The following is a 125,236-nucleotide window of genomic DNA, read 5'->3' as shown; positions in this document are numbered from 1 at the left end:
ATCTGCAGTTTTTTTTTGATTAAATGCATATTTTTCGAGGTATTCTCCAAAAAAATGTGTGTGTACTTTGTACGCACGTAAGAAGTTATACTTCTATTATTATGATTTCAACGTAATTAATATACTTAACAAGTTATTTGTATTTTATTTAAATATTAAATTAACTTTCTTTACCTACCACTTTTAAAAATTTTTTATTAAAACGATACCAAAAATATATAAAAAAAAAGAATATGAATCGTCCGGGATTTGAACCCGGGACCTCTTGATCTCTAGCTATATTCCCTTTGCTTTGACAGGTTACAAGATTTCTCATACATACTGACAAATTTAATAGACCAAGTGAAGTATACAAAAATACTTTAAATATACTTACTATTATTATAAAATATCTTATTCCCGAGGAAGACAAATCCAAAGACACAAAAAATTATAATAAATAATACATTTACTAAAAACACTAATATATCCTTTTATATGATATAATATGACATATTTGCGCTGACAGCGCTGATACATACATATCTTGAAAGATTAGCAACGAAATAAATACTGTCTGTGTGCGCATGCGCCCGGCATTATAAAATTTCACTCTCGATCGTAAAGAAGTATAACTTCAAAAACCCTCTAATAAAGTCGATTTTTTCGTCGAGAAGCTGTTACTTTCAAGCGCGAATAACTCAAAAATATTAGTTTTACGAAGAAAATGTAAAAAACATTTTTTCTTAGAATATTCTACGTCGATTTACATGCTTAAAATGTAATAAAAAATTCCCGCCCCGAGATGGGGTGGCAACCACCCCAAGGTTTTAGCGTACAGCGGCATGATATAGAAAATGATCCTTGGACTATTCCCTACATTCTGTGAACATTTCAAGTAAATCCATGCTAAATGAAAAAATTGCGAGCCAAAATGCTTCATTTCCTCGACTAATAAAATTACTATAAAATTCTAGATGCGAAAATTGTAGGCGTGGTCAGCTTTTTTCAGTGTGAGTTCCCATGCTAAAAATCACACTCTCTTCCTCATTTAGGTACCAGGTACAGTGCCGGATTTACCACTAGGCCGACTAGGCCGCGGCCTAGGGCCGCAAGCCAAAAGGGGGCCGCAGGTAAAAAGGGGGCCGCATTTGGTAAAAAATTGAATTTTTATTTACGAAAATTAATTAATAATTACCGCTACTGTAAATCGAATATAAATTTTGTATATAAACAATACAATCGAATTAAAATAACCAACGTTCATATCAAGGTATAAATAGGATGCAGCAGATTGCAGGTGGATTGTGGAAAGTTCGCCCCCCTCCCCTCCATCGTCTCCGCTATTATATTTTGCTTACATTATTTGAGAGTGCTGTCTTTAGTTCTAGGAATGTGATGAACCGATGTAACCCACACTGGCATAAGGTAGTGTCAGGTGTCAGTATAGTTTTGAAAGTGGCAAGTGAACTAATTATAAGTAATTAATACTCAATATTGTAATCGACAGGCTTTATTCAGAATTGAATGAAAGGTCCGAAATTTACTTCAGTCTTAATGAAGAATTTGGATTTTTAAACAACTTATCGTCAATTTCCAATGAACAAATCAGGGGAAAGGCTTCTATTTTGGCTAAAAAGTATCGAATCAACATAGATGGTGACTTTGGAGAAGAGTGTGTACAGTTCAAAGGCTTTGTTGAAGGTATATTTGATGAAGAAAGAGAACCTCATGATAATAAGATTACCAACCCTCCGAGAAATACACTTTTGGAGTATTTGAAACTCATTCTTGAAAAACAGTTAACATTATTTCCGAATATGGACGCGACTTTGCGCATTCTACTATGCATGATGATAGCTAATGCATCTGGAGAAAGATCATTCAGCATGTTGAAAAGAATCAAAAACTACTTATTGAGAAACTCGACTTCTGACGAAGATTCTAGATTGTCTAGTTTGGCTAGTTTTGTTTCAAATGCTGAGCTTTTTCAAGCCTTAGACTTTAGAAAATTTGATTACAGATTTTGCAGCCAAAAAGCTAGAAATATGAGTGTTTAGTGTTTAGACATGAGACTTATTATGAGTATGGAGTGGAATGAGTGTCAAGTGTCAATGCTGCTTGCTTGGTTATTGGCCTTGCTTTATGCAATTTGGCCAGTTCGATCAGGTTGGCGGTCACGACGTTGACTTGCTCATAACAATGTCGGGTCGCCGAATATATCTACTTCTTGATTTTTTTAAGTAAATTGGCTATGGTGATTGAAGAAATATTTTACTTTGTGTACAAGGTTAGTAAGCGAACGTATGGGAATTAGGCAATAATAAACAAAATCTATTAGTAATAAGCATGAATTAGGAATAAATAAGGGCAAGTTGAGCATTATAGTTTTATTCTATTTTTGCTAATAAACTTCATAATTGCTTTGATTGGTTCTTCACTTATGTTATGTAAAATTGAATATATTGTTATTGGGGTTGGAAAGTTGGAAGTCCTTTATTGACGAAAAAATTGTAGATATACCAGTTTTGAAGGGAGTTAATAGGGCATTCAAAAACTATGTGATGAAGATTTTCTATGGACTCACATACGTTTTCTTTTGTTAGATAGTGCCCTCTGTACGTAACCTAATAATTGTAGTGATGTGTCTTCGATCTATGAATGGATAATGTCCATTCATTTATGTTATGCTTTGTGCGTTGTACCAATTTTAAAAAGTAAAATTAAAATAAGCCTTATGTATTAATATGAAAAATTACATATTCGTGAAGTTATCGGGGGCCGCTCGGGGTAATTTGGCCTAGGGCCGCAAGTACCCTAAATCCGGCACTGACCAGGTACCTTTAATAAGGATGGTCAAATTATGAGTGACCAGAGTGACGCGGTAGACAGAGGTGTGTCATAACCAAGATGATCATAAGGGATCCTTACAACTACTTGATGGTATCTGAGGGGTATGGAATAGTAATGGTGTTAAGCGTATAGAGCTCAAAGTACTATCCGTTGCAAGATAATTCGGACGGAATTCCCCAGGTTAAGAGACTGGGCCGATATCAAGCACAAAATGACTGTACTTCCTTAATGTTGTAACGAATAGTCACCCTTACTCTTTTGTTACATTAGGTTCATTTTTAAATTCTATTCAAAGTTTAAAGGTACTTTCCTAAATGATACAAAGTAGATGTAGCCAGGTACGTATTTCACTTTTGTGTTGTTAATGATTGATTTTAAGCATAATTTTGTGTACCTACTTAAATTTAATCAGTTAATTGCATTTGTACTTGCAATTCAGAATTACAAATTCTTAGGTACGTAAAGCCATTATTTATAAGAGATTAGAAAATTTCTTGGAATTTTATTCAGGTAAAAGGATAATGTTTACTTAATATCAAATTACAATAGAACGTCGATAATCCGGACGTCAAAAATCCGGGCCGTCAATAATCCGGATTTGTATCTAGCAAAAATACCTGATTCTTTTAAAATAAATTAAGAACTTAGCTGCGAAAAACGAACCTCTACCGCAGTTCAAAAATATTTTACACCTTTAAAAGCCCAAAATAGTGTCTGATATTTTTACTGTACAATGCTGCTATTATAAATTAATTACAATACAGTGTTTAAACATAAAAAAATGTTTTGATTAATTTCACCTCTAGACACTTTACTGTACAAGAGAAAACATAAAATTTTAAAACGTTTGTTGTACTTTAATGTGTATACTGGCCTTTTTTAAGGTAATTTCGATAATCCGGATAATTTGATAATCCGGATGGGGTCCGGTCCCAATTAATCCGGATTATTGACGTTCTACTGTATCACTAAATGGGCTTCTGTGAGAAGAAAGTTTATTTGACAAGAACTTCATTTTCCTTTTGTCGTTCATTTAGAACAGAAGTCAGTGTAATAACTATAAATATGAGTGATATAGAAGTGAATTCAGGAAGTGAAGACCAGTCTGAACCTGAAAAACGTTCTAGTTATATTCATCTCACCAAAGGCGGATTCAGCAACCTTGCAAGGTGGGGGCAATGAAATAAAAATGTTCTCGTGACTGGGGTACGCAGGATTCTTTTTCAGGATGGGCTGTTATTTTCCATGTACCATGTCCTTTCAGAACGTTGGTTACCATCATAGGTATCTTAATTTTATTTATTACCACCCTAAATCAACCATGAAGTTCTTCTTCGTCCTGGACTGCGTTTGCCTGCTATTTTCACTTGAATAATATATATTTTGTAGCAACCTATATTATGGATCTCTCATTAAATGTCAGAAATAATTCAGCTATGTCTTATTGATGCTTTTCATAATCGCAGTAATCTTGCTGAGACATTCTAGTATTTTTAACTATTTAGAATGGGAAATAAGCCACAATATTATTAAAAAATGATTTTTATTAACGTTTCGACGCCCAAATCGGGTGCCGTTGTCAAAATACAAAATACTATTTGTAGAGTCAGCTCAGTATGCAACCACTTATACGTTTCCTTCAGAAACGTAGTCGGTACTTGAGACAGAACCTCTTTGGGGAGAACGACAGGATGTCAAGATGGTAGTAGAAGTTAGGTTAATAATATGGATTGTCGCTTGGAAATATAATTGTAATAAAGTGCTAAATAAAGATTGTCTCAATAATTCTACATGGTGGCAGCGAACTTGCAAATACTCCGAGGAATATTTGGCAAGTAGAACCTTCTTCGAAGAGCAGAAATAGAGTTAAATAATTCCAGGGATGGCAGAGAATCAAGCAGGAAGCCATGTGCTTGCCAACATGGCAACAGTATCAGCTCCTTCTGAGTTTAATTTCTCCCTTCCAGGATCATGGAATCAGTGGAAAAAGAGGTTAGAAAGATATATGTCGGTTAGTGGTTTTATAAACAAACCAGAAGCTGAAAAAATTGATTTGCTAGTGTATCTAATGGGGGCAGAAGCAGAGGAAATTATAACTCAATTTAATCTAACACCCGCACAGCAAGTATATAGTATTATTATCGAGAAGTTTGACGCTCATTTTATACCCCAAAAGAACGTAATATTTGAACGATTCAAGTTCAACACACGTAGTCAACAGCCAGGGGAGTCGGTGGATGCATATATCACTGCACTTCATAGCCTGGCAGAGCATTGTAGTTATGGGGCTCTAAAAGATGAGTTAATAAGAGACCGCATAGTAGTAGGAGTTTTAGATGGAAAAGTAAGTGAGAGGTTACAACTCCAAAAGAACCTAACATTAGGGGAAGCTGTATTAACAGTACGTCAAGCCGAGCTGCAGAATTCTCAAAACAGGATTCTTAGGCAAGAACGAGTACAAGAAGTAGCTACGGTCAATGCACACAGAGGTAACTACTGGTCACAATCACAAGCAGAACCAAATAAATATGGACAACAGAACACATGGGGGAAATCCAACAAAAACTACAAATGTACATACTGTAGTGTACCAAGCTGCAACAGCTGAGAAAGATGTCCAGCAAAAGATAGTCGTTGTCGATTATGTGGAAAGAAAGGACATTGGCAAGCTAGATGTAGATCCGGCAGGAATGTAAGAGTAGTTGAAGGTCAAAACTGTGCTGAAAGTGAGGTAGGAATAGAAAATGAAATGGAAAACTTACAGGTAAATAACTTTGATTTTCATCTAGGACACATTTACACTAATGATAAAGATCAGTGGTTTGCAAAAGTTTTAGTTGACAATAAATATGTTATGCCTTTTCTTGTTGATACAGGTGCTGATGTAAGTTGTGTCTCTAGAAATATGTTGTCTGATTTCTACAAAAATAAAATGTATGTTTGCCAGGAGTCCATAGGGGTCCTGATAATAAAAAACTAGAAATTGAGGGTAAAATTGATGTTAATTTGACTTATAATGACAATATGTGTTCAGAATCTTTATATGTTGTAAAAAATCTAAAGGTGCCTATCCTTGGTCGGCCTGGAATTATAAAATTAAAAATGCTTAATATTAATAAAAATAGTTCACGTTATATTAATAACTTAGTATCTAAAAATATAAATGCATTTGGGGCAGAATCAGAGACCTACAGTGCTAGCAAGTACTCATTAGAAACGATAGCTGAGTCATTTCAAGGAATATTTGATGATATTGGGGAATTTAAAACAGAAATGAAACTTGAGCTAAAATCTAATGTTCAGCCATTTGCTCAGTCAGTACCACGAGTAGTTCCATTACCACTCATGCCCAAGTTAAAAGTTGAGTTAGACCGTCTACTTCAGTTGGGTATAATAAAACCAATTGAAGAACATACCAGGTGGGTAAGTCCTATTGTTTGTGTACCAAAGGGTGACTCTGTTAGGTTGTGCGGAGATTACACAAAACTTAACCAAAGTGTATTAAGAGCTTATTTCCCACTTCCAAAAATAGAGCATACTTTGGCTCAACTGAAAAATTCAATAATATTTTCTAAGCTCGACACAACTAGTGGTTACTTCCAAATTAAACTGAAACCAGAAAGCCAATTGCTAACTACATTCATCACACCATTTGGTCGATACTTTTTTACACGTCTTCCCTTTGGAATTTCATGTTCTCCAGAATATTTTGCACTTAGGTTTTCTAAGATTCTTTCATGTATGAAAGGGGTAGTCTTTTATATGGATATTTTAATCCATGCTAGTTCAGTCAAAGAACATGACGAAATTTTAAACCAAGTTCTAATAAAATTACACAGTGAAGGTATAACCCTTAATAAAAACAAATGTGTCATTGCTGCTAAGTCAGTCAAGTACTTGGGGCATATCATCACTACTTCTGGGGTTAAAATAGATCCTGAACGGGTCAGAGCAATTAGAGAATTCCCAGAACCAGAAAATAAAACAGAACTTTTAAGATTATTAGGTATGATTAATTTTGCGGGTAAATATATTAAAAACAAATCTGAAATTTTAGAACCTTTAACATCTCTTCTAAAAAAGGACTCAGTATTCTTATGGGGACCTGCTCAAATTCAAGCTCTAAATACTCTAAAAAAATGTTTAGAAAGTTCCCCAAATTTATCATATTTTGATGCGAACAAAACTATTGTTGTAAATTCAGACTCTAGTTGTTTTGGCATAGGAACTTGTCTGATGCAAGAAAATCTAGATAAATCTCGCGAAATAGTGGCATTTTCATCTCGATTATTAAGTCAAGTAGAGGGTCGATATGCGCAGATAGAAAAAGAAGCCCTGGCAATTACGTGGGCAGCTGAAAAGTTTGCTGATTATATAACAGGGGTCAAAGATTTGATTTTTGAAACAGACTCAAAACCCCTTGTTCAAATTTTACAGACGAAAAATGTGGATGAATTATCTCCTAGGTTGCAGCGGTTTCGGATGAGATTAATGCGTTACAATTATAAAGTAGTTTACATCCCAGGAAAACAGTTGGTTGTGTCAGACGCACTAAGTCGAAGTCCCATAAAAAATTCTGTACCTAGTAATGATGAGTTGACAGGTATTGAAGTTGAGGGGTATGTTAAATCGGTAATCCGTAATTTACCCATAAAAGATCGGTTTATAAAGCAAATAATCGAGGAACAAAGCAATGACCCTGTTTTACAAATAATAAAACAATATACGTTGACTTCATGGCCAGAAAAGTCTAAAATTCCTGTGCATGTTTTGCCATATTTTCAATTCAGATATGATATATCATTTTGTGAAAATTTGTTATTAAAAAGTTCTCGAATTATTATACCAGCAGCTTTACAACTTAAATGTCTAGAATATATTCACACAGGTCATCTGGGGGTAGTCAAGTGCAGGGACAGGGCTAAATCTACAGTGTGGTGGATCGGGCTGTCTTCTCAAATAGAAAAAATGATTAGAAATTGTCCCAATTGTGTGGAAAATCGTGAAAATATAAAAGAAACTTTTTACAAAGAAGAATCATGTACACGACCTTGGGAAAAGATAGCGCTAGATCTTTTTAAACTGGATAAATGGTTCTTGATTGTCGTGGACTACTACTCCAGATATTTTGAAATATTTGAGCTCAGTTCCATGACTGAAATTGTTATTATAAATCACTTGAAAGGTTTATTCTCTAGATATGGTATTCCCAATATTGTGCGTAGTGACAATGGACCACAATTTTCAACATTATTTAAGAAATTTGCTTCAAATTATAATTTTATTCATGTAACTAGTAGCCCATACTTTGCACAGAGCAATGGATTAGTTGAACGGGCAGTTAAGACTGCTAAAGAACTAATCAAAAAGAATAGTGAAGATATATTTTTAGCGCTCTTAGCCTATAGGGCTACACCTTTAAGGTGTGGACTTTCACCAGCAGAGCTGTTCTTCTCTAGAAAATTAAGAACTAATCTACCACAGTTGTCATTAAATTTGGAACAATCGGTTTTTAAGGGGGGAGTGTCATTAAGAGAAAGGGAAAATAAGGAAAAACAAGCAGATAATGATAATAGTAGACACCGAGCCAAGGATATGCAACCTTTATATGTGGGCGATTCTGTCTGGATTATTGATATTAGGCAATATGGAAAGGTAATTGAAATTTGTGAAGAACCACGCTCTTATGTTGTTCAAACTAATAGTGGTCAATTCAGACGTAACAGATGGCATTTGGTCCAGGCACCTTACTATACTCCTGATACCAGTAACCAGTTAGTTCCTAAGAAATTTGTTGACGGCAGCGACTTAGCAACTCCAGGCTTCTCCCACAAAGAAAAGGAGAATGAGAATATAAATAATTCCTCTGATACTTTAGAGACTATACATGGGAGTCAGAGTTGTGGAGTCGATGCTTCACCAAATAAAAGTGATGTCCAAAGTGAACACTTACCTGTACAGGAACCTGATCTGTTATTGAGGCCTAAAAGGAACATTAAAAAGCCAATTTACTTGTCCGACTATAGTTGTTAAGTTATGTATATTATGTTATGTTATGTATTCATTCTATATTTGCTGGGGTCCTGGAATTCTCATAGAGAGCTCTGTGGCTTACCTCATTTAAAAAGAGGAGAATGTAGAGTCAGCTCAGTATGCAACCACTTATACGTTTCCTTCAGAAACGTAGTCGGTACTTGAGACAGAACCTCTTTGGGGAGAACGACAGGATGTCAAGATGGTAGTAGAAGTTAGGTTAATAATATGGATTGTCGCTTGGAAATATAATTGTAATAAAGTGCTAAATAAAGATTGTCTCAATAATTCTACACTATTGTTTTAAGAATTTGATAGAATTTTGACAGTGTGCCAGTTTCTCGTAGAAGGTTTCCAATTTCCTAAAATTTTGACACACGCTAGGCCCATACCGGTTTCTTAATGTTGTTCTGAAGCTATTTTCTTGTGGCATTTTTACAATTTTAACTATTTAGAATGGGAAATAAGCCACAATATTATTAAAAAATGATTTTTATTAACGTTTCGACGCCCAAATCGGGTGCCGTTGTCAAAATAGAAAATACTATTGTTTTAAGAATTTGATAGAATTTTGACAGTGTGCCAGTTTCTCGTAGAAGGTTTCCAATTTCCTAAAATTTTGACACACGCTAGGCCCATACCGGTTTCTTAATGTTGTTCTGAAGCTATTTTCTTGTGGCATTTTTACAATTTTAACTATTTAGAATGGGAAATAAGCCACAATATTATTAAAAAATGATTTTTATTAACGTTTCGACGCCCAAATCGGGTGCCGTTGTCAAAATACAAAATATATTCTAGTATTGTGGTGTTTCGAATCTTCTCCATCCAATAAACTCTTAAAATTCTTCTATTGCACCACATTTCAAGAGCCTCAAGGCGATTTAGATCGATTTTATTCACAGTCCGTCCAAAACCATACAGTAAGACCAATATTCACTATACAGTAAGACCGACAACACGTAGCAGCGAAGTAGTCGGATCCTTAATGCCAATTTTAGGTTTCTGTTACATAATACTTTGGACATCCTTCTAAAAGCGGCTCTTATTCGGAGGGTTTTATTAAATGATCAAATTACGATAACAGGACCGGCAATTACATACTATTTTTATGTGGTTTCTGGCATTGAATTGAATAGATGGCAATAAACAGATTTATTGTGGGACTTTTTCATTTACATATTATGTTGCAAAGACTTTTAATAATTTTCTATTCCAAGGAATTCTGCCATATGTATGTTTCAGTTATTCAGTTATCAACAGGACACAAAATTCACTACTTATGTTAGATCGTAATCTCTTTCTTAAAAACAGTGTCAGTAGACACCAGGCGAAGTCTCAAGGAGGGGGCAATTGACCCCCCCTTGGATCCGCGCCTGCATCTCACACACGATGCAAAGCAAATCGTGCTTGACGTTTACAACGGTAAGTACTCGTTAAAAATACTCTTTAGTTAACCTTCCTAATACCGGATGAATTTTAAAACGACCAGTACCAGGTTGGGCGACTTCTCGCCTCAGTAGTTTGGTTCACTTTTAAGCGCAAGGATTCTATGTATCTCAATAATCTTAACATTTTGTTTCACTCTTTATTGTCTGTATACTTTGTTTAGTTTGTCTGTATAATTCAACAAATTAAAAATCAAAGACAGAAGACAGTCACATTCAAAAACTCACCAAATAAACAGGTAATTTTAGCAGTTATCAGGAAATCAGACGCACTTAGGGCTAATTGCACTTTACAAATTCTTAGAGAGACAATCCCAACTAGAAATTCTTCGAAAAATCTAGAGAAAAATATGCTAATAGGGAAATTATAAAAGTTTCCACTGTGTAATAGCAAGAATGGTTTGCGGTATTTTGGGTTTTACTACTTCTTTGTGCTCTTAAAACCTTTCGTTACTCGCGCCACCTTTTTGTGATCGGATACTCGCGCACGGTGCAGGAGACCGGGTCCAAAAATATGGGTCAGCAGTGTTTTAAAATTATTTTTTTTGCAAAATTGTGTACGATTAAATTATTTAATGAATATATGATCATATAATTTTGTAGATATGCGTTTGTGTTCACATTATATTACTTTAATCAAAAATTTAAATTCATTGTTATCCATTTATATGTATATACAAAAACTTTGGAAGTGAAAAAAAAAATGAATATGGTTAAATTTGTTTACTAAGAACTTTAGATCTTAATTCAATACACAAAAAAATTAAAAATAAAGAGTAATTGTTGTAACAAAAAAAGTTATAAAAATTAATTAACGTTTTTAAAACATGAAATACACAATGGTGTCACATTCATTGGAACAATGGTGTTCCAAACACAGATATTTTGAGCATATTTGGCAGTAAAACTTTGTTTTTCTATTTTTCTTCCAATCACAAACAGCACAGCGATCTGAAGTTCCTGGTGTTACGACTGGTACTTGTTCTGTTGGTAAACCACATATCTCCCTAAACCTCATTCTGATGGTTCTGGGTAAGTTATATATTTATATTTATATATATATAATATAAATAAACTAATCTATAAACATTGAAAATAAGGAAAAGATCTTAAATTACCTTACTAATTAAAAATATCGATGTGTGATCCAAACACAAAAATTGGTGCACAAATACTCGCACACGGTGTACGGGACCGTGTTGCGTAATAACAAAAGGACAGTACTATTTTTTACACTGCGAACTGACTTTACCCACAGTTGATTGACCACTGAAGAGGTATACGAAGTAGCCATTCAAAATCCCCACTACAAGCAGAGTTACAGGAATTTATTTACAGGCCCGGTCTCCCACACCGTGTGCGAGTAACGGAGGGTTTACATCAACTACCAATGTCCTAAACCGTCAAAACGATTGATTAAACTTAATTACAGATATTTATTAATAAAAACGTTAGACCTGGGGCGAGAATTCGTCCAACCCGGTATTAGGAAGGAAATATTTACCGATTAATTAATTCATAAAAAACACAGAATTACGAGTAGAATTCCTTAAAAAGTAAAATTACATCTTTTTCTTAGGTCTTCTTTCGACGATGGTTAAATCAGAAGCGATCAAAAAGACGGTTTTTTTGACACAAGCGCCACGATCCACTGTGTACGAACTTATAAAAGACGGTCCAGTGTTGCGAAAAAAAAAGAAAGGATTCTGGTGCCCATCGAGTATTACCGAATTTTCATTTATCAGCTATACGGGAAACAATATATCATATGTATTCAGAGAATAACTCACCAACTTTAAATAAACTTTTGAGTGAATTAAGAAACAAAGAAATAATCCCCGACTGTCATAAAACTACTTTTTGGAGGTTTTTAAAATCTAATGGTTTTATGTTTAAAACAGTGAATAAACGGCAGGCAATTATGGAATCCAGCCGTTTAATAAAGTGAAGGTTCGATTATTTGGAGAGTCTAATGTCTTTTAGGCGTGAAGGGAAGAATTTGTATTATTTGGATGAAACTTGGTTCGACACCCACGATATAGTTAAAAAATGTTGGACCGATAGTAGTAAAAATTGCGTAACGAATGTTCCTCCCTTTAGAGGAAAGAGAATTTGTATTTTACATTGTGGGGGAGAATCAGGATGGGTAGAAGATGCTTTATTACTCTCTGCTAAGAGTGTAAGTGATTGTCGCTTAGATTATCATCAAGATATGGACAGTACTTTGTTTGAAACGTGGTTTGAGCAGTAATTACTACCTAAATTAAAAAGAAATAGCGTTATTATTTTGGATAATGCTCCGTATCATTCTAGACTAAAGAGTAAAATTCCAAACACTAATTCAAACAAAGCTGAAATTCAAGAATTTTTATCAAAACATGAAATATATTTTATGGATTCTTACACAAAAAAAGAACTTGTAGAACTATTAAAATTAGTTAAATGTGAAAAAAATTACGTTATCGACAGGCTAGCTGAGAATTATGGCCATAAAGTATTAGGATTACCTCCTTACTATTGTGTACTGAATCCAATAGAATTGTTGTGGTCTCAATTAAAAAGTAATGTGAGGAAAAATAATAATTCTCCTAAATCATTTTCGACTGTTGTAGATTTAATTAAGACCGAATGTAAAAATATTACAGCAGATAATTGGAAAAAATGTATAGAGCATGTCAAAAAAATAGAACAAAAATACTTACAGTTCCAAAACATTATAAATAGAATAGTTATAAATTTAAACGATAGCGATGATAGTGATACCGATTTAAATCTAGATGATAGTTAAGTTTAAATTTTTTTTTTATTTTCCCACTATGTTAAATATATATTTTAATATAAAAGTATTACTTATACCGGGTGGTGAATTGGAAAACGGGCCATAGGAAACTCAATGTAAAATTCTAAATTGTTGAATTCCTGCTTCCCTAATTATTTTACATCAAAAGTCATGAGAAACTATTTGTAGAGGATTAAAATCTGTATTAAAAACAAAAGTTAAAATTGTTCTACGATTTAAACAGAGTCCAAAATTTTGAAAAATAGTATACATTTGCCATCCCTAAGTAAGTGCGTAAAAGTAAGGCCACACGTTACTATTTCTGACAGTACGCAAAGTATTGACTGAATAAAACATCTTTATTATTACTACTTTCTCCTCAACTGAGGACATCTGTTCGACTTTATTGTTTTTTAAACAATAAAATAAAAATACTGACAGTTCAAAATATTGTTAATATAATAATTTTATTGTGACCGAAGGCAATCTTATACACATTCTTGCACTGTGTGTGGCCTAAATTTGGCAAATACTTTGATAAAATTTATTATATTTTACAAAATTTTGGCATGTGTTTAATTCGTAGAACAATTTTAACAATTGTTTTCAATAAAGATTTCAATCCTCTACAAATAGTTTCTCATGTCTTTTGATGTAGATGTAGAATAATTAGGGAAGCAGGAATTCAACAGTTTAGAATTTTACATTGAGTTTCCTATGGCCCGTTTTCCAATTCACCACCATGTATGTATTTTTCTTTTACTTTGTGGGATTGCCGTAATTTTGATCAAATGTATCAGCATATAAGTAAGTCCGACCCTGTATACAACTATACCTAGAAGATTAAATCCGAAATATCTTGCAACGAATAGTACATCCAAAAGGGGGGGGGGGTTATAACCCCCAAACCTGGTTACGCCTATGACGGTAGAGAAATACCGTGCTGGGGGAATAATGTCCAGCATATATCGCGGAGTCTAATAATTACTTTTAAAATTCGGTTAGTGCTAATTTCTAGCGGTCGATTCGGAAGTTCGAGGTCAAATTTCTCACCTTTAATACCATCCATGGGTTATAATCTTTCATTCAACACCTCATTTGTCATGCTAGCTGGTTTAGTAACGGATGAGTTATACTCGCGGACAGACAGCCATGAAACCGGAAGTATATATTTGTTCTCGTCTTGCTAAGGCGCGTCGAATAATATATCGCTTGTACTCTTTCGGCGACTTTAAAACAGTACTTACGGTTACAACTCTAAAACCGGAAGTCCGAGGTCAAATTTCTCACCTTTAATGCCATCCTTGGGCTATAAGCTTTCACACATTTCATTTGCCGTTCTTTCTGGTATAATGACGGATGAGTTGTGTTTACAAAGTCTCTCGGATAAACAGATATATGGATAATTCAAGTTTATCACATTTTTTCAAAATGGGTGAAGAGGATATTTGTACAAAAAAGAAAATTCTCTTTTAGATCGGAATGCAGAATCCTTAGTAACAATCTATAATCTGAGCTTTTTAAAATTTATAAAACAAACGCACGGTCCGATAAAAATAGCGGATATGGGTGAATCTACAATTTGCATTCATCAGTTGTCCGCTTATCTAGATAAAAATCAACAGAGTTCTGTTTCCTTAGTACTCAGATATAAGTAAAATGAAATAAGGGAAAGACACTTTAGATTTAATTCGATTCAGGGCCCCACCATCAGTTGACATATCTTTCTTATATTTAGAGTCATCAGAATTGCCTGTAGAGTACACCATTTTTTAAGTGCTTTTTTGGCTTCGTTTTCTTGGGTATTTTTTCTACAGTGTGCACTGTTTAAATGTCTTTGATTAGAATGTTAATTTAGTATAAATAAAGGCACAAATAATTTTTTGATGGGTTTATTAAATTCTAAAACATAGAACATGCGCTAAAAGCTTAACAACGACTGCCACAACTTAAAATTAAACAGTTTATCCACCATACATGTTACTTGTATAAAAATGTTTTAAACCTTGCAGTTTAACCCATCAAGCTCCATTGATGCAAAAACGCAACATTTAGAAATTTTTTTATTACTAATATATTTTTTAGAAAATTCTTCATGTGTTTTAATTCTAAAAGGTTTAATGATATTGAAATATATTTTATAGAACAAATACATATATTTAATTGTTTATAATTTATAAAAAATTAAATTTAGCAATTTAGCAAACCCGACGCTCAAAATGGTGTGACTTTTTTCTGGACATTATGTGGACCATATACCGGGTGGTGAATCGGAAAACGGGCCATAGGAAACTCAATGTAAAATTCTAAACTGTTGAATTCCTGCTTCCCTAATTATGTTACATCAAAAGTCATGAGAAGTTATTTGTAGAGGATTGAAATCTGTATTAAAAACAGAAGTTACAATTGTTCTACGATTTAAACACATTCCAAAATTTTGAAAAATATAATGTATTTACCGCAGTAGGTATGTGTGGGTATGTTAGGCCATACGTTACTATTTAACTGACAGTGAGCACATTATTGACTGAAGAAAATATCTTTATTATTAATATTTTCTCCTTAACTAAGGGTATCTTATCAACTTTATTGTGTTTTAAACAAAAAATGATAAAATAATTAAAAAAACTGACAGTTCTAATTGTTAATATAATAAATTCATTGTCAACAAATGCAATCTTATACACATTATTGTATTGTGTGTGGCCTAGCTTTGGCGTATTACTCTGAAAATTGTATTATATTTTTACAAAATTTTGAATAATTATTGTTCATAGAACAATATTAACAGTTGTTTTCAATAGAGAATTCAATTCTCTACAAATAGTTTCTGATGACTTTTGATGTAAAATAATTAGGGAAGCAGGAATTTAACAGCTTAGAATTTTACATTGAGTTTCCTATGGCCCGCTTTCCAATTCACCACCCGGTAGAACAATTTGGGGTTGAAGGATAACTTTCACTTTGGATGTCTGGGTTATGCCATCTTTTGGATCAACTATACTACACTATTTGGGTTGTTTTTAATACAATACAGTGTGTAAATTTACTATTTAAAATTACGGTGTTGCCACTACTTTTTTTATTGCAAAAACTTTACTTTTACCCGTTGAAGGGTGAAGGAAAAAAACAGGGAATGTCACACCTTATAAGAAATTGAGATAGTGACACTATCTAACAGATATTTTATGTATTTACTATTTACAATAGACTGGTAGATAATAACTTGGACCGTTAATAAATATGCCTATTTAAAATAGTACTGCGAAGGATAAAAACTGGAAATGTCCAAGCGTGAAAGATAAAAACAAGGAGAGTCCACTTGAACAAAAACAAAAATTAACTACGTTTTGATTTCGAGTTTAATCGTTTAGTTTCCTTTGTTTATGTTTGTTAAATACTTCTTCTTCTTGGGGTGCCTGTCCGTTCCGAACGTTGACGATCATTCTGGCGATGATGACTTTGTTGGTTGCTGTACGGTATAGTTGTGTTGAGATCTTTCTATACCATGCTCTCAGGTTAGCAAGGCAGGATATTCTTCTTCGTCTTGGGGCCCTTTTTCCTTCAATTTTATCTTGTAAACTGCATTGGAGTAGCTCGTATCTGCCTTGACTTCTCAAGTCCCAAGCACGGCCTTTCACGATGTTGACTAAATCTGCGGTTGTGTTCATCCTCCGTAGCCGTAGTACTTCTTCATTGGTGACTTTGTCTGTGCATGGTATCTTCAGGATTCTTCTGTACAACCATAGCTCAAAAGCCTGAAGTGTTAGAAACGGCACGGCCGATAAAGTTAGAGTTAATCGTAATGAAGTTTGTCAAGAAATGAGTGTGTGTTTTAAAGCATTCATGTCAATACATGGTGTAACTAAGGGCAAAATTGAACACCTACAAAAAAATTTAAAAGCTACAGGAACTTCTGGACAAGGCAAACGTGGTAAGCATAGTTCCCAGTATAGAAAGTTACATCCAGAATCGCGTGAAACAATATATAACCACATAAAGTCTTTCAACACTAGATTATCCCATCACAGTTTACACGAATCTAAGAAAAAGTACTATTTACCAGAGAGTTTGAACATTACAAAAATGTTCAACTTGTTCAAAGAAAAACATCCGACCATTAAAGTTTCTTACGTTACATATCGGTAAATTTTTAACACGGAATTTAATTTGTCCTTTGGTTACCCAAGATCAGACACATGTTCAGCATGTGATGAATTCCAGACGAAATTAAAATCATGAAATTATGACAAGGTTGCTGCAGAAATTCGTAAATTAACAATTCAAAATGAGTTCGTAAGGCACAGACATTCTATAATTTTAAAAAGGCTGCTCGCAAAAAGTCAATAATGTCAAATACAACGTGATGTTTGTACAGTCCTTGTTTTTTTTTTCAGTTTTTATTTTTGTAGTTAGGTACTTTTTTAATTTTTTTATGTCCGTTCTTTAAAAATTTGGTTAAAATACAATGTACTTTAATGTAATTTCAGTGTAATGGTTTAAAGATATGTAGTCACAAACATTAAATTTCCAATTTTCTCAAAACAACGATAACGTGCGACGTTCCTTGTTTTTTCCCTTAACCCTTCAGTTATTGCCAGTGGTGGCAATCACTGGTTCTAAAGTGGCAATCATAGGTTACATTAATATTTATTGAGGGTAAATCCCTTTTTAACATATGGAAAGATTGGACAATGGAAACCCTACCAACCCAAATTAAATGTAATACTATCCAAAACAATATTTCTATATTTCCAACTCACTGCACATCAGTAAAAAATGTCCAAGTGTAGCTCAGATAGGTATATTGTCTGGTACTGAGAAAAGATTTATTAATAATCCTGAACCAAGTACATCACATGTACACTTGGAGAATCCATGCAAAGTTCCTACTCCATTTAAGAAAGCACTGTTTTAGCCAGACCCAAAACCTCAAACAAAAAAGGGAAAACGAAAGGAAAATATTCCATCAGTGGTAACATTGGAAGCGGTGTGAGAATATCACTTAAAGAAAGGAAATGAAAAGAAAAAGAAAGAAGAAGAAAAAAAGCCAAAGAAAAATTTCAAGAGAACAAAAACGTCTATTGAAAGAGAAGCCAAAACAGGATATTTCTGATGATGACGAGTGGGTCGAGAGTGGTATTAGCAGAGAGTGGACAGCACCTTCTTTGCCTGTACCCTTCATATGTTTTTTATTTGGCAACAGCGCTTTCCTGATAAACTTGACGGTAGCGAAAAAACTAATATATGAGGAAAAAATTGTTGAAGTTGTTTGCCGTCAAGTTTGTATCGGTGGGTTATGATGTCATTAAATCAACGTGCATTCCTAATTGCTTGACTTTTAGTTTATCATACCTTGGTGGTTAACACGTCATTACACGCGCCATGTTTGTTTCGCAAGTACACGCCCGTTAGCAATTTGCCGCCTTATACTAAAGCGACTTAAAATTAACCAAATATTATTCAATTGTGTAAATTGTGACGTGACAAATGATGTGACGTGTTTTCGAGACTTATGGAACTTGCGGCAAATTGCCGCGGTGTGTGTGTGTGTGTGTGTGTGTGTGTGTGTAATGACGTGTTAATGGGTTAAATACTAATAGTAAATCTAGTTGTTCCAACAAAATATCTTTAGTTTATGCCCCACAAACTGCTTGAGGCTACAGTGGCGCGTCATCAAAACGGAAAACGCGTTCCAAGATTGCGGCTTTAATTTTGCAAATATTTTGTCGAGATATTTGGCACACATATTCGTAATATAGTAAAGAATGGCAGTACAGAGCACAATTTGAGAAATATGTTAGTATGTAGAAATTACTCATAACTAAATACAATATTAAAAAAACGAGCCTGTACCGCCATTAAGAAGAACAAAAAATATACTTTCTTCAAATAAACTTTTTTATCCCATGCCTAGATTTTGTGTCATATTGGAACTACTAAAAATTTTTATCTCTAACAAGAAATCGAACATATAACTAAATAACTGATTAGTCAACATAGAGAAATAGTGACTGTCATTCTGACAAACCTGCGTTAGATTCCCAAGTAATAGCACGATTCTCTTATCTGTATCGATATCTGTTAAGTGCAGTAGTATATTATTTTAAGAATTCGTTAGTGTTGATCCATAGGGAAGTAGTGTTTATTTTATAATTAATTTATTATATTTTTGTGTAGTAGAACTAAGTTGTTGGACTATTTGAAAAAATAGATTATTGTTAATTGTGAGTTTTACTTATACGCTGTGAGCTCGTAGGTAGAGGGGATAATTAAAAATTCGCGAGCGTCAGTAGTGACAAGTCTGTAAGCGTTTACTGGAAATTTGACATAAATGTCAAAGTGATTAATTTAAAACATTGAAATTAAAAACATTAATAGGGAATAATATTAGTTGGTCAAAGCTGTGGTGTATATTTTTACCTTAAATATACTTACGTTTTAAATACTGAATTTTTAAATTTTTTTAATATTTCGTAATATGTAATTATAAATTAATCTAAGCGCCATCTACACGATAATTGTGAAAGTATCCGAAGTAAGAAATTAATATTTCATGAATAGAACGTTAAAATGATTAGCAAAATCTTTAGAAAATCGATTACAATTTAATTACTTTTTTGCGTTGTAAATATTAAGCGATAACAAAAATAACAAATTTAAAAATTACCTGAATTGCCGATTGCCGATATTACCGATATATATTACCTGAATTGCCGATATAAGCAACATTTTTGTTTATGTTAGTAGTATTTTGTATTTTGACAACGGCACCCGATTTGGGCGTCGAAACGTTAATAAAAATCATTTTTTAATAATATTGTGGCTTATTTCCCATTGTAAATAGTTAAAATTAGTTAAAAATTACCGGTGAAAGTTGCATTAGTAATCCGCTAGGAGCGACACCAGCGAAGCTCAGAGCGTATAGGTAATTATATTTACGTAAAAATATTTCGAGTTCTAATGTGAGTATATAAAGTTTTAGTTGGATTTTTTATTCTAAAAATATAATCAATAGTTTAAAAAAATGGGAAAAGTTCATTTAAAGTTCCATTTTAAAAAAAGGGTTAAAACTAGTTGGAGTGCGTTTACGCTCTATGAACTAAATAAAATAAGACGGCTCTTGTTTCGCTTCATAACCAAATGACTATTTATTATTGTTTTATTATTATTACGTGCAAATACCTATGTTAATATAAAATGTCCCATTTTGGTTTATTTCTATAAATATTTATTTACTAATAATAAAAGTGTTTTCTATTACTTCCATTTAGCGCGGCTATGAGTATTATGCCAAAATATTGATCTTAGATAATGTCCAATACTGCCACTGTTGCCAAAGTTTCGCAGACCTTACGAAAAAAGGTATGATACTATCTCCTGAAGTTATATTGATGACGCGCTACTGTAGGCTCTTCAAGTTTATGCCCCACAAACTGCTTAAAACAATTATCAAGACTTTTCTTTAGAGTGCACCTGCAAATGTGTTTTCAAATTACGTCGTTCGCGAAATTCCTCCAAACAAATTTCACATTCGTAAAGTTTTTCTTTGGCGTGTATTTTCGAATGATTCTTTAAAGTACTTGTTTGAGAAAATTGCTTAAAACAAATCTCACACTTGTAAGGTGTTTTTCCTGTGTGCACTCTTTTACCGTTATGAGGTTTTTCCCCAGTATGCCTTCTCACATGTGTTTTCAAACACCGTGCTGTAGTAAACTGCTTAAAACAAATTCCGCACTTGTGCAGTTTTTCTTCAGTGTGCGCTCTCAAATGTTGTCTTAAATAAGCGCGATCAGTAAACTGCTTAAAACAAATTTCACACTTATAAGGTCTTTCCCCAGTGTGCACTCTCAAATGTACTTTCAAATAACTTGCTGTACTAACATGCTTAAAACAAATTTCACATTTGAAGGGGTTTTCTCCAGTATGCCTTCTCACATGTGTTTTCAAATAGTGTGCCGTACTAAACTGCTTAAAACAAATTTCACATTTGAGGGGTTTTTTACCAGTATGCCGCCTTCTCACATGTGCTTTCAAATAACGTGCTGTAGTAAACTGCTTCAAACAAATTCCGCAATTGTGCAGTTTTTCTTCAGTGTGCGCTCTCAAATGTTGTCTTAAATTAGCGCGATTAGCAAACTGCTTAAAACAAATTTCACATTTGAATGGTTTTTCTCCAGTATGTATTCTCAAATGCTCTTTCAAATAACTTGCAATACTAAACTGCTTAAAACAAATTTCACATTTAAAGGGTTTTTCTTCATTATGCATTATCACATGTGTCTTCAGATAGCGTGCTCTAGTAAACTGCTTAAAACAAATTCCACACTTGTGCGGTTTTTCTTCGGTGTGCTCTCTCAAATGTACTTTCAAATAACTTGCTGTACTAAACTGCTTAAAACAAATTTCACATTTAAAGGATTTTTCTCCAGTATGCCTTCTCACATGTGCTTTCAAATAGAGTGCTGTAGTAAACTGCTTAAAACAAATTCCGCACTTGTGCAGTTTTTCTCTAGTGTGCGCTCCCAAATGATGTTTTAAATTAGCGTAATGAGTAAACTGCTTAAAACAAATTTCACACTTATAAGGTCTTTCCCCAGTGTGCACTCTCAAATGTACTTTCAAATAACTTGCTGTACTAACCTCCTTAAAGCAAATTTCACATTTGAAGGGTTTTTCTCCAGTATGCTTTCTCACATGTACTTTTAAAAGATCTGCTCTAACAAACTGCTTAAAACAAATTTCACACTTATAAGGTCTTTCCCCAGTGTGCACTCTCAAATGTACTTTCAAATAGCGTGCTGTAGTAAACTGCTTAAAACAAATTCCGCACTTGTGCAGTTTTTCTTCAGTGTGCGCTCTCAAATGTTGTCTTAAGTAAGCGCGATCAGTAAACTGCTTAAAACAAATTTCACATTTGAATGGTTTTTCTCCAGTATGCTTTCTCACATGTACTTTTAACTGCTCTGCTCTAACAAACTGCTTAAAACAAGTTTCACACTTATAAGGTCTTTCCCCAGTGTGCACTCTCAAATGTACTTTCAACTGACTTGCTGTAATATACTGTTTAAAACAGATTTCACACTTATAAGGTCTTTCCCTAGTGTGCACTCTCAAATGTACTTTCAAATAACTTGCTGTACTAACCTCCTTAAAGCAAATTTCACATTTGAAGGGTTTTTCTCCAGTATGCTTTCTCACATGTACTTTTAACTGATCTGCTCTAACAAACTGCTTAAAACAAATTTCACACTTATAAGGTCTTTCCCCAGTGTGCACTCTCAAATGTACTTTCAAATAACTTGCTGTAGAAAACTGCTTAAAACAAATTTCACACTTGTGAGGTTTTTTTCCCATGTGTGTTCTCAAATGTTTGTCCACAACTTTTATATTTTTATTTACTGTTTTTCCTTCAGCACGTGGATTCGTGTCATTTTCTTCGTGAGATGATGGTCCATTTGGTGCCTCCATAATTTCCATATTGTTCTCTTGGAGACAATCTAAAAACAAACGTACTATAATACAAATTTTAGTACAAAGGAAAATAGATGTAAAAACAAAGAAACGTAATAATCAAATTAAGGGTTAATAAAATGCATAACTGCTGAAGTGGATGCGGCCCAAAAGATCAACTGTCATCAACACGCCGAACTTCACACACAACTTTGATATACAGAGTGAGCCACGCTCAACGGGACGGAGCCTACCGGGGAAACGGCTAAAGATATTAAAAATTCCTTCCGTAGGAATACGTAGGTCAGTACCGGCTACAAATTTAAATTTGTGAAATATATACAGGGTGTTCCAATTTAGCGTAATGATATAAAGTTATATATTTTTAAATGGAACAACCTATATTTCACTTTAATTTTGAATTCTACTGAACAAAATAATGTTATTTTATTCAACATTTCCTATACCTATTTTTGACAGGTTTCGATTTATTTGGGTTTTTCTGAAAATGTACTATTCGCAAAATTAATTAATTACACATTATCGCATAAATTTTAATTAACCTCTTTTTGTCAGTTAATTGTCAACTGTCCATGCTTTACATCAGAATAATTACCATTTGAAGAGTCGGCGGGAAAAACGATGAATGTCGCAAATTTCATAAATTGCTCCAGAGCATTTTTTTATACTTTAAACTTACACCTACTAGTTAGAAAATGTTCAAAAAATATAAAAATTATATTGGGGCAAGCCGGATTCAAAATGAACACATCTATTAATTTTGATATAAAAAGCACTATTAGTTTTTTATTAAAAAAATAAAAATTCAATGAAACGTTAGTTTTTAAGGGGGAAAAACGATGAAGCTCCACAGATTCGGTCGACAGAGGGAGTGTCTTGGACGTTATTTTTTCAACTTTTATAAAATTAAAGGCTTTTATATTATTACAGAGTTGTATTAAACATTTTAATAAAATTAAGAATGCGTAGATTGTAACACTAATTTGATAATTTTATTTATTTGTTTTCTTTTCTGCCATTTTCTTATTTTCTTTGGCTTGTACAGGATTATCATCATCCAAAATAAGAGCAAGATATATTCGTTTAATATTCAAATGTCCTACAAAACAAACATCACGTTTGTTTTGTAATAATTGAGGTGACACCGATTACTTAACACAAGTGCACCAGTTTTCAATAACGCTTCGTCAGCGGTTCAATATTATTCTTAATTCACGGTCAAGCTGAAGTCAGCATTAAAAACGTCAACACTTATTAGACAGCTAGACTTCGAACGCACCAACTAGTTACTATGGTATTTACAGTTGGTAAATAAATAAGTATTCAGTAAAAGTGTTTACTTCATCAACCCCTATCATAGGGGGTAACTACCCCGGCTAACCTAGGATGGTCCTGAAGATGGAGTACCACCATATGGCGATCTAAGACCAGGGGAGAACACAGGAACTGGAAGTCTGGAACGATAATGGAAGGAAAACGTCGAAGGACGAGGTTTCCTGTACCTCGACAGTCCAAGAAATGGTAAATAGAAACTACATGGAGACGTTAGGCCTGACACTTAGCTGAGTATGGTTATGGAAAATGGAATATGGTATGGAGCATCGTATGGAAATGGAGTATGGTATGAAAAAGAGACGCGCATTGAAGACTTTTGGTGATACGAACATAGACGTTTAAAGTGGTAAGTCCATGTTATTTATTCTTATGGTATTTCCACGATATAGTCCTAATTCCTATAATCATATAATATAATAATAATATAACCGTAATGTAAGATACACATAATCTAATTTTTACCTATTTTTATCTACCTAATCTAGTACCAGTATTATTAACTATCTTTATTGCTATTATCGATAAATTCTTTTACAAGCATTACGGCTATCTATAGGACGTATTAATACATTTTTACATTTTTATACGATTTTATATATTCACTAGCATATATTTCTATCTTTCCCGACTTTTTATCCAATTATTATTTTTACCGATTTCTATCAAACTGATTTTTATGATGATTTATAATGATTGATATAATGATTTTTATTGCAATTTAATATTTTTGACATACTATTTTATTTGAAAATTTTACTATACCTGGTAAGACTATCGAATTTATGCGTTCGTTACGAAGTACAAGAATAAAGGAGAGATAAAAACTATGAATAAATGAGTAGCAACAAGGTTTATTGGGAAGATTTCGTTAAAATAATTGAGGAGATTACACAAGAAGTGGCAACGCAAAGCAAAAGGGTTTTGAAAAGGAAAGTACCTAAATCTAAGGAAATACAGGAAGAAGTAACGACACAAGTAATTAAATCATACAACAAATTCACACACTTAACAAAGAAAAATTGGGAAGCATTAACAGACAAACAAAGAGAGATGTGCAACAAATATTTTGGAAAAATCAGAGATAAAGTTATACGCTCATTTCAAGCAATAAACTTAAGAACAGTAGTTCCAAGTTCAATACATCAGTCAATCGACAAGGAAATGGAAGAAGAACAAAGCGACGAGGAAATAGAAGAGGGGAAAAGTAACGAGGAAATAGAAGAGGAAAAAAGCGACATAAAGCAAGATATAAACATGGCTCTGACGATCTACGAATTTTTGAACATCGCAAGCAAAGTATTGATCACCGAGTTCGATGGAAGCACAGGCAAACTACAACCATTTTTAAACGCATTAGAACTACTTGGAAAAATAGCAGAAGGACATTAGTCCAAGTAATGAAGCTTAAAATAGGACAAAACCTCGCAATTTTTACAGAATGGATCGATTTGCTTGAAAATTTGAGAATAAGTAGTGGATAGTTCAAGGATCAAAATCTATATGACGCCGAAAGGCGCTTTTACCATGGGGGTGGTTGCCACCCCATCTCGGGGGTGCAAATTTTTTCTTATATTTTAATAGCAAAAGTTGGTAAAAACGTTCATTCTAAGCAAAAAACGTTCCATACATTTTTTTGATAAAATTGATAGTTTTCGATTCATTCGCTATCGAAAGTATTAGTTTTATATCGAAAAAATAAATGTTTTTAATAAGTTTTCTGCTAATTACTCCATAAATTTTCGTTTTATCAAAACAACTTTACTAAACAAAAATGTACCTTTTGAAAAAATAAACAAAACCGTTTTTTTTAATTTTCTTTAAGACCAATGGTAATCGAGCTATACTGTATTATATGTTGGCTCTTCTTCGTCAAATGCTAAATATTGTAGTTTCAAAGTCAAAAGACCGGAAAACTAAGCATTTTTCGAGGACAACTTGTTCAAACTAAGTAATTTAAAGTACTTAAAAATATCTATCTCCAGAAATAAAAAAAATCTGTAGCTCAAAAATTAAGTGACTTATAATGAAAAGAATGTCAGTCCCTATTTTTTTCAGTGAAAAAGTGATCGCAAGAAACCCCCTAATCACCACCCTAATTAAAATTAGTCATTGACCTTATTTGGACTTTTTTATTTATGTATTATTAATAGGTTCTAGAAGTTTGACCGGCTTAGAATGATTAGTTTCTAAAAAATGGAGTTAAAAGTGAATAACGAATTTTTGTAGTTTGGAAAAAATGGCATTTTCTTCAGAATAGCAAGATTAGCATCAGAGATACGAAAAAATGTTTAAATATGAAATTGTAGCTAATTTAATTCCCAGAAAACTGGTCTGCAAAAATTTTTTCTATGGCAAAAATTGAGTGAGCTATTGACAATTAAAACTTGTAATAACATGCAAAAACCACCTTTACCAACCCTTTCAAAGTCACCTCTTTTTGCGACTGAGGATTTTAAAAAGATTTAATACTAATACTCTTATAGATCTTGTAAAAACCTATAAAATTATTTTTACCAAACTTTCTAAGATAAAAAATAAAAAAGTTACGGTTAAAAAATCAATTAATTTTTTTGAAAAATAAAAGGAGAAATTAAATTGGTAGCATAATAATGTAAGTTAGCGGTGTTTTTAGCCATTGGCCTTATTTATTCTTATTTATTTATGTATTCTTAAAAGATTCTAGAAGTTTGACTGGCTTAGAATGATTAGTTTTTTAAAAAATGGAGTTAAAAGGGAATAACGAATTTTTGTAGTTTGGTAAAAAAGGCCATTTTCTTCAGAATAGAAAGGTTAGCATCAGAGATACGAAAAACTGTTTAAATATAAAATTGTAGGTTATTTAATTCCTAATAAGTTGGTTTGAAAAAATTTTTTCTACGGCAAAAATTGAGTGAATCGTAAATTAATAAGTATATCGAAAAACATTGATTTTTTTCTATACAAAACTAACACTTTCGATAGCGTATAAATCAAAAACTATTAATTTTATCAAAAAAATGTATAGAACGTTTTTTGCTTAGAATGAATGTTTTTATCAAGTTTTGTGGTCCAAATATAAAAAAAATTCCACCCCCCGAGATGGGGTGGCAACCACCCCCATGGTAAAAGCGCCTTTCCGAATCATATAGATTTTGATCCTTGGACTATCCACTACTCATTCTCAAATTTTCAAGCAAATCGATCCATTCTGTAAAAATTGCGAGGTGAAAAGCTTCGGTTCCTGGCCTACATGAAGAAACAGCGATAACATTAATAAAGACAAGATTGACCAATAAGGCTAGAAACCTGATAACTACAGAAGATACGATCCCACTTATAGCCGCGGCACTGAAGAAGGAATTAAGAGGAGACAATCCGAAAACTGTGATAGCCAAGTTAGCAATGAAAAGGCAAGGGCATAAAGATGCTGCAGTGTACGCATCTGAAATAGAAGAACTAGCAGAACCAGAACAGTTAAAGGTGGTATACATCGCGGAAGGAATGCCATTGGAATTAGCGAAAAAATACACAACGGAAACAGTTGTAGCAACAATGAAACGAAATGTTAATACGGATAGAGCTAAGTTAATATTGGAGGCAGGTAATTTCACAACACCGCAGGAAGTAGTATCCAAATTTTTATCGATTGATACGACAGAAGATAACACACAGGGAAGAGTGTTAAATTATAGGACGAATTACGAGAATAGGAGAGGACAGCAGCATTACAGAAGAGGATACCATAACAAATACGATAGAGGGAGAAGAAATACCTTCGGACAACGGAACGAAGAAGAGGCAACGGAAAACCAACGGAACTATTCGAACAGAGGATATAGACAATTTAACAACCAAACATACAGAGGAAACCAGAGAGGAGGACTTAACAGGAACGTAAGGCTACTAGAGTTAGAAGATAGCCAGGAGGAACCAGAAAACCCGCAGTTGGGGTTTTGAATGAACAAGATAATGGAAACACACAGACAGAAGTGGAATATAATATTTACAACTTCGACTTAAACTTAACGAATTTTGTACAAATGAGAACAGGAATCCTAGAACAAACAAATACATTCATCATAGACACAGGAGCCGATATTTCAATACTGAAATGTTCACAAGATTTTATGAAGGACCATGTGAAACCAAACACGAAGGCGAAAATAAAAGGAGTAACTAAAGGAGAACTGCAGACAATGGGAGAAGTTGAAACAACTCTAGAAGTAAAAGGAAGTCGATTCGAGCATATCTTTCAATTAGTTGAACCTAACTTTCCCATTCCAACAGACGGAATCATTAGGAGAGACTTTCTTTCAAATTTTCAATGCATACTGGATTACGCTAACCTTAAAATGAACATTAAAGATGACAATGATTGTTATATTAGTACGAACATTTTGGATAATATACAGGGTGCGCCAAACCTCTGGTCTTCTTTGATTACGGCTAAACTATGAGATATACAAAAAAATGTTTATAACAAAACTAATGTGTATCAAAGAGGTCTATAATTTAAAATTATTTTCAATTATACAGGGTGAGTCAGAACGACGGTATGAACCAAAGTTGTATTTTTTTAAATGGAACACCCTGTATATTAAATCATTTTTGAATATATTATTTAAAAATATGAAAAATTTGTATAAGGTCTTATAGGCCTAAAGTTAATAATTTTCGAAATATTTACATTTTTATTGAGAAAAATGGTAATATTTATAGGGTTGTGGATTATGTTCCCAAGGAAATAAAAATTTAGGTGATAGGTCAAAGTTTTTAAAATATAGTGTTATTTTTAAATAATTTAATATTTTTTACTTTTAGCCATAAAATATACAGTGTGATCACTATTTGCAAATACAAAATTTTCTCATTTTTTTTAAATGGGACACCCTGTATATTAATTTTGCGTTTTGTAGTAAATATTACAACCTTTCTTTTGGTATGAGGTTGTATGTACCTAGCATGTTTTGTTTTGTAGATATTTTAAAAAAACTATAGATTTTAGGTTTTTGCGGATTTTTTATTTAAAAATTTTTTTGCAAAAAAAAATAATTATAATCTGGTTTTAGAAACATACACTAAAATATAAAATATCAAAATAAAAACGTAATTAAAGATTAAAATAAATCGTATGCTAGTACAATTCAATTGAATTTAATAACTTTAAATTATTTTACAAAAAATATTTTACCATATTAATGAATGCATAAATTAGTTACTAAATTAAATAAACAACCAAATTTTAAATCAACAGTAGTCATTTTTCTACTACAGCAACTTTACTGTACCAAATTAATTGTTAGTTAAATTGTATATAGTTAAACTTTTAATTTACCTTTTAAATTTACTTACATACATCTTGAGAATATAAAAATTATTATAAAGTATGCTTTGAAACAAATGAATGTTAAATGTATCAGCCAAATTATTTATTAATATAAATAGTATTTACTGGTGTCACAAAAGCTGGTAATACTTTTGTAGTTGAAATTTTTGTAACAATTTTTTATATTTTAAATTTTAATTTTTTAACCGAAAAATTTTTGGATATGACATTTGTTTTGGGCGAAACCATTAGAAATTATTACCAGCTTTTGTGACACGAGTAGGTACATAGATACTATTTACTTCTTAATATACTTCCATAACGTTCATTTGTTTCAAAGCATACTTTATACGTTCTCAAGATGTAGGTAAATTAAAAAGTTATTAACTGATCTTACTCGTAAATACAATATAACTAACAATTAATTTGGTACAGGAAAGTTGCTGCGGTAGAAGAATCACTACGGTTGATTTAAAATTTGGTTGTTTATTTAATTTAGTAACTAATTTATGTATTCATTAATATAGTAAAATATTTTTTGTAAAATAATTTAAAGTTATTAAATTCAATTGAATTGTACTAGCATACGATTTATTTTAATCTTTAATTACGTTTTTATTTTCATATTTTATATTTTAGTGTATGTTTCTAAAACCAGATTATAATTATTTTTTTTGCAAAAAAATTTTTAAATAAAAAATCCGCAAAAACTTAAAATCTATAGTTTTTTAAAAATATCTACAAAACGAAACATGCTAGGTACATACCTACAACCTTATACCAAAAGAAAGGTTGTAATATTTACTACAAAACGCAAAACTAATATACAGGGTGTCCCATTTAAAAGAAATGAGAAAATTTTGTATTTGCAAATAGTGATCACACTGTATATTTTATGGCTAAAAGTAAAAAATATTAAATTATTTAAAAATAACACTATATTTTGAAAACTTTCACCTATCACCTAAATTTTTATTTCCTTGGAAACATAATCCTTCTTCTGCTCTTCTACGGCACTACAGCCCAAATTGAGCCTTGGCCTCCTTTACTTTTTGCCTCCACCCTTGCCTGTCTGTGGCTGCTCTTCTCCATACACGGACTCCTAAAAGGGCTTGTGCGTCGCTGTTTACTGTGTCTTCCCAGCGCTTTCGTGGCTTCCCAACCGGTCTCCTTCCTTGCATTCTAGCATTCAGTGCTCGTTTTGGTAGCCTATCCTCTCCCATTTTTATCACATGTCCGGCCCATTGCAATCTTTGTAATCTAATGAAGTCTGACAGGGGAGTTTCCTTATAAAGTTGATAAAGCTCGTTGTTGTATCGACTTCTGAAGATTCCGTTTTCCCTCACAGGTCCTAGTATTCTCCTAAGTACTTTCCTTTCGAATGTGTCGAGTTTGTTTTTGGATGTTTCTTTCAGCACCCAGACTTCACTGCCATAGCATGTTATTGGTCGAATTAAGGTTTTATAGATTCTCATCTTTGTATTTCGGTGGACACTTTTTGACCGAAATATATGGGAGAGGGCAAAATAAGCTCTGTTTGCCTGCGTTATTCTCTTCCTTATTTCTCTATCTTCTGATCCGTCGGCATATATTTCTACTCCCAGGTATGTAAACTTTTCAACCGTTTCAATGTCATCTTCATGTATAATGTTTTCTGGGACTATATTTCTTCTCGTCTGAGTCATTATTTTTGTTTTTTCTGTGTTAATTTCCAGAACTAGCATTTTTGTTTGTGTTTTTAACTCTGCATATTATGTTTCCTGTGCTCCTGTTGATGTTCTACTCATAATATTAATATCATCAGCATAAGCGGCCAGTTGAACCGTTCGGTTGGTCAGTAGATTTCCTCGTCCAGTTTGCATTTGCCTAACCGCATACTCCAGTGCCAGGTTAAACAATGTTGGGGCCAGCCCATCTCCCTGTTTTAGTCCCTGCGAAAGGTTAAAAAAGTCTGTCCGGTGGTTTTGTATTCGTACACATGCCTGAGTTTCATCCATTGTGGCTTTAATGAGTCTTATTAACTTGTGTGGTATTGCCAATTCAGAGAATATATAGTATAGTTTGTTCCTTTTGACTGAGTCGTATGCCTGTTTGAAGTCTACAAACACGTTGTGAACATCAACATCGTGTTCCCATGCTTTGCTCAAGATCTGTTTTACTGTGAATATTTGATCCAGTGTCGATCTTCCCCGTCGGAAGCCCGTCTGATACTCTCCAATAATATTTTCTGCTAGTGGTTGGAGCCGCTGGTTTATAATATACGTGAGGACTTTATATGCTGTACATAGTAGAGAGATTCCACGGTAGTTTTTGCACTGGAGTTTGTCTCCTTTTTTATAGATCGGGCATACTATACTTTTCTTCCAGTCGTCGGGTATTTTCTCTTCTTGCCATACGTCTCTGATGAGCGCGTGGATGTGACTTGATAGGTGGTCGCCACCTACCTTATATAGTTCTGCTGGTATTTCATCAACTCCCGGAGCTTTATTGTTTTTCTGGGCCTTAATGGCTTCGAAAACTTCCTCTATGGTTGGAGCTTCTACTCCATTCTCTTCTACGTAGATCATACCCATTTCATCTTCCATGTCTACTTGAGTTCCAAGTAGTGTCTGAAAATAATGCTTCCAGGTTTCTGTGACTTTCTGTTGGTCACTGATTATTTGCCCACTTTCATCTTTACATAGACTTGTTTGAGGTTTATACCCACTTTTTATCTTTTTTAGGTATTCGTAAGCCCCTCTAATTTCGTCGTTTTTGAAATGTTCTTCCATTTTTTCTATTTGTCCATTTTCATAGGCTCTCTTTTTATTTCTACATGTCTTGTCTGCTTTCCGTCTTGCGACTTCAAATAATGTTCGTCTTTCCCGTGTTCTTCTTGTTATGTACATTTTGTGTGCTTCATTTCTTTCCTCGATTGCTTGTCTGCACTCGTCATCAAACCATGCTGCTCTTCTCTCCTTTTTCTTGTTTCCCAGGGTGGACGCTGCTGCTGTCAGTACTGCTGTTTTGATATTAGTCCATTTGCCCTCTATGGAGTGCAGTTCTAGCGTCCTTAACTCATTTGCGACTTCTTGTTCGAACTTCTCTTTACATTCCCGAATCTTCAGTTTTTCCAGGTCCAGTTTGTTTGTTCTTTGTTGTCTTTCGTTTCTTTTGCTGTTAACTCTGCATCTAAATTTGGTTTGTACTAAAAGATGGTCTGATCCACAGCATGCTCCTCGTCGTGTTCTCACATCGGAGATACTACTGGCTGCCCTTTTGTCTATCAGCACATGGTCAATTTGATTGGTTGTGGTTCCATCTGGTGAAATCCATGTCATTCTGTGTATGCCTTTATGTGGGAAGCATGTGGAAACATAATCCACAACCCTATAAATATTACCATTTTTCTCAATAAAAATGTAAATATTTCGAAAATTATTAACTTTAGGCCTATAAGACCTTATACAAATTTTTCATATTTTTAAACGATATATTCAAAAATGATTTATTATACAGGGTGTTCTATTTAAAAAAATACAACTTTGGTTCATACCGTCGTTCTGACTCACCCTGTATAATTTAAAATAATTTTAATTATAGACCTCTTTGATACACATTAGTTTCGTTATAGACATTTTTTTGTATATCTCATAGTTTAGCCGTAATCAAAGAAGACCAGAGGTTTGGCGCACCCTGTAGATAATGACACGATAATAATACCGCCTAGATGTGAAATTTACAGAGTTTACAGAGTCGTAAAAATTTTTCAAACGCTGAAGAACGACAGGATAGTGGAACAACAGGAGATACACCCAGGAATATTCATAGCGAGAGCAATTATTTCAAGTAATAAATCGTACATCAAAATTTTGAACACAACCTACGAAACAGTAAAAGTAGAGACAAATGCAATCAAAACATTAGACATTAAATTATTCAACATATATAGACTGATTATCGATAGTAAGGATAGGAAAAAGGAATTACGCGAATCACTGAAGTTAGACATTCCAGAATACATACGCGATAAATTAGTATCTTTATGTGAAGAATATTCAGATATATTCGCCCTAAGGCATGACATGCTGACATGTAACAACTTCTACGAACAGAAACTGAGAGTTAAAGACCAAACTCCGGTATATATTAAGAACTATAGGACACCGCATGCACAAACAGAAGAATTAAACCGACAAGTACAAAAATTAAGAGACCAAGGGATCGTAGAACCGTCTACATCAGAGTACAACAGCCCGGTAGTGCTACTACCGAAAAAAGCTATAGATGGAAATAAAGCATGGAGGTTATGCATAGACTTTACGACAACTGAACAAGAAAACAGTCACAGATAAATTCCCATTACCAAGAATAGATTCGATATTAGATCAACTAGGAAGAGCAAAATGGTTTTCAGTTATAGACTTAATGTCAGGTTTTCACCAAATACCATTAGAAAAATCATCGAGAAAATACACATCGTTTAGCACGGAGAATGGAGCATTTCAATTTACCAGATTAGCTTTTGGATTAACCGTAAGCCCGAATAGCTTTTCAAGGATGATGTCAATAGCGTTTGCAGGATTAACACCAGACAAAGCATTTCTTTACATGGACGATATAGTAGTAATAGGAATATCAGAAAAACATCACTTAGACAACCTGAAAAAGACATTCGAGACATGTCGAAAATTCAATTTGAAACTTAACCCAGGAAAATGTCAATTTTTTAGAAGAGAAGTCACATATTTAGGACATGATCTTTCTCAGGAAGGAGTATCACCAGATAAAACAAAATATGCAACGATTGAACAATACCCGACGCCTAAGACAGCGAAAGAGACAAAAAGATTCGTAGCATTTTGTAATTACTACAGACGTTTTATTCAAAATTTTGCTGAAATATGCAGACCACTAAAAAGATTATCGAGAAAAGGAGTACAATTCTTTTGGTCAGAGGAATGTGAAGAAGCATTCAATAAGCTTAAATCATCTCTGATGAAACCACCAATCTTAAAATATCCGGATTTCAATACACAATTCATCTTAACGACAGACGCATCCAACGAGAGTTGTTCAGCAATTTTAAGTCAAGATTATAACGGAACAGACCTACCGATAGCATACGCATCACGAAGTTTTAGTAAAAGAGAATGTAATAAACCCATAATCATTAAGGAATTACTAGCGATTCATTGGGGAATTAACCATTTCAAATGTTATTTATATGGAGCACCAACATTTTTAGTAAAAACGGATCATAAACCACTAACGCACTTATTTTCAATGAAGGAACCAACCTCAAAACTCACGAGGATCAGATTAGATTTAGAGGAATACGATTTCGAAATAGAGTATACAACAGGGAAAAATAACTACGCAGACAGCCTTTCAAGAATAACATTGCATCAACTAAAGAACTTATACATAGACAACACTCATATACTAGCTATAACACGAGCTCAAGCAAGAGAAAAGGAGAAAGAATCAAGGCAAACGGAGGCAGAAAGTGAACTCACTACAGCCAGAAGCCCCCAAACAGACAGTAAGAAAGGTACTAAATAATTTAGAGGCGCATAGACTACCAATTTTGTCTTTTGGAGCAGAACTGATCTCACCAAGACTGAGCATTAGGGCCAAAAACAAAATAAAATGCAGCAAGAGCATAGCCACAGGATTCAATCATTTCGATTTAAACCAAATGTTGGCACAGCTTGATAAGCTGGCGGTAGAGAATGCAGTACGTAAAGTAAAGATATACGTAAACGATATTATTTTTAAATTGTGCACAATTAATGAATTTATTAAAGAAGAAAATAAAATATTGAAGAATGTAGAAATATACATATGTGAAGTACCAGAAACAATAGAAGATGACAAAGAAAAGCATAGATTAATAGAGGAATATCATAATCACCCGATGTTTGGAGGACACGTAGGGAATAATAGACTAATAAAAAAGCTAAAAGCAAGATTCAGATGGAAAAATTTGGAAAAAGACGTAAGAAAATACGTTAAATAATGTCATGAATGTCAAATTAACAAACCGAAAAGAACACATGTCGAAGAATTCGTGATATCGGACACTTCTTCCAAACCATGGGACATGGTATACATAGATACGATAGGTCAATTCACTGGAAATAATGAAAACAATGAAGACAAAAAAGAGCGTCAAGAAGAGAATAATTCCAAAGCGACGCCACAACACTTCGAAATAGGAGACCTAGTCCTGGTAAAAAGAGATGAGAAAGGTAAGTGTAATAGTCTTTATGTGGGCCCCTTCACAATAACAGAGGTAAATAACGTTAATTGTAAGATCAAAATGGAAAACAATAAAATCAAGGAAATACATAAGAATAGATTATACGCTTACAGTCCGAGGACACAGTGAGTGACAAGTGAAACGGGAACAATGTTGTTATCGAACATTTTTTTTTGTATTTACTTATTAGTTATAGGAAATAAATATTTGATTTTGTATTGATTAAAACACAATCAGTTGGTGGCGTTGTCTATAAAATTCAATTCTTAATTCTAAAAATTTTCTTCTTTGTCGGTAGTCAGAAAATTTTTCCCGAAAGGATAAGGATGTACAGGATTATCATCACATAAAATAAGAGCAAGACATATTCGTTTAATTTTTACATGTCCTACAAAACAAACATCACGTTTGTTTTGTAATAATTGAGGTGACACCGATTACTTAACACAAGTGCACCAGTTTTCAATAACGCTTCGTCAGCGGTTCAATATTATTCTTAATTCACGGTCAAGCTGAAGTCAGCATTAAAAACGTCAACACTTTCCGAGTTTATTTATAGTTACAGCAAAGCATTGTGGATCATTCTATTTCGTTAGTTTATCAATTATCATTCGTGATTCAGATACATTATTAGACAGCTAGACTTCGAACGCACCAACTAGTTACTGTGGTATTTAGAGTTGGTAAATAAATATTAAGTATTCAGTAAAAGTGCTTACTTCATCAACCCCTATTATAGGGGGTAACTACCCCGGCTAACCTAGGATGGTCCTGAGGATGGAGTACCACCATAGGCTGACTTTGGCAACTTTTGTGTTATTTTGAAGTCTTTTACCCGACTTCTTGTTTTCTACTTTTTTGATGAATCTAATAATAAACCACACTAATGAAATGGACTGTGTCCATTAATGAAAACATTTTGCGCTTCTACTACAAGGTGACAAACCTCGGTCAAGAAACAATCGGCTACCGACAACAGCTGTATGCCGTATTTTGCAGGACATACCCAGATATTCAAGTATCGGAGCAACGAGTATCGGACCAATACCGGGTAATTATAAGAAACAACCTTATCCCAGAGACTAGACGCAATACCATCAGAAGCGAAGTCGAACGGGAGATTCAGAACGATGTTGTAATTGAAGATCAAGTCCCTGTTGAAGTTCATGAGCAGATTCCTGCGCTTGCCATACAAGAAACTCAACCTGACAATACAGAGCAGGAAAACAACGAGTTACGTGATAACCTAGTAAGCGAAATGGCACGTGCGGTACAGGAGTTTAATGGAACAAACCCACTTAGCAGACCACCGCTACCACGAATAAACTCTTGTAAGAAACTAGGTGCGCTGTTACAAATTGTGAACACTGAAGTCCTACCCAATTATGTCGCAGAAGCCCACACATTGGAATATTTGCACATGCTAATCTATTGTGCAGCAACAGCAATTGCTAATGTAATGGGCGTTAAGATCAGAACACGACGGGGTACTAATAACGAAAGAACTGGTAACAGAATTGCACCTTGGGAAAAAAGACTGCTCGGAAAGATTGAATTACTACGTAAGGATATTGGTATAGTCACAGAATACATACGAGGTGTAACAAGTAGAAAAGTCATCAGGAGAGCTGAAGAAATAATGCTGAATACCGCAAGACACTCAAGATATGATCCAGAAAACAACACAGCCCATCAGTGTCTGGATACATTAAAACAAAAACTCTCCGTTTATTCAGGGCGACTAAGGAGGTACAAAGTTAGTAACAACCGCAAAAGCGACAATGCTCTTTTTGAAAGTTCTGAGAAGGCGTTCTATCGAAAACTCAATTCCACTGTAGAACGTGTCGATAAGACTTACCCAAGCCAAGAAGAAATTCATGAGTTTTGGGGAAATCAACTTTCCACACCAGCTGCTCTTAACAACAATGCTGAATGGATAGAAGATACGACACAGAACTGCCAACACTACATTACTACCCTTTACGAACCCTTCACTACTGAAGAAGTCTCAAATATCATCAAAGAGCTTCATAACTGGAAATCTCCTGGACCAGATGGAGTTCAAAACTTTTGGCTCAAGAAGTTTTGGAGTGTTCATGAGTGCTTATCAACATTAATTAATCATGTTATTTCTAATCCGCAGGATATACCAGCATTCCTAACTCAGGGTACCACTTATTTAATGCCGAAGGATCAAAATAACACCCAAGATCCAGCCAAATACCGCCCAATTACTTGTCTTCCAACTTTGTATAAATTGGTCACATCCTGTGTAGCCCGGCGTATCTACCAACACTGTGCTCTGAACAATATCATAGAGCCTCAACAGAAAGGATGCGCTAAGGGTTCCATGGGATGCAAAGAACAACTTATCATCGACTCAGTCATTTCTAACCAGGCATATTCCAAAAAGAGGAATCTTTTTACTGCCTTCATTGATTACAAGAAGGCCTTTGATTCAGTGCCGCATGAATGGCTTATAGATATATTGAGAATAAATAAAGTCGATGATAATATAGTGACCTTTTTAGAGCATATAATGACAGAGTGGAAAACTAGAATTCACCTTCAAATACCTGGTGAAATTAACATCGAAACTAAAAATATCGCAATCAGCCGGGGCCTGTTTCAAGGAGATTCGTTGAGTCCTCTGTGGTTCTGTCTAGCTATGAACCCACTATCTCAGCTATTGAACTCCACAGACGCAGGTTTTAGCATCAAAAATAACAACAATGTAGTGGCGAAGCTTAATCATTTATTGTACATGGATGATTTGAAATTAATGGCTTCCACTCGAAACCAACTAGATGAGATGCTAAAAACTGTAGAAACTTTTTCTAATGATATTAGTATGCACTTCGGACTAGACAAGTGCCATATTTTAAATATAGTCAGAGGAAAAGTACAACCCGGAGGACTCGATATGCAAAATGGCCAGAACATCGAGGCCATGGGTGAAAACGATATGTATAAATATCTTGGAGTAAAGCAAGCGCGGAAAATTGACCATAAACAAATGAAAACAGAGATAACTACAGAGTTTATACGAAGGGTAAAACAGCTGCTTCGCTCACACGTTTGGCATTGTTAAGTGGACAAAAACGGACATAGAGAATCTTCAGCGAAAAGTAAGAACACACCTCACAAAGGCACAAAAACACCATCCTAAAAGTGCAGTAGAAAGAACAACATTACCACGGAATCTAGGAGGAAGAGGACTTATGGATATAGGTGAGCAATTAGATAAACAAATTGCTAATTTAAGAAATTATTTTCAGTTGCAAGCTGAGACATCTACTCTACATCGCACTATTTGCGCAGTAGATGACACAACACCGATCAAACTGAGGGAACCAGAAATGCGCATAAACCACCTCACTAAAGACGAAAAAATGCGAACCTGGATGGGTAAACCTCTGCACGGGCGACATCCCAATGAGGTCAGCCAAGACTATGTCGACAATACAGCGTCGAACTATTGGTTGACATCAGGAAAGATGTTCCCTGAAACGGAGGGTTCATTACTGGCCATTCAGGATCAGGTTATACCAACCAGAAATTACCTGAAATATATCGTCAAAGACCCTCAGGTTCAAAACGACAGATGCCGATATGGATGTTAAGCCCAAGAAACCATCCAACATATTACAGGGGGCTGCCAGGCATTTGCTGCAACTGAATACAAGGAACGGCATGACGCAGTGGGAAAAATCCTTCATCAGGAGATAGCTATCAAGCTGGGACTTCTCCAAACGGACCATCTCCCGTATTATCAATACGTCCCTGAGAGTATGCTTGAGGATGGCAACTACAAGCTATACTGGGACCGCACTGTGCTCACAGACCAAACAGTGGCACATAATAGACCAGATCTCGTACTAGTTAATAAATTAACAAAACAAACAACACTAATTGATGTGGCGATACCTAACAACAATAATCTACGTAGTAAATTTACTGAAAAGATCGCCAAGTACAGAGATCTGGAAATTCAAATACGAAGGCAATGGAGAATGCAAAGTACCCAGACGATACCGATTATCATGTCTACTACAGGAGTCATTCCGAAGACCCTCCTCGAAAGCATCAAAAAGCTGGGTCTGAATGAACATCTTTATAAGACCATGCAGAAAGCTGTACTACTCGCGACGGCCAGAAGTGTACGAAAATTTTTGGGAGATACACCTGCATTCCAAGTCACCTAGGGCTCGATAACACGGAAAGAGTCCCACCAGAGCTCAATCCTTTTGATACCGTAGGTATCTGGGATGAGTCAATTTTCCCCTTAGAGGGAGTGTGAGCCGTATGGCTAAATCTGGATAACCACACTAATAAACATCAAAAGTTGACTGTCACGATGACCAATATAGGTACTGCCGGCAATTACCGGGATTATTGGAACTTCATCGTTCTTCGCGCCTACGCTAGGAACCTCATCGTTATTTCCCCACAGCGAGTTTATTTTTCAGTGGATATCTCGTGAGTCTAAGGGTTTCCCAATGCAAAGGATATCAATGAATCCGGCTCACAAAAACCTATATTTCTATTGCAAAAACTCATTTTCGCCCAAAAATGGAGTTTCATCGTTTTTTCCGCCGACTCTTCATTTGAAACTAATCTACAGAGTGTTCGCAATCTGAAGTGTCAGTGCTGTACAATATTTTGTATAACTACTTTCTTAACTTAAATGGGACACCCTGTATTTTACTTTAATTTTGAATTCTAATCAAAAAAATAATATTACTTTATTATTTATTATATAAAGTTCTACTCTAACTTAAACAAAACACCCTGTATTTGAATGCTGTAACAATTATTATAATCAAACTATTATAAAATTTTATATTAATATCTAGTATCTTCAGATCTATTTGCATTATGTTACCTGGAACATTAATGCTTGGTTACACCAACAGATCTTAAGCTCCAGCTTAGGTAAGCTCTACTTGTAGATAGGGCCTCCTTGAGTATCACTTACGTTGCACCATAATTTTAGATTCTTACCTTATTATCAATTATATCTATTATTATATTATGCTATTTTTATTGTAATATATTATAATTATATTATATTAATTCTTATGATATTCGCGACTTAAGCTTAAGATCTGTTGGTGCAACTGGGCATAAATGTCGTTAATTACATAGCTCATTATACATTATAAAGAATGCCATGAAAAAACAAAAGGTACCTAGCTGTCAAACTATTAACTGTATTGCTTTCAATTAATAGAAATGGCTTATTTAAATTTACTGTCCGAATATAATTTTCATTCATTAATAAACAAAATAACGAGACCAAATAAATCGGGAGGTAGCTGTATAGATCATATGTTTGTTAAATCCACTAAAGAGTCTATTGAAGATATTTATTCTCCTTTCATTATCACATCTGTAACTACCGATCACTTCTGTACAATAGGAGAACTAAACATTAACATGAACATTATTTGTAAAAAAATAGTAATAAATTTAAAAATAGTTACATTAATTATAACAAATTAAGAGAAATACTAAGAAAGTTTGATTGGAGCGAAATTTTCCTTTTAAGTGACGTACAAGATATTGCAACTAAAATTGTAACAACTCTTCAAAAGAAAATAAAAGAATCTACTTACGTAAAAAAAATTAAACGGAACGAAGTTAAACGGAAAAAATGGATAACGTCTGGCATAATAAAATCAATAGACACAAAAAATAAATTATATAAAAAAAATGATCAAAAATCCACATAATGAAATTCTTAAACAAGAATACAAAAATTACAAAAAATTTTTGACAAATTTAATAAAAAATGCTAAGGCAGAATATTTTAAAAACGTAATTACTAATAAACCCGATAGTAGAAATACGTGGAAGATTAAGGCTGATTCACATTATAGCTCAGGTCACGCGGTCCGCTCACGCTCAGCTCAAGGTTCGGTCAACTATTCTTACACGCATCTTAATCATGCTATCCGCACTAAACACGACGGTCAAGTTCCGTCCCTTTTTTTTAAACGCGGGGTTTCTCCGAGAGAATATTTTGATCGTGGCTTGAGCTGACCGTGAGCGGAGCGTGACCTGAGCTATTATGTGAATCAGCCTTTATTCGTGAACTGACCCAAACTGAGGTAAATTCTGTTAGCGTTAAACAGTTAGTAGAGGGTGACCGGATTATGAACTCTGATTTGGATATCGCTAATACCTTCAATATTTATTTTTCAACTATTGGTGAAAAACTGGCTAACAATATAAAAAAAACCGCCATCCAATAATCCGAATAGAATCTCAGTCGCTCAAAGTGCTTTTTTTGATCCAATAACTGAAGGTGAAGTTATAGCGATTATTCAATCCCTTAAGTTGAATAAAGCTCCCGGACCTGATTTATTAAAGGCAGAAATATTAAAAGAAGTTTCAGGAGAAATTGTATCACCTTTAACATATTTATTAAATAAAATTATAGAAAATGGAAAATGTCCAACAGAATTTAAAGACGCAATTATCAAACCTGTATATAAATCAGGAAATAAGGATTTAAGCTAAAATTACCGCCCAATTTTACTAATCTCTAGCCTTGCAAAAATTATGGAAAAAGCGATTAAAACTCGGATGCTAAAATTTTTAGACCTACATAAAATCATATCTCATAATCAATTTGGCTTTGTTGAAGGCAGAGGTACAGATGATGCAATTGCTTCACTAATGGGTTGCATTTATGATTCAGTTGATAGAGGTAAGCCCACATTATGTGTGTTTTTAGACTTGGCTAAAGCTTTCGACACAGTAAGCCATAAGCAACTCTTGGAAACTTTGGCTGATGTAGGTTTCAGAGGCAACGTATTAAGATTTTTTGAAAGTTATCTAGACAATAGGGTACAAAGGGTAAAAATAAATGAAAGTGTGAGTGAGGGAAATGTGAAGTACGGTGTTCCGCAAGGAACGATTCTTGGTCCATTGTTGTTTATAATTTATGTTAATAATTTATTGTCAATGAAATTAAAAGGTAAAATTATTAGTTATGCAGATGACACAGCTGTACTGTATACTGCAGATAATTGGGAGAATCTAAAATTATTGGCTGAAGATTTAAAAAATTGTTTTGATTGGTTTGCACACAAACAACTAACTGTTAACTTCACAAAAACTTTCTTTTGCCCTTTGCCCAATAAAGGACATAAGGATCAACAATATTCTGTCTGCTCATTCTGTAAAGTATTTGGGAATTACAATTGATAGTCATTTAAAATGGAACCTACATATTGCGAATGTGACAAAAAACCTAAAAGTTTACTCTATAAATTTAAATACTTAAGCAATATTTTAGAACAGCGCCTTTTAAAAACTATGTACTTTGCCTTAGTAGAATCTAGATTATGCTATGGTATTCTTGGGTGGGGCGGGGCGTATGGCAATCATTTGGAACAACTAAATGTCATCCAAAGAAAAATTTTAAAATCAATTTATCGCAAGCCCAAGCTTTACTCCACTGAATTATTATATAAGGAAACTAATATTTTTGATATTAGGCAGCTTTATTTTAAAGCGGTTACTGTATATCAATATAAAAATAGACAAACACTACAGTTTCCCTTGCATGAATACTCCACCAGAAACAGGAATAAAGCGATACCCGCCGAAAAGTGAAAAAACAATTGGACAGCGTTGTTTCACTTACCTAGGACCTAGGTCCTTTAACGTTTTACCCATAAATGTTCAGAATGTCAAGAATATAAAACAATTTAAAAATAAATTAAAGAAATATATTATAGATGCGCCTCTTTCAGTTATACATGATTTAATTGAAGTTAGAAAATAAAACAAGTGTTTGAATATTGGACTCATAGTTGTTGTACCTAATTGTGTTTTTTTCTCATTTGTTGCTGTTATTTTTTGATAAATACATCGTAGGGATGCTGTATTTTTAATTTTGTTTACAGATTTTGAAAAAGAATTATTTTCTTTAATTATTTAATTTTTCAAAAAACAATGTAATGCTCTTTGCTTTTTTTTTGTTCTCTTATTATTCAGTAATAGATATTATATTATTGTATTGCCTGTGAAAAGATAGTGTGTACCTACTCAGGATATTTTGTTACATTACAATGAACCAAACTAACCACTGCACAAGCATTCTGCTTCAAGTGGTATTTTTGTGTTTATTTATAGGGAATTATAATGATTTTAATGTATTACTATTGTATGTATCTTTTATCTGAATAAACATTTATTTATTTATATCATTACGCCAAATTGGGACACCCTGTATATATTTCACAAATTTTAATTTGTAGCCGGTACTGACCTACGTATTCCTACGGAAGAAATTTTTAATATCTTTAGCCGTTTCCCCGGTAGGCTCCGTCCCGTTGAGCGTGGCTCACCCTGTATATCCAAAAAGCATAGGCACCAAGTAGGATATGACCCTATCATATTCACAGCAACTCGCATACAATATAATATTAAGAAAAATAAATATATAAATATTATACACTCACCGGCACAAAATTCCGCAACCCAAAATATTTAAAAATAAATAACCATTTTCAATTTCGTTGCAACACGAAACTACAGCCGCATCATTATTCCAGTTCAATCAGAGAGTGCAGCAAGCACCTCTACCGGTTTCGAAACTTATTAGTCTCTCATCAGGAGGCACATATGCTGCTCTCTCTGACCCAACTAGGACAAACCCCGGCGTGCAGTCACGGATTGCAACGAACGAAATGGCATGGATGCCCTAGCGGCAACTGCTATCAAAAAACTAAGTTTTCAATCTAATAGCACATAAAACAACATCCAAAAATGTTATTTCACATCCTACCAGACTGAAAACAATGGGAACCTTCTCTGGTAACACCTCCGAGGCTTCTACAATTTGCAAGCTATAACGGATGCTGAGACTAAGGAAGATGAGGGAATTTTACAATTTATAATTCACTGGAATAATGATGCGGCTGTAGTTTCGTGTTGCAACGAAATTGAAAATGGTTATTCATTTTTGATTTACATTTACTCCGATCGGAGTACGAAGGGAACCATTCTCGTTGGAACTTTACCGCGCTGAGCAGATGGGACGTTAATTATAAATTGTAAAATTCCCTCATCTTCCTTAGTCTCATCATCCGTTATGGCTTGCAAATTGTAGAAGCCTCGGAGGTGTTACCAGAGCAGGTTCCCATTGTTTTCAGTCTGGTAGGATGTGGAATAACATTTTTGGATGTTGTTTTATGTGCTACTAGATTGAAAACTTAGTTTTTTGATAGCAGTTGCCGCTAGGGCATCCATGCCATTTCGTTCGTTGCAATCCGTGACTGCACGCCGGGGTTTGTCCTAGTTGGGTCAGAGAGAGCAGCATATGTGCCTCCTGATGAGAGACTAATAAGTTTCGAAACCGGTAGAGGTGCTTGCTGCACTCTCTGATTGAACTGGAATAATGATGCGGCTGTAGTTTCGTGTTGCAACGAAATTGAAAATGGTTATTCATTTTTGATTTAAATTTACTCCGATCGGAGTACGAAGGGAACCATTCTCGTTGGAACTTTACCGCGCTGAGCAGATGGGACGTGAATTATAAGTTGTAAAATTCCCTCATCTTCCTTAGTCTCAGCATCCGTTATGGCTTGCAAATTGTAGAAGCCTCGGAGGTGTTACCAGAGAAGGTTCCCATTGTTTTCAGTCTGGTAGGATGTGGAATAACATTTTTGGATGTTGTTTTATGTGCTATTAGATTGAAAACTTAGTTTTTTCCAAAATATTTAATTAATTTTGACAATTTATAACTTTATTATTTGTACTCCGATTTTCAAGATTCTTGCATCAGTTTATAAGTACATGTTTTAGTGTCGTTTGTTATTATTTCGGTAAAAAAACATCCTTAGATGGCATTATTACGGGGGTGAATGGAAGCGTTGTATTTTTTCTTAACTTTAAAATATTCTGTGGAAAATTGGAGTGCTGATTTTGTTACATACTCCTTTTGTATTATCCTGGAGATATTCCTAAGATTTTGCTTTTTGAATTATCCGAATATCTCTTTTCTTGTAAGAGCTGTACAATTTTTGTAAATAAAAACACTGATTGACTCGTAAACATAAATATCTTAAATATAGGTTGGATAAATAAGATTAGAATGGAACGCATGCAGCCCAGATCTCAATTCTATTGAGCATTTATGGGATGAATTAAAAATAGCGATTCACCGTCTCCTAGGTCTCCAGAAAATTTGGTAGTTATGGCACTGGTAGAGGAATATTAGGCTATTCACCAGGCAAGGATAACACATCATCTTTATTCGATGCCAAACGGATTGCGAGCAGTCGTTGCTGCGAGAGGCGAACATACCCGCTATTGAACTGTTTTATTTTGTTGTTAATTTTGTGTCGTGTTGTTAATTTTAGTGCATTTGATATTTTTAATTAGGTACACCTTCAAAGCAGTTTTTTTATTTGCAGCTTTTAAAAGAAAATAGATATTCGGATAATTCAAAAAACAAAATCTTAGGGATACCTCCAGGATACAAAAGGAGTATGCAACAAAATAAGCCCTCAAATTTTTCCACAGAATTTTTTAAAGTTAGGAGAAAATACAACGCTTCCAATCAAATTGTGCCCCGTATAATGTCATCTAAGCAAAAATTTTTGTTATCGGAATAATAACAAACGATATGAAAACATGTAGTACCTACAAACTGATGCAAGAATCTTGAAAATCGGAGTACCTACAAATAATAGTTATAAATTGTCAAACTTAATCAAAAATTTTGGGTGGCGGAATTTTGTGGCGGTGAGTGTAGAAATTGAATTAATGATGTATCAAAGTTGCGCATGAAGTTAAGCGTGTTGATGACAGTTGAGATTTTAGGGCGACCCTGCTAATGTGTAGTCAATCTCAATGGTATACTGTCCGTACAATATAAATAACGTTGCACGTCATCTGCGCCATAGTACGTGACGTCACATGATATACTCTTTCTCAGAGGCTGATTTCAGTGCGTGACAGTTTTTCGATTTCTTTCTAACGCATTAAGTTGGAAGTGACTGAAAAAAAGGTATGTCCGTGAATATACTCATTTATAACGTTTATTCAAGTTGTTGATAGATGGCGCTATAATAAAAAAATGATTTACGTATTATCTATACGACTATAATCTGTACCATAATTTATTCGATTATACAAATCAAAGTTAACATACCTTTTTTTTATAATTTCAATAAACACAATTGATTTGCTTTTATACCAAATTACAAATAAAACGGCGAGAACTTTTTCATATTTGGCTGATTCAACGAACTGTCAAAACTGATGGAATGGGCATGAAGCAAATTTAATGCAGCCAGGATGAGAGAGCATAGTCAAGGAAGGATAGAAGATAATCGCCAGCTTTCTTAAACAAAAAAATTTATAGTGCTAGTCAGTGTTGCCAGATTGGGGTATTTTCCCACAATTTTGGAGTAATTTGAAAGCGCCTAGGGGAATTTTTCTAAGCAGAACTGGTTGGGGGATTTTTTGGATGGGAAAATTATGGAAGATTTTAAGGGGTCATGGTAAATTAAATTTGCGAATATACATAGAACTGTATATTATACTCTCATATAATCGAAGACGATAGGACCTATGAATTATTTCCAGGGCCTCGATTTTTGACCCTTAGCTTCGTTATCGAACGTATTCGCTTCGTATCTGTTTAGTATACGTAGCGAATACGTTCGATAACGAAGCGAAGGGTCAAAAATTGAAGCCCTGGGCCCTCTGTTGATAAGTAGTATAATTTTGGTTTACTGTTCTCTACATTTGACTACTAATTTATTAAAATGCGGCGAAAATTTAAATTTGGGGGATTTGAGCTTCAATTTGAGTGAATTTCAATTTGTAATTGGGGGATTTATAAAATCACATCTGGCAACTCTGGTGGTAGTTGTAGCAAATTTTCCCTGGCATTATCTGTCTCTCTCTAGGACCTCTCTCTTGTATGTTGGTCGCAATCTCGCTTCACTGTTTGAATGGAACGGGGCCATTCCATCCGTATTGACAGTTTGTTGGGCTGATTACAATTCTGACAACTGTCAGATTTAACTAAAATGCCATGCAATGATTCCCTACATTCTTAAAATCATATAATATGACGTCAAACTTAATGACACAGCGAAAGACTGAGAAGAGCTTTAAATTTTATTCATATAGATATGTAATAGGTAAATAATTTTTTCCGATTATAGCGCCATCTATCAACAGCTAGAACAAATGTTATAAATGTCTATAAGCACGGACGTACCTTTTTATCTGTCACTTGTGACGCAATGAAAAAAGCCTCTGAGAAGCACCATATAAACCTTAGAATATAACATAAACAGGAAGGAGTTTGTCATATATCAACAACACCTTAAATTTCGAGCCGAATAGGCCATCTTGAACGTCTGTGGATGACTCATAAGTTTTAGTCAAAGATGTAAAAGGTGTTTTGTATTGGATCAGCTGTGTGCATAGGCGTACCATCTGGTAAAGCTCCTGTATATGCAATCAATTAACTGAAGTTATTAGTATAAAAAAATGTTATTTAACTGACTTTTCAACAATATATTTTATTAACACGTATTTGCTCTTGATCTATAGCTGTTTGTTTAACATCTAATATGTAATAAAATCGTTAAGAATTTCTTTTTTTCCCTCTTTCAAAGGTATGTACGTCACTGGAGATGGAAAGCAAATCTGACTGCTGGTCGCCATTTGCGACCTCCTTCCCGGCTCATGGTCATTTTGCATAATATACTCTCTGGTAGGTCTTAAGTGGTAGGTCTGTTCTTTTTTAGAATAGTTTAGCCGAGGCACTGAAATTACAGCCACTAGACATATTTTATTATATACGAGTAGAAATAATATTTGAAGATTTCTATTAATGTAAACTTAGAGAAATACACAACAACTTGTTTCATTTAATTTGTATAACTAGATTATAAAGCGTTTTTATGAAGCACATTTGTTCGGAAAACACTGTAACTGTAATCGAACGAAAGTGATATTTTGGCATAAATTGGTAACACTTATTTGACAGTTGCGGTGTTGACACTTCATATTTGTTTACTTTATTATTTTGAAGAGAACACTTCTTATTATATATTTTACCTATTCAATAAAATCTGTTCTTTTAGAACAAAATTAGTGTAATTGAAATATTCGTTAGAATAGTGGTTAAAATTTATTCTAAATCATGACAGATGATATTTATCCACTGTCTCTCTATCTGAAAGTTTAGCAGGGAATACAAAATTGTTCAGTGTAATATTTACAGCTTAGAGCAAAGCACATAACCATTATATTAATTGGATGGATGTAGTAATTTAAATATTTTTCAACTTGTTAAATAAATTGAATGATTTATTTTAAAATAACCCTGATAAAAACAACAACAAAAGACAACGAAATAGAGTAAAAAAATAAAGTTTTAAACAAACAAGTAGACAACAAGTAAACAAGTAGAGACGGAACAAACTCTTATGGTGTGACATTTTACAACAAGCTGCCTACTGAAATTACTGAACTGCCAATTTTACAATTTAAAAAAACAATAAAGAATTTTCTCATTGGTCAGGCATTTTACACCAGTGGTGAATTTTTACATGTTAACTTTAATGTTTGGAAGTGGGTTGTGGATTGTTGAATTGTACTTAGTTTATTCTTAGGAACCCAGAGCGTGTTTGTCTTAATTAATGTATAGACCAATCAAGTTAGTAAAAAATAAGCCGTTTTTCGACATAATTGAAAAGACGAGGTTTGACAGTTGAAATGTGTAGTATGAGATATTACAAAAAGACTACCATCTTGGGATTCATCAATTTTTTAGTGGAACATTTTTTAAATAAACAATCAAAACGTCAAACTTAGTTTTTTACTCATAACTTAAAAACTTGTTTATTTAGACATTTGACGTCCACAGGTAACTTTTTCAGAAAAAAAAGATACGTCGAATGAGATACACCAAATTAAAATCGGTTAATAAACAAAAAAGTTATTGCAAAACGGACGACAAAATCACTGTTTTTGAATATTATTAATAACAATTTTATTGTTTATTAAAATATGTTTAAATATACCTAAACTTGAGGGCATCATGGTGTTTGAATGGTGTGCAAAAAATGGTCCAAATCTGTTAAATAGTTTTTGCAAAATTTAATTTGTTTATAAAATTTTTTGAAAAACGAGCTAAGTTCTGAGGCTGGTCCAGTTAATATGGCTGAATGTATCTCAATAATCAGGGACTCATTTCCTTCGTTTAGATGTATACTAATACCCTATAAAAAAAAGTAAAAAAACTTACATGTACGTACACAAAATTATTTGTTAATAAATAGCAGTTTTTAAGCTTATAAACAATTACAATAATTTCGTAGAAATTAGATCAAATTAAATGGCAATAAAAAATACTGAAAGCTGGTTAAAATACACAACTTCTAAAAAAAATTTTTAGGTCCTACGACCCTTGGGGTCTGAGATAGCCCCTTTTTTTGAAAAAATCACTGTTACGTTAATTAACAACACTAAGATCTGAAATTAACCAATCTTTTATAAGAAAAGTCAAAGTTTTTAACAAAGTTTTTTGCAAGAAAAAATGTTAAAAATTGTTTAAACAGTATTGTTATAAAGAAAGAGTATTTTGCGTTCCGACTAAAGTAAAAAAAATGATGGGCGCAGCCGAATGAGAATAAATTCGCGGACTAGCATTCGCTAGCGCTAGACCGTTGCAGCCCATTTTTAACATTGACAGCATACCGGATTTGAAGCTTAATATTATATTTATATATTTTGGTAGAAACTTGAATTTTATGAATATTATTATGTTGCACATTTATTTAGTAAAATTATATTTTAAATAAATTTTTTTTTTTTTTTATTTAAACAATATAAATACACCTAATCTACAAGATTAATCAGTATTTTTTCTTTAACCTAATTTCCCTAAAAAATGTTTGTAAACTAGATGTCACCTGGTCCATCCTAGCTTTTTTTTTTACATGAAATGTCCACTTCTTTGTTGTGGCTACACAGCACAGCACTGACTCTGCTTTTCACTAATTGCTCACGTATTTGTTGTGGCTACAATACAATGCACAACACTAACTAAGCCCGGCACAACTTCACACATTACACGAGCTCGAACGGTTTAGTCCTCTTGAGCCTTCGCATCTGGGGTTCGTTGACAAGAAGCTGAAGTGCTTCATGGTTGGGATGCTTATGGAGCCTGTCTTCATGTCTCCTGGCGACTTTCTTGATTTCATTTGGAATAGATTCGATTTTAAGATCTCTACGCAAATCGTCGTTCCGAACATACCAAGGAGCACATACAATATTCCTTAATATTCGGTTCTGGAGCGTTTCTAAATTTCGGTAATTACTTTTTTTGGTACAGCCCCATAATTGTAGGCCATAGGTCCACACCGGTTTCAATATCTGTTTGTAAATTAGTACTTTGTTCTGGATGGAAAGTTGAGAGTACCTACCTATTAGCCAATACATATTTTTGTACTTTATCTTCATCTGTTCAGTTTTCTTTTTAACGTGCTCCTTCCATTTTAGTTTGACGTCGAGATTTAAACCCAGGTATTTCGCTGTTTTTTTATTAGGAACAACGTTGTTGTTTAGGATAATTGGAAGATTATTGATTTTCTTGTTAGTGAAGTTAATATGAACTGACTTCTGTTCATTAAACTTTATACGCCATTTTTTGGACCAGCCTTCTATGCCATTAATTGCATTTTGTAAGTTAATCGTAGATTCCTCTATAGTTGCTCCTATTGTCATGACTGCTGTATCATCAGCAAATGTAGCCAGTTGGATGTTTTCCCTCTCCGGAATGTCAGATGTGTACAAAAGGTATAGTATTGGTCCAAGAACGCTACCTTGTGGAACCCCTGCATTTATTTGCTTTAACTCAGAGTACTCGTTTTCCATTTTAACTCTAAATGTTCGCTGGTGTAGGTATGACTTCAATATTTCAACGAGTTGCATAGGAAATATTTTCTTTAGCTTCATTAACAGACCGTCGTGCCATACTTTGTCAAATGCTTTTGCGATATCCAGGAATACTGCCGAACAAATTTTGTCCCCTTCCAGTGCTTTTTTCTATTTCAGTTACTATTCGATGGATCTGGTCAATTGTGGAGTGTTTATCACGAAATCCAAATTGATGAGTTGGAATAATATTTTTTTGTTCAATTATATGGTTCATTCTTCGTAGTAGTAATTTTTCAAACACCTTTGAGATTATGGATAGTAAGGAGATTGGCCTGTATGATGTTAATTCATGGTTATCTTGTCCTACTTTTGGTATCATCATAACCTCTGCAGTTTTCCAAAGGATGGGAACATATCTAAGCCTAAAGGATGCATTTATTAGTGTAGTAAGCTTTACTATGGCTTTTCTAGGTAATTTTTTTAGTATCTCACCATTGATCAGGTCAAACCCAGGCGCTTTTTTTGTATTGATGTTTTTGATTAATTTTTGAACTTCTTTTGTAGTAGTCAGTTGTATGTTAACAGAATCAAAAGCTACTGGTTCATCGTCTACATGAGTTTCCCCAGGGTTTGGCTGAAATATGTTTTCTAAATAATCAGCGAACGCATCCACTTTCTCTTTGGGATTTCTTGCCCATGTTCTGTTTTCTTTTCGTAGAGGAGGTACATGCTGAACTGGCTTATTTATCTTTTTGGCTGCCTTCCAAAGGGAGTAATCGGTGCATTCATCATCAGTTAGTTCTCTCAGGTACTTATTGATTGATTCGTTTTTAATTTTCGAGATTTCCCTTTGCAGCTGTTGTGTGAGCCTATTAAGCTTATTTTTATTTTCTTTAATTCGAGTTCTTTGCCATATCTTCCGAGCCTTTCTTTTTTCCTGTATCAAGTCTCTAATTTCTTTGGGGTAATTGTTTCCTACTGTTTTTCTTTGGATTATAGGTGTGTTGTTCCACGCTGCCTGCTGGATGTTTATCATATTTAGATCGGTTTCTTGTTCCAATTGTTCTGTCGTTTGAATAAATCCACTGAACTCAATTTTCTCATTAATTTCTGATTGGAAGTTTACCCAGTCCGTAAACTTATTGGTCAACGCGGGTTTCATTTCAGTGGTAACAATTTGCTCACTAATTGTTAGTAGAATTGGAGAGTGGTCAGATATAAGCTCCTCTACATCCTCTACTTTTATAAAATTTGTTGCTACACCTCTTGATATGAAAAAATCTAGGAGGTCTGGGATTCTGTTTGCATCACTTGGCCAGTAAGTGGGTTTCCCAGTAGAGTGCCATCTACAATTGTGTCCGGTCACAACATGCTGCAATTCTTTACCTTTAGGTGTTGAGAGTCTGGAGCCCCAACAGGTATTTTTTGCATTAAAGTCTGCGCCAATTATGTATTTTTCACCCAAGGTTGACAAGAAGTTAGCACAGTCTTCTCTTTTGAGGTTATGTCTAGGAGGAAAATATGCAGCTGCAATGTTAAGTGTGTATTTCTTAGTTTTAACACTGATAGAGGCACATTGTATTTCTTCGGTTTCAATTTTTTCACGTTCCCAGTGGAGAATACTATTTTTAACAGCGACAGCAGCTCCGCCTCTGGCTGAATTTTGTGGATGTATTTTTTAAATTAAATAAATGAATTTAAAAAATAACAATAAAAAGGTCACAAAGTCAAAATATGCAACAGAAAAAAAGTTACGCGACCTTATAGACGAGTGGTACGTGGTACTCCCCCCCAAAAAAACGCTCATTTCTCGAGATATCAACCACGGTGTGGTGAATGGTTAATTTTGGTCTTACTTTATACTTTTTATGGTGCTGAAAACGAAAATGAGTTTTATTTTGAATTTTAGATGGGGAAACATTGTCAAAATCGCAATTTTACCCTAAAAATAAAAAAAAGATGAAATCACGTTTTTCTTAAAATTAAAAGTTACACCATTTTTTTTTCTATAAAACATTTTGTTCTCTGTACTCTAGATTTTAACATAAAATTAATTAAACAGCTAAATTTAAAATTTTGTTACTCAACTTTTGAGATTAAACTTTGCAATTCAAGAATCTGCACCTTTTACTTCAAACAATTTATAACTTTCTTTATGGCAAGACAGAAATATTGAAGCAGGTCCCATTGTCTTCAGAAAGGTGAGAAATATATACTATAAAAATATCAGAAAAAAATATTACAATGGAACAGAGTTGTAGCAAATTAAACTCAAAAAACGTGATTTTTTTATTTTTAGGGTAAAGTTGCGATTTTGATAATGTTCCCCCAAGTAAAATTCAAAACAACCCTAATTTTAGTTTTGAGCACCATCAAAAATATCAAGTATGACCAGAATTAGTATCAGTATCTCGAGAAATAAGCTTTTTTTGGGGTGTGCCGCTCGTCTATAAAGTCACATAACATTTTTCCTATTGCATATTTTAAATTAAATTTTTTTGGAAAACTTCTTCATAAATTATATTTTATTTCTGTGTTAATTAAAATTATAAACTAAAAAGTTTGTCACTCAACTTTTTTAAGTAAACATGAAACTAACGAAATCTGACGACAAAATGTTTAAAAATTAACAACTTCTCTTTTAACGTGTTGAGTCATTTTGGACAAATCTCATTGTTATCTAAATGCTTCAAAGATAACACAGTAAAATTTTCAAAAGGAAATATTTACAACGACCAAAAATACAGTGAGTTAAAATTGAAAAATCATCAAAATTGAATTTTCGCATTTTTGCATAAAATTTGATTTTTGAACATGTTCCACTAATTCTAGAAAAAAATTAACTCCATATTCGGATTCAGAGACCTCGAAAACATAAGGAATGACGAAAATTTGTCATTCACCTTAAAGTGGATTTTTGTGGTCGGGATAACGTAATTTTAATAGTTGCTGCCGCATGCCGGTCGCCAACCGCGCCCACTATTCAGTCAGTCTACTACGCCCGCTATTTTTTACTTTAGTCGGAACGCAAAATAGTCTGTGTTTATAACACTCCTATTTAAACAATTTTAAACATTTTTTCTTACTAAAAACTATGTTAAAAACTTTGACTTTTCTTATAAAAGATTGGTTAAATTCAGCTCTTAGTGTTGTTAATTAACGTAACAGTGATTTTAAAAAAAGGGGCTATCTCAGACCCAAGGGTCGTAGGACCTAAAAATTGTTTTTGAAAGTTGTGTATTTTAACCAGATTTCCGTATTTTTTATTGCCATTTAATTTGATCTAATTTCTACGAAATTATTGTAATTGTTTATAAGCTTAAAAACTGCTATTTATTAACAAATAATTTTGTGTACGTATATGTAATTTTTTTTTACTTTTTTTTTCATAAGCTGTTAGTATACATCTTAACGAAGGAAATGAGCCCCGGATTATTGAGATACATTCAGCCATATTAACTGGACCAGCCTCAGAAATTAGCTCGTTTTTCAAAAAAATTTATAAACAAATTCAATTTTACGAAAACTATTTAACAGATCTGGACCATTTTTTGCACACCATTCAAACACCATAGTGCCCTCAATTTTGGGTATATTAAAACGTATTTTAACAAACAATAACATTGTTATTAACTATATTCAAAAACAGTGATTTTGTCATCCGTTTTGCAATAACTTTTTTGTTTATTAACCGATTTTTATTTAGCGTATCTCATTCGATGTATATTTTTTTTTTCTGAGAAAGTTACATGTGGACGTCAAATTTCTAAATAAACAAGTGTTTAAGTTATGAGTAAAAAACTAAGTTTGACGTTTTGATTGTTTATTTAAAAAATGTTCCACTAAAAAATTGATGAATCCAAAGATGGTAGTCTTTTTGTAATATCTCATACTACACATTTCAACTGTCAAACCTCGTCTTTTCCGTTATGTCTAGTAAAAACCTAACTTGATTGGCCTAGTATGTATTATTTCATATTATGCCTTGTGTTTTTATTTTGTATTTTATATTTGTGAACCAAAGTTGTACACTATTGTTTGACGTATGTAAGTACATACTTTTGTATATTAACATGAATAAAGACTTGACGATTTTTTTCTTATCCAGTCGAACCGGTTTATTGGAATAGCCTTCGTGCCTAGCAAAAGTATTCATATATCCGGGATATTCTAATAACCGATCATTGGTGGTTAGTAGAAACATTTCTGGTCTGAAGTTCAAAAATATCTATTCCTTAAAGCGGGATATTCCTTTAACCGATATTCTAATAGGCGAGTTTGACTGTTTATGATACATATGTAACTATTATAAAAAGATAACAGCAAAAATAAATTTCTATAAGTTGAAACTAACTCACAGTTGGCCTATAAATTTCAAATGACCGGGCTGAGGTTCGAACCACCGACTGTATATTCGCTAGAATTGACGATCGAGCCGACTGTGCGCCTTTGCCCGCTAAGCCGTCTGACCGACCGAGTATATTTATATTTAGGCCAGGGTAATAAGACAAAAATATACCCTGTTCGTGACACTCGAGCAGCCAGGGTACTGAAGCGTTTTTTCGACAAGTAATACCTATAGGAACAAATTGTAACTATTTCCTGCGTAGGATCTGGCGGCCATTTTAATTTATAAACAATTAAGTGTCAAAAATGGCATTTTTCCCTTTTATTTTCAAATTAATGGAAAACAGTGAACCTTATGGTTTTCTTAGTACAAATATCTTTTAGATTATGGAAAAAGCTTTAAAATGACGTATTACAAAGTTTGATATACTCATTTATTGTTAATATAATTGCGAAAAAAGGTCGGAATTGCAAAAAAAATTATTTTCGCAATAACTGTTGTAAAAATTGGCGTACAGGTTTGAAATTTTTGTCAAATGAGGGTTCTTTGGTGCTTAATATGTGATAAAAATTTCAAAGCGATTCATTCCATTGTTTAAATTTTATTCGAATTGTTTATCTCAGAGAGCATTTTTTTTGAAATAACATGTCAGAAAAAAATGACGTTAGAACCATTCCATAGGTGTCAAATGGAAGAGCATGAGCTATATTTTCAACTTGGTTTAAAAAAGCAAATAAAAAATCCATTTATTAGTAATAAATAATTATGCAAAAGTATCGTAAATCTTTCCTTATGAACTTTTTGGATAACTTTTTCCAAAAAAATTACTTTTTTACCCTGTTTTAAGTGCACAACTACCAAGTAATGTTATTTATATCATAATTGATAAAAAATTGTAATAAATATATATGTTACGGACAATGACGTAAATCCGGCCAATAACGTTAATAGCCGGCCAATAACGACAATGGCCGGTTGAATTGGTCATTGTCGACAATGGCCGGCCATTAACGTTATTGTCCATAGAAACTGGACATTGATGATAATTTTAAATTCTTGATAACATTTCTATCATTGCCCGGCCAATGTCGACAATGCCCGCTGTTAATCGGTCAATGTTGATATTTTGAATAAAAGATAGGTTATGTGTAGTTTTACTATTGTTTACTTCATGTGTGTATATTGTGTATTGTTTTCGTGTTGAAAAATTAATAAAATATAAGGTATATTTCCCCGAGTTAAGATTATTTAGGCTTGTAAAATATCATGCTTTACGAATAAAAATTTTTGAAATTCAACACAAATAGAAGAAGTACGGTTTAAATTACTATTTTGAATAAGTAAAGCAGAAGAATAATAATAAAATAACTCAATGAAAGAAAAGAATACTAAAATTGTCTTTATCTTTAGCATATAAGTAAAATACCATATACCATCCGAACAGAGAGTTCGACGGAAACAACTAAATTTTTGGTAGCTATAGAAAATGGGTAATAAATATAAGAAAACAACTAGGAAATATAAGAATCAGTAGAAGTAGATGAAAATAAGTAATAAAACAGGATTTAAATGCACTTTAGAGTACACAGTAGTGCGTATAAAAATAATGTAGAAAAAATAGTACGTATAAAAAGAACGTATAATATGACAATGAATGGATAGATTCTCTTGGGCTTTGGGAAGTTACGACAAAATAAGAAAATAATTAAAGAAGAACTACCAAAAAAAACTGGCTAATTGAAAAAAAAAACAGAAAAATTGCCATGTGGACATTAATGTGAAGATTTCTACTATAAAAATTAGCCAAAAAACTGTAAAAAGTATCAAAATGCTAAGAATACCAATATTTGCAGCTGTAAATATATTTTAAATCAATTATGCTGAAATATATAATTAAATTATTGTAACCGGTAATACTTTTTTGACCCATAACATATGAAATTATAGTTTAATATATAAATATTAGTAAAAAAAGTAGTCAAAAAGTACCTAAATAGGTAGATATATAATTACTGCAAAAATTAAATATAGAAATGAAATATGTGAAAATAATATTTATTAATGCCTTTTATATGCTTTCCAACAAACGAAAAATTCACAGTTTCAAATCTTTAAATAAGACAAGTAGCGTTGGTGCGCCAGTGAAACGAAATTTTGAGTTGCCTGTCAAATTTTCCCTGGTATTCTCTGTCTCTCTCTAGGACCTCTCTCTTGTATGTTGGTCGCAATCTCGCTTCACTGTTTGAATGGGACGGGGCTATTCCATCCGTATTTCGTTGGTGCAAATGAAAGAAATAAATTCGTTATTTCGTAAACCGGCGACTTTAAGGAAAAATCCCGAAGTAGGTCGATTTTTATTTTTAAATCAAGATATTTTGACATATATGTCATACTAGTGACGTCATCCATCTGGTCGTGATGACGTAATCGATGATTTTTTAAATGGAAATAGGGGTCGTGTGCTAGCTCATTTGAACGGTTATTAAATTTTCTATTCAGTAATATAAACATTTACATAGTTATTTATACAGTGTGTCCAAAATAAATTTTTGAATTAAATTATTTGACAAAAAAAGAGCAATGGATGTAATTTATTTAATTCAAAATACATTTTACTGTTACCCGAAAATAGAGAAAAAGGTTTATTTCACCATTAAACATTGCTTATCGATTAAATTCAATGATCAAGCCAGCTCCCGCCAGTCACCTGCCTCTTGGAAGTTTAAACATTAATTTAAGCGAAAAACCATTGTTTATTTGTGAAATAAACATTTTTTTCTGATTCAAGACAGCAGTAATAAAATGTATTTTGAATTAAATAAATTACATACATTCTTTTTTTTTGTTAAATAATTTAATTAAAATTTTTTTTTGTCACCCCTTATAATTAATTATGTAAGTGTTCATATTACTGAATAGAGAATTGAATAACCTTTCAAATGAGGTAGCACACGACCCCTATTGTTATTTAAAAAAATCATTGATTACGTCATCTCATCACACCCAAATGGATGATGTCACTATAGTACGCCATATATGCCAAAATATCATAATTTAAAAATAAAAATCGACCTGTCTCGGAATTTTTCCTTGTTTGTATTTATGAATATGTTACCCATATTATGATAAATAAAGACGTTTTATTTGTTTTTAATAACTACTTATATTTCTGCAACTACGTTCAGACACATCTTAGTATCTCATTTTAAGCACTTACTGACTCGCACCGATTATCTTTTGAGGCATCGATTTATCAACATTGGCCATTTGCTTCTGGGCACTGTCGTTATTGACCGGTTATTGATGAAAAATCTAATTTTACGTTAAGTTTTTACAACATTGGCCAATAGCTACGGTTATTGTCGTTAATGGCCGGGCATTGTCGTTAATAACCAAGGAAAATGGACATTCACGACAATGCCCGGCCATTAACGTCAATGTCCAATTTACATCATTGACCGTAACATATATAATTTCTTATATAACAAAATAAAAAGTTTATAAGGAAAGATTTATGATACTTTTGCATAATTAATTATTACTAATAAATACATCTTTTATTCGCTTATTTTAAACCAAGTTGAAAATATAGTTCATGCTCTTTCATTTGACACCTGTGGAATGGTTCTAACGTCATTTTTTTCTGACTTATGTTATTGCGAAAAAAATGCTCTCTGGGATAAACAATTTGAATAAAATTTAAACAATTGAATGAATCGCGTTGAAATTTTTATCACATATTAAGCACCAAAGAACCCTTATATGACAATAATTTCAAATCTGTACACTAATTTTTACAATAGATATTGCGAAATTAATTTTTTTTGCAATTCCGACCTTTTTTCGCAATTATATTAACAATAAATGAGTATATCAAACTTTGTAATACGTCATTTTAAAGCTTTTTCCATAATCTCAAAGATATTTGTACTAAGAAAACCACAAGTTTCACTGTTTTCCATTGATTTTAAAAAAAGAGGGAAAAATGCCATTTTTAGACACTTAATCGATTATAAATAAAAATGGCCGCCAGATCCTACGCAGGAAATAGTTACAATTTGCTCTTAAAGGTATTACCTGTCGAAAAAACGCTTCAGTACCCTGGCTGCTCGAGTGTCATGGGAAAAACCTTATTACCCTGGACTAATTAATTAATATAAAAGTACATAAAATATGTATTACCAAATCTTAAACAATACATTGACTATTTATGTTAAATCGAGACCTACTTGAAATCTAGGCTATTGATTATTGATGAAAATTATAAAACTGTGAGAATATGTAAAAAATGTGCATTTGAGAATAAAGACACTTAGTGGTAGTCAAAGAAAGTAGAAAAAAAAATAAAAGAGAAGAGGAAATTATATAAACACTGGCAAGAAAGATTGGAAGTGAAAGTAGCAGTCGCAAAAGCTAAAGCAGAAGCATATACAAATATGATCAACTTGATACCAGGGAAGGCAAAACAAATATACAGTAGAGTCCCTTTATAAGGAGAACTGAAATGGCGTACTAATCGGGGTCGGCGAATGGTGTTGTAAGTGGAGAGTCACGCTGAACGCGAACAAAACAACAACAATTGTGTTTCGCGCCCCTTCTGTGTCAAATAGAATCATAGTTAATGAAGACGACCAATATCCACTGAGACTGAAAGGCTTGTTGTTAGCCCGACTGCGAACTATTTGGGAGTACTGTTCACCAGGACTCTCAACTGGGACGCAGATCTAAAGGCAACTTTATATAGGGTAAGGAACAGGGCCAGACTTCTCAACGCTCTCTCGGGAAAAATTGGCAAGACACACAAGAAGACTCTCATTCACACTTACAAGACCTTTATTCGACCCGTCATGGAGTACAAATCATGCATCTACTCTCTTTGTGCTAGATCAAAACAAGAGAGGTTGTTGAGAACAGAACGTAGAATCTTGCGTAGATGCAACTATGAGCACTGGCGATATCCCTCAAACGAAATCCATAACATCTCGAACATCCCCAAAATCACCGAGAGAATAAACTCTCTGAACAGGAACTTCACAATCAAAGTAATCAACGCCCCCCCCCCCTCCGACACACAAGAATCTCTCAAATGTTCCTGTTCATCTTCCGGCCACGTACTCCACCGAAAGCCCAAACACAAAAAGATTCATTTACCGTCCGCTCTAATGCAAACATGCATTGACGAACTCCCGGTGGAGTACGAAAACATCCTCGAGGCTACCCCGTTAGCCTTCCGTACCCACATGTAACACATCCTCTTCCCTACCCCGAACAGGGAGAAGTTGGTTTTTTGCGGTTTCCCAACTTCATTGCCCAATTATACCTGTTCGTCCCAAGAAAATAGCCGCAACTATTTTCTCCACTCGAAAGCTCACTGTCCACGCTGCGCTCAAAAGCCACCTCCTGACCGCCCACGAGGGACGCAGGTTCGCCTGTCGTTGTACAATGGTTTCTAGGGAGACTGGTCGAGAGCAAAGCACGGACAGTACACGTAAATGTCTATGGAACCAACAACAATCCATCAAAACTTTCTTCTCTGTTGACTTTTAGCCTTCTGGACACCACCGTCCGGCATAACCAAGGAAGAACACCAGGACACGACACTTGCCTCAGTGCGGTTTTCGGACTGTTTGCTTTTACTGCCACATAATACATTCACTTCAAACCCTGAAGAGGACAAAATCCTAAACGGGGAAGCACATTGAACGCATTTCTTCTAAGCATTTATCTAGACAAGCAAATCAAACAATGTGGCATGGCAATGTGGCATGGCGTACTAATTACCTGGTTATAAACGGATCTCGTTATATCAGACAACAATAATATTGAAATGTTTTGATTTCTCTTACGTAGTTTATTAGGTGTTGATGGTCGACCTGAACAACGAGATTTTGTGCCATCATAAATTTACCATCGTAAATTTCCTACAATATGTATTCAATATCGGTCGATAGATAAACAAAAAGAAGTTTATTGCAGGCGGTGGAGTTTATTACACCACTGGCCTCGATAATAACACAGATGTTGGGCATTTCTATATACAGGCAGTTGGGATATTTATTTATTGCCATTACTTCGCTAAAAACAGGTAAAGATATACAGGTATAAACATTCTTCGATTTCATTTTTCCTCGTATAACCAAATATGCCTCGTAATAGAGGTGTTATAGTTCAATAGGAATTTCATGGGACATCTAGCGTACCTTGTTATAAGCGAAACCTCGTAACATCCGTGTTCGTTATAGAGGGAGTTCACTTTAATGACAAATAAAATAGCAAAACAAAATAATAAAAATATTAGAGCAAAGAAAGCAAAAGATTTTAATCAGATTAGATGTATTTAAGACTTAAGATGAAAATATTAAAAGATTGATTCACGAAATGGATGTCAAAAAAGATGGAAAAAGTATTTTGGCACTCTATTAAATGAAGAACTTGGCAGATAATCAGCTGAAGTAAAGAATAATTTACACTTTGAGAAGTAAAAAGTGACAAATGACAACTGACAAGAAGGTGTTAAGTGAGAAGTAACAAGTAAAGGTTTACACAGTGCAAAGTTCTTTCTGACAAGTTCAAAGTAACTGCGTCAGTGCACAATGGAGGAAGAACAACATTTACAAATACGGAACATTAAAGAGAGATAGTTGAAGTGATAGCTCACAGCCGACAAGACATCATGTAATATACAAAACCATTTAATATTTGGTACATAAATGTCGCTCGTCCCAGCACCAGACTTGTTAGAATTTTTTATTTTCTTCAGCTCTTGATAATAGGATGATTTTATGCTTCTTATTTTAAGATATGCATCTTTCGGGCCGAAGTCTGTCATGTTCATACTTGTACCTATTTTTAAAAGAGATGCATCGCGTAATGGTTTGTTTCTGTACTGTTTGCTATGTATATCGTAAAGACATTTGTACTGTATAAATTCCTTAACGAAATGCATAGTTTGCTCCTCGGTCCACTTCATTTTCTGCGTCCGTACTATGCTCTTGTCACAGCGAAACTGTTTTCACACTGCGAAGTTGTCACTGTTCTCAGTTGTTGCGAAGAGAGGGGGAAGGCTACTTGTCAGGAAAAATCAAATCAATTCTATTCTCTTTACTTCGCTCACACTTGTCACTCACACTTGTCACTTCACAGCTATTATGTTCACACGCTACTATTCACTTCTCATTTGGCACTCGCACTTTTCACTCGCAGTGACAACTTCTTAAGTGTAAATTAGTCTTAGCTAGAGACAGTAACAACTGGTCAACAAAATAACAGATGACGAATTGGTTCAAGAACTTCAAAAAATAAAGAAAGGAAAAGCAGTTGGACCAGTTGATATTCCTGGGAAAGTGTGAAAAGCATTAGGAGCGACAGGAACAAGTTGGCTAACAGGTATATTAATTTAACCTTTAAGTCAGTGGTTTCCAACCTGTGGAGCGCGCCCCCCCTATGGGGCGCGAGAGAGTGTTGCAAGGGGGGGGGCATGCAGCTGTTTCCAAAATATCATTTTCGAATACAAACCAAAGAAGTCAAATAGGTGTCAAAAAAATGAATCTACCTGCTTTCTAAGGCTATCTGCATCTATTGGCATAATAGCTATGATGCTCAGTGAATCATAATATGCTGATCAACTTAAAATCATTCCACTTGCAGGTAATACGATGGGAAGACGAATATCTGAAGATCTCTGCGATCAATTAATAGAAAACAATTAATAGAAAAAGTAAAACTATTTTCTTTCGCGATGCAAGTAGATGAGGCTACCGATGTTCTTAAGGATGCACACTTGATAACATATGTGAGATATGTTGTGGAAACTGATGTTAGAGAAGACATGTTATTCTGTAAACTTATTGAAGGCAATACTACAGCAAGTGAAGCTTTTCATTATCATTAATAATTTTTTTAATGAAAATGACATTCTGTCGGAGAACTGTGTGGGACTATGCACAGATGGAGCTTCATCTATGGCAGCAAAAAATGCCACTCTACAAGCACGAGTTCGAAAGGTGGCTCCTCGTGCAGTTTGGACGCATTTAAAGATATGGATGAAGATCTACTACAGTATTTGAAGTTATTATAAGAGCTGTAAATTTTATTAGAAACAGCCCATTATGAGGAAGGCTTTTCGCAAAATTGTGTGATGCCATGGGTTCAGAATATAGACCACTTCTATATTATTGTGAGGCACGTTGGCTTTCGTGTCAAAGTACTTCAAAGGGTGTCTGAGCTAAAAGAAGCGATCGCCATATTTCTTACTGATAATAATAGAGAATAAGCAAACTTGTTTTATGGCACGAAATTCCTTGTACAACTTGCGTATTTAGTTAATATTCTTCAAAGACGCAGTATTTAAATAAATCAATGTAAGGGCCTCAAATGCATGCATTTACGCAGAAAGGCAAGATTACTGCATTTATGAAAAAATTAGATAATCAAGTTTGAAAAATTTTGACATGTTTCCCACTTTTAAAATTACCTGTCTTGCTGATGAAATAGAAGAAAGTATAAAGTTCTTCTTAATAATTATTTGACCAGTCTATAGAAGCAATAATTCTCGTTTTACTTTAAAGATCTTGACATGTCCAAATATGAATGGATTAGAAACCAGTTTGTGATTGAAAAATATGATGATTTTGGCCTTACGAGAGCAGAGCAGAAAATGATAATATACTTATCTAGTCATAGCAAATTTTCAAGAATGAGTTGAGAATTTGTAAAATTAGATTGTTAAAAAATTAAGGGGGCGCAAGAATTTTATTTTTTTTAAAGGGGGGCGCAGGTACAAAAAGGTTGGAAACCACTGCTTTAAGTAGTCACGTGGCGACATTTGTCACCAACTAAAATTCAAGTGAGAGTATCTTTTTAACAGAAAATATTCGAATAGACAATCATCCAATTATTTCTCTAGTGATCTGTTAGAAATAATTTGCAAGTGTCTAAATTTCATTTTTTTAATCTTTATCAATTTAACCAGGAGAGCGTTGATAATCCGAACTAATTGGTACAGGGGTAGTTCGGATTATCAAATTGTTCGGATTATCGAACATATTATGTTCAAAATATATACAAAGCTCATAAACATAGTACAGATGTACATATGTATATACATTTTAGTTACAAGGAATAAAACACCTGCATAATCAACAAATAGATATATTGTATGTATTTCTGCATAAACAAAACAAAAATCCGCGGTCATATTTTGCCCATATTGTCATATTAAATCCAAAAATTCGATGCGCGATCATATTTTTTAATTTTATAATTTTATTGCGTTCGGATTAGCGAACGTTCGGATTACCAGGGTTAGGATTATCGTCTCTCTACTCTACTGATATCATTCTGGGAAATTTTTTTATTTATTTGTAACTTTCTATAATCATTTAAGCTGTGTTCGCTCAACTGAGACGCGTTTTGACAGATTCATAGTATAGGAGAGTCAAGACGAGTTTTTGCTTACGGAAAAAATCAAACAAGATATAACTTTTTGTAATTTCATTAAGAAATGTTTAATAAACAACATATCAAAAAGTTCTACACAAAAATTTTATACAAAAAACCTTATACAGTGATGAGCGCGCTAATAACCGGCAAAATAACGCAAAAGATGGAAAACATAATACATTGTAAAGCAAAAAGAGATGAAACTAGTGGAAGTGAAAATTATCGATATAAACGTATAAATTAACATTACATTACATAGTTTCCTACCTTTAGATGTATCGGAGGAGTATGACAACTGTCACTCTGACAGGAGAATTTCATAATATACTCCTGTCAGAGACGTCTAAGGGTGAAAAACTATGTAATGTAATGGGAATTTATACGTTTATATCGATATTTTTCACCTCTACTAGTTTAATCTCTTTTTACTTCACAATGTATAATGTTTTCCATCGTTTGCGTTATTTTGCCGGTTATTAGCGCGCTCATCACTATATAAAGATTTTTCTAAAATTAAATCTACAGCTACTATAATTTTTTATTTATGACGCTAAAGTCGCCACTCTTACAAACATTAGCGCACTGTATAGTAATGTTCGGCGGAGCGCACGATTGAGTTATTTTAATATAATTCTTTACCTAATTGATCAAATTAAATTTTACATATTGGAAATGAAAGAACAATAAAGCTATCTTATTGTTATAATAAGTAGAAATAAAATATATGGGCATAATTACGGTGTGCGCGGAAAGTGAGACTTACATGAATTTTTTTTAAAAATGGTTTAAAAATGTAATACAACTTTACCTATAGTCTAAGATCCGAATAGGAGGTCGAAATGTACCCATCTGCTTGCCGGATGAAACATTGTTTTTATTAAATTTCATACATAGACAAATATTTCTAGCATGGGTTGCCTATCAAAATCGTGTCATAGCTATCCTTAAGGGGGGCCGTAGGGGTTGAAATCAATATTTCAAGCCCATTTTTTTTTTGAAAGTATCGTAGAATTATTTTATTTTTAAATTAAATAGGCATATTCAGTTCTATTCATAGATTACCCAATAAACAATTCAAGGAAAAATACTGAAAAATAAGCCAACGGTGGCCAATTTTTAAAATACACCTCAAAATATAATGAATTTTGCGGTGGACATCAGAACGCATCATTGGATCATGGTAAACAAAATATTCAAAAATATTTTATTAGCTTATGAGTTTCTCGAGGTAATGCTTGTCGAGTTTTTTTAATTTCATCTAATTTTGACTTTTTGATATCACTCAGAAGTCAAAACAATGAATTTTTTTTCCGAAAAGGGTGAAAATTAACATATTAATAATTGTTAAACCAAAAAAAGCTTACAACAAAAAATATCTCGACAGCGTTACCTCAAGGAATGTCTAAAGAAAAGATGTACAAAATTCCAGGTGGGTCGGACAAGTAGTTTTTGAGTTACAATGTCTACAGCCTTTGAAAATAAAGCAGTTTTGAGGAAAACGCGTTTAAAGTATTGTCAAGTTTTATTTTTAATTTCTTTTTGTCTTTCAAATCGTAAAATGATGCACACTGGAATATCTTTTTGAATCGCGGAGTAATTTACTAAAGAAAATGAGAACAGCTGTTAACCGTTGTTCACTACGTTCAAGCATGCTGGCGCGAACCTGCTGCAAATCAAGTCGAAGATAGGGCTATTCAACACTATCTACCTACCTCCCTACATTCGACTCGCTTTGCAGCAAGTTCGTGCCAGCGCGCTTGAACGTAGTGAACAACGGTCAACAGCTGTTCTCATTTTCTTTAGCAAATTACTTTGCGATTCAAAAAGATATTCCGGTGTGCATAATTTTACGATTTGAAAGACAAAAAAGAAATTGAAAATAAAACTTGACAATACTTTAAACGCGTTTTCCTCAAAACTGCTTTTTTCAAAGGCTGTAGATAGACTACAGGCCCATGTCCAAAATGGATGGGTCATATGAACCACCAGGTAACGTATATAGGACGATATAAGAGCATAAAATAATAAGATTTAGTACTATGCCGTCACTTGTAGGCAGTCCAACTGAGTGCTGGTAAGAATTCAAAAGTGCAGGTAGAGTGGGTACATTTTGGTCATATATTTCTGTACGGCATTTTTACCATCGATAGATCCATGAAAAATAATAAGAAAGCGCGCAATGCCGTACAAAAATGGCGAGCCACAAAGTTGGTAATTTTTTTTGATTTTCTGACAATTTCCAGGGTAAATTTGGTCATTTGATTCTGTACGGCATCAGTTTCATACTGTTTTAATACAACTTCTAATCCATTATTCCGCAACGCCGTACAAAAATTATGCGACAAGGGGAAAACATCGAGGGTTGCAATCCCCTCTCTTTCCGTGGCCCGGGGAGTGATTTGAAAAAGTACGGCTTCGGTTCCAAAACATTATCCAGCACTCAAAAGTACTATTAAAAATAATGCCGTCAAAAAATTATTGTTCATTTGAATGCATATTAATGCTTATGTTAATTTCATGGTATACTTGATTTATAAAGCTAAAAAAATCATTTGACTCTGTACGGCAACTTTTTCTTTAACATTATATTGTAAAATACAATTGTTATATAGTATTGCCGTTTAAAAGAAACTGTTCTAAAAAAAATTATAGAGAAATACAAAAATAGAAATTTTTTAAAATATTGCCAAAGTTTAAATATTCATAGATTAATAAAATATAGCAATTTTAGGATTGCGATGGAAAGAGTATATCGAGGAACTATTTCATGACCAGAGAGAAGCTAGTACATCCGTAGATAGCCAAACGGGAGATGTAGGCCCAGAGATAACCAAATCAGAGGTTAGTCAGGCAATAAACTCTATGAAAACCAATAAATCTGCTGGTCCAGATGAATTGCCTAGCGAGCTGATAAAGTTGGTCAACGAGAAAAACCTGGACATAATAGTAGAACTGTTCAACGCTATCTATACTACAGGAATCATCCCCAGAGAAATGTTGACATCAGCCTTTGTGTGTTTGCCAAAGAAGGTGAATGCAAAAGAATGCAGTGACTACCGAACCATAAGCTTAATGTCACATACCTTGAAAATTCTATTGAAAATTATCCACGCCAGAATACACTCTAAACTGGAGCTGGATATTAGTGACACTCAATATGGGTTCCGCAATGGTATGGGTACCAGAGAGGCATTATTCTCCTTCAACGTGCTGACACAGAGATGTTTGGATGTTAACCATCCTCTTTACGTCTGTTTTATAGACTACAATAAGGCGTTTGATAAAGTAAAACATGATCGACTCATGGAAATCTTAAAAAATAAAAACCTAGATGAAAGAGATTTAAGACTAATAACACACCTCTATTACAATCAGCGAGCAATAGTAAGAATTGAAAAAGAAACATCTGAAGAAATGGAAATAAAGAGAGGAGTCAGGCAAGGCTGCATACTATCACCTCTATTATTTAATGCTTATTCTGAAGAGGTAATGCGAGAAACTCTGGAAGATGAAACAGTCGGCATAAGAGTAAATGGAGTCTTAGTTAACAACATCAGATATGCAGATGATACAGTAATAATAGCCGATAGTTTACAAGACCTGCAAAGACTCATGAGTAAAATAGTAAAGTGTAGTAGGGAGTACGGACTCTCTCTCAATATCAAAAAGACGAAGTTTATGAAAATTAGTAAAAACAACCATAATACTAACGAAATCTTGATAGTAGAGGGCCAGCAGATCGAAAGAGTAAAAAAGTACACTTACCTAGGAACACTTATAACAGAAAATAATGACTACACTGCAGAAATAAAAGTCAGAATCGAAAAAGCACGTTCTAATTTTATAAAAATGAAAAAGGTCCTATGTAGCAAAGATTTAACATTAGCTCTTAAAGTACGCCTAACAAAATGTTACGTCTACAGTGTTCTATACTATGGAGTGGAATCATGGACGTTAAATGTAGAGACAATGAGACGACTTAACGCCTTTGAAATGTGGACCTATAGAAAAATTATGAGGGTTTCCTGGGTAGATAGAGTTACAAACAATGAAGTACTGAGAAGAATAGGTAAAGAAAAGGAAGTTGAACTTACAATTAAAGAAAAGAAGCTACAGTATCTCGGACATGTGATGCGGGGCGAGAAGTATGGCATCCTACGACTCATAATGCAGGGAAAGATAGATGGCAGAAGAAGCATCGGAAGAAGACGAATTTCATGGTTGAAGAACCTGAGAGAGTGGTTTGGATGCAGCTCGAAACAACTATTTAGAGCCACTGCCTCAAAAATTAAAATAGCTATGATGATTGCCAACCTCCGTAGCGGAGATGGCACCTGAAGAAGAAGAAGAAGCAATTTTAGACATTTATCCTTTGTTTTAAATAGTATTAAGATAAATAAATTAGGAAAAAATGATGCCGTACATTTTAATGCATACCATATCTTCTAGGTTGATGATAATGACGCTACCATTTTAAAGGTAGTACTTTATGGTCATTTGATACTGTACGGTATTAACATAACTATTTTTGAAGAGAACAATTATTGATAATATGATGAAATCATTATGACGTCTAACTGAAGTGAAAGGGTGTGCAGGTATATAATATCCAAGAATTGAAACTGTAAATCCCAGTATAAACAGTTTTGTATACTTTTAATATATACTTCAAACATTATTGTTACATGTATATAATTGATTTGTTTCATTGTAATGATGTGAATAAATAAAACAACTACTATTTTTTAGAAAAATTACTAGTAGAAAAGACTACTTAGCACACAGTACAGTATTATAGGCAGGTGTAGATATATGCCTACAAATGCTACGCGTCGTAATATAACGTTGCTCCTTAAGCGATATATACGTAAATTATATTTATTTAATATTTTTATTACTTTTTTATCAATATGAACTTTCAGATTTGTACGGCGTTAACTTTTTATAAATTATTGCATTAAGTACAAATGAACTATCTAAATGCCGTATAAAAAAATATCGTCATAAATTTCATCTTACATTTCGTTATATGGATTTTTCGTACATTTCATTCTGTGGATTTTTCCTTGAGCTTTTTTTTCCTACAAACCTTTGGACCAACGAAAATGTACGGCATGTAAAATAATGTTATCTGTGCATAAAATACTTTCAAAATAAATTAATTTTATGTTGTTTCAAATCACCCCCCGGACCACGGAGAGAGAGGGGATTGCAACCCTCGATTTTTTCCACTTGTCGCGTGATTTTTGTACGGCGTTGCGGAATAATGGATTAGAAGTTGTATTAAAACAGTATGAAACTGATGCCGTACAGAATCAAATGACCAAATTTACACTGGAAATTGTCAGAAAATCAAAAAAATTTACCAACTTTGTGGCTCGCCATTTTTGTACGGCACTGCGCGCTTTCTTATTATTTTTCATGGATCTATCGATGGTAAAAATGCCGTACAAAAATATATGACCAAAATTTACCCACTCTACCTGCACTTTTGAATTCTCACCAGCACTCAGTTGGACTGCTTACAAGTGACGGCATAGTGCTGAGTCTTATTATTTTATGCTCTTATATCGTCCTATATACGTCACCTTGTGGTTCATATGACCCATCCATTTTGGACATGGGCCTGTAGTTTAAGACATTGTAACTCAAAAACTACTTGACCGACCCACTTGGAATTTTGTATATATTTTCTTTAGACATTCCTTGAGGTAATGCTGTCGAGATATTTTTTGTTGTATGCTTATGTTTTTGTTTAACAATAATAAATATGTTAATTTTCACCGTTTTTTTTGCAAAAAATTCGTTGTTTTGACTTCTGAGTAATATCAAAAAGTCAAAATTAGATAAAATTTAAAAAACTGGACAGCATTACCTCGAGCAACTCATAGACTAATAAAATCTTTTTGAATTTTTTGTTTACCATGATCCAATGATGCGTTCTGATGTGCACCACAAAATTCATTATATTTTGAGGTGTCTTTTAAAAATTTGTCACCGTTGGCTTATTTTTCAGTATTTTTTCTTGAATTTTTTCTTGAGTAATCTATGAATTGTACTGAATATGCCTATTTAATTTAAAAATAAAATAATTCTACCATACTTTCAAAAAAAAAATGTGCTTGAAATATTGATTTCAACCCCTACGGCCCCCCTTAAGGATAGATAGGCAACTCATGCCGGTCGTGTTTGTCTATGTATGAAATTTAATAAAAAAAATGTTTCATCCGGCAAGCAGATGGGTACACTTTGACCTCCTATTCGGATCCCGTACTAATATAAAACTCTCAAATTTGCACAACTTACCTTTCAAACATCTTACTAAATGATTTTTCATTCAAAAAAAATCTCAAAAATTTAATTCAAATGATATGGCGTTTTAAAAAATGCAGTTTTTGAAAAAACTGCATAGCTTTACAGAATTACTACCACTTTAAGAGGGTATTGCTTAAGTTTGAACAGATATATTGTAATAATTATTGTATAATTTTAAAGCTTGAGAGGTAATCTTTAAAATGAACTAAATTATTTTACTTTAGAAATTAAATAAACAACTTTTCTTTTTGAGAAAATTAAAAAAGAGAGAAAAATGTAATACAAAAACTGAAAAAATATCAGTTAAAAAAAATGTTGCTACAAAGTCATCAAAACTTTTTTCTGTACAACTTACCTAAAATACATTTTTTCTACGGGCGTGCAAAAATTTCTACTCTCGCGCACGTGTTTTAGTTTAGAAAGTTTTACTTTTCCGCACGCGTTTTACTTTTCCGCACGCGTGTAGATATTTTAATATGGGCTTAAAATAATTCTAATACATGCAATAAACTAATATTTAGATATTATTTAGTATTTTATTTCAAATGTATCTTATTGTGTTCCTGTTTTAATGAAATTAACGCGACAATTCGATGAAATAAAATTATTTTGACATAATATTCGAAAGTCAAATCGGTAGACAATAACAGTCGTTTTGAATCATCGTCATGGAAACCAAGATCGTCGTCATGCTAACTAATTATATTGAAAATTTGGTTTTGACAACCTTGTCAAAGAATTAATTTGTGTATGTATTTTCATATTAATTAAATTAATTGATTAAGATTTGATCATTTTTTAAAGACTCGTAGAAAAAATATTGTTCCTAACTCTTGCAAAAAGTCTCTTTTCCGCACTCGACTGCTTGCCGAACTCCCGCTTCGCGTCGTTCGGCAAACTGCAGTCTCGTGCGGAAAAGTATGACTTTATGCACTTGTTAGGAAATAGTATATTGTGCAACAAGTGCAGAAAGATACTAATTTCTCACGAGTTTGAAAAGTTGCGGTACGAGCGCAAGCGAGTGCCGCAATTCAAACGAGTGAGAAATTATCTTTCTGCACGTGTTTCACACTATACTTTTTCTACAAGCACAGTTTTTCCTAAAAATAAAAATCACAATTTCCAAACGACGATTAATTATAATAGGTACCTATGTGATAAATTTTAAACTGTAAATAATTGATGGATTCGACCGTTACTTGATGGAAGTTCATTTTATCTAACAATAAAACACGGAAAACGTTTGTTTTCTATACTTCCACAAAATTTATTATATCTAAGTGACTACAGCTGTTTCGGCGGAGTGCCTTTCTCAAGTAATATAGTTTACAATGTGTTTGCCTTTTTAAGTCTTCAACTGAAGAGGTTGAGGAGTGGGGAGCTGTTTGTCTCGAGTTGGTCATTCAGAATTATATCTGTATTTTTCAGTTTATTAATTTCCATAGATTCTAAAAAAGATAGCTTAAGGCCTTTATTTTGAATATGTAGAATTTGAAACTCTTCATTGAAAGAATGATTATGATCTAGAAGGTGAAGTGCGTATGTAGAAGTGTCTGTTTTTCTATTGTTGAATGCCCTTTTGTGTTCTGCTATCCGTTTGTCAAAAGTTCTGCCAGTTTGACCGATGTACGTTTTCGGACAGTCACCACAAGTTAGTTTGTACACACCACTCTGTAGTTGCTTTCTCTTTCGGCTTTTATTGTTCTTAATGTATTTGCTTAAGTTGTTGTTAGTTCTGAAAGCTGGTGTTATTCCTTTCTTTTTTATGTATCTGGCTATTGTTGTTGTTATCTTGCCAGTATATGTGAGAGAGCAGAAGGTACTGGGTTCTTTCTGTGGTGGTGGATACACTAATTTCAGGGCTTTCTTATGGAGTTTTTGGTTTAAAATTTTGTTAACTGTTTGTTCGTTATAGCCGTTGTTTACTGCTATTTGTTTAATGATGTTTAGTTCTATTTCGAAGTTATTTTTTGTCATGGGAATTTCTGTCAATCTATGTATCATGCTATGGTAGGCTGCTAATTTGTGTTGTGTAGGATGGGATGATGAATTGTGTATAGTTGTGTCAGTATGGGTAGGTTTATGATATACGGAGAACTCATGTTTGTTGTGTAGTCTGGAAATCGTTACATCCAGACTACACAACAAACATGAGTTCTCCGTATATCATAAACCTACCCATACTGACACAACTATACACAATTCATCATCCCATCCTACACAACACAAATTAGCAGCCTGCCATAGCATGATACATAGATTGACAGAAATTCCCATGACAAAAAATAACTTCGAAATAGAACTAAACATCATTAAACAAATAGCAGTAAACAACGGCTATAACGAACAAACAGTTAACAAAATTTTAAACCAAAAACTCCATAAGAAAGCCCTGAAATTAGTGTATCCACCACCACAGAAAGAACCCAGTACCTTCTGCTCTCTCACATATACTGGCAAGATAACAACAACAATAGCCAGATACATAAAAAAGAAAGGAATAACACCAGCTTTCAGAACTAACAACAACTTAAGCAAATACATTAAGAACAATAAAAGCCGAAAGAGAAAGCAACTACAGAGTGGTGTGTACAAACTAACTTGTGGTGACTGTCCGAAAACGTACATCGGTCAAACTGGCAGAACTTTTGACAAACGGATAGCAGAACACAAAAGGGCATTCAACAATAGAAAAACAGACACTTCTACATACGCACTTCACCTTCTAGATCATAATCATTCTTTCAATGAAGAGTTTCAAATTCTACATATTCAAAATAAAGGCCTTAAGCTATCTTTTTTAGAATCTATGGAAATTAATAAACTGAAAAATACAGATATAATTCTGAATGACCAACTCGAGACAAACAGCTCCCCACTCCTCAACCTCTTCAGTTGAAGACTTAAAAAGGCAAACACATTGTAAACTATATTACTTGAGAAAGGCACTCCGCCGAAACAGCTGTAGTCACTTAGATATAATAAATTTTGTGGAAGTATAGAAAACAAACGTTTTCCGTGTTTTATTGTTAGATTTTAAACTGTATTTAATTAATACCTACTAATCAATTTAAATTCCTTATACCTAAATAAATTGCACAGAAATCAGTTAAAAAATTAATGCACTGCCTTAATTTGTTTAAATTTAAACAATTATTACACATTATTGACAATATTATATTTATGCAGTCACGGATTTACACAAAACTTACTTCATTCGACGTCTCTTGCACAGGTTGCTAAATCCTTATTGGTTATTTGATAATTATACAATGTTTAATAAGAATAAAATTGTAAAATAAAACAGTTGTAACATCCATAATTTAGTTTCTATGCTATAGTTAAATATAATAATTGTCTTATAGGTTATATATTTGTCTAAAGTTTAACCACGGATGTAAACAGAATATAACGTTACTCAGAATGCGGTAGTCCACGGATGTAAACAGAATATAACGTTACTCAGAATGAGGTAGTCAACTGTGCAGAAAAGAACTTTGCGACACAGAAACGTCACTTTGCGGCACAGAAACGTCACTTTTCTGCACACTAATGTCAAATATCTTATACTGTGAGAAAATATCAACTTTGCTAACATAAAACCGTGCAGAAAAGTGCACTTTGAATAGTGGTTGTAGAAAAATAACTATTTTCTACGAGCGTACAAAAATGTCTACTTTCGCGCACGCGTTTTAGTTTAGAAAGTTTTACTTTTCTGCATTACTTTTCCGCACTGAATTTAGATATTTTAATATGGCCTTAAAATAATTATAATACATGCAATAAACTAATATTTAGATATTATTTACTAATTTATTTCAAATGTATCTTATTGTGTTCATGTTTTAATGAAATTAACGCGACAATTCGATGAAACAAAATTATTTTGACATAATATTCGAAAGTCAAATCAGTAGACAATAATAGTGGTTTTGAATCGTCGTCATGGAAACCAAGATCGTCGTCATGCTAACCAATTATGCTGAAAGTTTGGTTTTGACAACCATGTCAAAGAATTAATTTGTGTATGTATTTTCATATTAATTAAATTAATTGATTAAGATTTGATCATTTTTTAAAGACTCGTAGAAAAAATATTGTTCCTAACTCTTGCAGAAAGTCTCTTTTCCGCACTCGACTGCTTGCCGAACTCCAGCTTCGCGTCGTTCGGCAAACTGCAGTCGCGTGCGGAAAAGTATGACTTTCTACACTTGTTAGGAAAATAACTATAATAACAAGCTTAAAAAATAATCAATGTTAAAAAAAAATTTGCGCTCTTATACAGTATGTCTGCATAACTTGGAACCTATTGATAACTTTTTTATTATCAGTTTTACGAAAAAAATGATTCTTTATAAAATGCTATGCATCGTATAGAATCTAGGATGCAACTATCAGATGTCAAATTTTATTAATTTTTAGGCAAGGCATGACGGGAAAGGGGATTGATACTGATATGACCCATGATAGAAAATTATGAAGAAGTTTAATTACAGAAGCCAGCCTCGCATAAGAGGAATAAAGGCATGACTGTAAATTAGATTTGTCTTTTTCTGTGGTTCGTATTTCTGTTGTTAACAAATATCATTTACCTAGCTAAGTACCTACAGTAGGAAAAATGAAAGAATACCCATGAACGAACATATAAAACACGCTGTATTTTCCTGTCACCGTGTCACACAAAAAATTGGCCAGCGCAAGTACATGTAATAATAATTATTACATTTTGATAGGGTGTGTAAAGCTATACATAACTGCAAAAGATCAAATTTTTATTCCCTATCTACCATTTACAAGATAATAAAAAATAACAAAGTTATGAAAAACAAGTGTCTGTAATTTGGATTAAATTCAATAGTTCAAATACTAATTGTTTTTTTGAAAAATGCTCAGAGCTCTCGATTAGTATTTCAAATCGAAATTTGTTACATATAATAATAATGTATACAGGGTGTCCCAATTTACAGATATGACGTCGCCGTTGATTTTCTTAAATGGCAACACTGTCATTTTGATAGGGTCTGTAAAGTTATACATAACTGCAAAATATTAAATTTTTATTCCCTACCATTTACAAGATAATAAAAATTAACAAAGTTATGAAAAACAAGTACTTAATCAAATAATTTAATTTAATTATTTCAATTAGGGAAATGCTCATAATGTTCAAAACGAATTGTCAAATAATTGAATTGAATATTGTCAAATAGTCAATGGGCAACATTATGAGCATTTGCTTGATTGAAATAACTAAATTCAATTATTTGATTATTTGTCTTTCATAACTTTGTTATTTTTTATTATCTTGTAAATGATACATAGCGAATAAAAATTTGATATTTTGCAATTATGTATAACTTTACATACCCTATCAAAATAGCTATCAAAATGACAGTGTTGCCATTTAAAAAAATCAATGATGAAGTCATATCTCTAAATTGGGATATACACTGTATACATTATTATTGTATGTAAAAAATTTCGATTTGAAATATTAATTGACAGGTCTGAGCATTTAAAAAAAACAATTAGTATTTGAACTACTAAATTTATTCCAAATTACAGACTCTTGTTTTTCATAACTTTGTTATATTATCTTGTAAAAGGTAAGGAACAAAAATTTGATATTTTGCAGTTATGTATAACTTTAGAAACCCTATATGAAAATAGCTATCAAAATGACAGTGTTGCCATTTAAGAAAATCAATGATGACGTCATATCTCTAAATTGGGAAACCTGAATAAATTATTATTGTATGTAAAAAATGTCGATTTGAAATACTGATTGACTGGTCTGAGCATTTTTCAAAAAAATAATTAGTATTTGAATTATTGAATTTATTCCAAATTACAGACTCACTCTGTATAGTATACTCTCTCTATAACGAACACAGGTATTACGAGGTTTCACTTATAAAGAGGTACAGTGGGTGATCAAATTATTAGAGCCACCTAGTAAAATTCAATTTTTTTTATAAAAAGAGTATATACAGTCGGAAAAATGAAAGAATACCCATGAACGAACATATAAAACACGCTGTATTTTCCTGTCACCATGTCACAAAGAAAATTGTCCAGTGCAAGTACATGTAACAATAATTATTACATGTACTTGCGCTGGCCAATTTTTTGTATGACACAGTGACAGGAAAATACAGCGTGTTTTATATGTTCGTTCATGGGTATTCTTTCATTTTTTCTACTGCAATTGAGCTGTATAGCATATTAATGGGTTTGTTTTGTTTTCATTTGATTATCTTATAACACTTTATTAAGGTGTAATAAATAGTTTGGCAATAGTGGCAACACAGCAGGAGTGGCAATGGGTGACTAAGATGTCATTGTTTGTCAGTGCTGCCCAGCCTAGCTTGCAGCTTGTGTGCATATTATTTTGTATTCTTGGTGTTTAAGAGTTATAATAAACTTTGAGAGTTTCCATTGCTCTCTAGTGATATTCTAACAGTCCTGTACTATTTTTTGTGAATTTAGCAAAACATTGCATGTTCGTTACACTAGTGGTACCAGAACATCATGGGAAAAGCCAAAGACATCTCACCAAGGAAAATAGCGCAAACAAAAACTTTATTTTTCAACACTAGTCACTTCAACAGAAAAATTGCATCAATATCTAATGTTTTAAAGGCAACCATGGACCGTATAAAATCAATTGAATGGGTCCGCTGAATAACGTTGTGAGTGCCACATTGTTCGTTTTTGAGAAGTCGAAGAAAAAGTTTTAAAATTGTGATAATGGTGAGTTTATACATTTTAAGGATGAGTAATATGGTTTGTAATTTGTATTTACAAACTTTATTACTAACTCTTAAAATGTTTAAGTTTGCCATTGTTATAATTTTAAAATTTTTTTTTCAATTTCTTAAAAACAAGTGATGTGGCGGTTACAACGTTATTCGGCGGACCCGACCGTATTACATACCATTATTAAACAAAAAGTAAAATTTTCTGAGGTGGCTCTAATAATTTGATCACCACCGTATATTAGGTGTCCCATGAAATTCCTATTGAACTATAACCCTTTATAATGAGGCATACTTGCTTTTTTAGACAAAGAACATGTTTCTTTACCTGTTGTTGGTACGGTGATGGCTATAAATAATTATCCTAATATATCCTAATAATCCTATATAATAGAAATTTTATGATGGCTATAAATAAATAGCCTAATATATCCTAATAATCCTATATAATAGAAATGACTAAAATCTGTGTGCTTATCGAGGCCAGTGATGTAATAAACTCCATCGCCTGCCAACTTTGTCCTGTTTACCGACCGACTCTTTGTCAAAAGTGCCATTCAAACAATATTTAGCATCTTATATTGCTCGGAATGGCTTCACTATATGTAGGAAGTAATGCCCGGTTGCACCAACAGATCTTAAGCTCCAGCTTAGCTAAGCTCTACTTATAGATGGGGCCTCCTTGGGTGTCATTTACGTTGCACCGTAATTTTCGATTCTTGCCTTATTATCAATTATATCTATTATTATATTATATTTTTATGATAATATATTATAATTATACTATATTAATTCTTGTGTTATTCTCGTCTTAAGCTTAAGATCTGTTGGTGCAACCGGGCATAAATGTCTTAAAAAACTATATATTCATATGTATGCACAATATCATTGTTGTCTGGTATAACGAGATCGGCTTATAACGAGGTAATTATTCTGTTATTTCAGTAATGGTTATAGAGGGAGTCTACTGTACTAAAATCACAATAAAGATGCACTAGAAATAAACAAACCAAGACACATTGAATGTTAGGAGGAGCACTCCCGAATCATGATTTACAATGTATAAACGTTGTAAATCATGATTTGGAATTTACAATGTATATAAATTTTTAAATCATGATTTGGGTTTACTCCTCATAACATTCAAGTGTCTTAGTTTGTTTATTTTTAGTGCATCTTTATTGCGATTTTAGTATAGTAACCAAAGAGATATGCAATTGGTAATCAGCTAAACCACATGAGGCATGGACATGCCTGCGGTTTATTCTGAAATATTCCCTTAAAATATAGCACTTACTTTTTTGTTACTAACCTTTTTCTTGGTTTTCTTCAAAGGGGTTAGGGCATATCTATACCCTATATACATATACCCATAGATATATAGAGTATTATAAATCTATGCATATACCATATTATTTATATATGGGTTAGGGTTAGGTAGGTATTCCCTTGTTGTTCACATGTTTCCCCGCCAATATACACCAACAATAATTTTTAATTTTATACCCAAAAAGTGAAAAATTCTATAAGGAAACACACTTTTCTAGGATATAACAAATAATTATTTATAATAATAATCACAATGTTATTTATAAATAATATTTATAACCGAAACCAAAATGTTATTTAAATAAAATTTAAAACTAAGTTGACCGTTAGTTCCACTTGATTCTAGATCATAGTATAGATAAATAATATAGTATTACCGGATGCATATTTACAGATGCTTGCGTGTGTAGACACCAGGGTGTTGAAATCAGTTAGGGTTTGGAAAAAAAGTACATTTACACATGCTAGCGCGTGTTGACACCACGGTGTTGAAATCAGTTAGGGTTTGGAAAAACAGTACGTTTACAGACGCTAGCGTGTGTTGACACTAGGGTGTTGAAATCAGTTAGGGTTTGGAAAAACAGTACAGGCACAAATACTAGCAGATTTGGACACCAGAGTGTTGAATCCAGCTAGCTTTTTTAGTAATTAATATACATGCATAAATGCTAACGGCTATTGACTTTGATTTTATATACCTACTGCTGTGGAAAAATATTTAAGTGATTTAGGTATTAGTAAATAATTAAACGTTGTTGGGATATAAACAATAATATATTAACACAAAAGAACAACATAAAAAATAATGTTGTTCTGAAGCTATTTGCTTATGGAATTTTTATAATTAACTATTTAGATGGGAAATAAGCCACAATTAAATTGAAAAAAATAATTTTATTAACGTTTCGATGCCCAAATCGGGTGTCGTTGTCAAAATAAAAAATACTACTACAGGGTGTTTGGTAAAGAATGGGCCGTAGCTTAACCTCAGGTTCCTGAGGTTAAAATAGGCCGATTTAAGCTAACTTACCTTAATACAAAGTTTATAATAACCGAGATACAGGGTGTCAAAGTTAAACTTTTTTTTATTTATTATTGAATATTTCCTGACAGGCATCAGATATCAACACGAAATTTAGTATGTGGGGGTTTTTCGGGACGAGAAAACTAAATTCCCTACCAAAAGTTATGTGTTGCCCAGAGGGCGCCACATACGCCTTTCAGCACTCATTTAATACGTTCCATTTTTTTTTATCCGTCACTCAGTATAATTTTGACATTAAAATGTGTATTCCCCTATTAGTTTTACTTAAAAAAGGTATACCTCTTTCATCTCCCTAAACTCAACCGTTTACGAGATAAACGCATTTTAAATCTGCGGTGCAACATAATTTTTAGCATAATATCATTGTAGTTACACCAGAAAAATAACTTAAAACCATAAAATTATCCACAAATGTATAGCAAATTTCTTCAAATGGAATTTGCGATGCAATGCCATACATTTGAGAACTGGCACAATTATTATGGTTTTAAGTTATTTTTCGGGTGTAACTACAATGATATTATGCTAAAAATGATGGTGTATCGCAGATTTAAAATGCGTTTATCTCGAAAACGGTTGAGTTTAGAGAGATGAAAGAAGTATAGCTTTTTTAAGTAAAACTAATAGGAGAATAAAAATTTTAATGTCAAAGTTATACAGAGTGAGGGATAAAAAATTTTAACGTAATAAATAAGTGCTGAAAGGCGTATGTGGCGCCCTTTGGGCAATACATAATTTTTGGTAGGAAATTTAGTTTTCTCGACCCAAAAAAACCCCACGTACCAAATTCCATGTTGTTATCTCATATCTGTCAGGAAATATTCAATAATAAATAAAAAAAAAGTTTAACTTTGACACCCTGTATCTCGGATATTATAAACTTTGTACTAAGGTAAGTTAGCTTAAATCGGCCTATTTTAACCTCAGGAACCTGAGGTTAAGCTATGGCCCATTCTTTACCAAACACCCTGTATATTAAACAAAAATGTTGTTGCTTAGTAAAAAATTCTACTAGTAATTTTAATTTAATCTGACTCATTTATATTGGCAATTCATACATATATTATACATTTTAAAGTATTTTTTACTAAACAACAACATTTTTGTTTAATTTAGTAGTACGTATTTTGTATTTTGACAACGACACCCGATTTGGGCGTCGAAACGTTAATAAAATTATCTTTTTTTAATTTAATTGTGGCTTATTTCCCATCTAAATAGTTAATTATAAAAATGCCACAAGCACATAGCTTCAGAACAACATTATTTTTTATGTTGTTTTTTGTGTTAATATATTATTGTTTATATCCCAACAACGTTTAATTATTTATTAATACCTAAATCACTTAAATATTTTTCCACAACAGTAGATATATAAAATCAAAGTCAATAGCCGTTAGCATCTATGCATGTATAACCACTAAAAAAGCTAGCTGGTTTCAACACTCTGGTGTCCAAATCTGTTAGTATTTGTAAATGTACTGTTTTTACAAACCCTAACTGATTTCAACACCCTAGTGTCAACACACGCTAGCGTCTGTAAACGTACTGTTTTTTCAAACCCTAACTGGTTTCAACACCGTGGTGTCATCACGTGCTAGCATCTGTAAATGTACCGTTTCTCCAAACCCTAACTGATTTCAACACCCTGGTGTCTACACACGCAAGCATCTGTAAATATGCTTACCGGATAGATAGGCAACTCACTGTAAAAATTTGGTTCCTTTCGCCACATGCGACCGTAGTGTTAACTAATCACCATTTGGCGGGAAATTTAAATGGACAAGCATTAATTTCATCCGTTCAGCGCCTCTTGCGGGCCCTTTTGTTACTAATTAAAATATCTTCTTATTTTACGAGAAATAATCTCACCTATATTATTAAAATAAAATACCAGAACTTACAAAGCTTGTTAAAGTATTTTATTTAAATAATATCTAAGTACTACTTATAACTTATTCGGAATTCCCAAGTTACAAAATGTATATGTTATTTTTGCTGTCAAATTTAGTAAGGAAAAGGGATATAAAAAAAGTTAGACAATGTTTTTGTAAATATAGGTACCTACGTGTATTTATTTGTTGTTTCGTTTCAGATAAAACAGTTATAAACTAATTACTATTTACCTATCTATGCATTTTTCTAACTTTTCTATGATTTGTACACAACCGTACACAACAATAATAAACCATGTTCAGTTTTTTTATTAACACAACACAAAACTTCTTTCGTTTCGTAACTAAAACAAAACTACACTTTATCAACGAAGGATAAGGAACCAACTTAAATTGAAATTACTAAGAACAAATCGTTAAAGATAATACAATAAAAACTGTAAACTAATGGAAAATTATTTCCACTAACTTTCATTGTCATTACTTTTGACAGAATTGACATTGCCGAGTTAAGCCTCGTTTGATTATTTTATTTGTGACATTCAGATATGACGTTAACATAAATGATTGGTTAAAGTCTTCGTGAGCGAGATAGGCTGTCATTTCTCTTTATTAGCTGACCGTAGTGAAAGTGATGGGGGAAATTCCCCAGTTTGTTCATATAAGATTCCAGGGCATGATTCTAGATCCTGACCCACTACCCACTACTTTGCAGCTGTGCCGTGTAATTTGGGTTGCCTATATAAATTTGAATCGGCGAAATGGGCCTGTTTATTATTACAAATATACAAATCAATGTACCATGTACCTAATAATTATGATACCATTTAAAAAATATATATCACTTTAATAAAATTTGTGTTTTTTTCTGGTTCACTGAACTAAATAAGTATTTTAAAGTTCATCTAATTCTTCATTTAATAAATAATGTTCATATGGCTGCGGTGTGCAATGTAGGTAGGTACCTACATATTTCGAAAACTTCTAAGAAATGGGAAATTATTGATTTATAGATATTACAAAGAAAAGGTACCTAAAAACGTTTTTGAGCAAAATTTATCTAACAGCTTCACTGTTCAATTGGTAATTATACAAAGAGTCTACATTCTACCACATCCAATACTATTTTAAAATTAATAATCAGGTAACTGCAGTAAATATCGATTTTTATTATCACTAAATAGTCTTTTCAGCGTTTTTCTAAAAAACAATTTTAACGGTCACATATTATGATCATTCACACATGACATAATTAGCATATAAGCAAATCACATATGGTTTATTGAATGCGCTTCGCAATTTAAATCTAGAGTTTAAACAACTCATTAAATTTCGTCAGCCCTAGCTTTTCACCGACATTCAAGTGACTTTACATCAATTGATTTTGAATTTTGAGTCTATACCTAAATACTTGTTATTTAGATTAAATTAAATTTTGTGATTTTTTATATTATCTAATCGTTGTTTTAATAAGTCAAGCATAGCCACAGATCAATCTTTATAGTAATAACTTTTCAGTTTTATTTTTAAGTACATCTAAAAAGGTACTACCTACATAATTTAATTTATCCATGCCTTTACAATGTGAATTTTTATAAAGCAAAATTTTATTATTTATAATTTATAAAATTCTTTCCTTCAGCATGACTTGCTCGAAAACCATTTAGATACCTTTTCTTTGTAATATCTATAAATTAATAATTTTCCCATTTATATTTTATTCAAAGTTCTATTTGTATGTAATATTTTTTAAATACCTCAAAGGCCCATTTCGCCGATTCAAGTTTATATAGGCAACCCAAATTACACAGCGCAAAGTAGTGGGTCAGGATTTAGACAGATTCTGACGTATGACGTATGTATAGGGCTTTTCATAGCTGCGGCTAAAACTCGCTCTGATGGAATACAGTGTTGCCAAATTTTGGCTGACAGAAATGTCACTTTTGGCGGGCAATTCAAATTTCAGTAAGTCACTCAAGGACAGTAGACTTTAAAAAATAATATTTTCATTTTTTTCAGTCATTTCAGTATTTATGGAGGACGGAGGCTACTGATTGATAATTCCGTTCATCTTAGATGTGTTCAATTGTATGTAATTATTATATGTATAATATGCAAATATTTGTTTGTATGATTGTTTTTAGACTACAAAAACAGAGATATAATATAATACCATACATTAATTAAAGAATAGGATTGAAATTAATGTCTATAATTTTTTTTTGTTGAAGTGTTCAAATGCCAATAGCCAGGAAGGATGTAGTAAAACTGAAGAACAAAAAAAGGAATACATGATATGGATTAATAGTAATAAGGTGTAAGTAGCGATGTGAAATTACGTGTAATTTCAGAAATTGTAAGTTACACGTGTAAAATTACCCAAAAATTACAAACCAGATGTAATTTATGTAACTTATGTAATTTATGTTCATTGTATTAAAAAATCAATTGTTTGCATTCATATTGAATATAATAAACACAAAGTAACTACATACTTATGAAATAAAGAAAAGTGGATAAGAAATACATACAAATAATAAAGAAATGAAAACATAGGTTCTTTAGTTTTGTTTTAAGCGGCTTTTATAAATCACAACTTCCTTTTTCGCAGACAACTGGAGACCTTCTTGTTATAAAACGTCGAAGTTTCAATTGTTTGCTCTTCCAATGAGCCTTGTGTAATTTTTTTTATCTCCGGCAAATCCAGAACTGCATCCTGAAATTAAATAGGAAAGTGTAAACATAGAGAGTAAAAATAATGGGTTTATAATATAATATATACAGATCTAACTACCTTGTTTTCGGCATCTGAAGTATCCTTCTCGACTTCCGTTTTTTTTTGGGGTTGTTCTGTGCCTTTACCCTGAAATTGATAATTTTGGAATATAAACAATAAATATGTATGTGTTTACACTAATTTACCGATTTCATTAAGACGTTTTCTAAAATGTTCACTTTGCTTTGTCTCAAAATGCGTGCTGGTCTCTGTTCCCTAGTTTCCATTCTTTGATCAATTTCATCATCGGTCATTGCAAAGTCAGCAAAATTAAAATCATCGTCGGAATTTCCATTTCCTGTTGTATTTGAATGCCATGATGATATTGTCTGAAAACATAAGATTTATAATTTTTTATTCGAAAACGGTGGAATGCATTGGAAAATCGGAAAAGAAGCAAACTGCATATATCACATGCACATATCACATATCTAAAAAATGCCTAAATTTAAAATTACCTCGTCTAATTCTTCCTCTTCGGAAATATGGTTTTCAATTACTTCTATCTCCTTCTGTAAGTTTCTACCTTCTATCGAAACGTTGTTCTGTACAGTCTCTTCTATAGGATATTGACTTTGTATGTGATGTTGTCGTGAACGTTTCAGCAATTTTGAATTATATTGTATATAATTTAAATTTGCTGCCCTTTGAGTTGTTAGGCGATTTCTTCTCTTCGTATGAATGCTGCTCTGGGAGCTAAAGCTTCTCTCTGTTGCCGCAGAAGTGCACGGCATTGTCAATATCCTGACTGCAACTTTGGAGAGGCATGAATGTCCACAAAATCCTTTCCACCATGTAACCAAAGAGACATTATCGAGTATGTTCCATAAAAATGTTTCGCCAAAAAAGTCTGTTTTAGCTAAATAGTTTCCTAAATCCTCAGTAATCTTTGACACTCCTTCATCACCAATCTCTATCGTGGTCGTGGTTGACATAGTAGTAATGTATTTCATCGCTTCAATCCTTTCGGCTGATGATAAATTTGCACCAACAGACCGAGGGTTTAGTAAGTCTGCGGCAAAATGGATCGGTTGAAGGGCGTATTCCTTCCTTGATATAAATTTATCCATCGCTTCTGTTTTTTCGCAATCCGTTAGTTTCACGCATTCTAAATGAGTAGATATGTTACTACCGATTTTCGCGAAAGTTTCACAAACCAAATGAATTGACGAAGAATCTCCTTCAAGACGTGTTATTGCTTCAGTAATTGGCTTAAGCAATTCAACAAGAGCGCTAGAATTTATCCAGAATCCTTCATCAAGTAAATTTGCTTTTGCGCTGCGTATTCTATCTTGAATTGTTTTATCTGGAGATATTGCTAGACGTTGTAGGACGGACTTGCATTTAGTCAGATCTTGAAGACATTTTACATGTGAACCCCATCTTGTTTTTACAGGTAGGCTAAGAGACACTCCACACTTCATCTCATTTCTTATTTCTGTGAATTGAGCTCTCAGTACTTGACACTGGTTAATAGTTTTAACGATATGTATAATATGTGACAAATGTGTCTCTATTGAAGATAATTTCAAAATATCGCTGCACAATAAATGTAATGTGTGCGCTAAACAGCCGTATGATACAAGATGGGGATACATCTCTTCACATTGTCTCACAGCCTTCCTCATATTCTTTGCGTTATCAGTCACAATAGCGAAAAATTTTTTAGGTCCATACTCCTCCAGAACTTCAACCATTAATTTTGTTATATATTCTGCGGTATGCTTCTCTGCTTTTGTTAGTACTGATTTGACAAATAACGGTTCGGGTGTTGTAACAATGAAATTAATTACACTTTCATTTCGCAAGTTGGACCAACCATCGCATTGCAATGATAAATTGTCAGCTTGCTTAATTTTATCATTAACTTGAACTTCAACTCGCTCGTACTCTTCGGTCAGGAGACGATTTGATAACATATATCTCGATGGTAAGGTGTATGAAGGTCTAATTTTTTTAAAAAACAATTTCCAATCTTCATTCTCGGTAATTGAATGTGGTGCTGAACTGGTGTAAATAGCTCTAGCAAGCAAAATATTCAATTCGTTATTTTGTTCGTGTGTCATTCGATCACAAAATGATTGTATTCTGTTGATTTTTGTGCAAACAGGTGTTTCCACATGAATGTTATCAGAAGCAGATGTTGATGCTGTGGAAACCGTTGATGATGTACAAGCAGCATCAGTGTTATCGTTATCCAATTTTGCCGATGTGATCTTTTTCATGGATGTTTCAAATGGAAATTTAGAGTGATTCCCCTTTGACTTTGGAGTTAAAATATTGAATTTAAGTTTTATCATATGCGGCACATAAGTGCATTGTTGAAGATGAGATTTCATTCTTGTAGCATTTTTTGCATGTACACTCTTGCAAAATTTACACCTCACATTTATGGTCTTTTGATTAGAAGAACCCGCAGGTAACACTTCAAAATAAAGCCAGATATCTGTCTTACGTTTCACCATGTTTTATGACCTAAAAAAAATATTCAGGTAGACTTAAACATTAAGAAGGGAAAAAACATTATTTTTCAAAGTATTTGATGGGCACGAGGGCATAAAAAATTGTTAGGCATCCTTAAATAGAAGAAAGATTAAAATTGAATCTGTGTAACAATTTAATGAAATTCGAATAAGCAGAATACTGGATCGGACAACTACATTATTTTGCCCTCAACGTTATCAAAATTTTTTATTTAGTAAGTTATGTCAGTGTAATTCAATTACACATGCTACATGCACAAGTACCCCGTTGCTCCTATCATTCTTATAGTTATTGTACAGTAAACTAATCTAAAAAATCGAATAAAACTTGGTAAACCGAATTCAGAATTAAGTACTGTAGCCACATATAAAATGACGCGCGTTAGATTTAACGTACAGTCGATATGCGATAGGCCCGCCCCTGTGTTTCCCAATCTAAGGTTGCTATGGACATCACCGGCACGTGTTTTGCTGTTTGTAGAAATAATATATTTCTTACCTTATAGTTTCTGTGCTTCCTTATAAATAAATGTAAAGTAACCAACGCTGCGTGAATGAATAGAGAAAGAACAGTCGAAAACTAACTTATACATACACATTACACATACAATAACAGAAATGTAAACATAACCTGCCTGACTCAGACTAAGGAACGACTAACGAGCGACGAGCGTAATAGCACCCACTGGTTCGCGCGCGCCGGCACCGGCGCACCGCACTTACGACAATTGCGCGCGCATAAGTTGCCATAATATATGTAATTTTACCAGTAATTACATAAATTACGGTAATTTATGTAAATTTATCATAAGTTACGTTAAATTTCATAAATTACGTAAATTCCAAAAATTACATAAATTACATTAAGTTACGGGTATCATGTAATATTACCGTAAGTTACGTGTAATTTATGTAACGTAAGTTATGTAATTTTACAACTCACATCACTAGGTGTAAGGCGTACAGAAAAATGAAACGAAAGCTTAAGAGATAACCAAAACAATGATAATAAATAACAAGGAAGGCCTAAACAACAGAGAAATAAAGTGCAATCAGATAACATTAAAAAAAGTATCAACCTATGAATACCTAGGGAGGGAGTATAATAACTCACGACGGGAAAATAGACGCTGAAATTGCAAATGAAGGAAACAAATTGACACGGATATTTTATACCTTAAATAAACCCATACTAGGATGACATAAATACATACAAATGGAAGTGAAAAGGAAGATGCATAATACAATAACAAGACCAGTAATAACCTATACAAGGCAAAAATTGGACAATACAGAAGAAACATGAGTCAAAAATAGAAGCAATGGAGATGAAACACTTAAGAACGATTGCAGGAAAATGGGGTAGAATAAGAAATAAAGAAGAGAAATAGAGCCAATATTATATCACATCCAAAATAAACAACTGGAATGGTATGGACATATCATAAGAATGAAACCAGAAAGGATGGCCAGGAAAATTCTGGAAATGGGAAACACAACAAAAAGGAGAAGAGGACATCCCCGAAGGAATTGGAGGGATCAAATAGAGGATATAGTACATGTACGAGGGAAAACGAAAGAAGAAATGAAAAGCCTAGCCAAAAACAGAAAAGCGTAGAAAAATGGGTGAAAGAAACAACGGACCATAATCCGACACCATAATAGGCATAAGAAAAAAGACAAGAAGAATAGATAAACTGAACTAACATTCATTAAAAATTCTTGTTTTATGTAAATTCTATCTATAAAATTTACATTTATATTGAATTTAAATATATGGATTTGTTGATACTTTTTTCAAAAAAAAGAAGTTTGATAAAGAAACAACAGTTCAGAATAATTATAATTATTTTATTTGTTCTTAAAAATATTACAAAACTAAAAAAAAAATAAAACAAATGAAAATAAAATATACAAAACTACAACCACCCATTTAATATGAATATACCTTTGGCCGCCCTTTAATGGTAAATTAATTTGCAAATGCTTGCATGTAAGAACAATGTAAAATTAGTATGGCAGAGGATCACCAGGAAATAATACGAAATTAAATAGTATTTCAACTTATTTTTGAAACTCTACACAGAAAGCAAACATTTTGTTTTTATTTTAACTAAAACTTTGGTTTAATAGTAAAGTTTTTATTATTTTGTGTATCTAATGAAACGCATTTTTTTAATACTTAAAAACTTAAGTAACATCAATTTTTTGGTGGTTTTGGTCTACCTGGGGTAAAAACTGAACATACTTTTTTATGAGAAAATGGTGGAGAGTCTAAATTTGGGATTTAATATTGAAACAATGAAAAAGTGAAGCTGAAAGTTTCAAAATTTTATGTCTATTTTCTATAACAAAGTATAATATGTCCTTAGACTACTCGTTAAACATGTCTTACACAAACATATGGCAAATATCATCAAAAGCTAAACGAGTTAATAATATTTACTATAACTTTTTTCTACTCCTGCAAGAAGTAGATTTAATGTTGTTCATTATAAAAATAAGATATTTATATTTTTAATTAAAAATATATGTTTTAATACTAGGTAATACATACAATACTGGAAGTATAACATTTAAAATGAAAATAAACCAATAATTTTATTGCATCTATAAGTAAGCGTCCTATGATGGCCACATCTACACTAAATTTAAAATTAAGATGCAGTAGAAATAAACAAACCAAGACAAGTTAAATGTTACTATTAGGAGCATTCCCGAATCATAATTCACAATGTACAAACTTTGGAAATCATGATGTGGGATTTACAATGTAAATACATTGTAAATTATGATTCGGGAGTGCTCAAAGTAGCATTTAATGTGTCTTGGTTTGTTTATTTCTACTGCATCTTGAATTTAGTATAGTATATTTCTATAAATATTTAGGTAAATTTAAATACCAAAACAAAATATAATATGTTATTACCACTGAATGTAAAAAATATTTAAGTACAGTAAAAACTATTAAAACTCTATTTTGTCTATTTTGTGAAAAGTTACTATTCACAAAGTTTATTTAGCAATAATGTATCAAACCGTGTATTACCACATCTGCGAAAGACAGTACCTCCGTTGACTAGGGTACGTTTGTGACTATGGCCACTAATGTAGACACAATGAAATTACAGGTTAATGTATGTAAGTGTAAATAATATGAAATGGAGATTTATTATTTTTATAACAATACAATAATTTCGATGGTTAAACAGATTAGGTTAATCTTCATTGTACAGATCTATTTATTCTTACGAGATCTTTCCTTAGAACACTTAGAAATCAAATGCACATTGTTTCTCACTGGCCCTGGGAATAAAAATTATGGTTACTATTGATTTGTACACTACGTTACTTCAGGCAAGTAATATTTATATTAACCATATACTTTGTTTCTATAAATGTTTAGATCAATTAAAAATGGTCTTCATTTGGCAATCTGTTAACATTTTTTCAACTCATGTACTGAATGTTCCATTAATGTCACATTTTCCCTAAAACAATATCAATGTAAAATCAAAAATATTCCTTTCATGACTGCATTTATTTTTTGAACTTTGCATACCTTATACTTACATTTAACAAGAGTAGAGACATGTTTACATTTTCCACTATTTTCTGCTTTACAAGAACATAACATTTGACTAATGCTCATGCCATTTGTGAAAGATAGGGTTCCTTTAATTTCGTGGGGATTGGACCTTACTGAAGGAATAAACCATATTATATTTTGATGGTATGCTCAGAACTTTCCTCTATTTTTCCAGCCAAAATAAGATGACCAGAGTTTAAAACTTCTTGAATTTTCAGTACCCAAGAACTTCAAATATCCCACGATACTACTTAACTTCATGACTAAAAAATAGAACCAAATACAAAACAGAACAAAACAACATAGAACTTTGAAAACAAAACCAAATTTGTTTTTGACAGAATGACTTGAATGACAGACGGAACGGAACAGTAAATTAGGCAACATTGTATTCCATCAGAGCGAGTTTTAGCCGCAGCTCTTTTCATCAGCGTCATAAAGTTAGCGAAACGGTTTTTTCAAAGTCGTTATTTTGACTTCTACCATAGCTCAAAAAATTGCACCTCGTTTGCGGATAATTGCACCATTCAAAATTTCATTTGCGGAGTTTCCGTTTTCGAGATATAAGCAAATCAAAAGTGGAGATTTCGGCGCAGCGCTAAAAATAAATGTCGATTTTCAGGGTATAAAATGCCGTAAAGTCACTAAATAACCATATCAAAAAATTGCACCTCGTTTGCGGATTATGAATAAACTGGTTTTAATTGAAAATTGAGAAAATTGAAAATGTTATAAAGGAAAAACGATTTTAATGTTGGTTGCCTATACTGTAGGGCCAGAATAATTTTCACTTTTTATAAACCTAAACTGTAAGGCTAAAAGTAGTATGTACAGCCGGTTCCTAAAAAAACTGATACGACTTTTAGTAAGATTTCATCATGTTGAGCAGTGTATTTGATTGATCTGACATTATATTTATTATGACAGACAAATAATAAAATAAACAAACAACTGATTTATGAAAAAACTAATAAGTATTTTAGAAAAATTTAAACGCAGGATGAAAGATTACATTATTACCGAGGGCGGAAAGCCCCTTAGAATAAACAAGCAGGTTCTATTGAATGAAATATTTGAAATTAAATATCACACTTTTTTTATTTTCAGCCCTGTAACTTATTAAAATAAATATTATAGAAGTTTTCAGGGACTTTCAGCCCTCGGTAATAATGTAGTCTTTCATTCTGAGTTTAAATTTTTCAAAAATATTTATTAGCTTTCTCAGGATTCGAAAAAAAATGAATACAATTAAAATACATTGAGAATTTTGACATGCGTCACAATTTTGCATTAACTCAATGTAAAATTCTAAACTGTTGAATTCCACCTTCCCTAATTATTTGACATCAAAAGATATTAGAAACTATTTGTAGATGATTCAAATCTGTATTGAAAACAACTGTTAAAATTGGTCTACGTAATTAAACATATTCCAAAATTTTGTAAAAATGTAATACATTTCAGTTTTCAGCCCAAACTTAGGCCACACACAATGCAATAATGTTCTTCTTCTTCTCTTCATTTGAATGGCCTTAGCTGCCAGGGCTATCCGGCCAGGATCCGTGAATATAGACTTGAATATTCAAGAGCCGTACCTGAGGTACATCTGGGCTTAAGCTCATAGCTCCTGAATCTGAAATATTAAGAGATAAAAAAAAAACTTTGTAATTGTTTATAAGTTCCATAACTAAAGTTCTACTATTAATGGTCTAGTTCTAGTACTACCACGCAAAACCGCACTAAGCACAAAGCACATGCATTGCAAGCAAGCATAAAGTCATAAAGTTTTTAAGCAAGCTACACACGAGTCATTGTTGATGTTAAAAACTTTTGCACTGCGATTAATGTCTTTGAGTTTAAATTTTTAAACAACACATCAGTTAATGTCGGATCACCTTCTAGTTCCCTTCTAAGCAACTGGGACTCTCTTTGGAACCTAGTACATTCCAATAAAACATGTTGTAAAGTTCCTACACTGCCACATAAACACTGGTTTGAATTCACTACCTTCAATCTAAATAAATGTACAGGAACACTACAATGTCCACTTCTCATACGACACATTTGTGTGATTATACCTCTCCCCAGGTTGGGAAATTTTGTAAACCATGCCTTTTTATATGGAACTGTAACTTGTGAGCAATAAGTAATTCCTTTTGCCTGTCCTATTTGTTGGAATCGATTTTCCCAACCGATCCATAGGTTTTCTTTATATTTAATTTGAAAATCTTTAAAGGAGGCCTTTGGTTCTCCACTAATGGGCAGCTTTCTTCCAAGATTCGCAAGATGGTCAGCTCTATCATTCCCAATAATTCCAGTGTGACTTGGAATCCATGCAAATTTAATTTCTCTATGTTGTTCATCAAATTCACATAGTTTTTGTTTTAGTTGGAGAGTTTGTGAGTCTATTGCCGCCTTGTAGCTTGATCTTGTGATTTTTTCTAGAGCACTCTTAGAATCACTACAGATGAGGCACTTTGTAAAATTATTCTGTTGGATTAACTCTAATGCTTTTTTAATGGCAAATACTTCTGCTGAGCAAATTGAATTAGCGGAGGGTAATCTTGCTGTTAACTGTGTTCTCTCGTTAAGGTATATCCCAATACCTACATTACCTTGTTTATCTTTGGATCCATCTGTGAAAATAAGTTTATATTCCGACCAGTTATTGAGGTACCATTCCATAAACTTGGTTTGGTTATTTGCTTCTTTGCCCATATTGACAGTTTCATAAGCCATAGGAGAAATCTGAATATTAAGTGGAAAGGAGTGACAAGGAAATAAGGAGCTATGTGCTACCTCATGAATTTCATGTAAAGTATTCTGGAAAGCAGCCAGTATTGGTGGGAAATATTTTCTTCTCCAAAAACTAAAGTAACCCAGAAAGACATTGTGAAATTGCTCAATTGAGGCATATATTGGGTTGTCATAGGCTACTACTTTTAAAATGAATTTAGATGCTAGCCATATTCTTCTGAGATCTAACGGTGTTTCTCCACACTCTGACAAAATTATATGAACTGGAGAAGACCTCATAAATCCCCCCACCACTCTAAGAGCTCTATACTGAACCTTATCCAATTTTGCAAGTAGAGAACGTGCACAACCTCCCAGAAAAATGGATCCATAGTCAAGATGTGATCTAATGTATGCCTTATATAGAGTGAGTAAAGTTGCAGGATGTGCTCCCCACCAAGTTCGACACAAACAACGAATAATATTGACTCCACTGGAAGCCCTCAATGCCATCTTTTCAATTTGACTTCTCCAAGAAAGGGAACTATCTAGAATAACTCCCAAATGAGAAACTTCTTGTTTCCAATCTAAACGTGTGTTATTCACTGATATTAGTAAATTCGGAATATTATTCCTATTTCTATCAAAAAAAATTGCTTGACTCTTGCTAGATGACAGACACATTCCCATATCATGAAGTTTATTAGAAATACTTTCTACTGTACCATTCAATTTTTCCACAACATCCACCCAGCTGTTGCCGGAGCAATAGAGGGCAACATCGTCTGCATACTGAGTAATTAGAACATCCTCTGGCACACAAAATGAAATTATATTGATGACAATATTAAATAGTACTGGACTCAAAGGGGAACCCTGAGGAAGGCCCACATTGGTAGTTCTTGGTCCTAGCAGATTTAAGGAAATAGGATCACGAACAGACACCAAACGATTAGTCAATAAATGTTTAACCAATTCAATAAGTAACCATGGCAAATTGAGATCTCCCAAAGCGTCCAATAATTGGATGATTGACACTTTATCATATGCAGAAGAAATGTCTAACATAACAGCAGCTGCTGGTTTCCTTTTTGAGATATTCATTGAGATTTCATTGACCAGATGAATTATGTTTTCAGACACCCCTCTACCTTTACGAAAGCCAGTCTGGAAAGGCGATAGGATCATAAAATGTTCTACATACCAATCTAACCTTATTTTTATCATGTTCTCTAAAAGTTTACTAACACACGATGATAAAACGATTGGTCTCCAGCCCGAAAGACAATTTATATTTTTATTGGGTTTGGGAATTAAACACACTGTTTGTGATTTCCATTGAGTCGGAATATGCATTCCCTCCTTTAAACATAAATTGAAAAATTTTAACAGGAACTTGATTGCTGACTCTGGAAGATGTTGCAACATAGAAAATGTTATACCATCCTGGCCCGGCACAGTATCCTTTCGTTCAACCAAAACCAATGAAAGTTCGTTTAAAGTGAAGAGTTCACACTCGATAGTATTAGATTTCACTGGGTGAGACGCAATGTCCTCAAATACAGGTGGAGTCAATGAACAAAGCATTTCCTCCCCTAACGATGAATTACTAGGAGTTCTAACTGAGGCTTTAGTGAAAGCCTTATGGAAACTTCTCACTTTTCTCCACATTACTGATATTGGAGTATCAGGTGAAATTGTGGAACAAAACACAACAAATGATTTTTTCTTTTTGGATTTAAGTTCTTTTTTACAATGTGCCCTAATTTTTTTAAAATTAATGAAGTTTTCTAAAGAAGGTACCTGTTTGAACTTCTTGACTGCCTCCCTCTTTGATTTAATTAAAACTGAACACTCTTCATCCCACCAAGGTAATTGTGGTTTATGGAATCTAACACGCTTTTTCTTAGGGATGAACCTGTTTGCTGCGTCTAATATTAGGTTTTGAAAATCTGTGTAAGACTCATTAGGGATGTTGTTAATGTTAGACTCAATATATTGGTTGAATTGTTCCCAATTGGCTTTTTTCACATTAAAGATACTGCGATCTTGAAGAGGGTCATTTCCTTGGGGACTATTTCTATCCTGCCCGTAACACACTACAAAAGGAAAGTGATCACTTGCTCCTATCTCTGGAAAAACTTCCCAGAGGCAGTCCACAGCCAAACCTGGAGATGCTATAGCTACGTCAGGGACACTGTTTGAGTCAGGCGGTGAGATTCTTGTCGCCTCACCCGTATTGAGAAAACACAAGTTATCCTCCTCCAAAAGATCTGCAAGACGATTGCCGTTCGGATTGTTAGATGATGAACCCCATAAAGAATGTTGGCAATTCAAGTCACCTATGAAGAAAAACGGTTTATCACACATTTGAACCAATTCTCTAAAGATCTCCTTACGAAAACGAACATCTGGTGTCTTATACGATCCTATAATAAAAAAATTTTCAAATTTGATAATGATAGCCTGCCATTTTTCAGGCAAGTGAATATGTGAAATGTCTATCCTATCAGCTGCCAGAGACTGATGAATAAGTACAGCTATTCCACCCCATCCATCAATCCTATCATCCCTATAGCAGTAAAAATTGGGAATATGCAAGTGCTGTGAAAATTTCAGATGTGTTTCATTTAGAAGAATGATATTAACATCGTATTCGTTAAGAAACACCATTAGATCTTGCTTATTGTTAAAGAAACCATTAATATTCCAATGCAAAATATTAAATATCATAACTATATATATAATTTGTTACTATTATTATTTTTTTTTATTTTTAATATAAAAAATAATATATTATATTATCTGTAAGAAATAAATGAAAATTCAGTCAACACTACTTTTACTAAAATTAGATGTATTATGTGACTCATCAAAACCTGCAAAATCCATATTATTATCAGAGGTTAAATCAACGTTTTTTGAAAATACACTATCCTGAGAATGTACACGATTGCTTGTTAATGAGAGTGCAAAACTTGGGCCTTGTGATCCCGTATACTTTTGTGAATCATTTAATTTGTTTAAAATCGGTAATCTAGGTAAATTTCTGCTTAGATCCTCATTTAATAGAGCTTTATGCGCCTCTTTGTCATAACTAATGTCTTTAAGAATTACTTTATTTTTCCTTTTAACTGGGACCACATGACTTTGACTCTGGAAATGGGGAGTGGAGGATGGGGATTTTTGAAGTGCTTGAGTAAATGCTCTGGGTGAGCTGGATAGTAAAGAAGGAAAATCCCTACTTCTCCTCTGAAACATTCTCGAATTCTCTGGCTTTTCATTAATTGGGGGAAACAGCTTGGCAGCTTCAAAAAAGGTGAGATCTTGGAAGACCATTACTTCATTTATCTTTTTCTGTCTTTCGAATTCTTTGCAAATTTTATTTGTGGCAAGGTGATCAAGATCGCAGTATAGGCATTTTAGTACAGAAACTGTGCAGCTTTGTACTGTATGTTCATCGGAACATTTCGGGCATCTTGCTTTTCCCCTGCACTGTCTTTGTGAGTGCCCAAATCTTAGGCATTTGAAGCATTGCTGTACAGGAGGGATGTATGGATCTACTGTTACCAAGTTTGAATATATGATTATTTCTTTAGGGGGAGTTCTTACGTCAAAGAGTAGTTGTACAGTTCCTGTTGGAATGTATGTAACGGTCCCACTGCTATCTAAAACTCTTCTGTTAAGTCTTCTGGCCGATATAATTTTCACGTTTTTTTGTAATTTACTGTCGTTAACTATGTTTTCCATTGAAATATTTATACTTACATCTCTAATAATACCCCTTGATGTTAGCATTTTTTGAGGTATATAAGCAAGAAATCCTTTCTCAAGGATTTCTGTACTATTTAGTACCATATTTGCCTGTTTGGAGGTGTTAAAAATTACTCCAATTCTATTCATGCCTTTTCTACTAATTTCTTTAATTCCAGTCGTACCCATTGTATGAAATACTTTCCCAATATCCATAGGATGGATATTTCCTGCTTTTCCCTTGTCACTCTCTATCATAATAAGGAATGGGCCGAAGTCAGTGTCCTTGTATTCAACTTTTCTTCTACTAATATTTTCAATCCTAGATGATAAGTTATTAACTTCTGTTAACATGATCTGATCGTTTTGGAATTTATTTTTTAAAGCACAGAGTTCTTTTTCTATTAAATTAATGTTATTTTTATGTCTCGGGGCTAGCATGTGTATGGAATTTAAAAAATTTTGCGAGTTCAATGAAAGCAAAGCATAGATCCCGCCCCCTTTGCCAGGGGGGCCGGGAGAGTTAGTGTCCATCTCCTAAGCCAGCCTCTACTCTACTATACTACTGCTACTATGATTATATAAAGGCAAAACTTACAGAAAAGTCCTTAGTATTTCTAATTCACTACTAACGTATTATCCCGTTTTAACTTTTAAATTAACTACTAAATTAATGTTCAAACACTAACTAACTATATCTACAGTATAATTACTTAATTTATAACAATTTTAACGCGATGATTTAAGATTTTTTTCAAACCTAAAAATCCAAATTTGCATGAATTTGCTGCGGCGTACAACTTCAGTCAGTTTTTTGCAATAATGTTCACATTTTTGAACTGTCAATATTTTTATTTTATCATCTATTGTTTAAAAACAATACAGTTGATAAGATACCCTCAGTTGCGGAGAAAGTATTAATAATAAAGATTAATAATAAAGTCTAATAACCGTGGAACAGAATAAGCTATCTGACAAATTTTAAGATTTGGCAGTGACGTTGACAGTATGTAAATATTAAGTATTTATCCTTCAAAATACACTGCTCAATTTTCTACAAAATACGCGTCAAGAGTCGTATCAGTTTTTTTTGGAACCAGGTGTACCATAATCAAAATAACTCCTCCTGACTTAAAGGTAATCCCTGCTTTGAAATTTCATTTGGGGATTTTCCGTTTTCGAGATATAACCAAATAAAAAGTTGAGATTTCGAATAAATTTTCATTTTCTGGGTATAAAAAGCCGTAAAATTGCTAAATAATCATATCACCTAATTGCTCCTCGTTTGCGGAGTATAAATAAACTGGCTTTAATTGAAAATAATGAAAATTGAAAATTTTATAAAGAAAAACGATATTAACGACGGTTGTGGTTGCCTACACTGTAGGGGCAATGCAAAGGAATTATTATTCGTAGTAGTGATGTTGATTATAGTTACTTTCGAGGATTCGTTACAAATCGTTACTTTTGTATAAAGTAATCATTTACAGTTACAGTATTCGTTACTTTGGATTACTATGATTACTTTTGTATTTGAGTACCGGTAATCATATCGAGAATCGTATTTCTCAGTAGGTAGATATTTTGTATAGGTATTTCGATATAACAACGACCTTCACCGATCTGTTTAAGGGATAAATCGTTACTTTTGTATAAAGTAATCATTTACAGTATTCGTTACTTTGATTACTATATGATTACTTTTGTTACTTTTGTATTCGAGTACCGATAATCATATCGAGAATCGTATTTCTCAGTAGGAAGGTATTTTGTATAGGTATTCTGTCACACCCTTAAAACGCTTCATACCGATAACGATATTCCATAACACTCGTAAAATACCGGTCCCGTCCGTTACTCGCTAGGATACGATTGGTATTTTTTTTATAGAAAGTAATCAAGTGTACTGGTTGTACATACAATAGTCGTTACCCGCTCTGATACGATTGGTACAAAGTAACGAAGTAATCAGAGTAATCAAAGTTACGATTTGCCTCTCTGTATAGTAATCGGTACTTTCGGTATTCGTAAGTAACGAGTACTTTGTAACGAATAGTTACTTTTTCAACATCACTATATACACCATGGCCCACGGTTATTAGACTTTATTACGGTTGTCTTGTCCGACGGTGGTGGGGAGACTTGTATTCTTGACTTTACGTCACAAGAGTTTACATTCCCATATTTTTAAATGATTTTAGGTCATTGAATGTGTGTTATTGTGTGTATTATTTGTGTTATTATGAAATAATTAGACAAATAGTACACATTTTATCTTATACCGGGTGGTGAATCGTAAAATGGGCCATAGGAAACTCAATGTAAAATTCTGAATTGTTGAATTCCTGTTTCCCTAATTATTTTACATCAAAAGTCATGAGAGAATACTTGTAGAGAATTAAAATCTGTATTAAAATCAAAAGTTAAAATTGTTCTACGATTTAAATGCATTCCAAAATTTTGAAAAATATGATACATTTGCCACAATAGGTATGCGTGTAAAAGTAAGGCCACAGGTTACTATTTAACTAATAGTGCTCACACCATTGACTGAATAAAAAAATATTTATTATTAATCCTTTCTCCGCAACTGAGGGTATCTTATCAACTGTTTTGTTTTTAAACAATAGATGATAAAATAAAAATATTGACAGTTTAAAAATGTGAACATTATTGCATTGTGTGTGGCCTAAGTTTGGGCTGAAAACTAAAATGTATTACATTTTTACAAAATTTTGGAATATGTTTAATTACGTAGACCAATTTTAACAGTTATTTCCAATATAGATTTCAATCCTCTATAAATAGTTTCTAATGTCTTTTGATGTACAATAATTATTAGGGAAGCTGGAATTCAACAGTTCAGAATTTTACATTGAGTTAATGCAAAATTTTGACGCATGTCAAAATTCTCAATGTGTTTTAATTGTATTCATTTTTTTCGAATCCTGAGAAAACTAATAAATATTTTTTAAAAATTTAAACTCAGAATGAAAGACTACATTATTACCGAGGGCTGAAAGTCCCTGAAAACTTCTATAATGTTTATTTTAATAAGTTACAGGGCTGAAAATAAAAGAGAAGTGTGATATTTAATTTCAAATATTTTATTCAATAGAATCTGCTTGTTTATTCTAAGGGGCTTTCCGCCCTCGGTAATAATGCAATCTTGCATCCTGCGTTTAAATTTTTCTAAAATACTTGGTTTTCTCAGGATTCGAAAAAAATCATATTACGATTCAAATGACAGTAAACTCTCGTGACGTAATCTCACCCTTAATGTTCATTGGTTAGTCGATTTAGGCAACCGTAGTAATGTCTAAGAACCTTGACCATGGCCAGAATAATTTTCACTTTTAACTTAACACATTTAATTTCTCCTGGTTTGTAAACGTGTACGCAAATAAAAAAGTTGTCTATTCGGTTGACTTACAACGGTTAGGGATTAATAAAGAAACAAACGAATCGGCATGCGGCAGGTCGATTGTAATATTTTAGGCCGATGCCACATTATGCGTTTTAAACGGATGCGGTGAAAACGCATCCGTTTCCAACGCAACCGGACCGACCTGTCACACTATGCGTTTAGTCTGGTGCAGGTAGTAAGCGCGTACCGATGACTCAAAACGCATCCGCTTCCAACGCAACCGGACCGATCTGTCACACTATGCGTTTTCACCGGATGCGTCGGAAACGCATCCGGTCAAAACGCATAATGTGGCATCGGCCTTAGGTATACCAGTTAAGCGTAGATCTCGGGTGCGTAGAGGGTCAATATCTATTTAATTATTAAATTTTTAGTAATTTTTTGATTAAAATATAATAAACAAGATAACTTAAGGAAAAATAATAAGATGGATAATAAAATTCAATGCACCCTTGTTAGAAATACCTTTCTTAGCAAAAACTTAATATGTACTAAATTAGAAGAGACTTCCTTGAATAAAAGAACAATTAGGATTCACCCGCAAGTAATATTTTAAATACGAAAAAATATATAGATTAGTGCCGATTCGATATGCGTTCTAGAGCAGAGTAGCTAATTCGTTATGTGGTCTAGCATCATCATCAGTAGCTCGACAACCCTTTTTGGGTCCTGGCTTATTCTAAGAATTTCCTTCATTCTGTTCTGTTCCTTGCTTTGTTCTTCCAGTGGGTAATCTCAAGTGTTTTCAGATCTTGTTCCATGTATCTAAGTTTGGGTCTTCCCTTTGACCTTCTCCCTACTGGTGTTTGCCTCATTATATGTTTTGGTGTTTCGGTCTCCAACATCCGTTCAACATGGCCTATCCAGCGCAGACGTCCGATCTTTATGGATGTTATGACGTCAGATTCGTTGTATTCTGCGTATAGTTCAAAATTATATCTTCTGCACCATAAGTCATTTTCTTTCACTTCCTTATACAGGGTGTCTGCGTAACTGGAACCATATGGGAAACTTTTTTAATATCAATTTTACGAAAAAAAGTCATTCTTTATAAAATGCTCTGAATAGTCTAAAACCTAAGATGCAATCATCAGATATCAAATTTTGTCAACAGTATACGAGGTATGTCAAAAACTATGAATTTCGCTCAAGAGCAAACTACCTTTATGTTTCAAAATATCACAAAATTTTATTATGAAAAGTTATTGGTAATTAAAAACCATATTCAAATATGCAATAACATCCTTCTACTTGAAAAAAAAATTCTGAAATTTTCCTAAATTACCGATTCCGAACATCATTTTTATTTATTAGACATGTAATAACTCTTTTATTAATAATTTCAGGAAAAAAAGTATTCTTCATAAAAATCTGTGCATGGTCTAAACTTCAAGATGCAACCATCAGTTATCCAAGTTTGTTAATTTTATACGAGGTGTGTCAAATAATATGAATTTAGAAATAATTTAGAAATTCTTTCTTTCTTTGACACACCTCGTATAAAATTAACAAACTTGTTACTGATGGTTGCATCTTGAGGTTTAGACCATGTACAGATTTTTATGAAGAATAACTTTTTTCCTAAAATTATTAATAAAAGTGTTATTACATGTGTAATAAATAAAAATGATGTTCGGATTCGGTAATTTAGGAAAATTTCAGAATTTTTTTTTCAAGTAGAAATATTGCAAATTTGAATATAGTTTTTAATTATAAATAACTTTTCATAATAAATTTTTTTGATATTTTGAAATATAAAGGTACTTTTTGCTCTTAAGCGAAATTCATATTTTTTGACATACCTCGTATACTGTTGACAAAATTTGATATCTGATGATTGCATCTTAGGTTTTAGACTGGGCAGAGCACTTTATAAAGAATGACTTTTTTTCGTAAAATTGATATTAAAAAAGTTTCCCATATGGTTCCAAGTTACGCAGACACCCTGTATATGTGTCTGAGGATTTTTCGTTCAAACGTACCTAATAAGTTCTCATCGCTTTTCGACAGTGTCCATGTCTCTGATCCATATATAAGGACCGGTTTTATCAGGGTTTTGTATATTTTGCATTTGGTTTTTCTCGTGATGTTGTTAGATCCTAGATGTTTAATTAGTCCATTATATGGTCTCTCACAGAGTAGTTATTTCGATATGCGGCCACCACTAAATAATGTTAATGCATTTAGTAAATTTTGCATCTACTCGTATATACAGTAGGGTGCAAATGAAAGGAATAAATTTGTTATTTCGTAAACCGATGACATTAGGGAAAATCCCGAAAGAGGCCGATTTTTGTTTTTAAATTATATTTTGGCATACATATCATACTAGTGTCGTCATCCATCTGGGTGTGATGACGTAATCGATGATTTTTTTAAATGAGAATAGGGGGAATTTGGTGACATCGGCAGAACAAGTTTATGGCAAGTCCTACATAACATAGGATTCAAATTTAAAAAAGAGGATAACAGAAAAGCTCTTTGTGAAAGAAGTTATGTTGTACACAAGAGAATTGAGTTTCTGAGAAAATATAACAAATTTAAAGAAAAAGAGTCAACTTTTGTATATTTAGACGAAACATGGATATTTTCTAAGGGTGCTACCAAGAGAATATGGTAAGATGACAACATAAAATCGATCAAGCATACTAGTGGAGAAGGGAAGCGACATATAATTCTGCACGCGGGAGGGAAGACAGGATATATAAAAGGTGCTAATTTAATATTTTCGTCTACATAAAAAACAGTGACTATCATGACAATATGAACACGGAAATGTTTGTGAAATAGTTGCGTGAAAAACTTCTTCCCGGATTAAGTGAGCCCAGCGTAATTATTTTATACAATGCGCCTTTACCATTCAAAAATACTAAACAAAAGTCCAGCAAATTCGTGGAATGTAGATAAAATTAAAGAATGGCTAAAAAATGAACGCATATCTATTCCACAGCTTATATTAAAGTCTGAGTTGTTACGTTTGGCAAAAGAACATGCGAAACCAAAAATCTTTCTGGTGGTTCAAGTTATTGAAAGTTACGGGCATCAAGTTTTACATCTTCCACCACACCACTGCCAGTTTAATCCCATCGAAAATATATGGGGAACAGCAAAACAATATTACGACAACCATATTATGGTCCTAGTGGTTATACTGACGAAGCGGTTTTTGAAACTTGGCGAGAAGCACTTTCAATTGCAACTCCAGAAGTATGGCGGAACTATATATCCAAGTGCGAAAAATTAATTAAGGATTGGTGGATTCGTGAAAATAAAATTAACGAAATAAACCCAATCATAATAACAATCAACGGTGACCCCAGCGATGAAGATGATAGTGTGAACAATAAAGACTAAATCATTTTAGTAAAAAAAAATTGGTACGTATATTGACTTAATAATATTTAGGAGTTTACTTGAATATTTGATGTTTATATGATGCCCTGCTGTGGGATTTCCGGATTCTTTTCAAGGCGTGATCATTTTAGTAAGTGTGATTTGTTTGAAATTGAAACTATTTGTAGATATTGTAGTTACATACATATTACAATATTGTTTTTAATAATTTTTATTTACGGGGAAAATACCCCACATAAAAACTATTAAATATACATAACTAACAAAAAAAACTTATTGACTATAGGCTGCATTGCGGCTGCTTTAATATATCACTTAAATTGATTGTGACTTTATATAAAACCATTTTAGAGATTAAATTAAAACATCAACAATACAGCAACGTTTAGCCTTCTACCTTTTATAAGTTAAAATTTGTTTTATTTTTATTATATGGATATTCATGCAACAATTAAAATTAGGTATACTGATTTTTTGCTACGGGTAATGAACAGTGGTGTCATGGCAAAATTAGCAGTGCGGGAACGCACTGCTAATTTTTGTTTACAAAACCTAAATTCTCTATTATTTTTTTTTCTTTTCTTAACCAGTGAGGGAACGGCGTTCCCACGCGTTCCCACACGATGACACCACTGGTAATGAACTGTTGTAAAGAATCATGAAATTATATCGTTTAGGCTTGTGAGGCTAAAATTTTAAAATATTTGATTTATATAAGAACATCCCCTCAAATAAAAAATGACTGCGCCAATGTGTAAATAGTCAAACTACAGCGGACCAGTCAATTCGTTCATTTCTTTCTTAATCCGTGACCGGTGTAAGCCTACCGAATAGACAACTTTTTTATTTGCGTACACGTTAGCGTGTACGTAGACACAGCGGATTTTTAGTTAAGTTAAAACCAGGTTTATTCATAATCCTCAAACCAGGAGAAATTAAATGTGTTAAGTTAAAAGTGAAAATTATTCTGGCCATGGTGTATATAGTGATGTTGAAAAAGTAACTATTCGTTACAAAGTACTCGTTACTTACGAATACCGAAAGTACCGATTACTATACAGAGAGGCAAATCGTAACTTTGATTACTCTGATTACTTCGTTACTTTGTACCAATCGTATCAGAGCGGGTAACGACTATTGTATGTACAACCAGTACACTTGATTACTTTCTATAAAAAAAAATACCAATCGTATCCTAGCGAGTAACGGACGGGATCGGTATTTTACGAGTGTTATGGAATATCGTTATCGGTATGAAGCGTTTTAAGGGTGTGACAGAATACCTATACAAAATACCTTCCTACTGAGAAATACGATTCTCGATATGATTATCGGTACTCGAATACATGGAACAAGATCTGAAAACACTTGAGATTACCCACTGGAAGAACAAAGCAAGGAACAGAACAGAATGAAGGAAATTCTTAGAATAAGCCAGGACCCAAAAAGGGTTGTCGAGCTACTGATGATGATGCTAGACGACATAACGAATTAGCTACTCTGCTCTAGAACGCATATCGAATCGGCACTAATCTATATATTTTTTCGTATTTAAAATATTACTTGCGGGTGAATCCTAATTGTTCTTTTATTCAAGGAAGTCTCTTCTAATTTAGTACATATTAAGTTTTTGCTAAGAAAGGTATTTCTAACAAGGGTGCATTGTATTTTATTATCCATCTTATTATTTTTCCTTAAGTTATCTTGTTTATTATATTTTAATCAAAAAATTACTAAAAAATTAATAATTAAATAGATATTGACCCTCTACGCACCCGAGATCTACGTTTAACTGGTATACCTAAAATATTACAATCGACCTGCCGCATGCCGATTCGTTTGTTTCTTTATTAATCCCTAACCGTTGTAAGTCAACCGAATAGACAACTTTTTTATTTGCGTACACGTTTACAAACCAGGAGAAATTAAATGTGTTAAGTTAAAAGTGAAAATTATTCTGGCCATGGTGTATATAGTGATGTTGAAAAAGTAACTATTCGTTACAAAGTACTCGTTACTTACAAATACCGAAAGTACCGATTACTATACAGAGAGGCAAATCGTAACTTTGATTACTCTGATTACTTCGTTACTTTGTACCAATCGTATCAGAGCGGGTAACGACTATTGTATGTACAACCAGTACACTTGATTACTTTCTATAAAAAAAATACCAATCGTATCCTAGCGAGTAACGGACGGGACCGGTATTTTACGAGTGTTATGGAATATCGTTATCGGTATGAAGCGTTTTAAGGGTGTGACAGAATACCTATACAAAATACCTTCCTACTGAGAAATACGATTCTCGATATGATTATCGGTACTCGAATACAAAAGTAACAAAAGTAATCATATAGTAATCAAAGTAACGAATACTGTAAATGATTACTTTATACAAAAGTAACGATTTATCCCTTAAACAGATCGGTGAAGGTCGTTGTTATATCGAAATACCTATACAAAATATCTACCTACTGAGAAATACGATTCTCGATATGATTACCGGTACTCAAATACAAAAGTAATCATAGTAATCCAAAGTAACGAATACTGTAACTGTAAATGATTACTTTATACAAAAGTAACGATTTGTAACGAATCCTCGAAAGTAACTATAATCAACATCACTACTACGAATAATAATTCCTTTGCATTGCCCCTACAGTGTAGGCAACCACAACCGTCGTTAATATCGTTTTTCTTTATAAAATTTTCAATTTTCATTATTTTCAATTAAAGCCAGTTTATTTATACTCCGCAAACGAGGAGCAATTAGGTGATATGATTATTTAGCAATTTTACGGCTTTTTATACCCAGAAAATGAAAATTTATTCGAAATCTCAACTTTTTATTTGGTTATATCTCGAAAACGGAAAATCCCCAAATGAAATTTCAAAGCAGGGATTACCTTTAAGTCAGGAGGAGTTATTTTGATTATGGTACATACTACTTTTAGCCTTACAGTTTAGGTTTATAAAAAGTGAAAATTATTCTGGCCCTACAGTATAGGCAACCAACATTAATATCGTTTTTCCTTTATAACATTTTCAATTTTCTCAATTTTCAATTAAAACCAGTTTATTCATAATCCGCAAACGAGGTGCAATTTTTTGATATGGTTATTTAGTGACTTTACGGCATTTTATACCCTGAAAATCGACATTTATTTTTAGCGCTGCGCCGAAATCTCCACTTTTGATTTGCTTATATCTCGAAAACGGAAACTCCGCAAATGAAATTTTGAATGGTGCAATTATCCGCAAACGAGGTGCAATTTTTTGAGCTATGGTAGAAGTCAAAATAACGACTTTGAAAAAACCGTTTCGCTAACTTTATGACGCTCAATTTATTGTTGATGTAAAGTGGACTTAAGCTTTCCCTATCACGGCTGGATACAACCACTCAGCCGATTTCTGCTGACAGCCAGCCGCTATGGTCGTCCGAACGCACCCATTAACGCCCGGTTTCATAATCAGTTAAAGTGGACTTTAAGTTTTAAGTTGGTACCCTTGTCAATGCAATTCATATGGGCAAATGTCAACCTTAAAGTGAACTTTAGTTAATAGAGAGTTATTGCCACCGGCAAATAAAGGATCCTTTATTACAGGATACTTTAATAAAGGACAAATACAGGACGGGTCTAAAAGAGTGGTATTGCAAACGCAGTTACGGAATCTTTTATTTTGACAAATGACATGAAATATTTTTGTAAATATAAAAATAACCTATAAAATTCCATTTGTTGATAATAAATTAAAATAAGATAATTGAAGAGTAAAACGTTAAATTTAATTATTTTGTCATTTAAAGATGTTTAGAGAACAACATAATATATCCCATAATACTCATCGTTCAATAATATGGAAGTGCAATAAATTGGAAATAGGTACTATTTTAGGAGTTTTTAAATACTTTTGCATTATGGGTATATGTAATGGGGAATTTCTGGAGAATATATTATTAGGGAATAGTGGATATCCATTCCTCAACTACAACTACCGAATGACACCATTCCAGAATTTTCAGACAGAAGTTGTGTTTTTATAATCCATCACAAATCCCTTCAAGAATTGTTATTGAAAGAACATTTGGTATTGTGAAGAGATTTCCCATTTTACCATATGTAATGAGATGCAAGTTACCTTTTATTCAAAGAATAATATCAGCTTGTTCAGTTTTACATATTGCAGTAGTAGATAATAGAGAAAACGTTGAAATACTGGCAAATGAGTGTGCTGTTGATATTGATATAGAAGCTGTGGCAGTACATTTTCAACCAGGAGCTAATCTAATGCGACTAAATTATGTGTGTGTTTGTTTAAAATTATTGTTTGACATTTAAAGCTAGCGCTTAAACTAATTTTATTTGTATTGGACTGCAGTTTGTTAATAAATTTATAAATAAATATAAATATTATATTGGTGACTGATTTTAAGTATTTTATGATCATTAGCAGGTTTTAAATAATAAATTTATAAATATATACCATACATGCTATTGGCGTTTGATCTTTTATCCATTATGACCCTCTCTTTCTTTCTTTTCACCTCTGGATAACTAGTTATCAGGAAGTTTATCTGACAGATTAGATACTAATAGATATCTGACAGAGAAAAACTTCCCGTTAACTAGTTATCCGGAGCTGAAAAGACAGATACTAAGGATACTGTTATATAAACTTCCCAATAATTAGTTATCTGAAAATGAAAAGACCTCTAATCTGTCAGATAAACTTCCCGATGTACAAAAAGATAATAGAAGAATTAAGCTTTATGCTGGCTTTTATTAATTTTTTTGGCAATGTTTAAATAAACAAATACTGATGGCATGAAATGGATCACGAACAAGGAGGAATGAAGAAGGAATTGGAGATTGTGTTTACCATTAAACGCATAAAACTGCAGTATCTGGGACACATATGATAAATCAGCACCGTTACTCCCTGCTGCAGTACATATTGCAAGGTACAGTCAAAGGTAAGCGAAGACCTGGTAGAGGGAGAATATCAATGGAACTGTTTCGAATCGCAGCTAGCAAGGTTACGATTGCTATATGATTTCCAACATTCGAAACGGATAAGAACCAAAAGAAGAAGATGGCATGAAAATGAAAGTGTATTAATACTTTTGATTAAAAACTGTATAGATTCTAATCTATAAAAGATTAAATTTTCAAAAATAAATACTAGAACCTTTGTTTTATTTTGTTAACCTGTTGTTATATATGTTGAATTGAACTCTGTTTTGAATCTAGAATTTTAACAAATCCTAACTTTCATTGAAATTTATTGAAATTACCTCTTCAATAATCTTACCTCTTGAAATCTTCAATAAATATTTATTTCTATAGAAAAATGTAAAATATATTGAGTTTAATAAATGAGTTACTGATATTTTAAGTCTGATCATTGTAATTAGTAACAATTTAAAATTATTTACGTAATATTCCTTTTTACAACTTCTTGTAATAACTCAAGCTTCAATAAAATGTTCTTTTCTATATTCGTTTGGGTCAAAACATCAATAATCTATATCTCAGAATATTACTTAGAGTTGTTTTTACTAAATAAAACCCAACATACAACTTTAATGATGAAAGTTTAATCAAATATCAATCCAAAGAAGCGACAAGATAAATTCAAAATACAAGTGAAGTTAGACCTTTCTTCACATTTTTGACACGTTATGTCAAAATAAAGGAACTTTTATTAAAATAAAGGTGTCCTCTAATTTTCCTTAAATACAGGCGGCCTGTATTTTATTAAAAGACAAAAATAAAAGACGCAATACTGCGCATGCTTATATGTCAAAATAAAGGATCTTTTATTACAGGTCGACTTAAAAGACGTTGGTAATAGAGAGATATCGAAACCCTATTTAACATCGTCCTTTAATAAAAGATCCTTTATTTTGACATAAATAACCATGCTTATATGTCAAAAGTGTCAAAATAAAGGATCTTTTATTACCTAACGACGGTTTCGATATCTCTCTAATAACTCTCTAATGTTCACTTTAAGTTGATTATGAAACCGGGCGTTATCCCTACCTCTAAAACTCGCTCTGATGGAATACAGTGTTGCCAAATTTTGGCTGACAGAAATGTCACTTTTGGCGGGCAATTCAAATTTCAGTGTCACTCAAGGACAGTAGACTTTAAAAAATAATATTTTCATTGTTTTCAGTCATTTCAGTATTTATGAGGACGGAGGCTACTGATTGATAATTCCGTTCATCTTAGATGTGTTCAATTGTATGTAATTATTATAATATGTATTAGGTTTGTTCGTAGTACGATCCAATCGATCAGCAACCGTTGCCAACCATCAGACGCATGCGCAGTGAACAGTTAGCGTTGCGCAGTTAACAGTTAGCGTTCGTAGACTACGAACGCGCATGCGTCTGATGGTTGGCAACGGTTGCTGATCGTTCTACGAACAAACCTATAATATGCAAATATTTGTTTGTATGATTGTTTTTAGACTACAAATAACAGAGATATAATATAATACCATACATTAATTAAAGAATAGGATTGAAATTCAGGGTTGCAAAAAAACATGTTTTTTAATTTTAAACAAAACAAACGTTTTTTGTTTTAAACGTTTTTTTTTGTTTTAAACATGTTTTTTTTTGTTTTTAAATTATATGTTTAAATAAAACTTGTTTAAAACACATGTTTTTTTGTTTTAAACGTTTTTTTTTTGCTTTAAAAATGTTTTTGTTTTTAAATTTTATATTTTAAACAAATAAAACTTAGAAGAAAACATTGTTTAAATCATATTTTCCTAAACATAATATTAATTGAAAGTGTTTGATCTATTATTATTATTCTACTAAATAATAGATAAGAAAACCAATTGCAAAATTAGGAGCTATTGCCTGGGGAACCCCAGATTTACTATTTATAAATCCGCATTACAAGTTGGCTATTGCAATAACGTCTATTGTCAGTTATTTTGTGCTGTTTCTGGTGGTGCTTAGTGTTTTTTTTAAACATGCAAATGATTTGGTGACCCCAGCTCATTTTTTTGGCAAATTTGCTTGATCATCGCTTTATTGAAAATAAACCTATACTCCATCCATTATAAATTATCATCCAGAAGCATTTTAGATTATTATTATTACCAGGCAAAGTGTATACACTTTACACCATATGTTCTCTAAACACCTATATTGAGAATGTAAAACCATTGGCATGGTGGCGTTCTAAGAAAAATATAAATATAGGTATACTACAGCATTGAAACTTGCTCAACAGCTTCACACAGCTGTTGCATTGTCAGCCAACATAGAAAGACTCTTCTCATCATAAGGTTTACCATTCCAAACTACGTAATCGGCTAGGCAATGTCAAAGCTGCTAAGTTGGTTTCAATTTTTAAAGAGCTTAATTCCATCAGTTATGACGTGACTGATTTAAATTACAAGATTACTATGAGTCTGAAACAGTTTTGAGAAATTGATTAACTCTTCTTTGCAAAATATGTTGTTTTCCAATTTTTTTGTGTTCAGATTAATAAATAAATAATATATATGTTAAAAAGTTTATATAATGTATTTGAGAATTTTTTTGATGTTATATTAATAAAGAAAATGAAACAAAAGCACTTGTTTAATTTAAGTGTTTTAAACAAAATCTGTTTTAAACATAAGCAAACGTTTAAAACAGTTGATTAAAACAAAACAACCCTGTTGAAATTGATGTCTATAATTTTTTTTTGTTGAAGTGTTCAAATGCCAAGAGCCAGGAAGGATGTAGTAAAACTGAAGAACAAAAAAAGGAATACATGATATGGATTAATAGTAATAAGGTGTAAGGCGTACAGAAAAATGAAACGAAAGTTTAAGAGATATCCAAAACAATGATAATCATAACAAGGAAAATAGACGCTGAAATTGCAAACGAAGGAAACAAATCGACACGAATATTTTATACCTTAAATAAACCCATACTAGGACATAAATACATACAAATGGAAGTGAAAAGGAAGATGCATAATACAATAACAAGACCAGTAATAACCTATGCAAGGCGAAAATTGGACAATACAGAAGAAACATGAGTCAAAAATAGAAGCAATGGAGATGAAACACTTAAGAACGATTGCAGGAAAATGAAAATGGGGTAGAATAAGAAATGAAGAAAAGAAATAGAGCCAATATTATATCACATCCAAAATAAACAACTGGAATGGTATGGACATATCATAAGAATGAAACCAGAAAGGATGGCCAGGAAAATTCTGGAAATGGGAAACACAACAAAAAGGAGAAGAGGACATCCCCGAAAGAATTGGAGGGATCAAATAGAGGATATAGTACATGTACGAGGGAAAACGAAAGAAGAAATGAAAAGCCTAGCCAAAAACAGAAAAGCGTAGAAAAAATGGTGAAAGAAACAACGGACCATGATCCGACACCGTAATAGGCATAAGGAAAAAAGACAAGAAGGATAGATAAACTGAACGACCCTCCTGGGATTGTATTTCTACCTCGACGACGGTGGGAGGGCCGAGTAACCGATCGTGGTCCCTAAAGTTGTGAGGGGAGCACGACCGGTGAAACCAAGGACAGTCCCAGCGTCCAGCGACTGTGCACCGGGTGAGCGCCGGACACCGCCGCTGGACGCTAAAAAGGCGTCGCAACTGAGGCGAGCAGTTGCGACGCCTTTCGCCTTCAGCAGATGTATATCACCCTCCAACTTCCCTACGGCTACTCTAATCCCTAAAAGTTAATCTCGTCCACCTCAGCATTGTGACCGGGGGTCGATGGAGGGCCCCAAAGCAGTATGCGGGGGGCTCCGCCATCGGACTCTGATCACAAATTTCCATTCGAAAACTTCTTCGACATACCCACTACGAGTAGCCGTAATGTCTTACCCCACCACACATCCATTCCAAATCCCGCGTAACAGGGGAGGCAGCAGTTACGCGGAAACTCCAGGTAGCCTGTGAATACAAACTGCCACTGCGTCCGGAGGCAACCGTGAAAAAAGCCTAGAGGAGTAAACCTCAATAAAACAATCCCCACTATCACGGTGGAAGGCATCGTGCCAAAGATATGAGAGATGCGAGGGTTAGAGCATCACAAACGATCCCTTCGGGATACCTGGCGACCTCCCGAAGTAACCAAGCCTTGGCGTGGTAAGGGCGCACTGCCGCGCCAGACGTATAGTACGTCCCAACTCGTGGGAATTTATATGAGTACCAATAAACACAATTCTGAACAGACGGGGGTGAGTGAAGACGACCATCGGCGAGACACGGACAATGGAACGGATATGGAAAATGAGAATAGGAAAAAACAGTCGCCTGACGACTTGAAATGGGAAGAAGGAATGAACAGTTTTGAGAGGGAGCTCATAAACTCACATAAAAAGAAACAGAAGATGAACAGGTCGACTGCCCCAAAACAGTCGACACTAGTAGGGGATGAAATGCTGGAAAGCAGTGAAAATAATGACGATGAGATAGGGGAGGAAAGATCACAAGAGGAAGTGGAAAAAATAGAAAAAGGATGGCAAAATATTCAGGAGAGGGTGTTAGCCTCTTTCTTGCTTGATGATGAAACCATGAATAAGAAGAAAAGGAAAGGGGACAGTCTAGAGAGAATAAATGATCTGAAGAGGGAGAGACTGGAAGAGAGTATTAAGTTTCCTAACGAAACCAAACAACAAAAAATAAACAGGAAACTCGAAGAGTTAAATATAAAACTAATAGAGATATTTACTAACCTAAGCGAAAAAAAGGGGGAAAAGGTGGAGATGGATACGGAATTAAAAAAACTGTTAGGGGTCATAAAATCCACTAACAACAAAAAAGAAGACGACAGTATAGCCGAAAAAACACAACAAGAAGTAAAATGCGATCACTGCAAGCTAAAAGTGGAACAAGAAAGACAGAGAGAAGAGCAAGAAAAAATTAAAAGGGCTCTAAACATGGGGGGAGGAAAAAAAAACCTTCATGAGTATATGTAATAGCAAATGGGAGGAGAAAGCATATATAAAGACAAATTGGGAACAAGGGGGGTTACGAGAAACGGTCGAGAAGAAAACATGTCTGATAGTAACAAAAAAGGATGCGAAGGACAAGGGGGTAGAAAATATAATAAAGGACGTGGGAGAGGATCTGGCAGAAACACTAGAGGAAGTGAACGAGGGAGAAATCAAATTCCTTGAGAACTTTAGGAGGAAAGAAAATAAAAAAACAATTTGGTACACGTTCGTCGCTGGAATAGAAAAAGAAAGTGGTGGCGATATATACGACCTAGCAGAAAAGGCTATAACTAAAATTAAGAAAGAGATGGATGAAACACCAAAGGTTGTACGGGTCGTAGCCGGTAACGACCTTAACAAGGAGATCATAAGGAAAGCCCTCGAATATGTGGGGCGGAGGGAAAGTATCTCATGGGAGATGATAGTAAGAGGGAAGGAACTCGAGGTAGAGAAGAAGTCAGAACAAGAAGAAGCCCTCCTTATAAAGATGGGGGGGAAAAAATATAACGAAGTTCTTAGCGAAATGAGAGAAAAAATCGACATTGGAAAAATCGGTCTACAAGTGGAGAAGTTAAAAAGAACGAATGGGGGAGATCTCCTTGTAAAGTTAAAGGGAAGAGGGGCTGCGGAGAAGTTGAGGGCTGAACTGGACAGCAAAATGAACGGGATGGACACGGCAATCAGAAGAAAAGAGACTTTCTTCACGATTACGCGGTTGGACCCCGGGGTTGGTGAGGAAACTCTAAAGAAAATGATAAAGAGCTATACAGGCGTTCCTGAGAGAGAGATAGAAGTCAAGGTTCTACGAACAAACAGATATGGGGAGCAGGTAGCTACGATAGCCGTACGCCCCTCCATAGCGGAAGAGCTGAGGAGGTACGGCTCAATAAAAATAGGGTGGGTTGTGTGTCCAATAATGGAGAGACACAACCCAGTTAGGTGTTTTAAGTGCCTAAAGTTCGGGCACAACACTTACGATTGCAAGGAAGAGAGCAGGGCGGCGTGCTGCTATAATTGTCTCCAAACGGGACATACCGTTGCAAGCTGCGGTAATAAACCGTACTGCTCGGTATGCAAAGAAGAAGGGCATAGGATGGACAGGATGGCCTGTCCGTCGTACCGAGCCCTTGTATACGGTAGGGGAGGAGAGGGGAACCCCTAAAACGAACTGACCAAACATAAAATAGACTCCCTGGAAAACGAAGGTGGGCCCATATACAGCCCACCTAGGTGTTATTTTATATCTTTAAAATCTATTTTATCTATTTTATTTATTTTATTTATTTTATTTATTCTATTTTACTCTATTATTTCAATTTTACTAAACCGCTTTTATTTATTGAATTCTTTTACTTTTACATATTTTATCTATATACCGTATCTATTTATTTTATTTATATTAATTTATTTATTTGTTTTAGCTTTTATGCTTTTTAATTTTTTCGAAAGACGTGAGTCCGACGCAGAAACGACCTCTGGGAACTGAACCAAAGTGGACCTCAAGGATCAACCTGGTATACGGATATTGCAGGTGAACGTGGGCAGGGCACGCCGAGCACACGACCTTGTCCACGCAAAAGCCTGCAAGCTAGAAATAGACTTGCTCATCGTCCCGGAACCGAACAAAAAAATAACATCAGCCGGTGGTTGGGTCCAGGATAATGGGAAGAATGTGGCGGTGCTCTTTAGAAATAGGGGTTTGGGGGTGCGTGGTATTGTCAGGGGAGGAAATCATATCCTCATCAAACTGAGGGATTTCAGCCTGCTGGCATGCTACGTGTCCCCAAATATCCCTATGATAAGATACAAAGCAATTGTAGATGAAATAATGAGCGCCGCCACGAACGAAAAAGAAGTGATGATCGCCGGGGACATTAACGCTAAATCGAGGTTGTGGGGTGCCCCATAAACGACAGAAAGGGGGAAATATGGAATGAATGGATAGCCCAGGCTGGCCTCCAAGTATTAAACAATAACAAACCAACATTCGTAAGGGGGGTCAGCCGAACACACATTGATATTACGTTCGCGAGTGAAGGGCTATCCAGGAGAGTGCACGGCTGGGATGTCCTTGACGATCAGTTATTCACCTACCACCGGTATATACAATACGAAATAAAGGTTAAAGGGGGAATAAGGCGGCCGATAGGACACACGGAGATTTATTTTAACAAAACCAAGTACCTATCGGAGGTCAGGAAAATTAATGAACAAGAGATTTCTGACCTTGGCCAACTGAGAAGAGCACTGCAAAGTGCAGCAAATTTGGCCACCGTGAAGAGAAAAGATAATAAAAAATCCCCCTACTGGTGGACGGATGAGATAGAAGGTCTACGGGAGAGATGCCTCAGAGCTCGAAGGAATTATACGAGAAGCCAGGGCAGCCTCGAGCTCAAGGAAATATATAAAGATCTAAAGAAAACTTTAAATAAAAAAATAAAACAAGAGAAAAAAGAAAAGTGGCAGACCCTGATAAAAGCATTGGACGAAGATATATGGGGCGATGCGTACAAGATCACTATGAAGACGCTGAAAATAATCGCCCCATATAGACTCGACGAAGACCAGCGGATGGAATCAGCTGAGCTCCTCTTTCCTACCAAGGATCATCAAAATTTCATTAAGATATTTCCAACGATGGTAGAGGAGTTCACGGAAGAGGAAGTTAGAATAGCTGGTCAGGAGATGAAGACAGGGAAAGCTCCCGGCCCTGACGGGCTGCCACCAGAGGCAATAAAAATAATAGCAACGGAGAAACCAGGTTTGATCAGAAGAATATACAACGACCTACTGCAGAAGCAAGAGTTTCCCAGGGACTTAAAGGAAGCGAACTTAGTTCTACTCCTAAAGCCTGGGAAACCCCCTGATTCAGCAGCCTCTTATCGGCCAATATGCCTTCTGGACTGCCTTGGTAAGTTCTACGAAGGGCTTATCAAGAAGAGGCTGGAGGGCGTGTTGGAAGATCAAAGAGTGCTATCAAATCAACAATATGGATTTCGAAAAGGTAAATCGACAGTCGATGCCGCGACCTGGATAAGGGACGCGGCTAAAGCAAGTAAAAAAAGATGGGTGGTCCTTGTTCTGTTGGACATAAAAAATGCTTTTAATTCAGCAAACTGGGGTCACATAGTAGACCGAATAGTCGAATTTGGGGCTCCAGAGTATGTGTCCAACATAATAAAGGACTACCTATCTGAAAGAACCGTATGCATATCGAAGAAAAAGAAGAAAGAAATGACCGCGGGTGTACCCCAGGGGTCAGTCCTGGGACCCTTACTTTGGAATATACTATACAACGGGGTACTAGAAGTAAACAGGCAGAGAGGAGTGAGAGCGATTGCATACGCGGACGACCTAGCATTACTGGTCGAAGACGACATGAATAGGGGAATAATACAAAAAGTAAACGAAGCAATACAGAAGACCGCAGATTGGATAGAGAGAAATGATCTAAAGTTAGCAGTAGAGAAGACAGAATCCATTATCTTGAGGGGACCAAGAAAGAGAGATGACATAATATTTGGATATAAAGGCTCTGTAATAAGACCCCAAAAGACGGTTAAGTACCTCGGAATTATTTTCGACGACAAGCTTAAATTCGGACAACACGTACAAGAAGCATGTCGGAAGGCAGATGAAAGGACCTCTATACTAAATAAATTTATGCCAAATATAGGGGGTCCTGGATCCCAGAAGAGAATAGTGATGGCACAATCCATCTTATCCATAGTTTTATACGGAGCCCCAGTGTGGCACGAGGTCCTTCGAATGAAAAAGTATAAAGACGTGCTTCTTAGGACACAAAGGAAACCTCTGATCAGGGTGTGCAGCGCGTATAGAACCGTATCAACCATTGCCTTACAGGTGGTGGCTGGGTCTGTACCGGTGCACATCCTGGCCAGAGAAAGAGTCCGAATGTACCAGAGGGGCAACGGGGCAATAGGTTCAGGTCCACAAGAAAGGAAAAGAAGTCTAGAGATGTGGCAGAGGGAATGGGCAGCCGAAGTCGAGAAGGCGGCCTGGACGAGATCCCTGATTCCAGATGTGGTGAGGTGGTACGAGTGCCGGCATCGGCGCGTCGGCTACTATTTCACACAATTTTTGACGGGACATGGATCGTTCAGGAAGTTTACTCATCGTATAGGGAAAACCATGGACGATCTATGCCCTGAGTGTGGAGTAGTGGATGACGCGCAGCATGTCGTCTTCATGTGCCCTGCATACCAGGCGGGACGTACCGAGCTGCAGCTGGGACTGGGATCCCCTCTAGGCGAGCCTCACGAGCTAATTGATAAAGCTATCAATAGCAAGAGAGACTTCGACCTGATCATTGCTTTTGTCATGAAGACAATGAAGCACAACGAGGAGAAAGAGAGGCGACTGCAAGCGGGATGACCGTCTATTTATTTATTTTTTTAACATTTTTATTTTTGTGTCGCAGATGGCAGCCAGTGGGGGGAGGATCCTTTACATCCAACCTGCGTTGTCTGTCTTATTTTAACTAGTTTTACTTATTTATTTATTTTATCTTGTTTTATCTTCTTATTTACTTCTTCAATCTTATTTATACAATATTTATCATTTTAAATCAATTTTATTACTCAAATGTGTTGCGTGTTGTAAGCGGTAGTCAGCAGGGGGAGGACCTTTTACATCTAACCCATGCTGACCGCCTTTGTATTGTTTTGTTTACTTTCTGTTTTGTCTTGTTTTAGTCTGTTTTTTGTTTTGTATCAGGTAGTGGGGGAGGATTTTTACACCCAACCTCACTGACTGCTTCCTTTTAACTGTAGAATGAATGGGTATGAGTGTGAGTGCGAATTGATGAAAGCACGAATGTTTGGAGTTGCTCGTAACTGTCGACTGGTATCCTTTTGCTAGTTCATGTTTGATTGGGGGCACCCCGGTCGCCCCACCCGCACATGGGCTGCACGGGACGGTCGTCTTCACCGACCGGTCTTTGTGCGGGGTGTGTGCGGGACGGGGCGGCTGGGTGGCCGCTTAATCTACGGAGTGCACGCAGAGGGTGCCCGGGGGGAGTTATGAGTAAGGTCGACGGGTCAGACATGCTCGCCAAGAGCGGTTCCAGACCTGTCGGCTGGAGGAAGAGGAGGTGAGTTTAGTCGGTAGGCGGTTCGGCACGGTGAAGCGTGACGGATCGAATCCGACACACCTGGGACACCTTCCCAGACGGTCTTTTGAAGATTCTCACGTCCCAAAAAAAAAAGATAAACTGAACGAACATTCATTAAAATTCTTGTTTTATGTAAATTCTATCTATAAAATTTACATTTATATTGAATTTAAATATATGGATTTGTTAATACTTTTTTCAAAAAAAAAAAGAAGTTCGATAAAGAAACAACAGTTCAGAATAATTATAATTATTTTATTTGTTCTTAAAAATATTACAAAACTAAAATAAAAATAATACAAATGAAAATAAAATATACAAAACTACAACCACCCATTTAATATGAATATACCTTTGGCCGCCCTTTAATGGTAAATTAATTTACAAATGGTTGCATTTGCATGTAAGAACAATGTAAAATTAGTATGGCAGAGGATCACCAGGAAATAATACGAAATTAAATAGCATTTCAACTTATTTTTGTAACTCTACACAGAAAGCAAACATTTTGTTTTTATTTGAACTAAAACTTTGATTTAATAGTAAAGTTTTTATTATTATTTTGTGTATCTGATGAAACGCATTTTTTTAATACTTAAAAACTTAAGTAACATCAATTTTTTGGTGGTTTCGGTCTACCTGGGGTAAAAACTGAACATACTTTTTTATGAGAAAATGGTGGAGAGTCTAAATTTGGGATTTAATATTGAAACAATGAATAAGTGAAGCTGAAAGTTTCAAAATGTTATGTCTATTTTGTATAACAAAGTATAATAATATGTCCTTAGACTACTCGTTAAACATGTCTTACACAAACATATGGCAAATATCATCAAAAGCTAAACGAGTTAAAAATATTTACTATAACTTTTTTCTACTCCCGCAAGAAGTAAATTTAATGTTGTTCATTATAAAAATAAGATATTTATATTTTTAATTAAAAATATATGTTTTATTACTAGGTAATACATACAATACTGGAAGTATAACATTTAAAATGAAAATAAACCAATAATTTTATTGCATCTATAAGTAAGCGTCCTATGATGGCCACATCTACACTAAATTTAAAATTAAGATGCAGTAGAAATAAACAGACCAAGACAAGTTAAATGCTACTATTAGGAGCACTCCCGAATCATAATTCACAATGTACAAACTTTGGAAATCATGATTTGGGATTTACAATGTATATACATTGTAAATTATGATTCGGGAGTGCTCATAGTAGCATTTAACGTGTCTTGGTTTGTTTATTTCTACTGCATCTTGAATTTAGTATAGTATATATTTCTATAAATTTAAATACCAAAACAAAATATAATATGTTATTACCACTGAATGTAAAAAATATTTAAGTACAGTAAAAACTATTAAAACTCTATTTTGTGAAAAGTTACTATTCACAAAGTTTATTTAACAATAATGTATCAAACCCGGTATTACCACATCTGCGAAAGACAGTACCTCCGTTGACTAGGGTAGGTTTGTGACTATGGCCACTAATGTAGACACAATGAAATTCCAGGTTAATGTATGTAAGTGTAAATAATATGAATTGGAGATTTATTATTTTTATAACAATACAATAATTTCGATGGTTAAACAGATTAGGTTAATCTTCATTGTACAGATCTATTTATTCTTACGAGATCTTTCCTTAGAACACTTAGAAATCAAATGCACATTGTTTCTCACTGGCCCTGGGAATAAAAATTATGGCTACTATTGATTTGTACACCAAGTTACTTCAGGCAGGTAATATTTATATTAACCATATACTTTGTTTCTATAAATGTTTAGATCAATTAAAAATGGTCTTCATTTGCCAATCTGGTAACATTTTTTTCAACTCATGTACTGAATGTTCCATTAATTTCACATTTTCCCTAAAACAATATCAATGTAAAGTCAAAAATATTCCTTTCATGATTGCATCTATTTTTGGAACTTTACATACCTTATACTTACCAAGAGTAGAGACATGTTTACATTTTCCACTATTTTCTGCTTTACAAGAACATAACATTTGGCTAATGCTCATGCCATTTGTGAAAGGTAGGGTTCCTTTAATTTCGTGGGGATTGGACCTTACTGAAGGAATAAACCATATTATATTTTGATGGTATGCTCAGAACTTTCCTCTATTTTTCCAGCCAAAATAAAATGGCCAGAGTTTAAAACTTCTTGAATTTTCAGTACCCAAGAACTTCAAATATCCCACGATACTACTTATTAACTTCATGACTAAAAAATAGAATCAAATACAAAATAGAACTTCAACAAAACAGAATAAGAACCTTGAAAACAAAACCAAATTTGTTTTTGACAGAATGAGAATTGACTTGAATGGAATGACAGACGATTTGTGACGGAACGGAACAGTAAATTAGGCAACATTGTATTCCATCAGAGCGAGTTTTAGCCGCAGCTCAGTATTTTACAGGACCTGATTACACTCATCAAAACGTAAAGTGTATTTTCTGGGGAGAGATTAATAAAGGCAAGCGTCCACAGACCCGCATCGTACGCAACGGATTTTAGTTTGCCTTGTACAGAAACTTATGTAACCTCGTCCACTGATCCGCATCGTACGGATCGCATTATCTATTGTCAAACTAAAATCCGTTGCGTACGATGCGTACGATGCGGGTCTGTGGACGCTTGGCTTAAATGTCCAGCAAACGACGGCAATGTTGCCAGATTCCTTTTAGCGGGAATTTTAAAATCTTATAGCAGTTTGGTTTTAAATTTGACAGTTCTGTTTTCTCAAGTCAAAAATCTTAACCTTACTTTTACAAGTGATTAGGATTATTATTATTTTATTTACATGTAAATTGAAACAATAAATATTGTGCTGTGTCATAATTTCAAACTCATTCCAGTTGATAAAATTGCAATTCAAAAACTTTTAGATAGGTACGTGTAACTTCCACTGTTGTATTACCTACCTTAAACAAGATTATAAAAAAGAAGAAGAGTTCCTTTTGACTATTGACTTTTATAAATAATTATGAGGTTTGAATGACGGATAAGGGTAACAATACATTTGTATTTTAATTAAAATAAAACTATTAAAATTAGTCTTAACTTCTATAAAGAGTTAATCCAGAGAACGAATAAAACATGGTGGCAGCTGATTTGTAATAATACGGATGAGAAAACTCGAAAAATTTAAAAGTTGGTTAGTACAAAAATACAAAGTACGAAAACAGCACAGTTAAGCATCAATTGGGAAAAAAAATGCCTGATAACGCTCCAGTTCAAGAATCACCGTCGATAAACCTCACTTTATCACCTCCCGAATCGTTTAATTTCCATCCAAGTGATTGGGTACAATGGAAAAACCGTTTTCAACGTTTTAGACGAGGGTGTGGCCTTGATAAAGCATCTGATGGAAAACAAATTGATGTGTTAATTTATAATATGGGGGTAAGAGCTGAAGAAATATTCTCATCATTTTCACCAGTTCCAACTACATATGATGAGACATTAAAACAATTTGAAGATTATTTTATACCCCGTAGAAATATTATCTATGAAAGGGCCAAATTCCTAAATCATAAGCAAGGGAGTGATACTGCAGAGAAATTTATTACTGACTTACATAGTCTATCAAAAACATGTGATTGGGGGACTTTAAACAATGATATGGTTTTATTAGTGTTGATTATCGGAATGAGAGATACAAGCATAAGTGACAAACTGCAACTTGATGCTGCACTTACTCTCGAAAAAGCTGTAACCTGTCTAAGACAACATGAAGAGCTGATCCGTCAAAAACAAAACCTAAATGAACCAAATGTTTCTGCTATAAGAAAACAATCAACTTACAAAAAAACACAGAAGCCCCAAAATTGCCAACAGTCAAGTAAAGGTGAGAAAACGAAAAAATGCCCTAGATGTGGATATGATTGGCATGATAAATTAGCAAACTGTCCTGCAAAAAATGCTAAATGTGGTACATGCAAAAATGAAGGACACTACAGCAAGATGTGTTATAAAAATAAAAAGTCCAAAAACAAAAATGTACATGCCATTCAGCAAGATTCAGAGCCTGATAGTGACGAAAACTCTTATGTAAAGCTGCAAAGAGAGAATGCTTGAACCTATCACATTCAAACTGGATACTGCTGCTGATGTAACAATGGTACCTGTCCAAGTGCTGAGTAGTGTAATAAATGAACTACCTCTAAATGAATCTTCGAATAAAGTATTTAGTGCAAAAAAGCAAGAAAGATTCAAAATACTAGGTATAGTAAAATTAAAACTAAAATATAAAAATAGGGAAATTACAGAAAATGTATTTATCTCTGAAGAGATTGATGTCCCATTGTTGAGTAGGAAAGCATGCCAAGGCTTATATTTAGTAAAAAGAATTTATTCTATAAGCACTGAGACAAATTGGGTCGCAGAATACTCCTCATTATTCCAAGGACTAGGCAATATGGAGGGTGAATACAAAATTAAAATAAAGGAAAATGCTGAACCATATGCTATTTCTGTACCAAGAACTGTTCCAGTTCCATTGAGAGACCAAGTAAAGGAAGCTTTGGAAGAAATGCAGAGAAATGGTGTCATTGTTCCTGTAGATCATGCGACCGAATGGTGTGCCCCAACGGTAGTAAACATAAAGAAAGGAGGAAAAGGGGTCCGTATCTGTGTCGATCTGTCAGGATTAAATAAAAGTGTCAAACGTCAGTTTCACCCAATTCCCGTTGTTCAATCTCAAATTAGTCCCTTAATTTGTAATCTCACATTTTTTCTTAACTTCCTAAACTTTTATAGTTTCACCATGTATAATTGAAACATTGGGAAACATCGAGTAATATTTTAATAATTAGAGTCCATTCAACCTGCAAACTTAGTAAATTGCCAAATAATATATTTTCCAATTGAACTTTATAAGTTTTGCAATAGCTTCCGTTAAACTATAGTTGCAATCTTTCAACATGCAAAGTCCGTAGTTCGGTTGTCATGCAACTTATTGATGAATTGTATATTTTGACGAGATTATAAATTAACCAAAGGGAATATTTTGGGTTGCAGTCTAATTGAAATAGTTACCTCGTTAACAAGTGCGTAAGTCGTTGTTAGAAGTTACGCCGAGTGTAATTATTATCAGTAGCTGTCATTAAAGGCAGTCTATCATAGAAAGTTACCTGAACATCATCTATAGTGTAATTACGTAGCTGTCAATAAAACCATATTTTTACTCCACACTCAAACATTTATTTACCATCGTCGATCGAGAAGAAGCGGACAAAGGGGCATTACAAAACAATTCGATCCTGAGATCTACGTCGAATTGTCCAGTGGTCCTTCGACAAAACAACATCAAAAGGGCGTTAATTGGATTGGAGCTTCGAAGGAGACGACCCTTAGCGACCTGAATAGCTGTTCCCCAGTTCCGTACAAGATCGACGATCAAATTCGATGTGTGGAGAAAAGAAAACATAAAGGCACCGAAATTAGA

At 33.7% G+C, this 125,236-nt stretch overlaps 1 protein-coding gene and 1 long non-coding RNA gene across 2 annotated transcripts; both read right to left on the bottom strand.

Moving 5' to 3' along the window:
- Positions 1-14,978: 14,978 nt before the first annotated feature.
- LOC126883652 (zinc finger protein 845-like) lies at positions 14,979-79,842 on the bottom strand. The gene is made up of 2 exons (XM_050649309.1): positions 79,552-79,842; positions 14,979-22,592 (listed from the first exon to the last, which is right to left on the bottom strand). The coding sequence occupies exon 2, from the start codon at positions 22,570-22,572 to the stop codon at positions 20,545-20,547; it is 2,028 nt and encodes a 675-aa protein (XP_050505266.1). The 5' UTR covers positions 22,573-22,592; positions 79,552-79,842; the 3' UTR covers positions 14,979-20,544.
- An 11,077-nt stretch (positions 79,843-90,919) lies between these two features.
- LOC126883648 (uncharacterized) lies at positions 90,920-91,687 on the bottom strand. The gene is made up of 2 exons (XR_007697717.1): positions 91,341-91,687; positions 90,920-91,258 (listed from the first exon to the last, which is right to left on the bottom strand). It is a non-coding gene; the product is annotated as an uncharacterized LOC126883648 (long non-coding RNA).
- Between the last annotated feature and the right edge of the window lie 33,549 nt (positions 91,688-125,236).

This window comes from Diabrotica virgifera, chromosome 1 (assembly GCF_917563875.1).
Source record: "Diabrotica virgifera virgifera chromosome 1, PGI_DIABVI_V3a".
Taxonomy (NCBI): Eukaryota; Metazoa; Arthropoda; class Insecta; order Coleoptera; family Chrysomelidae; genus Diabrotica; species Diabrotica virgifera.
This window is presented reverse-complemented; position numbering and strand designations above follow the sequence as displayed.

Excerpts from the sequence above, each read along its gene's own strand:
- LOC126883652 (XM_050649309.1), bottom strand. The coding sequence starts at position 22,572 with ATGGAAATTATGGAGGCACCAAATGGACCATCATCTCACGAAGAAAAT.